Here is a 112507-nt window from a genome sequence, read left to right as displayed (position 1 = left end):
TAACCTCACAGGAATCAAAGACCCAGAGTTACCTCTGCTGCAGAGGAGGAATTCAGTAGTGTTACCTGCCTCAGAAATTGCAGCCCAAATAAATGCTTCATAGAGTTCAAGTAACAGACACATCTTAACATCAACTGTTCAGTGGAGACTGTGTGAATCAGTCCTTCATGGTCGAATTACTGCAAAGAAACCACTACTAAAGCACACCAATAATAAGAAGAGACTTGCTTGAGCCAAAAAAACAAGAGCCATGGACATTAGACTGGTGAAAATTTGAAGATTTTGGTTCCAACCGCCGTGTCTTTGTGAGATGCGGTGTGGATGAATGGGTGATTTCCGCATGTGTATTTCCCACCATAAAGCATGGAGGAGGAGGTGTTATGGTGTGTAAGTAGGTCCAGGCTGTGTAAGGGGTATTTTACCAAGAAGGAGAGGGATGGAGTGCTGCATCAGATGATTTTTCCTCCACAATCCCCCGAACTCAACCAAATTGAGATGGTTTGGGATGAGTTGGACCGCAGAGTGAAGGAAAAACAGGCAACCAGTGCTCAACATATGTGGGAAAAGCTGTTGGAAAAGCATTCCAGGTGAAGCTGGTTGAGAGAATGCCAAGCGTGTGCAAAGCTGTCATCAAGGCAAAGGGTTGGCTATTTGAAGAATGTCAAATATGTTTAACACTTTTTTGGTTACTACATAATTCCATTTGTGTTATTTCATAGTTTTGATGTCTTCACTATTATTCAACAATGTAGACAATAGTAAAAATAAAGACAAGTCATTAAAGTTAAAGCTATTAGATGCGTTTGACCAGAGAGCACTTTGTTTTATTATGGTTACAGGTTCAGTACACATCCATGCATTCTCTATCATAAAGTAGCCTGACCCTCTTTGTGGTCACATAGGTCCATTCATTGCTCTCTTTAAATGTATAAAGCTCTTTGACTTAAACTCCCTCTGTAGCTAACATATACATTTACCATTAGACGTAAGAGTTGGCGTTATCATACACAGTCTCAGGGATGGCTATCTCTGGGAATCCCTTTGGTCTGTACAGAGTAAGGTAAAGCAGCTCTTCGCACCTTACTTGTGGAATAATCTCCAAACTGCTCGAAACATATATGTTTAATTCAGACTGCTGAATGAGGACTTGTTACAACTTAATTACAAAACCTTTAAAGGATTTCATGAAACTGTTCAGTCGTAGATGTACACTACCGTTCAAAAGTTTGGGGTCACTTAGAAATGTCCTTGTTTTGGAAAAAAAGCTAACATTTTTTGCCCATTAAAATAACATCAAATTGATCAGAAATACAGTGTAAACATTGTTAATGTTGTAAATGACTATTGTTGCTGGAAACGGCAGATTTGTTATGGAATATCTACATAGGCGTACAGAGGCCCATTATCAGCAACCATCACTCCTGTGTTCCAATGGAACGTTGTGTTATCTAATCCAAGTTTATAATTTTAAAAGGCTAATTGATCATTAGAAAACCCTTTTGTAATTATGTTAGCACAGCTAAAAACTGTTGGTCTGATTAAAGAAGCAATAAAACGGGCCTTCTTTAGACTAGTTGAGTATCTGGAGCATCAGGATTTGTGGGTTCGATTACAGGCTCAAAATGGCCAGAAACAAAGAACTTTCTTCTGAAACTTGTCAGTCTTTTCTTGTTCTGAGAAATGAAGGCTATTCCATGCGAGAACTGGCTCTAACCAGAATAGAAAGAGGAGTGGGATGCCCCGATGCACAACTGAGCATTTGTGGGTTTGATTACAGGCTCAAAATGGCTAGAAACAAAGAATTTCTTCTGAATCTCATCAGTCTATTCCTGTTTTGAGAAATGAAGGTTATTCCATGCGGTGAAATTTTCAAGAAACTGAAGTTCTTGTACAACGCTGTGTACTACTCCCTTCACAGAACAGAGCAAACTAGCTCTAACCAGAATAGAAAGAGGAGTGGGAGGCCCCGGTGCACAACTGAGCGAAAGGACTAGTACATTAGAATGTTTGGTTTGAGAAACAGACGCCTCACAAGTCCTCAACTGGCAGCTTCATTAAATAGTACCTGCAAAACACAGGTCTCAATGTCAACAGTGAAGAAGCGACTCCGGGATGCTGGCCTTCTAGGCAGAATTCCTCTGTCCAGTGTTTGTGTTCTTTCGCCCATATTAATCTTTTCTTTTTATTGGCCAGTCTGAGATATGGCTTTTTCTTTGCAATTCTGCCTAGAAGGCCAGCATCCCAGCATGCTGGCCTTCTAGACAGAGTTGCAAAGAAAATGCCATATCTCAGACTGGCCAATAAAAATAAATGTAATAGTCCGGTGGCCATTTAATTGATTAATTGTTCAGCAGTCTTATGGCTTGGGGGTAGTTAAGGAGCCTTTTGGTCCTAGACTTGGTGCTCCGGTACCGCTTGCCGTGAGGTAGCAGAGAAAACAGTCTATGACCAGGGTGACTGTAGTCTCTGACAATTTTATGGGCTTTCCTCTGACACCACCTATTATATAGGTCCTGGATTGCAGGAACCCTGGCCCCAGTGATGTACTGGGCCGTACCCACTACCCTCTGTAGCGCCTTACAGTTAGATGCTGAGCAGTTGCCATACCAGGCGGTGATGCAAATGGTCAGAACGAAGCAATAAACTGGGCCTCTGTACGCCTATGTAGATATTTCATCAAAAATCGGCCGTTTCCAGCTACAATAGTAATTTACCACATTAACAATGTCTACACTGTATTTCTGATAAATGTGATGTTATTTTAATGGACAAAAAGAAACGATTTTCTTTCAAAAACAAGGACATTTCTAAGTGATCCCAAACTTTTGAACGGTAGTGTAACTGAATAGAGTTTTTCCCATCACTGTTGGGTTGATGTTAAACTATATCCCACTGATGCCTTATGACTCTCCTTCCCAACAGCCATAGAGAGGGAGGAGAGAAAGGCATTTTTCATTCAGAGATATGGATTAATGCTGTTGTGGATTATAAACACTTTAAGCCTTTCCATAACACACACACACAGACAGAGACAGACAGACACACACACACGCACATACACACACCGATAAGTTAGCGACCGAGCAACCGTCTGTTCTCGTCCACATGTTGAACTAAAACATAAACTCCTGACTAGAAGTAGTCGATGGGTGGCAGGAAGCCCAACCACATCCAGAGTCTCAGTTGGGTTGTTGGCTTTAGCCCATCCATCCATCTTCTGCTGGGGACTTCAGGGGGAGTTGTGTAAGGTCCACACCCTAAGGTCTGGCTCTTGTTCTGGGCCACAGCTCCCCAAGAAACCTGCCTCCTGGGTTCCAGGAGCGTGACAGCAGATGGGGTTTTGGAGAGGGAGTGTGTGGATGTGTCTGGGTGGGTGGGTGCACGTGCATGCCTGATGTATCAGTTTCCATGGTCAAAAGCTGGAGACGAGTCCCATAGTGCTAGTGAGGGACCGAAAGGAAAGGAGGATAGAGGGAGCGGGGCTTGGAGGGAGGGGGGCTTGTAGGGAGGGGAAGAGAGAGAGGGGCTTGGAGGGAGGGAAGAGAAGAGAGAGAGAGATGCTTGGAGGGAGGGAAGAGAAGAGAGAGAGAGATGCTTGGAGGGAGGGAGGGAGGGAGGGAGAGAGGGAGGGAGGAAGAGAGGGAGGGAGGGAGGGAGGGAGGGGCTTGGTATGTGTCGTTGGGCCGTGGTTGTTTTTCCCCCGTATTGTCATTTCCTCTGCAGCTTGAGTTGGAGCGCTCCGAACAGTCCGAAGGCTGCGAACGGGAACAAAGGAGCTGGGAAACCTAAACATTTATTCAGCGAGCCTAATGGGTGTTCCCTCTTTTGTTGTGCCCTCTCTTCTGTAGCATCTGAGAGGGTTGTAATCTAAACATTCATCTCTCTCTCCTCTCTGCACTGCAGGCATCTCTAAAGAGTAGCCTATATACTGTTGACGTTGTTATGAGTCAGTGCATCCTCTATTAAAGAGCATAATAGAATGTTTCAGTGGGTCAACATGGACTATGAGCACCTGATGTTTTGCAGCTTTTTGGCACACCAACTGCTTACTCATTTAAGTCAGCTCCCTCAGTTGCTGAACCTGCCATAGAGAGCCTTGACCAAAATGACGATGACCCACTCTTTCTATGAGCCAGCACAGCCTGTGTGTGTGGAGGGGGGTCTGGGAAAAAAACAATTAACCTGAATTAGGGCCAGACTAATTACCATCATTTTCTCACATTGTTGCCATTGACAGTTTTTTCTGTCTCTTTTTGGTCCATTTCGATTGTTAATGTAGATTGTATACATTTTTTTTTTTTAAATGCTGTGGTTAAAATGTTAATGTTTTACTGTGACTTGTTGTAGGCTCCTAAGTGGACCATAAGGTTAAAAGCCAAACCAAATTAAGAAAACTAAACAAAAAAAATGTTTTTTTAAAACTAAGTAACTCCGCCAGAGTGTCTCTTTTTGGGTCACTTTTCCCAAGCCCAGATAAAGGAGGACGGTTGGAATTGTGACATAAAAAACAAACAAGAATTGACAGAAGAAAGTTCATTTGTAGTTCTAAACATATTTAGGGTGTTTTTTACTCACTTCTTGTCTCTCCCACAACGTTTTTCCTCTCTCCTACAGCGTCCATCACAATAACATGCATATGGCCAATTATGCAAATTAGGTGATGACCTCATTTAGCGACTTCTAGAGACTTTTAGGACAGGCAGTAGATACTTTCCTTACTGAGGAGTTGGCAACACTAGGTGAAAGAGGTCCCAGCAGGCTCAGACAGCAGGGGAAGACCAGTCTTCAGAGCTCAGTTGAATTTTGCAGTATATTTAACAATATCAGTGAATGATACAAAGTTCCATCTTGAGAGTTTATAACCTGTGGTAAAATGTGTAAGGAGCAGTACTCTCGTGAATAAAGGCTGCTATTTGACTTTAAGACCGGGCTCTGTCCATTTCTATAAAATAAGGGTCTTACAAATTCTTATGAATTTGGTGAAAATGTGGTGAAAATTCTATGCTTAATCAATAATGAGGAGAGGCAAAATGAATAATCAATCAAGGTATTAATTTTATTAAAAGACGTTACAACAAGGAGGCTGGCCACCCCACCCCCGCAGGTGGTGGAGCGTGAGCCCCATGAGTGGATTTAGCTTCTGGGTTATATCCTATCTAAGGATAAGTCAGGATAGGTGCAATGGTTCCAAACACTAACCCCACACATCCCGTGCCAGACCTTGGGCCCCAAATACAAATAACTTGTTTTGTTCAGTACTAAGAACTTAAGACATTTGTTGTTACTTAGTTTCCAACTTGAACTAGGGGAGAGAACAATCTGGTAGAGGAGGTGACTGACGCACAGACACTGTGGAGGCAAGTGATTGGTTCCCCATTACTCACACCATCCCTTCACATGGTTTGCAATAAAGACACACAGTTCACATTTGGAGACAATGTTTCCTTCTGACCTCCATTGCCATACTCCCTGATGATATTCTGCATAGCAACAGTGACATGTGATAGATAAGCCTGACTTCTCCCCTCTCTGGCTCAAGGGGACTGGGACCCATATGAGGAAGGAAGTGCAGCTGCCTACACCAGAGTCCGAAAGGAGCCATTCTAATAACAAAGGTTTCAACAGTTCAGTCATATAAGCATATTCTGCAGATAAGACATCTTAATTATCTTTGTTATTTAGCTATATGAGTTAGTGTCTTTAACTATCTCAAGTCCAATGCCTAGGCTTAAAGAAGTATATTTTAGTACACAAGCTTTAGTAGGGTTTAACAGAACATTTCCCACACACTCCTGAGGGGAAAAGGTTTTGTTGTGCCTTTTTCACGACTGTATTGGTGTGTTTGGACCATGAAAGATCGTTGGTGGTTTGGACACCAAGGAACTTGAAACTCTCGACCCGCCCCACTACAGCCCCGTTGATGTTAACAGGGGCCTGTTCGGCCCGCCTTTTCCTGTAGTCCATGATCAGCTCCTTTGTCTAGCTCACATTGAGGGAGACATTGCTGACCTCCTCACTATAGGCTGTCTCATCATTGTCTGTGATCAGGCCTACCACTGTTGTGTCATCAGCAAACTTAATGATGGTGTTGGAGTCGTGTTTGGCCACGCAGTCGTGAGTGAACAAGGAGTACAGGAGGGGACACACCCCAGAGGGGCCCCAGTGTTGAGGATCAGCATGGCAGATGTGTTGTTGCCTACCCTTACCACCTGTGGGCGGCTCATCAGGAAGACCAGGATCCAGTTGCAGAGGGAAGTGTTTAGTCCCAGGGTCCTTAGCTTAGTGATGAGCTTTGTGGGCCCTATGGTGTTGAATGCTGAGCTGTAGTCAATGAACAGCATTCTCACATAGGTGTTCCTTTTGTCCAGGTGGGAAAAGGCAGTGTGGAGCGCGATTGAGATTGCGTCATCTGTGGATCTGTTGGGGCGGTATGCGAATTGGAGTGGGTCTATGGTATCCAGGAGGATGCTGTAGATGTCAGCTATGACCAGCCTTTTAAAGCACTTCACGGCTACCAACATGAGTGCTACGGGGCGGTAATCATTTAGGCAGCTTACCTTTGCTTCCTTGGGCACAGGGTAGTCTGCTTGAAACATGGAGGTATTACAGACAGTCAGGGAGAGGTTGAAAATGTAAGTGAAGCCACTTGCCAGTTGGTCCACGCATGCTTTGAGTACACATCCTGGTAATCCATCTGGCCCCGCAGCTTTGTGAATGATGACCTGTTTAAAGGTCTTGCGCACATCGGCTACCAAGAGTGTTATCACACAGTCATCCAGAACAGCTGATGCTCTTGTGCATGCTTCAGTGTTGCTTGCCTCGAAGCGAGCATGAAAGACATTTAGCTTATCTGGAAGGCTCACGTCACTGGGCATCTCGCATCTGTGTTTCCCTTTGTTGTCCATAATAGTTTTCAAGCCTTGACACATCCAACGACCGTCAGAGCCGTTGTAGTAGGATTCAATCTTAATCCCATATGGCGCTTTGCTTTTTTGATGATTGGTCTGAGGGAATAGCGGGATTTCTTATAGGCGTTCGTGTCGGCAGTTTTCATGTCTTTGGTTATGCAAACATTTGTTTATTAGATCATTTTTCTCAATAAGAATAATGTTAACCTGAGCAAGATAGCGGCTAGAACACAATAGTCTAGATCACCTCAAGACAAAAATTCAAATATTAGCATTTCACAAACTGGTATTAATAACCTTCCATCTGGATATCAACACAAACAAATCATAAGACTAGAGAAATGTATCGACAAATATTATGAAAATAAGCAAAACCCAAACACGAGAGAGTAAAATAGGGGAACCGAAAAATGAAAACGTGACTCTTCTACAGACACAGATGGTTGAATATTTTCACTACCGGGAATGGTGAAGGTCAAAACCGATCTGTTAAAATCAATAAATGACAAACTGGGCATACTAGAACTAGTCAAGTATGAGATGAGGCAAGCCTCGAGATGAGTCCCGAAAAAGCTGCGACATTGGAGAAAGATACAAACAAGCAAAAAGGGAGAGTCTGTATGTGTGCGCCGTCTCCGGCCTCCAGGCTGCTCGTTAAGGCGCACACCTGTCACCATCATTACGTGTATTAGCGCATAATGACACTCACCTGGACTCTATCACCTCCTTGATTACCTGCCCTATATATGTCACTCCCCTTGGTTCCTTCCCCAGGCATCATTGTTTCTGTTTCTTGTCTGTGTGCTGTTCGTGTTTTGTATTATGTTACATTTATTTATTAAAGCACACTCCCTGAACTTGCTTCCCGACTCTTGGCGCACATCGTTACACAGTCAATAATATGGAAACCGATATTAATAAACTTTAAAAGGAGAACACTGTTCTGAGAGAAGCCTTACTTGACATACAGACTAGATCCATGAGAGAGAATCTGGTACTTACTGGTATCCAAGAGAAAGAAGTTCCTGAATGTGTAGTTAGGGAGTTCCTCCTCACAGCGCTTCAGATCCCACGCGAAGCTTTGACGAAATCCAACTCGAACGTGTACACCATTTTGGACAGAGAGGGCAGAGGTATGAACACCCAATCGGTGCCAAATTTGCTTTCTTTAAAGGTAAAATAATGGTTAAAAGCCTGGGTAAAAGACTTGCTGGCACGAAATAGACATTAATGATCAGTTGCCGAAGGAAATTGCAGAATGGCGCAAAGTTAAGTATCCAATCTTCAAGGAAAATAGATGGTAAGGGAAACGTGTAGCTCTCGTAGACAATAAACTGTATATTGATAACCAAATGTTCCGAGACACATGGCTGTTATAAAAATGATACAGTTCTCATAGAGAAGGTGAATAATGGAACACACAATACCAGCCATGGTAGGGATTGTAATAATACATTTTTTTTTTTAAAAAGCAATCTTCAAATATAACTAATTGGAACACAAAAGTACTAATTCAACATGGTGGAGATGAAAACACAGCAGACAGAAGGCACAGTATGTGGGTATCTGTGGATGTACTGTGATGGAAGGTGTGGCGTGTGTTTTTGGTGTTTGGGAAAGTGTGGCGTTAAGCGAGTGAGAAAGGAAATGATTGCAAATCCCAGAAACAATGTACTGTATGTCTGTGAGCTGTCTGTGAGCAGGGGTTGTGGGAGCATTTTCAATGTTGTGCAGATGAGGGATATACATATTATAGTTAATGTATTTATTTATTTATGGTCGTAATGGAACGGTCCACAACCCCAGACACCCACCTGTACAACCTAGACACTAAAGAGAAGTCGCTATCTGTTTTATGGGCCTGATGTAAGCTGCCTGTACGGTGCCTTGAAAAGGCCGCCCACCAAAACTCATGGACCAGGAAAGGAGGGCATTAATCAGAGAGGCAACAAAGAGGCCAAAGATAACCCTGAAGGAGCTGCAAAGCTCTACAGCAGAGATTGGAGTATCTGTCCATAGGACCACTTTAAGCCGTACACTCCAAAGAGCTGGGCTTTACGGAATAGTGGCCAGAAAAAAGTAATTGCTTAAAGAAATAAATAAGCAAACACGTTTGGTGTTCACCAAAAAGGCATGTGGGAGACTCCCCCAACATATGGAAGAAGGTACTCTGGTCAGATGAGACTAAAATGTAGCTTATTGGCCATCAAAGAAAACGTTATGTCTGGCGCAAACCCCACACCTCTCATCACCCCGAGAACATACAATTCTGACCAGTTTTCCAGTAACCTGCCGATGAAAAACATCCCCTCAGCATGATGCTGCCACCACCATGCTGTGGGGATGTTTTTCATCGGCAGGTTACTGGAAAACTGGTCAGAATTTAAGGAATGGTGGATGGCGCTAAATACAGGGAAATTCATGAGGGAAACATGTTTCAGTCTTCCAGAGATTTGAGTATATATACTGAATCCATTGATGGACAGTGACAAAAAAATGTTTTATTGGTGTTTTATTGGTGGAGTTTATGGATTTGCATGTGGCTGTGCATTATATTATGTCTGAATAGGAAAGAGGATCTGAATCAAGCCTATTGGTATTTTTGATCAATTATTGATCCAAAAAGACACTGTTTTGGCGTTAAATCCACATCTGCTTGCATTGCTTGGTAGTGTATTAGCACGGTATGAGACAAGATAAATAATACAATTTAAGTCAAATAAAAATAAACTGTATTTTCCTAAATTGAGACATGAATAAAAAATGTGTTACCACATCAACATCATTCAGAATGTATCTGTTTTCAGTATAGAATGACATGTATACAGATTATATTACAACTTTTTGTGTTTTGTCTCAATGATTGTTCTTTAGTAAATAGGAAACTCTACAGTGTGTTAGTCTGAGAAACATTAACTATATAGTTGTTTTATTGTTGTTGAAACCTGGAAATGTACACATTGAGAAGTGATTTTGTAACAACAGTTTTGAATGGGTAATTGTATCAAATATAAATCATTTATATCAAAATGTATATCAAATGTATATCATTAGCGCAAATAGAAACTGCTTTCATCACTGCCATGTAAAACCATTCTTGTAAGTTGGAGCGACTGTACATGATTGTCTGGGGCTGCTGTACAGAGAAGTCATAGAGGGGCGGCAGGGTAGCCTAGTAGTTAGAGCGGTGGACTAGTAACCGGAAGGTTGCAAGTTCAAACCCACGAGCTGACAAGGTACAAATCTGTCGTTCTGCCCCTGTACAGGCAGTTAACCCACTGTTCCTAGGCCGTCATTGAAAATAAGAATTTGTTCTTAACTGACTTTCCTAGTTAAATAAAAGGTAAAATTGACTGACTATGTCTCACCTGTAGCATAATATTGTTATTCTTTTTTATAATCATTCAAATCTGTCAATCAACCAAATGTATTTGTTAAAAACCCCTTTTTGCATCATTAGTTGTCACAAAGTGTTTTACAGATACCCAGTCTATAAAATCTAAGACCTATCAATGCATATGCCGCAGCACAGCATCTAGGAAACACTCCATAAACCTAGGATTAAAACTAGAGAGGGACCATGCTCCGAGGGCTGTGCTGAGTGCACATTTAAGAGAACATGTGCCCCTTATTGTTATTCAAGATGTTCCATCGTTCGTAGTTGATCCGCAGGGTCAAATAATAACCAGGGTGGCTATAGAGTGGGCAGAAGTTCAACACTCAGGAGTCAATGTCATGTAATTTGTATTTTTCATAGCCTGAGAGAGAGAGAGAGAGAGAGAGAGAGAGAGAGAGAGAGAGAGAGACGAGAGAGAAAGAGAGAGAGAGAGAGACAGAGAGAGAGAGAGAGAGAGACAGAGAGAGAGAGAGAGAGACAGAGGGAGTGAGAGACAGAGTGAGAGACAGAGTGAGAGACAGAGAGCGAGAGAGGATCAATGACAAAGTTCTCACAGAGGCACACTGTAACACATTAATAATTCCCCCCCCAAACGATATCATTGTCTTTCAGAGCTGTTGCAATACAAAACATTGAAACGTTGTTAAATACTTGTTACTTTGGTATACATTGAGAGAGGTAGTAGAAAGAGAAAGAGTAATATATCACTCACACACACAGACATGGCTTCAAAGTTGGTCATATATCTAGTATCTAGTCTGAGAGGTCTGATATAATAAGATTTAACTTAAGAGGGTAGAAGCTATTGTCTACAAACAGTATGAATAAACACAATGGCTACTGCTCAATGGATAAATAGCCTTCATTTGTTTTAAACATACATGTCAATGAAAACAATGAATACATATCAGTCTACTATATATCTATATACAAACATATAGGGAGGGGAAGTTGAGTGAGCTGGGGCATTTTATGTATTTAAAGTGTCATTTTAAGACTAGGCCCCTGATTTAGCCCACTGCAGTAAAATGTTATTAAGGGGGTCAAATGGATCTGGTTAGGTCAGCATTAAAAGGGGCCCATCTTCAAAAATACAAATGAACCTTTTTGGGGAGGGGGGGTTGACTAAGACATACAATGGACACTCCATCCCCAGAGACCCCCCCCCCCCCCTGAGAACAATTTTTAAAAGGTTAAAGGTTAGACAGGTTTAAAACAGTTGTTTCCAAGACACTAGGGGACACCCTTTGTGCACATATAATTCCCTTGTGTGTAAGAGACCTAGATGAGCAACATGCTGACCATTAAAACATGGATTGCTGAGAACTCCTTTTAAAAAGTTTAAATGTTAAACAGGTTTAAAAAACAGTTGTTTCAATGACACTACACACAGGCATACATACACACCCCAATGAACCCATTTCCCTTGTTTAGAGAGAGAGAGAGAGAGAAACAGATCGGGGGGACAGACAAACAGAGACATCATTAAAGGTAAATTACATTTTCTTTTCAAAACTTTTTATTTTCTTCTAAATCTTTAGTACAGAAATGCATACATATTAGAATTATTAAAAGTTTACGATGCAATATTAAACTATACCACTACTGTTTGTTTTACTAAACCTTTATAGAAATCATACTATTATTACATTACTATTATTACTATTATTATTACTATTATTACGACACAATACATGTTTATATGTATAATACTTTTTGTAGGAAAAACGGGTTATTACTTTCTTAGAGAAAAAGAAGAGTCAGCATTTCCCTCCTTTTCAGGGGCAATCAGTTTCCAAATCCCCATCTTCACACTGTAAGGGCCTCAGACATGGCCTCTTCCACTCTGGCTCTCCACGGCCTTCCAGGTTTCGCATGTTTTTATTATCGATGACAGATCAACCTTCTTGCCGTTAAGCCCAAGTTTTGTGTTGAGGACAGAAGGGACCATCTTCGTAAATGTTCCCGATGGTGGAAAAACTGTTGCACTTGTTTCATCAAATCAGGTACCTTAATTAAACCAATCTCGCCACTTGAAGCTAAAGACAGGCACAAAATAGTTGACCCCTGTGCAAGCGTTTGAAAATACATACGAACGAACAGATTTGGTTTTCACATAGCCGACTAGGTGAAAAATCTGTTGATGTGCCCTTGAGCAAGGCACTTAACCCTAATTGCTCTGGATAAGAGAATCTGCTAAATAGCTGAAATTTAAAGTGTGAGATCAGTGTCTTCAACAGGTAGCGTGACTCCTTTGTCTGCACTCCATAGGACATAGCAAGTCGTAGTTATCTACCTTTAATTATTCAATGATATCAGCAAGTTCTATATCTATACTGTGTATTATTTTATCTTACTGATAATGGAACTTATATGTTTAAAGTAAGGATTAGAATATTCCACCCTGAAACCATATAATTGTATGAAATTGATTAGAATCATAAAGTTACTAGTAATGAGGTGTGTAGGTTTAGTCAGTAAAATGATCTCTCTGTACAAAATGTCTCAATAGTATCTTAAACACAGACTGTCTGAGCAAAATTCGGTGCTGACCTTGGCTAGGGGCCACTGAGAGATTTGGGAGAGGGCAGGGAGTACTTCTCATGGCCTCCCTAATCTTGGGGGAGGACAGGGAGTGCTTCACACAGTCTCCATAATCTTTGTCGTCTGGGTAATGATACAGTATGGTGTTTAGGATACCTACTGTTCGTGTGTATGTATGTGTGTATGATATCTACTGTTTGTGTGGAAGTATGTGCGTATGATACCTACTGTCCGTGTGCTTGTACAGTGGGGCAAAAAAGTATTTAGTCAGCCACCAATTGTGCAAGTTCTCCCACTTAAAAAGATGAGAGAGGCCTGCAATTTTCATCATAGGTACACTTCAACTATGAAAGACAAAATGAGAAAAAAAATCCAGAAAATCACATTGTAGGATTTTTTATGAATTTATTTCAAATCAAATCAAATCAAATTTTATTTGTCACATACACATGGTTAGCAGATGTTAATGCGAGTGTAGCGAAATGCTTGTGCTTCTAGTTCCGAGAGTGCAGCAATATCTAACAAGTAATCTAACTAACAATTCCAAAACTACTGTCTTATACACAGTGTAAGGGGATAAAGAATATGTACATAAGGATATATGAATGAGTGATGGTACAGAGCAGCATAGGCAAGATACAGTAGATGGTATCGAGTACAGTATATATATATATTTTTTATTTCACCTTTATTTAACCAGGTAGGCTAGTTGAGAACAAGTTCTCATTTGCAACTGCGACCTGGCCAAGATAAAGCATAGCAGTGTGAGCATACAACAAAGAGTTACACATGGAGTAAACAATTAACAAGTCAATAACACAGTAGAAAACAAAGGGGGGGTCTATATACAATGTGTGCAAAAGGCATGAGGAGGTAGGCAAATAATTACAATTTTGCAGATTAACACTGGAGTGATAAATGATCAGATGGTCATGTACAGGTAGAGATATTGGTGTGCAGAAGAGCAGAAAAGTAAATAAATAAAAACAGTATGGGGATGAGGTAGGTGAAAAGGGTGGGCTATTTACCAATAGACTATGTACAGCTGCAGCGATCGGTTAGCTGCTCAGATAGCTGATGTTTGAAGTTGGTGAGGGAGATAAAAGTCTCCAACTTCAGCGATTTTTGCAATTCGTTCCAGTCACAGGCAGCAGAGTACTGGAACGAAAGGCGGCCAAATGAGGTGTTGGCTTTAGGGATGATCAGTGAGATACACCTGCTGGAGCGCGTGCTACGGATGGGTGTTGCCATCGTGACCAGTGAGCTGAGATAAGGCGGAGCTTTACCTAGCATAGACTTGTAGATGACCTGGAGCCAGTGGGTCTGGCGACGAATATGTAGCGAGGGCCAGCCGACTAGAGCATACAAGTCGCAGTGGTGGGTGGTATAAGGTGCTTTAGTGACAAAACGGATGGCACTGTGATAGACTGCATCCAGTTTGCTGAGTAGAGTGTTGGAAGCCATTTTGTAGATGACATCGCCGAAGTCGAGGATCGGTAAGATAGTCAGTTTTACTAGGGTAAGCTTGGCGGCGTGAGTGAAGGAGGCTTTGTTGCGGAATAGAAAGCCGAATAGAAAGTCGATATACATATGAGATGAGTATGTAAACAAAGTGGCATAGTTAAAGTGGCTAGTGATACATGTATTACATAAGGATACAGTCGATGATATAGAGTACAGTATATACTATGCATATGAGATGAATAATGTAGGGTAAGTAACATTATATAAGGTAGCATTGTTTAAAGTGGCTAGTGATATATTTATATCATTTCCCATCAATTCCCATTATTAAAGTGGCTGGAGTTGAGTCAGTGTCAGTGTGTTGGCAGCAGCCACTCAATGTTAGTGGTGGCTGTTTAACAGTCTGATGGCCTTGAGATAGAAGCTGTTTTTCAGTCTCTCGGTCCCAGCTTTGATGCACCTGTACTGACCTCGCCTTCTGGATGATAGCGGGGTGAACAGGCAGTGGCTCGGGTGGTTGATGTCCTTGATGATCTTTATGGCCTTCCTGTAACATCGGGTGGTGTAGGTGTCCTGGAGGGCAGGTAGTTTGCCCCCGGTGATGCGTTGTGCAGACCTCACTACCCTCTGGAGAGCCTTACGGTTGAGGGCGGAGCAGTTGCCGTACCAGGCGGTGATACAGCCTGCCAGGATGCTCTCGATTGTGCATCTGTAGACGTTTGTGAGTGCTTTTGGTGACAAGCCGAATTTCTTCAGCCTCCTGAGGTTGAAGAGGCGCTGCTGCGCCTTCTTCACAATGCTGTCTGTGTGAGTGGACCAATTCAGTTTGTCTGTGATGTGTATGCCGAGGAACTTAAAACTTGCTACCCTCTCCACTACTGTTCCATCGATGTGGATAGGGGGGTGTTCCCTCTGCTGTTTCCTGAAGTCCACAATCATCTCCTTAGTTTTGTTGACGTTGAGTGTGAGGTTATTTTCCTGACACCACACTCCGAGGGCCCTCACCTCCTCCCTGTAGGCCGTCTCGTTGTTGTTGGTAATCAAGCCTACCACTGTTGTGTCGTCCGCAAACTTGATGATTGAGTTGGAGGCGTGCGTGGCCACGCAGTCGTGGGTGAACAGGGAGAGGGCTCAGAACGCACCCTTGTGGGGCCCCAGTGTTGAGGATCAGCGGGGAGGAGATGTTGTTGCCTACCCTCACCACCTGGGGGCGGCCCGTCAGGAAGTCCAGTACCCAGTTGCACTGGGCGGGGTCGAGACCCAGGGTCTCGAGCTTGATGACGAGCTTGGAGAGTACTATGGTGTTGAATGCCGAGCTGTAGTCAATGAGCTGTAGTCAATGAACAGCATTTGCAAATTATGGTGGAAAATAAGTATTTGGTCACCTACAAACAAGCAAGATTTCTGGCTCTCACAGACCTGTAACTTCTTCTTTAAGAGGCTCCTCTGTCCTCCACTCGTTACCTGTATTAATGGCACCTGTTTGAGCTTGTTATCAGTATAAAAGACAGCTGTCCACAACCTCAAACAGTCACACTCCAAACTCCACTATGGCCAAGACCAAAGAGCTGTCAAAGGACACCAGAAACAAAATTGTAGACCTGCTGGGAAGACTGAATCTGCAATAGGTAAGCAGCTTGGTTTGAAGAAATCAACTGTGGGAGCAATTATTAGGAAATGGAAGACATACAAGACCACTGATAATCTCCCTCGATCTGGGGCTCCACGCAAGATCTCACCCCGTGGGGTCAAAATGATCACAAGAACGGTGAGCAAAAATCCCAGAACCACACGGGGGGACCTAGTGAATGACCTGCAGAGAGCTGGGACCAAAGTAACAAAGCCTACCATCAGTAACACACTACGCCGCCAGGGACTCCTGCAGTGCCAGACGTGTCCCCCTGCTTAAGCCAGTACATGTCCAGGCCCGTCTGAAGTTTGCTAGAGAGCATTTGGATGATCCAGAAGAAGATTGGGAGAATGTCATATGGTCAGATGAAACCAAAATATAACTTTTTGGTAAAAACTCAACTCGTCGTGTTTGGAGGACAAAGAATGCTGAGTTGCATCCAAAGAACACCATACCTACTGTGAAGCATGGGGGTGGAAACATCATGCTTTGGGGCTGTTTTTCTGCCAGGATGACTGATCCGTATAAAGGAAAGAATGAATGGGGCCATGTATCGTGAGATTTTGAGTGAAAACCTCCTTCCATCAGCAAGGGCATTGAAGATGAAACGTGGCTGGGTCTTTCAGCATGACAATGATCCCAAACACACCGCCGGGGAACGAAGGAGTGGCTTCGTAAGAAACATTTCAAGGTCCTGGAGTGGCCTAGCCAGTCTCCAGATCTCAACCCCATAGAAAATCTTTGGAGGGAGTTGAAAGTCTGTGTTGCCCAGCAACAGCCCCAAAACATCACTGCTCTAGAGGAGATCTGCATGGAGGAATGGGCCAAAATACCAGCAACAGTGTGTGAAAACCTTGTGAAGACTTACAGAAAATGTTTGACCTCTGTCATTGCCAACAAAGTATTGAGAAACTTTTGTTATTGACCAAATACTTATTTTCCACCATAATTTGCAAATAAATTCATAAAAAATCCTACAATGTGATTTTCTGGATTTTCTTTCCTCATTTTGTCTGTCATAGTTGACGTGTACCTATGATGAAAATTACAGGCCTCTCATCTTTTTAAGTGGGAGAACTTGCACAATTGGTGGCTGACTAAATACTTTTTTGCCCCACTGTATGTGCGTATGATATCTACTGTTTGTGTGGAAGTATGTGCGTATGATACCTACTGTTCCTGTGCTTGTATGTGCGTGTGATATCTGCTGTTTGTGTGGAAGTATATAAAATGGATGTCTTTGTATTGTGGACTTCAGTACGTTCTCTGAATAAACTGTACTAACCTTTTGCATAAGCTGAGTCTTTGACTAATTATTATTGAACCCAGGGTCTGACAAACCTTGGGGAAACCTCGTCAAAGCTATTGATTGATTGTTATTATCATTGGGATTGAAAATTCTCCTGACACTTACCACGGAGGGAGAATGGCAGAGGGGTAACTATGTGGGCCAAAAGGAGGCGGTATCAGAAGAAAACAGTGCAAGGTATTATGTCACGGGAATATGAAATGTATGCGTGTCCTGATTCTCTACCCTTCACCTTGTGAACAAGTGTGCACTTGTTCACTCCCCCACATGTATTTGAAAGTGTTGTATTGAGGCAAGAACAGCTCTAGGAATTTCCCACCATTTTCCTTACACCCCTGCATTCCTTTTAAATCACAAGGTGAAGTGTATGAGTGTACAGTTAGGGAGAGATCGAAGGAGAATCGAAAAGCAACATCTGTCTCAGTATTCAATCTTGTGTGGTTGTAATTTAGAGTGGTGTTGTGCCCTCGGTTGTGATTTTGAAGTTGTAATTATGAGATGCTGTTGCTCTTAAGTTAAATATGCATCTTGTTTACAAAAGTTAAAAATTGACTGTTAATGTTCACCCATGTTGGCCTTCTTTGGAATGCTTTTAAACTTTCAAGTGAGAATGGTTTCTTCTTAATTTAGGCCATTTTTAGTTATCCTCGTCTTTAATCTGAACCCAATTTATGCTGTCAAAGGACTTGGAAAGTCCTCAAAGTTTCTTTATGACTGCCCTCAATGTTCATTTTGAAACATTCATGTACATCAGTTGATATGTGGGTACTGTGTGTGAATTGAATCTCCTAAATTCAGTGTCAGCCTGCAGCAAATAAGAGACTATAGCTAATACTATATGAGTCATATTTATCCCTTGCTTCGATACAGATTGTAGAATATGTGGCAAGACAGGGGACTTCTCTATTGAGGGATTTTCTATAACCAGAGTTAAAAGTTAGCAGTTTAGGGGGGTAAATTGTTGTAGATACAATACAATATACTTTATTGTCCATTAACACTGAGTATACGAAACACAAGGAACACCTTGCTAATATTGAGTTGCACCCCCCTTATTTGAGCTGTTCTAGCCATATTTTGCCAATGTATGCTGGCATTTCATGATGCCAGCATACAAATACATAAAACACAACACATTATAATACATACAGTATGGAAAACTGGAAAGATGTAAGTCACACATATTCAAAGCCTCTGCGGCCTACTGTCCGACCATGTATTTCTATATGGCTGTACTCTTAAAGAAGAACAAAGGAGTAAATGGATCGACCCCACAACCATAAAATTAAATATCCTTAAATTTACCCAGACAAGGATTCATCTCATGACCTTTACATTAACAGTATTTAGGCAGTGATGTTGCAGGGCCGTAAATTAGTTGTAGGTTCAATGCACTTACACTCCAGCTTTACAGTTGGCACTATGCATTCGGGCAGGTGGCGTTCCCCTGGCATCCGTCAAACCAGATTAGTCCGTCAGACTAACAGATGGTGAAGCGTGATTCACCACTCCAGAGTCCAATGGCGGTGAGCTTTACACCACTCTAGCCTACACTTGGCATTGCACATGGTGGTCTTAGGCTTCTGAGCGGCTGCTCGGCCATGGAAACCCATTTCATGAAGCTCCCAACGAACAGTTCTTGTGCTGACGTTGCTTCCAGAGCCAGTTTGGAACTCAGCAGTGAGTTGCACACGAGGACAGACGATTTTTACACACTACACGTTTCAGCACTCGGCGGTCCCGTTCTGTGAGCTTGTGTGGCCGACCACTTCGTGGCTGAGGCTTTGTTTCCACTTCCCAGTAACATCACTTACAGATGACCGGGGCAGCTCTAGCAGGACAGAAATGTGATAAACTGACTTGTTGGAATGGTGGCATCTGATGACGGTGCCTTGTTGAAAGTCACTGAGCTCTTCACTAAGGCCATTCTACTGGAAATGTATATTTTTAAGGAGATTGAGTGGCTGTGTGCTCGATTTTATATACCTGTCGGCAACGGGTGTGTCTGAAATACGCAAAACCACTCATTTGAAGGGGTGTCGACATACTTTGTATATACAGTGTAAATAATACAGTAGATCTAATAGATTCACTGTGTATTCTTCATTATTAATTACTTCAGTGGTTACAAACACTGTCCTCCGGGTACCTTTGGGTAGCATGTATGGAAAGTGAAGCAGCAATGGTGCATTATTTAAGAAACTCTATGGATTAAAGTCATCAAGTCCCCATATTATGTTACATTTTATGAGCAGCCAACCAAGCTAGCTAGCATTAGCTCACTGTTTTGTGAACAAATAAACTTGTGAGTATCGCCTTTCAGCGTTGCTTTCTTTTACTCAGCAAAACTGACTATTTACACTACCGTTCAAAAGTTTTAGAACACATACTCATTCAAGGGTTTATCTTAATTGTTTCACTATTTTCTACATTGCAGAATAACAGTGAAGACATCAAAACTATGAAATAACAAATGGAATCATGGAGTAAGCAAAAAAGTGTTAAACAAAATAAAATATATTTATATTTCAGATTCTTCAAAGTAGTCACCCTTTACCTTGATGACAGCTTTGCACACTCTTGGCATTCTCTCAACCAGCTTCACCTGGAATGCTTTTCCAACAGTCTTGAAGGAGTTCCCACATATGCTGAACACTTGTTGGCTGCTTTTCCTTCACTCTGTGGTCCAACTCATCCCAAACCATCTCAATTGGGTTGAGGTCAGGTGATTGGAGAGGCCAGGTCATCTGATGCAGCACTCCATCACGCTCCTTCTTGGTCAAATAGCCCTTCCAACACACCTCCAGGCTGTGTTGGGTCATTGTCCTGTTGAAAATCAAAGGATAATCCCACTAAGCGCAAACCAGATGGTTTGGCGTATCGCTGCAGAATGCTGTGGTAGGCATGCTGGTTAAGTATGCCTTGAATGTTAAATAAATCAGATGCCCACACCATCACACCTCCTCCTCCATGCTTCACGGTGGGAACCACACATGCGGAGATCATCCATTCACCTACTCTGCATCTCACAAAGACACGGCAGGGGGAACCAAACATTTCAAATTGGGACTCGTCAGACCAAAGGACAGATTTCCACCGGTATTAATAATACTAATATTCATTGCTCGTGTTTCTTGGCCCAAGCAAGTCTCTTCTTATTATTGGTGTCCTTTAGTAGTGGTTTCTTTCCAGCAATTTGACCTTGAAGGCCTGATTCACACAGTCTCCTCTGAACCGTTGATGTTGAGATGTGTCTGTTACTCTGTCTGTTACTTGAACTCTGTGAAGCATTTATTTGGGCTGCAATCTGAGGTGTAGTTAACTCTAATGAACTTATCCTCTGCAGCAGAGGTAACTCTGGGTCTTCCTTTCCTGTGTTGGTCCTCATGAGAGCCAGTTTCATCACAGAACTTGATGGTTTTTACGACTGTAGTTGAAGAAACCTTCAAAGTTCTTGAAAGTTTCCAGGATTGACTGACCTTCATGTCTTAAAGTAATGATGGACTGTCATTTCTCTTTGCTTATTTGAGCTGTTCTAGCCATAATATGGACTTGGTATTTTGCCAAATAGGGCTATCTTCTGTATACCACCCCTACCTTGTCACAAGCTCAAATGCATTAAAGGAAAGTTAAAAGTTAACAAGGCACACCTGTTAATTGAAATGCATTCCAGGTGCCTACCTCATGAAGCTGGTTAAGAGAATGCCAAGAGTGTGCAAAGCGGTCATCAAGGCAAAGGGTGGCTACTTTGAAGAATCTCAAATATAATATATATTTTTTGCTTACTACATGATTCCATATTTGATGGTTTTGACGTCTTCACTATTATTCTACAATGTAGAAAATAGTAAAAATAAAGAAACACCCTTGAGTAGGTGTGTCCAAACTCTTGACTGGTACTGCACATTGTAATATTGTTGAATGGTGGTACTATACATTTTGTATTGTAGCTATGTAGTGGTGTAATAATGTTATATGATGTCCAGTTTTATATTTTGCTTTATGTGTAATGTAAATGCCTTAATATTTTTGGACTCAAGGAAGAGTAATGGGGGATCTCTAATAATTACAAATGCAAATGTCTTGAGGTCTGTTTCGCTCTAGCAAAAACGTAAACAAATTGTTAGGACCAATGAGAAAAGAGTTATGAACTTCGGATGTCAACGTGACCTAATATTATTCTTCTTCTTCTTCGTGAGGCTTCCAGATCCATAAAAAAAGGACATTATACGCCACGTTTAAATACATTGGATGAAAATGTTGTGTGGGTGGATTTGATGGGGGGAAATGTCTGATGATAGGCGATTCTTTTATGTATTTAGATGTGGACATCTAAATTACACAGTGTCCTATCTGAATGTATGGCCTGTCTCTTGCGTTTCAAAGATAGACAAATATATATATTTTGAAAACGCGTGTTTTTCTGTTTGTATCATCTTTTACCAGATCTAATGTGTTATATTCTCCTACATTAATTTGACATTTCCACAATTCTCAAAGTATTTCCTTTCAACAGGCAGTTAGATTTGGGTATGTCATTTTAGGCGAAAATTGAAAAAAAGTGTCCGATCCTTATTAATGGGACTTGTGAAGCAAACGTCCCATTCTAAATCTTCAACCTTCGACCTTCTTCTTATTGTTGTTATTTGGAACGCTCCTCCTTTTTTTTTTTTTGCCATTCTTTTTGTTCTCCCTCCGCTTACATGGGATTTCCTCAAGATTTTCAAAGGACCTATTGTTACATCACTTCCAATTTCCATTCATTGTAAATATAAACTAGTGACCACAACCACATGACCTCTGACAGGTGCCCTCGAAGAGTTCTGTCTAACCTGCAGTTAGATGAACGATAATTTAAGCTTTCTGCCCATATAAAACATGTCTATGTCCCAGAAAGTTGGCTGTTATACACAACATTTTCTGACCAGAAATGTTAAACTCTTTGCGCCAGTATGAGCTGGGCTGTGCATTGGGTGAGAGCGGCACGCTCCCCTGAAGATTGGCATGGTGTTGTGGCTGACGCAGAGAATCACTGGATTTGGCTGCAGTAATCTGCTCAGTTCCCACCCTTTGTTGTGGGGTTATAGTTCTCAGTTCCTCTATTCTGTGATGTGTTCCGGCTGGTTCAATATCATGGTCAATTTGCCCTGTTTTGTTATCTATGCCACTGATCATCTCTGTCATTTCGTCTCTAAGTAGCAACAATTCCGACATGCCGCCATCTTCTAACTCTGCGACTTCCTCTCTTTCAAGGAACATCATAATGCGAGTCATTAATGATATGCGGGATTTGTATTTAACATCTCTTCTCTGTTCGCCTGATATTTCAAGGAAATCACATATCTCTAGTAATTTGTCTTTAGTCAGGGTGTGCAATTCTCCTACTACCTCTTCCTGTAGTTCTTCCAAGGCGCTTGTCATGTTGACAGAACAGGAGCAACTTTTACTGTGCAGGAGTTGACTCTGAATTAGATGGTCCTTACAGTCTCTGATGGTCGATCAATGGCCTCAGTTGACACGTACTTAACCACTAACTTCCAACTTCCCTCGAACAGCAACACTTTCCTCACTGCAGCCTGCCTGAGTTGTTATGTGGAGATTTAGCTGGCTCGGAATTCAGCGACCAGGGTGTGGAAACTGGACATCTGAGCAGCTATCTCAGCGGAGCCTCCAAAAATGTTACGCCCCTGAAAACAGGGGAGAAATAATCACGAGAGTGATACGGTGTTGTATTCTCAAGTCAACGTTTAGTTCAATGAGAAAAGACCGCGATTTTCCCCAGGAATATGGGTGGAGACCAGAGCAATCGATCTCCGGCTCATAGATTAAGAGCATTTCGTAGATCACAGATTAACACTTTTAGGCACCACAAAATCAAGTAATCAATATAACATTTACACATTACTCACACAATTCGTACCCTTTGACAGATTTTAACTTTAACACAATTATATGAATGTTATCAATCTCTATCAACTAATACTGAATGCATCTTTTTAACCTTAGATGTTTTAAGATCCTCACATACTATGAACTTACTAATATTTATTAATGTATAACAGGCTATGACTATTTCCTTTAACCTGTCACATACGCTTAGGGTTGTTGTCCTGTTGGAATGTGACCCTTCAACCCAGTCTGGAGGTCCTGAGCGCTCTGGAGCAGGTTTTATCAACAAACTATCTGTACTTCGCTCTGTTCATCGTTCCCTCGATCCTGACTAGTCTCCCAGGCCCTGCCGCTAAAAAACCTCCCCACAGCATGATGCTGACACCACCATGCTTCACCGGTAGGGATCGTGCCTAGTTTCCTCCAAAGGTGACGCTTGGCATTCAGGTCAAACAGTTCAATCTTGGTTTCATCAGACCAGAGAATCTTGTTTCTCATGGTCTGAGTCCTTTATGTGCGTATTGGCAAACTCCAAATGGGCTGTCATGTGCCTTTTCCCGAGGAGTGGCTTCCGTCTGGCCACTGTGGTACCTTATATAGATAGGTGTGCGCATTTCCAAATCATGTGCAATCAAGTGAATTTACCACAGGTGGACTCCAATAAAGTTGTAGAAACATCTCAAGGATGATCAATGGAAACTGGATGCACTTGAGCTCAATTTAGAGTCTCATAGCAAAGGGTATGAATACTTGTGAATAATGTATTTCTAAAAACCTGTTTTTGCTTTGTCATTATGGAGTATTGTGGAAAAAAATCAAGGGGTCTGAATTCTTTCCCGAATGCACTGTATATACAAAAGTATATGGACACCCCTTCAAATTAGTGGATTCGGCTGCCACGAGCAACACCCGTTGCTGACAGGTGTATAAAATCGAGCACCAAGCCATGCAATGTTCAGAGACACACATTGGCAGTAGAATAGCATTACTGAAGAGCTCAGTGACTTTCAAATTGGATAGGATGCCACCTTTCCAACAAGTCAGTTTATCAAATTTCCGCCCTGCGAGAGCTGCTCCGGTCAACTGTAAGTGCTGTTGTTGTGAAGTGCTCTAGGAGCAACACCGGCTCAGCCGCAAAGTAGTAGGCCACACAAGCTCACAGAAAGGGACCGCTGAGTGCTGAAGCTAGTAAATATAGTCTATCCTCAGTTGCAACACTCACTACCGAGTTCCAAACGGCCTCTAGAAGCAACATCAGCACAAGAACTGTTCATCAGGAGCTACATGAAATGGGTGCACACGGCAAAGCAGCCACACACAAGATCACCATGCGCAATGCCAAGCGTCTGCTGGAGTGGTGTAAAGCTCGCCGCCATTGGACTTTGGAGCAGTGGAAACGCGTTCTCTGAAGTGATGAATCTGGGTTTGGCGTACGCCAGGAGAATGCTACCTGCCCAAATGCATAGTGCCAACTGTAAAGTTTGGTGGAGGAGGAATAATGGTCTGGGGCTGTTTTTCATGGTTCAGGCTCCTTAGTTCCAGTGAAGGGAAATCTTAATGCTACAGCGTACAATGACATTCTAGACGATTATGTGCTTTCATTTGAGGAAGGCCCTCTCCTGTTTCAGCGTGACAATGCCCACTTGCACGAAGCTAGGTCCATAAAGAAATGGTTTGTCTAGATCGTTGTGTTAGAACTTGCCTGGCCTGCACAAAGCCCTGACCTCAACCCCATCAAACACCTTTTGAAATTAATGAACAATTTTATGCTGAAATGTCTTGAGTCAGCAAGTATTCAACCCCTTCGTTGCATGGACTCACTCTGTGTGTAATAGTGTTTATTACAGACAAAGTAATACACCCACTCTGTACAAAGACACATGCGTCCTTCCTAAAAAGGCATCCTGGCTGAGTCTACTTTCCACCAGGCACTGGGAGACAAATTAACCTTTCAGCAGGACAATAACAGCAAGACAATCTGGAACCTCTCTTTCTAAAACTATGTGCCGAAATTGTTGCAACCCCTATTACTAGCCTGTTCATGCTCTCTTTTGTATCATCTGAGATCCCTAAAGATTGGAAAGCTGCCGCGGTCATCCCTCTCTTCAAAGGGGGAGACACTCTAGACCCAAACTGTTACAGACCTACAGTATATCCATCCTGCCTTTCTAAAGTATTCGAAAGCCAAGTTAAACAGATCACCGAGCATTTCGAATCCCACCGTACCTTCTCCGATATGCAATCTGGTTTCCGAGCTGGTCATGGGTGCACCTAAGCCACACTCAAGGCCCTACAAAAGATCATAACCTCCATCGATAAAAGACAGTACTGTGCAGCCGTATTCATTGACCTGGCCAAAGCTTTCGACTCGTGTCAATCACCGCATTCTTATTGGCAGACTTAATAGCCTTCGTTTCTCAGATGACTGCCTCGCCTGGTTCACCAACTACTTCTCTGATAGAGTTCAGTGTGTCAAATCGGAGGGCCTGTTGTCCGGCCCTCTGGCAGTCTCTATGGGGGTGCTACAGGGTTCAATTCTCGGGCCGACTCTTTTCTCTGCATATATCAATGATGTCACTCTTCCTGCTGGTGATTCTCTGATCCACCTTTTCGCAGACGACACCATTCTGTATATATCTGGCCCTTCTCTGGACAGTGTGTTAACAAACCTCCAAATGAGTTTCAATGCCATACAACACTCCTTCCATGGCCTCAAACTGCTCTTAAATGCTAGTAAAACTAAATGCATGCTCTTCAAGCGATTGCTGCCCGCACCCGCCCGCCCGACTAGCATCACTACCCTGGACGGTTCTGACTTAGAATATGTGCACAATTACAAATACCTAGGTGTCTGGTTAAACTGTAAACTCTCCTTCCAGACTCACATTAAGCATCTCCAATCTAAAAATTAAATCTAGAATCTGCTTCCTATTTCGCAACAAAGCCTTCTTCACTCACGCTGCCAAATATACCCGTGTAAAACTGACAATCCTACTGATCCTTGACTTTGGCGATGTCATTTACAAAATAGCCTCCAACACTCTACTCAGCAAATTGGATGTAGTCTATCACAGTGCCATCCGTTTTGTCACCAAAGCCCACACTACCCACCACTGCGAACTGTATGCTCTCGTTGGCTGGTCCTCACTACATATTTGTCACCAAACCCACGGGCTCCAGGTCATCTATAAGTCTTTGCTAGGTAAAGCTCCGCCTTATCTCAGATCACTGGTCACCATAGCAACACCCACCAGTAGCACGCACTCCAGCAGGTATATTTCACTGGTCTCTGCTGCCAATGACTGGATCAAATTGCAAAAATCACTGAAGCTGGACACTTACATTTCCCTCACTAACTTTAAGCATCAGCTGTCAGAGCAGCTTACCGATCACTGTACCTGTACACAGCCCATCTGTAAATAGCCCACCCAACTACCTAACTACTCTTTTGCACCCCAGTATCTCTACTTGCACATCATCATCTGCACATCTATCACTCAGTGTTAATGATAAATTGTAATTATTTTGCCACTATGGCCTACCTTACCTCCCTAATCTTATTACATTTGCACACACTGTACATAGATTTTTCTATTGTGTTATTGACTGTACGTTTGTTTATCCGATGTGGCCAATTGTTGTTTTTATTGAAAAGCTGTGCTTGATCTTGGCCAGGTCGCAGTTGTAAATGAGAACTTGTTCTCAACTGGCCTACCTGGTTAAATAAAGGTGAAATCAAAACATTACCTAAAACAGGCCAAATCTACACTGGAGTTGTTTACCAAGACAGTGAATGTTAGTTTTGACTTAAATCTACTTGAAAATCTATGGCAAGACCTGAAAATGGTTGTCTAGCAACAGAGCTTGAAGCATACATAAAAAAATTAAAAATGTTGCACAATCCAGGTGTGGAAAGCTCTTAGACTTACCCATGAAGACTCACAGCTGTAATTGCTGCCAAAAGTGTACTGACTCAGGGGTGTGAATACTTATGTAAATGAGATATTTCAGCATTTCATTTCCAAATAAATAAGCAACAAATGGGTGAGAAAAGATGGGTGAGAAAAAAAACTACTGAATCAATTTTGAATTCAGGCTGTAACAACAAAATGTGAAATAAGTCAAGTGGTATGAATACTTTCTGAAGGCACAGTTTTTTTTTTGGGGGGGGGGGGGGGGGGGGGGGGGCCCTAAGCATCGGCTTATGTCGCTTAATTAAGCCCAGGGTCGGCCCTGAGTGCACTACTTTGGACCAGAGCCCTATGGTCAAAAGTAGTGCACTATGTAGGGAACAGAGTTCTACAAATTGTTTTGCTAATGTGTTTTAATGCATGAGTGAGTGAAAGAGGGATTGCATTTCGCTAATGGATTAAATTAAGAATGACAGACTTGTAAACACATAACACTTACGTTTTTTCTGGCAGAAAACTAGTCATTACTTTTGCTGTCCACATCATGGCATTTCATATCTTGAAAAAATTCAATAGGATCCGATTAAAATAATGCTTCTGAAAGAAGAGGTAAATTCATACTCAATCGTGGAGTTTAGATTTAATTGAAGCAGGGTACACAGCAACAAAGAAAACTGGTAGGGAGATTGACAAATCATTATACTTCATACCGGTGCAGTTCACTTTTTAACAGTACAAAAATAAAGATTCTATATTTTCACCACAAAAGCAATTGTGGCAAATTACTTTGAGTCAAAGAGTAAAGAAAGCATAGAAATAAACTAGTGAGAATATATATTGCCTCTATTCATGTTTATGGCATATAAAACTTTACACTTAAGGTATCTAAATCACACTGTATGCTACAGAACAATGAATTTGTTAGTCCAGTGATATGGCTCTCTGGGTAACTCTGCAGTTAAGCTAATTTGCCATTGAAAAGGCAGCAAACATTTCAAAACAGGAATGTGCTTTACAATAGCCCAAATGGTATCAACTGCCCCAGAAACAAAAAAATGACTACTTTTAAATACATCGTTAGCTGTGCATATGAGAAAAAAATAATTAAAATAAATCAGAGGATACAGTATGCCTTGTCATTAGAAAATATAGTAGAGACAGTAATCATGTAACAAATCATAGCATACATTCTTGCTCACACAAAAACAATCATGTTAGCGAGTAACAGAGTGTTCTGGTTGGGATATTGTGGAAGCTAGGGGGTACACACATTTGCCATACAAAAACAAATATTTTTAACAGGTAGAATGAAAGAAAGGCTTAGCAGTCTTGAGCACAGAGTGTATACCGGGTTTATATTTGCACTTGGTGAGAGATGCAACATCAAATTTCGAAACATATTTACCATATTTGAGCAGTGAATACAGAAAATTGGGAGAGCATCCATGTGAAAACTACACAAACAATCCTTATTCAACAAATATACTTAAATACCCATGTACATAAGGATACATACATAACAAGATTAAATCAAACTCATAATAATAACCCCACTCCCTAACAGATCATTTTGACAAGCATTTATTACACTTAGGCTTAAACCTAAGATTTCTAATGTAGGAATAAGAACTCATTTTTGTCAACATATTTGTCTGCAAACCGAAATGAGATATTGCACCTCCCTGAACAGAAAACAAAACGATAACACAGAAGAATAACAGGATTAAATAAGAAATTAGACACCATACCAGGAATTTAGTACAAAAGAAAAAACTTTTTTCCAACAATAATACATTACATTTCAATCTCTCAACAAAAAAATGTCTACGTAAAAACACAAATCATCACAAGCACATGTTTAAAACATAGTTTACAAAAACAAAACTGTCATTATACTCAATACTCAAGACTGCTAAGCCAATACCATTTTATTGCTAAAACTGGACAAAATAGATTATACTGCATTTTGTTCAAAGCCACACCGATACATTTTAAGTTCAAGTTTGATCAAAAAAAAGAAAGTTATATTCTCAAGACCAGAGGGTATTCCAAATTGCCCAGTAAAATATCAGTTTTTAGGTAAAAAAAGAAAAGAAAATAAGAAAAAAGAAAAGAAAAAGATTTTCGTTAATTATTTTTTGTTATTCTATAGCTAGTGCATTACAAAAAGGAAAGGTAAGCCGCAAAGTGTTGAAAATATACTTTAGAAACCTCAATAGTACTGTTAATAGTTCTGTTTTCATCATCTCAATGATTCCAAAATCTTCATAAGATGGGCGTCCACTCTAATGCTCCTGAAAGATATTACAAAGAGGAAAATGTTATGTTGTTTACCATGCATTCATTCATGCAACAGCACACACCAATACACGCATGCCTGTAAACATTTCAAGACTTGGCTTTAACATATACAGTGCCTTCAGAAAGTACTCCGACCCAATTTTCGGGCTACCCAAGAGGAAATGCTGGCATTACAGAGGCAAGGGGGGGGTCCATGCGAGATTAAGGCAAAAATGATCAACCGGAAACCTCTTCCCTCCATTCTACTGGCGAATGTAGTCACTCGACAAAAAGATGGATGACCTCCGATTGTGGATTTGCTGACAACGGGACTCTCGAAACTGCAATATCCTTTGCTTTTCTGAAACATGGTTCTCGGACAAGATACCCCCATGGCTATCCAACTTAATGGATTCTCCATTCACAGGGTGGACAGGACAGTGGAGTCGGGGAAATCGAGGCGGGGAGGGGTTTGCCTCCACATCAACTCCAAGTGGTGTGCTAACGCCAGTGCGGTGGAAGTGTCGACCCACTGTTCACCGGTCTTGGAATACCTGATGGTCAAATGCCGACCCTTCTACCTCCCGAGGGAGTTTTCAGCTCTTATCGTGACTGTTGTATTCCACCTGGATAAGAGAAATAACTAGCTGGCACTTAACGAACTGTGCAAAGCCATAAACAAGTAAGAAAACCTACACTTCCGTTCAAAAGTTTGGGGTCACTTAAGAAAGGTCCTCGTTTTGGAAGAAAAGCACATTTTTTGTCCATTAAAACTAGACGTCGACCGATTAATCGGCAGGGCCAATTTCAAGTTTTCATAATCGGTAATCGGCATTTTTGGATACCGATTATGGCCGATTACATTGCAATCCTGGAGGAGACTGTGTGGCAGGCTGACCACCTGTTACGCGAGTGCAGCATCGAAAGGACCTTGCGGCTGCAAGGAGCCACGGTAAGTTGCTAGCTAGCATTAAACGTATCTTATAAAAAACAATCAATCTTCACATAATCACTAGTTAACTACACATGGTTGATGATATTACTAGTTCATCTAGCTTGTTCTGCGTTGCAAATAATCAATGCGGTGCCTGTTAATTTATCATCGAATCACAGCCTACTTCAAACGGGTGATGATTTAACAAAAGTGCATTTGCGAAAAAAGCACAATCGTTGCACAAATGTACCTAACCATAAACCTCAATACCTTTCTTAAAATCAATACACAAGTATCTATTTTTTAAACCTGCATATGTAGTTAAAATAAATTAATGTTAGCAGGCAATATTAACTAGAGAAATTGTGTCACTTCTCTTGCGTTCAGTGCAAGCAGAGTCAGGTTATATGCAGCAGTTTGGGCCGCCTGGCTCTTTGCAAACTGTGTGAAGACCATTTCTTCCTTACAAAGACCGTAATTAATTTGCAAGAATTTTACATTATTATGACATAACAGTGAAGGTTGTACAATGTAACAGCAACATTTAGACTTAGGGTTGCCACCTGTTAGATAAAATACGGAACGGTTCCTAGAGGTCGACCGATGAATCGGAATGGCCGATTAATTAGGGCCGATTTCAAGTTTTCATAACAATCGGAAATCGGTATTTTTGGGCGCTAATTTTTTCCCCACGCCTTTATTTAATCTTTATTTAACTAGGCAAGTCAGTTAAGAACACATTCTTATTTTCAATGACGGCCTAGGAACGAGGCAGAACGACAGATTTTGACCTTGTCAGCTCGGGGGATTCAATCTTGCAACCTTACAGTTAACTAGTCCAACGCGAATGCAGTAAGCCAAGGTAGGTTGCTAGCTAGCATTAAACTTATCTTATAAAAACAATCAACGACTGTCGTTGCTCCAATGTGTACTTAACCATAAACATCAATGCCTTTCTTAAAATCAATACACAAGTATATATTTTTAAACCTGCATATTTAGCTAAAAGAAATCCAGGTTAGCAGGCAATATTAACCAGGTGAAATTGTGTCACTTCTCTTGCGTTCATTGCACGCAGTCAGGGTAAATGCAACAGTTTGGGCCGCCTGACTCTTTGCGAACTAATTTGCCAGAATGTTACGTAATTATGACATAACATTGAAGGTGTGCAATGTAACAGGAATATTTAGACTCATGGATGCCACCCATTAGATAAAATACGGAACAGAATAAACGTTTTGTTTTCGAGGTGATAGTTTCCGGATTTGACCCAAGGCTCGTATTTCTGTGTGTTTATTATAGTTAAGTCTATGATTTGATAGAGCAGTCTGACTGAGGGGTGGTAGGCAGCAGCAGGCTCGTAATAGTCAAAGGTATATGGTTTAGAGAGAAATAGTCGACGCGTTATAATTCCTGTAATAACTTGTGGCTGAACTTGAAAGGGGTTCCTTTGTTATTTTACCGTTCATGTCTTCCATAGAGAATGTCTTGATCTACTTCCAATAAGGTCTGTGTTTCGTTCAGGCTTAAACGCCTCTGCATTTTGATACCCGTGTAAATATCACTAGGATAAGGTAATGTTTGTCCAAATATTTTCTTAAATCCACTCTACAAAAAAAATGATCTTCGCTTATATTTAGCCAATATTGATCAGAGTTACCTTGTCCTATGGGTATCTACACAGTTATAAAATTGGCAAGGTGGTGTAAGCTACCTACACGAAACACAGACCTTATTTTAAGTTGATCTAAAAAATAACTTATGGAATAAATGAATGAAGGAACCGCTTTTCAGATTTTGCTAGAAGGTGTCATGGGAATTTTGACTCGCACTTTGGTAGTCAATTCTTACCATGTCCATTATTAAAATAGGATTTCATGAATATAGAAATTACAGTTTTTGTTTTCAACATTCATCACAGGTAACTTAAACTCTATTTTTATTCAAACAGTTGAGAGTATGTCTCCTAAGCAGACTCTTCAGTATCATTGTCACTTCAGAGCGGTGTGTGTGTTTTACAGATGGCAGAGAAAAGCAGAGCACAAGTGTGGGTATTACATGGAATTGGCACCAGGGAAAGCAAGGTCTTATTTGTGATAAAGATGTAAGCATGGGGTCAGCAACGGCTAAATCAAAAAATACCACCAACCTGTGGAATCACCTTAAGAACACCCATCCAAAAGCCCATAATATGTATTATATTAAGTTAAAATAAAAGTGTTCATTGTTCATTCAGTATTGTTGCAATTGTCATTATTACAAAATATTTATATATATATATAAATATATATTTTAAAATCGGCAGATTAATTAGCATCGGCTTTTTTTGTCCTCCAATAAATGGGTATTTGCGTTGAAAAATCATAATCGGTCGACCTCTAATAAGGACATCCAAAGGTATCCAAAGGTATATGAAATACAAATGGTATAGCGAGAAATAGTCCAAAAATAACTACAACCTAAAACTTCTTAACTGGGTGTCACACCCTGATCTTTTCCCCCTGTCCTTGTGATTGTCTCCACCCCCTCCAGGTGTCGCTTATTTGCTCTGGTGTATTTATCCCTGTGTTTCCTGTCTATCTGTGCCAGTTCGTCTTGTATGTTTTGTCAAGTCAACCAGCGTGTTTTCCTGTACTCCTCGCTTCTATTCTCTTTTTGCTTGTCCTCCCGGTTTTGACCCTTGCCTGTTTTCTGGACTCCGTACCCTGCCCTGACCTCAAGCCTACCTGCCACTCTGTACCTCCTGGACTCTGAACTGGTTTTGACCTTTTCCCTGTCCATGACCATTCTCTTGCCTACCCCTTTTGGATTGATTAATAAATAGAAAAGACTCAAACCATCTGCCTCCGTGTCTGCATCTGGGTCCCGCCTTGTGCTCCTTTACCGGGAATATTGAAGACTCATGTTAAAAGGAACCACCAGCTTTCATATGTTCTCATGTTCTGAGCAAGGAACTTAAACGTTAGCCTTTTTACATGGCACATATTGCACTTTTACTTTCTTCTCCAACACTGTGTTTTCGCACTATTTAAACCAAATTGAACATTGGTACCGGCATTTTTTGGTCCTCCAATAATCGTTATCGTCATTGAAAATCATAATTGGTCGACCTATAATTAAAATAACATCAAATTGATCAGAAATACAGTGTAGACATTGTTAATGTTGTAAATGACTATTGTTGCTGGAAACGGCAGATTTTTTTTATGGATTATCTACACAGGCATACAGAGGCCCATTATCAGCAACCATCACTCCTGTGTTCCAATGGCACGTTGTGTTAGCTAATCCAAGTTTATCATTTTATAAGGCTAATTGATCATTAGAAAACCCTTTTACAATTATGTTAGCACAGCTGAAAACAGTTGGTCTGATCAAAGAAGCAATAAAACTTTATACTACTTGAGTATCTGGAGCATCAGCATTTGTGGGTTCGATTACAGGCTCAAAATAGCCAGAAACAAATAACTTTCTTCTGAAACTCGTCAGTCTATTCTCGTTCTGAGAAATTAAGGCTATTCCATGCGAGAACTGGCTCTAACCAGAATAGAAAGGGGAGTGGGAGGCCCCGGTGCACAACTGAGCAAGAGGACAAGAACATTAGAGTGTCTAGTTTAAAAACAGACACCTCACAAGTCCTCAACAGGCAGCTTCATTAAATAGTACACCAGTCACAATGTCAACAGTGAAGAGGCGACTCCAGGATGCTGGCCTTCTAGGCAGAGTTGCAAAGAAAAAGCCATATCTCAGATTGGCCAATAAAAAGAAAAGTTAAAGATGGGCAAAATAACAGACACTGGTCAGAGGAACTCTGCCTAGAAGGCCAGCATCCCATAGTCGCCTCCTCACTGTTGACATTGTGACTGGTACGAAGCCTGTGGTATGTGCCAGAGTCCCCAGTCCATTATGGATTACGAAGGAAGATCCAACTATGATCTGTTCAACGATGCATCTCTACCAGACAAACTTTGACAACAAAATCGTGCCGGGTGTGATGGCCGTCATCGACCCAGAACTCCGCTTTCCGAGGTCAAGGTGAAAAGGTTATTTAATCACATCAACACCCGCAAGAACGCGGGGCCCGATGGTATTCCAGGGCACTTTCTCAGAGCATGCGCAGAAAAGCTGTCAGGCATATTATAGGTACTTTCAACCTCTCCTTGTCCTAGTCTGTAATCCCCAAATTTTAAGATGACCAGCATCATTCCTGTCCTCAATAACGCTAAGGCTTTATGCCACAATGACTACCACCCTGTAGCACTCACCTCTGTAATCATGAAGTGCTTTGAGAGGCTGATTATGGCACACCAACTCCACCATTCGAGACAGACTCATTTGCCATACCGACCCAACAGATGCGTAGATGACACAATATCAATTGCTCTCCACACTGCCCTCACCCACCGAGATAAGAGGAATACCTATAAGAGAAGGCTCTTCATTGACCACAGCTCAGCATTCAAAACCATTGTCCCCTCCAAGCTCGTCACCAGCTTACGACTCTGGGTCTGCAACTGGATCCTGGACTTCCTGACAGGTCGACCCCAGGTGGTGAGAGTAGGCAACATCAGCTCTGCCATGCTGACCCTCAGCACATTGGCCCCACAGTGGTGTGTGCTGAGTCCCCTCCTGTTCACCCACGACAGCTTGGCCACGCATGACTCCAACACTAGATAATGGCGCTGGAGGGGATGACTGCTGTTAATGTTGCTGCTACCGTCTCTTATGACCGAAAAGAGCTTCTGGACATCAGAACAGTGATTACTCACCTCGAACTGGACGAAGATGTTTTTCTTTAATGAGTCCGACGTGAAGGATATACTGCTTCCCGGAGACCAGGCCCAAATCCCCATCTTTCGCGTTAAGAAAAGAAGGAAATACAGGGGGCGGAGGTCTGGGTGCCTTGTGAGAATTTGTTGGCGAGTGAGTAAACCACCACTACCCTCTGTATTACTGGCCAACGTGCAATCATTGGAAATCCAACTGGATGATCTACGATTAAGACTATCCTACCAACAGGACATTAAAAATGAATATCTTATGTTTCACGAAGACTTGGCTGAACAACAACTCGGATAATATAGAGCTGGCTGGCTTCTCCATGTTTTGGCAGGACAGAGCTGCTACGTCTGGTAAGATGAGGGGCGGGTGTGTCTGTCTTTGTCAATAACAGCTGGTGCACGATATCAAATATGAAAGTCTCAAGTTATTGTTCGCCTGTGGTAGAAAAGCTCATTATAAGCTGTAGACAACACTATCTTCCAAGAGAGGTCGCATCTATATTACTCGCAGCTGTCTACTTACCACCACAAACCGATGCTGGCACGAAGACCGCACTCAACAAGCTGCATAAGGCCTTAACAAACTATAGTTTTGGCAGTTAGGACATCTACTTTGTGCATGACACAAGTAATCTTTCCAACAATTGTTCACAGACAGATTATTTCATTTATAATTCACTGTATCACAATTCCAGTGGGTCAGAAGTGGGTCTTCCAACTGGACAATGACCTTGAGCATACTTCCAAAGTTGTTGCAAAATGGCTTAAAACTTCTCTAGGATAGGGGGCAGCATTTGGAATTTTGGATGAAAAGCATGCCCAAATTCAACTGCCTGCTACTCATCCCCAGAAGATAAGATATGCAAGTGGGACGTTACCGTCCCAAATATCCCAGAGAGGTTAAGGACAATGAAGTCAAGGTATTGGAGTGGCCATCACAAAGCCCTGACCTCAATCCCACAGAAAATATGTGGGCAGAACTGAAAAAGCATGTGCGAGCAAGGAGGCCTACAAACCTGACTCAGTTACACCAGCTCTGTCAGGAGGACCGTCTACCCGAGGAAGAGGAGAAGGAAACTCCCCTCTCAGACAATTACGGGTACGGCTAAGTAGCTGTTCTTAGGAAACAGCCCATTGAAGCAACAGACAAGAAGGACATTGTGCCCTTTGGTGGACAATCAGAGCAGGTAAAAGGAAAAGCCCACCAAACCAACACTCTTCTGAAGGAGGGCTATCTCTGACAGAGAAACAGCAAATGGCATTCAACCAGTAAAAACATTCATTACCTCTTTTTCCGAACGGGCGGCTGTTTGGGTGAAAGGTATATGATTAATGTGAGGACAGTCCTAGAATGTATCCCTTTGTCGCTCTCGCTCTTCCCCCTCTCCATCTAACGTTATGTTGTAACAAGCCATCATATCTTGTCAGTCCACTTTGTCTCATGTAAGTGTGTATTCGGTCTTATTATTTAGTTAGCTAATAGATAAATAATTAAACCAATTTGTATGGTAGGCAGTGATCAGTAAAGCTGGGGTTCTTGCAGATCCAAGAAGGTTACGACAGTTCAGAATGAGACTTACATGAGGTAATGATTAATACGTGACTTATCGATATATAACATATATCTTCTAGAGTTGAATTCGGGAGATGGTAACTCGTTAAACAACTTCTTCCGTGGTGCCCCAAATTCCTAATGAGTTAATTATCTGTTACACGAATAAAAAAATCTAATAAAAAAGTTTTTAAATCGGGTAACAATTAAACGTAGTTAGTGGATTAAATAAATCATCAGATTAATGAAAGTCAAGTCACGACAACACTGACAGAACAACAGAGTTCATTGTATGAGATGGGAGAACTTGCAAGAAGAACAACAGTCTCTAGAGCACTTCACTAATCTGAGCCTTATGGGAGTGGCCAGATGGATGCCACTCCTGAGAAAAAGGCACGACAGTTCGTCTGGAGTTTGCAAAAAGGCACGTGGTCTGTGGTCTGATGAGACAAAATTGTAACTTTGTCCTGGACGCAAAGCAATATGTCTGGAGAAAACCAGGCACAGCCTATCACCCTCTTAACACTATCGCTACCATGAAGCATAGTGTTGGCAGCATCATTCTGTGGGGATGCTTTTCAACGGCAGGGACTTGAAGACTGGTGAGGAGAGAGGGAACAATGAATGGTGCCAAATACAGGGAAATCCTTGATGAGAACCTGTTCAGAGTGCAAACGACCTTAGACTGGGGTGAAGACGTACGTTCCAAAAGGACAATGACCCCAAGCATACAGCCAAAGCAACGCTGGAATGGCATTAGAACAATAATGTGAAAGTCCTTGCGTGGCCCAGCCAAAGCCCAGACTTGAATACCATTCAAGCCACCAAGCTGTTCACCGGCGCTCCCAATCTAATTTAAGAGTTTGAGAAAATCTGCAAGAAAGAATGGGACAAAATCCCCAAATCCAGATGTGAAAATCTGATAGACATACCAAAGACGACTCAAAGCTGTAATCACCGCTAAAGGTGCTTCTACATTCAGGGTTATGTAAATTACATATTTCCTATTCAATAAATTTGCTAAAAGGTCTAAAAACAGGGTTTCACTGTCATTGAGGTATAGTGTGTAGTCAATTTATTCCACTTTGAATTCAGGCTGTAACACAACAAAATGTGTAATAAGTCCAGGGGTATGAATACTTTCTGAAGGTACTGTATGTTTAAAGGCAGTGCTGTGCTGAGAGGCAGACACAGTGCTGTGCTGAGAGGCAGACACAGTGCTGTGCTGAGAGGCAGACACAGTGCTGTGCTGAGAGGCAGACACAGTGCTGTGCTGAGAGGCAGACACAGTGCTGTGCTGAGAGGCAGACAGTGCTGTGCTGAGAGGCAGACAGTGCTGTGCTGAGAGGCAGACACAGTGCTGTGCTGAGAGGCAGACACAGTGCTGTGCTGAGAGGCAGACACAGTGCTGTGCTGAGAGGCAGACACAGTGCTGTGCTGAGAGGCAGACACAGTGCTGTGCTGAGAGGCAGACACAGTGCTGTGCTGAGAGGCAGTGCACTGTTTAGGGGTAGAAACAGAGCAATTTAAAGACTGAGGCAGAGACAGAGCGGTTTAGAAGCATAGCTGTTTAAAAGCAGAAAATCTGTTTAGAGAAGCGAGAGACCGAGCTGTTTTAGAGGCAAAAACAGAGCGGTTTAGAGACAAAAATAGAGCTGTTAAGAGAGAGGCACATAAACTCAGCAAAAAAAAGAAACGGCCCTTTTTCAAGACCCTGTCTTTCACAGATAATTCGTAAAAATCCAAATAACTTCACAGATCTTCATTGTAAAGGGTTTAAACACCGTTTCCCATGCTTGGTTCAATGAACCATAAACAATTAATGAACATGCACCTGTGGAACGGTCGTTAAGACACTAAACAGCTTACAGACGGTAGGCAATTAAGGTCACAGTCATGAAAACTTAGGACACTAAAGAGGCCTTTCTACTGACCCTGAAAAACAGCAAAAGAAAGATGCCCAGGGTCCCTGCTCATCTGTGTGAATGTGCCTTAGGCATGCTGCAAGGAGGCATGAGGACGGCAGATGTGGCCAGGGCAATAAATTGCAACGCCCGTACTGTGAGATGCCTAAGACAGCGCTACAAGGAGACAGGACAGACAGCTGATCGTCCTCGTAGTAGCAGACCACTTGTAACAACACCTGCACAGGATCGGTACACCCGAACATCACACCTGCGGGACAGGTACAGGATGGCAACAACTGCCCAAGTTACACCAGGAGCGCACAATCCCTCCATCAGTGCTCAGACTATTCGCAATAGGCTGAGAGAGGCTGGACTGAGGCTGGACTGAGGGCTTGTAGGCCCTGTTGTAAGGCAGGTCCTCACCAGACATCACCGGCAACAACGTTGCCTATGGGTACAAACCCACTGTCGCTGGACCAGACAGGACTGGCAAAAAGTGCTGTTTGTGGTTTTGTCTCAACGGGGGTGATGGTCGGAGTCGCGTTTGTCGTCGATGGAATGAGCGTTACACCGAGGCTTGTTTTCTGGAGCGGGAATGATTTGGAGGTGGAGGGGCATCATCGGACTGAGCTTGTTGTCATTGCAGGCAATCTCAACGCTGTGCGTTACAGGGAAGACATCCTCCTCCCTCATGTGGAACGTTTCCTGCAGGCTCATCCTGGCATGACCCTCCAGCATGACAATGCCATCAGCCATACTGCTCGTTCTGTGCATGATTTCCTGCAAGACAGGAATGTCAGTGTTCTGCCATGGCCAGCGAAGAGCCCGGATCTCAATCCCATTGAGCACGTCTGGGACCAGTTGGATTGGAGGTTGAGGGCTAGGGCCATTCCCCCCAGAAATATCTGGGAACTTGCAGGTGCCTTGGTGGAAGAGTGGGATAACATCTCACAGCAAGAACTGGCAAATCTGGTGCAGTCCATGAGGAGATGAGGAGGAGCAGCACTTAATGCAGCTGGTGGCCACACCAGATACTGACTGTTACTTTTGACCCCCCCCCTTTGTTCAGGGACACATTATTCCATTTCTGTTAGTCACATGTCTGTGGAACTTGTTCAGTTCATGTCTCAGTTGTTGAATCTTATGTTCATACAAATATTTACACACGTTAAGTTTGCTGAAAATAAACGCAGTTGACAGTGAGAGGACGTTTCTTTTTTGCTGAGTTTACAATGCTGTTTATAGACAAAAGGCTGTTTAGGTCATGTTTAGAGAAAGTTGTTTAGAGGCAGACCGAGCTGTCTAGAGGCCATTGTGAGTACAGGTTTGGCTGTGTTGTACATTACCTGAAGACCTGGGCCCTGGGTTGCCTGTGCACCCGGCCAGAGGTATGCTCCCTGCTGCCTGTAATACTCTGCCACAGCCGCACTGTATTCTGGGAGCGAGCTCTGCTGCTGAGATGTCTGACCTTTTAGGGCACAAGCGTAAAGACATTGTGAGAAAACAGCATCAAATAACTCTTATCACAATCATATTTGTAACCTTGACTATGTCTAAAGACAACTGACAAAATTAATGAGCCTACAATTTCTTATATTAATCCTCCCATGCTTTGCTGTAGTCATGGACAATAATCTGAGCATGGGTATTTTGGCCTGCAAACACAGAAAGGGCCATTAAGGTGGACATGGAGAATCATAATCTGCGCTAAATGCTGAACCTCAAGCTTTGATGCAGTTGCACTAAATTGTCACAATAAAGCAAAGTTACTGAAAAACAAAACTCTGAATATTGCATTTTTGTCGAAAAGTCACATGGGTAAGACAGGGTTTGTACGGTCTCATGAGCACTTGCCTAGCTTTTTATAATACTGCTCCCATGCTTTAGAGTAGTCCATCTGGCCTGCTTGGGGTCCATTGTGACCTGTACCCAAATAATACAACATTGTATTAAACATATGACAAATACCAGTGTATTTAAGATGGGCTCCAACATTTGGGGATATGTTCTCTAACATTTGGGGATATGTTCTCTAACATTTGGGGATAAGTATTTGCTTTGCAGCATTTGGCCCAAAGCTGTCAGAACTCACTTGATTCGGTGAATAGTAGTCAACTTATATTTTAATTTTCCTCAGAAGCCCTTCTGACAATTTCCTGACAATTGTTTTGTTATTTGTAGAACATTTCTGTTTCGCCAATGAAATTGGTTCAAGCCATAATAGACTAACCCCTTCAATTGGCTTACAAGCAAAAGAGGAGTGGATGAACTCTAATGTGTACCTACTAGACCTGGTTCATTCTAGGGCTGCATGATTAATCCAATTCACATCGAAATTGGAGGCTGTGTGCGATACTTTGAAATACCCCTCAGCCGCGTGCAACATCTATAGTTTCCTCATTGTTACTTATGATTTTTCGGATGTTCGAGTGGTCTCTCACTGTCCTCCGGTTTCCACTAGTGACCACAGCCACAAAGTCAAAATTGACTATATTGTAAAGATGAATGAAAACAAACATTGCTTTTTGGTCTTGATTTAAGGTTAGGCATAAGGTTAGCACAATGGTTAGGTTTAAAATCAGATTTTAAGATAAATAGTAGAAATAGGTAGGATTTATGATTTTGTGTCAATACAGGATTAAGAACTATCGCTGGTCAGATGTAGCAGGGCTTGAAAACTAATACGTATTAAAAAAGGGAAACCCAGCCGCGAGCTGCCCAGTGAGGCGAGCCTTCCAGATGAGCTAAATGTCTTTTATGCTCGCTTCGAGGCAAGCAACACTGAAGCATGCATGAGAGCACCAGCTGTTCCAGATGACTGTGTGATCATGCTCTTGGCAGCCGACGGAAGCAGACCTTTAAACAGGTCAACATTCACAAAGCCGCAGGGCTAGACGGATTACCAGGACGTGTACTGAAAGCATGTGCGGACAAACTGGCAACTTTCAACATCTCCCTGACTAATTATAATACCTACATTTCAAGCAGACCACCATAGTCCTTGTGCTCAAGGAAGAGAAGGTAACCTGCCTAAATGATTAACACCCCGTAGCGCTCACGTCATTAGCCATGAAGTGCTTTGAAAGGCTGGTCATGGCTCACATCAACATCATCATCATCCCGGGAAACCCTAGACCCACTCCAATTCGCATACCTCCCCAACATATCCACAGACGACACAATCTCAATCGCACTCCACACTGCCCTTTCCCACCTATACAAAAGGAACACCTATGTGAGAATGCTGTTCATTGACTACAGCTCAGCGTTCCAACACCATAGCGCCCACAAAGCTCATCACTAAGCTAAGGACCCTGATGGGCCGCCCCCAGGTGGTAAAGATAGGCAACAACTTAGTCCCCTCCTGTACTCCCTGTTCACCCACGACTGCAACACCATCATTAAGTTTGCTGATGACACAAACGTGGTAGGCCTGATCACCAACAACGATGAGACAGCCTATAGGGAGGAGGTCAGAGACCTGTCAGTGTGGTGCCAGGGCAACCACCTCTCCCTCAATGTGAGCAAGACAAAGGATCTGATCGTGGACTACAGGAAAAGGCAGGCCAAACAGGCCCCCATAACATCAACCGGGGTGTAGTGGAGTGGATCGGTATGGGAGCGCCAAGTCTATGACCAAAAGGCTCCTTAGCTTCTACCCACAAGCCATTAGACTGCTGAACAATTAATCAAATGGCCACCCGGACTATTTAAATTGACACCCCCTATTTGTTTTTACACTGCTGCTACAAGCTGTCTATTCTCTATGCAGTCACTTTATCCATACCTACATGTACAAATTACCTCGACTAACCTGTACCCCCGCACATTGACTCAGTACCCAGTGTATATAGCCTCGTTGTTATTTTATCGAGTTACTTTTTATAATTTTTTACTTTCGTTTATTTTGTAAATATTTTCTTAACTCTTTCTTGAACGGCATTGTTAGTTAAAGGGCTTGTAAGTAAGCATTTCACGGTAAGGGCTACCTGTCGTATTCGGCTCATGTGACAAATACAATTTGATGACCCTGTCCTCCTGCACCCGCTTCGAACACACACCAAGACCGCCCCCTGCCACTCAAGCAGGTAGTACAGTTCCCGACTGTCCAAAGTTATATTCACACTGTCCGTGTGCAGTTCTTATATTAATGCATGCGGTATTGCAAACAGACTTGTCCAATTTGTGAAAACAATGCAGCTTTCCAATTGCTTCTTAATATGCATCGACATCTATAATATGCATCTACTTTGTGAATCTTACTCTCTGAAAAAAGCTTGTTAGTTGAGGTACTTTTTTTTAGCACACTGTATCTAGCCACTAATGCTAATTCGACTGAGCTAAATAAATGTGGTATTAAATGTGGTATTAAATTATTTGACCAGATAAATTGACTGAGAATACATTCCTGTTTACAGCAACGACCTGGGGAATAGTTATAGGGCAGAGGAGGGGGGTGAACCAGCAAGCTTCAGCGGCCAGCTAGCAGATGGATGCAAGGTGGTATGCTGCTGGCAAGACATTTGGCTCACAAACATTAGCTATCTAATACAGACTGGTACCAGTGGTGGTGGAGATCTGAATGTAACGCAACGACATGTTCTGAATGAAAATCCTCTGCTTTTTCATTCATTGCAAAACACCGTATTCCAAGTGCCCACTCTATTCCAAACATCGAAATAGAAAATTATATTTCCTTAAGAAAATGTGTGCTTGCTTGTCTTGAACTATGGTTGTGAAGAAAGTTGTCATGGGATTTAAAAACCTTCGTTGTAGTAGTAGTAGTAATGGTGGTAGGCTACTGACTGCAGTAGTTAAGAAGAAGTACGTAATTGCAAATCATATTAATCTTTGGTGAAATATTATTTTGTCAGAATCGTGCAGCCCTAGTTCATTCCCACCTTTTTATTTATTTTACCTTTATTTAACCAGGTAGGCAAGTTGAGAACAAGTTCTCATTTACAATTGCGACCTGGCCAAGATAAAGCAAAGCAGTTCGACAGATACAACGACACAGAGTTACACATGGAGTAAAACAAACATACAGTCAATAATACAGTATAAACAAGTCTATATACAATGTGAGCAAATGAGGTGAGATAAGGGAGGTAAAGGCAAAAAAGGCCATGATGGCAAAGTAAATACAATATAGCAAGTAAAACACTGGAATGGTAGTTTTGCAATGGAAGAATGTGCAAAGTAGAAATAAAAATAATGGGGTGCAAAGGAGCAAAATAAATAAATAAATAAAAATTAAATACAGTTGGGAAAGAGGTAGTTGTTTGGGCTAAATTATAGGTGGGCTATGTACAGGTGCAGTAATCTTTGAGCTGCTCTGACAGTTGGTGCTTAAAGCTAGTGAGGGAGATAAGTGTTTCCAGTTTCAGAGATTTTTGTAGTTCGTTCCAGTCATTGGCAGCAGAGAACTGGAAGGAGAGGCGGCCAAAGAAAGAATTGGTTTTGGGGGTGACTAGAGAGATATATCTGCTGGAGCGTGTGCTACAGGTGGGAGATGCTATGGTGACCAGCGAGCTGAGATAAGGGGGGACTTTACCTAGCAGGGTCTTGTAGATGACATGGAGCCAGTGGGTTTGGCGACGAGTATGAAGCGAGGGCCAGCCAACGAGAGCGTACAGGTCGCAATGGTGGGTAGTATTGGGCTTTGGTGATATCACAGTGCAATCCGTTTTAGACTGCATCCAATTTGTTGAGTAGGGTATTGGAGGCTATTTTGTAAATTACATCGCCAAAGTCGAGGATTGGTAGGATGGTCAGTTTTACAAGGGTATGTTTGGCAGCATGAGTGAAGGATGCTTTGTTGCGAAATAGGAAGCCAATTCTAGATTTAACTTTGGATTGGAGATGTTTGATATGGGTCTGGAAGGAGAGTTTACAGTCTAACCAGACACCTAAGTATTTGTAGTTGTCCACGTATTCTAAGTCAGTGCCGTCCAGAGTAGTGATGTTGGACAGGCGGGTAGGTGCAGGTAGCGATCGGTTGAAGAGCATGCATTTAGTTTTACTTGTATTTAAGAGCAATTGGAGGCCACGGAAGGAGAGTTGTATGGCATTGAAGCTTGCCTGGAGGGTTGTTAACACAGTGTCCAAAGAAGGGCCAGAAGTATACAGAATGGTGTCGTCTGCGTAGAGGTGGATCAAAGACTCACCAGCAGCAAGAGCGACCTCATTGATGTATACAGAGAAGAGAGTCGGTCCAAGAATTGAACCCTGTGGCACCCCTATAGAGACTGCCAGAGGTCCGGACAGCAGACCCTCCGATTTGACACACTGAACTCTATCAGAGAAGTAGTTGGTGAACCAGGCGAGGCAATCATTTGAGAAACAAAGGCTGTCGAGTCTGCCGATGAGGATGTGGTGATTGACAGAGTCGAAAGCCTTGGCCAGATCAATGAATACGGCTGCACAGTAATGTTTCTTATCGATGGCGGTTAAGATATCGTTTAGGACGTTGAGCGTGGCTGAGGTGCACCCATGACCAGCTCTGAAACCAGATTGCATAGCAGAGAAGGTATGGTGAGATTCGAAATGGTCGGTAATCTGTTTGTTGACTTGGCTTTCGAAGACCTTAGAAAGGCACGGTAGGATAGATATAGGTCTGTAACCCCTTTGAAGAGGGGGATGACCGCAGCTGCTTTCCAATCTTTGGGAATCTCAGACGACACGAAAGAGAGGTTGAACAATAGGGGTAATAGGGGTGGCAACAATTTCGGCAGATAATTTTAGAAAGAAAGGGTCCAGATTGTCTAGCCCGGCTGATTTGTAGGGGTCCAGATTTTGCAGCTCTTTCAGAACATCAGCTTAATGGATTTGGGAGAAGGAGAAATGGGGAAGGCTTGGGCGAGTTGCTGTTGGGGGTGCAGTGCTGTTGTCCGGGGTAGGAGTAGCCAGGTGGAAAGCATGGCCAGCCGTAGAAAAATGCTTGTTGAAATTCTCAATTATGGTGGATTTATCAGTGGTGACAGTGTTTCCTATCTTCAGTGCAGTGGGCAGCTGGGAGGAGGTGTTCTTATTCTCCATGGACTTTACAGTGTCCCAGAACTTTTTTGAGTTAGTGTTGCAGGAAGCAAATTTCTGCTTGAAAAAGCTAGCCTTGGCTTTTCTAGCTTCCCTGAACAGCTGCATATCACGGGGGCTGTTCGATGCTAATGCAGAACGCCATAGGATGTTTTTGTGTTGGTTAAGGGCAGTCAGGTCTGGGGAGAACCAAGGGCTATATCTGTTCCTGGTTCTACATTTCTTGAATGGGGCATGTTTATTTAAGATGGTTAGGAAGGCATTTTAAAAAAAATATCCAGGCATCCTCTACTGACGGGATGAGATCAATATCCTTCCAGGATACCCCGGCCAGGTCGGTTAGAAAGGCCTGCTCGCAGAAGTGTTTCAGGGAGCGTTTTACAGTGATGAGTGGAGGTCGTTTGACCGCTGACCCATTACGGATGCAGGCAATGAGGCAGTGATCGCTGAGATCTTGGTTGAAGACAGCAGAGGTATATTTAGAGGGGAAGTTGGTTAGGATGATATCTATGAAGGTGCCCCGTGTTTAAGGCTTTGCGGAGGTACCTGGTAGGTTCATTGATAATTTGTGTGAGATTGAGGGCATCAAGTTTAGATTGTAGGATGGCTGGGGTGTTAAGCATGTTCCAGTTTAGGTCGCCTAGCAGCACAAACTCTGAAGATAGATGGGGGGCAATCAGTTCACATATGGTGTCCAGAGCACAGCTGGGGGCAGAGGGTGGTCTATAGCAGGCAGCAACGGTGAGAGACTTGTTTTTAGAGAGGTGGATTTTTAAAAGTAGAAGTTCAAATTGTTTGGGTACAGACCTGGATAGTAGGACAGAACTCTGCAGGCTATCTTTGCAGTAGATTGCAACACCGCCCCCTTTGGCAGTTCTATCTTGTCTGAAAATGTTGTAGTTTGGAATTAAAATGTCTGAATTTTTGGTGGTCTTCCTAAGCCAGGATTCAGACACAGCTAGAACATCCTAAATAAGTCTTATGCCTGGATGGTGTTTAACACTAGCCAACCACACCTACTGCTGGGTCAGAAACATCTAAACATGTTTGTGGTGGTGTTTAACACTAGCCAACCACACCTACTGCTGGGCCAGAAACATCTAAACATGTTTGTGGTGGTGTTTAACACTAGCCAACCACACCTACTGCTGGGTCAGAAACATCTAAACATGTTTGTGGTGGTGTTTAACACTAGCCAACCACACCTACTGCTGGGTCAGAAACATCTAAACATGTTTGTGGTGGTGTTTAACACTAGCCAACCACACCTACTGCTGGGTCAGAAACATCTAAACATGTTTGTGGTGGTGTTTAACACTAGCCAACCACACCTACTGCTGGGTCAGAAACATCTAAACATGTTTGTGGTGGTGTTTAACACTAGCCAACCACACCTACTGCTGGGTCAGAAACATCTCAACATGTTTGTGGTGGTGTTTAACACTAGCCAACCACACCTACTGCTGGGTCAGAAACATCTAAACATGTTTGTGGTGGTGTTTAACACTAGCCAACCACACCTACTGCTGGGTCAGAAACATCTAAACATGTTTGTGGTGGTGTTTAACACTAGCCAACCACATCTACTGCTGGGTCAGAAACATCTGAACATGAACGCATCTCTCCTGTCCTATTCATGCTCATTTAGGCTCCGGTGTGAAGTCCCGCCAAGGGACAGATTTATGATTAGCTTCCCCTCCCCCAATCCTAACATAAACCACTAAGGGGTAAATGCAAAACTGACCCAAGCACAGCAACCTCTACTTTACTGATTACTGAGCATTGCCCTGAGAAGATGAAATACCCTGGACAATTCAAACTCTGTCTTATCTGCTTGTAAGCATTTATGAGTCTTACATTTGAGAGATATTTGTAAGACACTGAAATTAGCCACATTTTGCAGAGTCCATCTTTATATGTCTATTTCATATAAACTCTGCGCAAAATTGTTTCAAAACTATTGCTGTAGAGTTTAGCCTGGTGGAACCAGCCTGATCGCTGCATTCACCTTTGGTTTCAATGATGAATGCCACTTGGGCTCCCAAGTGGCGCAGTGGTTTAAGGCACTGCATCTCAGCTTGAGGCGTCACTACAGACAACCTGGTTCGAATCCAGACTATCACAACCGGCCGTGACTGGGAGTCCCATAGCCCCTGGGAGTTTGGCCGGTGTAGGCTGTCATTGTAAATAAGAATTTGTTCTTAACTGACTTGCCGAGTTAAATAAAGGTTAAATAGATTTTTTTTATGCAGAGATCAGGCTGGTTCCATCAGGCTAGCAGAGTTGATGTTAATCGCAATACAAGAAAGGGTTACCAAATGTTTACAGGCTGTGCTTATGACGAGCTGTTGAGCAAAAGGTGACTTACTGGGGTCCTGCTGGCCTTGAGGCTGCCATGTTTGGTAAGTAGTCCCCCATCCTCCTGTCATGAAGGTCTGGGCTCCACTGCCACAACTTATCAAGACAGAAATCAGAAAGAGCTACAGCAACACAAAAAAATGCATATAGGTACAACCGACAGGGGCGAACAGAAAGTCTGACTTACTTTTGATGAGTTGCAGGGCCTTGAGTGAAAGGGCTAAATCCAAAATTATTGTTGCTCACTATTCCTGAACCCTGAAAAAAAAAACGATACATTCAACACTGTTAACCAGAGTAAATAACACCAGGTTGAATAAGTTGAAATCACGGCAGTATTTATTTAGTCGACTAACAGTTAATAATTAAAACGTTTAGAAAAGTTTAACAATTTGCCTAGGTAGTCCTGTTGACTTATCACTAGAACTGCCAGGCCTTTCAGCCTATAAGTATCTGCTAGAGAATGTTAGCATACGCCTGGCATCGATGGACCTCCCATTCTAACAGTCTAATAAACAAATGACATATACAGTGCATTCCGGCAAGTATTTAGACCCCTTGACTTTTTGTGATGTTACAGCCTTATTCAAAAATTAATTTATTTAATATATATATTTTTTTAAATATGTAAATACTCAATCTACACACGATACCCCATAATGACAAAGCGAAAACAGGTTTTTCTTTCCTTCTTTACATAAGTATTCAGAGCGTTGCTACGAGACTCTAAATTGAGCTCTAGTCAGGAAAGAGGGAAAGATGAACGGAGCAAAGTACAGAGACATCCTTGATGAAGCTCAGGACCTCAGACTGGGGTGAAAGTTAACCTTCCAACAGGACAATGATCCTAAGCACACAGCAATGCAGGAGTGGCTTCGGGACAAGTCTCTGAATGTCCTTGAATGGCCCAGCTAGAGCCCGGACTTAAACCTAATCGAATATCTCTGGAGAGACCTGAAAATAGCTGTGTAGCGACGCTCCCCATCCAACCTTACAGAGCTAGTGAGGATCTGCAGAGGAGAATGACAGAAACTCCCCAAATACAGGTGTGCCAAGCTTGTAGCGTCATACCCAAGCAGACTTGAAGTTGTAATCGCTGCTAAAAGTGCTTCAACAAAGTACTGAGTAAAGGGTCTGAATACTTATGGAAATGTGATATTTCAGTTCAGAACATTTCTAAAAACATTTTTTTTTCTTTGTCAAACTATTTAATCCATTTTAGAATAAGGATGTAACAAAATGTCAGGGGGTCTGAATACTTCACGAATGCACTGTTATGCTATCAGAAAAACAACAATTTGGTTGTGTTTATGAAGGTCTTAGGTAACAGAATAAAAACATATTTTTAAAATAAATTAATAGCATTTTCAGTAGTTTCTTAACAACCAAAAACCACTAGTTCAAGAGTTAAATCCATCAAAGAAATTTGTTCTAATTTAGTTAGTGCAGGTCTAAAGAAACATTGTGGAAATAAGAACATTTATATTTTAATCAGATTACTAGTCTTTGCTTAGTGGCCTGAGAAACACTGTCGCGCGAGTGCTGAACGCATGGACAGTGCTATTATTCAAAAGTGATGTTTGGAAATAGAGCTGCACCTCTAGAATATTGAGAGTTATTTGACAAGTAGAATCTGCAAAATATGCTCTTTCTGATACGTTTAACCTGCATGAGACTCTTGAGGAGGATTTGATAAAGGAGTTGCTCCTTTCCCTGCCTCTGTCAATTCCAAGCTGCACCCATCTCATCATGTACAATCTGGCAACTGATAATATTGTCACTCATCAGACTATTGCCAATTTAATCTAACTCTTATTAAGTGTGAAATTTGTTTTGGTTTAATTTAGGTGTAGTTTTAAAAATGGGCCGGCTTCGCAGGCTGTCTGGCATCATTCGCTTCCCGTCGCTCATCAACTCGGATAGAGTCAGGGATCTGTTCTGCATCATTCTAAAGGCCTACTGTAACACGCATCATTCAATCCCGTCGCTCATCAACTCAGATAGAGTCAGGGATCTGTTCTGCATCATTCTAAAGGCCTACTGTAACACGCATCATTCAATCCCGTCGCTCATCAACTCAGATAGAGTCAGGGATCTGTTCTGCATCATTCTGAAGGCTGTACCATGTTTCCCTTACAATATACTTGATTAGTACTAGAGTTATAGTAAATACAGTCTAGTAACATCTTCATACAGAGAATGTTATCAACCGGCAAGGCACGGAGACAAATTATTTGTTATAAACACGAGTGCCAACGCTGATAAACAGGCATAACACAAATTTAAAGAATTGAATTGCATAAAGAAATATTTGTGAAAATATATTTTCAGGACAAGATATGAAAACAAGTAATTTATTGGTTGTATCAGACTCTGTATTGAGCCTTTACGCATGAATTCATTCAGTGAGGAGAGAAATACGTACAAAATCAAACGCCAGTGGCCAACGGCAGATGTAGTGTTAAAGGCACTTGGGCTTGGGGGAACTTTTTCCAACAACTACTTACTCCGATCTTGTCATCGATGAGCTGGCGTGCTAGTTCCATCTGTTGCGGGGTGCCTCTGATGGAGAAGATGCGGACATTGGGGTCGGTGTTGTGAGGGGGGTTCCTCTGCAGCTCCACGTGGGCTCCAGACTGCTGGTTGATGCTCTTGATGGTATCTCCGCCTGGACAGACAGCACATCACATCACATGAGACTATGCACGGCTGGGAATAACACATCCTTGGTCATTCTTTGAAATATCGTAATGTGCAAGACTCTACTTGAAGTTTGTAAATTAAAACAGTGCAGTTCTCTCAGTTGGACTGTATCAATATGGTACAAATTAAACATTAATTAACTAGTTCTTTTATTGCTTTGAGAGTATTTTCCATGAGAAGCAACCATAATGTCATAAATAAGATGAGAAGCAACCATAATGTCATAAATAAGATGAGAAGCAACCATAATGTCATAAATAAGATGAGAAGCAACCATAATGTCATAAATAAGATGAGAAGCAACCATAATGTCATAAATAAGATGAGAAGCAACCATAATGTCATAAATAAGATGAGAAGCAACCATAATGTCATAAATAAGATGAGAAGCAACCATAATGTCATAAATAAGATGAGAAGCAACCATAATGTCATAAATAAGATGAGAAGCAACCATAATGTCATAAATAAGATGAGAAGCAACCATAATGTCATAAATAAGATGAGAAGCAACCATAATGTCATAAATAAGATGAGAAGCAACCATAATGTCATAAATAAGATGAGAAGCAACCATAATGTCATAAATAAGATGAGAAGCAACCATAATGTCATAAATAAGATGAGAAGCAACCATAATGTCATAAATAAGATGAGAAGCAACCATAATGTCATAAATAAGATGAGAAGCAACCATAATGTCATAAATAAGATGAGAAGCAACCATAATGTCATAAATAAGATGAGAAGCAACCATAATGTCATAAATAAGATGAGAAGCAACCATAATGTCATAAATAAGATGAGAAGCAACCATAATGTCATAAATAAGATGAGAAGCAACCATAATGTCATAAATAAGATGAGAAGCAACCATAATGTCATAAATAAGATGAGAAGCAACCATAATGTCATAAATAAGCACAAAAATAGCAGTGTTGTATTTTTTTGTCATTAAAGGAAAATACCACTCCCTGTTTTTTGGTATTTGTTTCATTAGTCCACTGTTGATACAGAAATGTTTTGCATGTCAGAAATCAAGTTTTCAAGATGTAAAACGTTCAAAATACAGAAAGTTTCACATACTTGATTGCTGACATGCAAAACATTTTTAGGACTGTATCAACAGTGGACTAATGAAACAAAAAACATTTTTAGGACTGTATCAACAGTGGACTAATGAAACAAAAAACATTTTTAGGACTGTATCAACAGTGGACTAATGAAACAAAAAACATTTTTAGGACTGTATCAACAGTGGACTAATGAAACAAAAAACTAAATATACACTGAATAAAAACAAACGCAACATGTAAAGTGTTGGTCCTATGTTTTATGAGCTGAAATACTAAATCCCAGAAATGTTCCACAAAAAGCTTATTACTCTCAAATGTTGTGGACCAAATGGTTTATGCCAGCAGCCCTCCGGATGCTGGCCCGCTTCTGGAACCGAGGCTGAGAACGTTTAAAAATAGAAAGAAAATAAACTGCTACATTATAATGCTATGTCAGAACATCAAAAGGTAGGTTACTTGAATATCAAATCGATCTCCTTTAATGCCGGGGGTACAATACACGACTTCCCAAATCCTAAAATCTCTGAGCCTCTCACATTAAACGACCGTCTTTCCAGTAGTTTGTATTGCCAACTTAGTGGAGTGCAAACTAAACAGGGGGGGGGGGGGGGGGGGTCACACACTAGAAGATTCTTCATTTGGTTGTGATACCACGCTGATTCACGAAAACAGTATGATGTGTTTAGATGTTTAACCTAGCTAGAACCAGCTGTGGTTTAAAGTAGCCTCAAACGTTTTCAGTAAGACATTAACGCTTCCATACAGAGTTGAAATATCTAGCCAATACATTTTGAATTGAATAACATTGCTTGTGAATTTCAGAGCTGTAACGATCTGACACTTTGGATAAAGGCAAGTGGAAACGTATGCTAGTTGTAGTCTAAACATTCTGGGCAATATGTCATCATCTCACAGGCTTCTTCTCTAGCGAGCTCTCGCTATTGCTGATCACAGTTCTCAAAACTTGTGATTGCACATCTCACACTAAATCAAATCAAATTTATTTATATAGCCCTTCTTCAGCTGATATCTCAAAGTGCTGTACAGAAACCCAGCCAAAAACCCCAAACAGCAAACAATGCAGGTGTAGAAGCACGGTGGTCAGCAATAGCGAGAGCTCGCTAGAGAAGAAGCCAGTGAGACGGTGGGAAAAACTCCCTAGAAAGGCCAGAACCTAGGAAGAAACCTAGAGAGGAACCAGGCTGAGGGATGGCCAGTCCTCTTCTGGCTGTGCCGGGTGGAGATAATAACAGAACATGGCCAAGATGTTCAAATGTCCATAGATGACCAGCAGGGTCAAATAATAATAATCACAGTGGTTGTAGAGGGTGCAACAGGTCAGCACCTCACAGGTAAATGTCAATTGGCTTTTTTTCATAGCCGATCATTCAGAGTATCTCCACCGCTCCTGCTGTCTCTAGAGAGTTGAAAACAGCAGGTCTGGGACAGGTAGCACGTCCGGTGAACAGATCAGGGTTCCATAGCCGCAGGCAGAACTGTTGAAACACTACATGTGCTATGCAGATTGTGAAAATACCAGGATGTCTGGGATGGCTCAAAGACAGGATAGGTAGCCCTCGGATCTAGACTCAGGCCCACTCACATTAAACAAGTGTTGGTGACGGCCGCGCACCTCAAGTAGGCAACGGCATGGGGATTTTGTATAGAGTATGAACTGAGGGGGAAAAAAGCAACCAATAACATTTCTAACAAAAAATATAAAATATAGTAAGAAACCTTTTCCTAGTTGGTCTGGATTTTTGTCTCTCATTTTGTCTGTCATAGTTGAAGTGTACCTATGATGAAAATTACAGGCCTCTCGTCTTTTTAAGTGGGAGAACTTGCACAATTGGTGGCTGACTAAGTACTTTTTTGCCCCACTGTAAGTGTAACAAATGTATAACCACATCACACTTTGGAGAGGGTTTATAAAATGTGGTATAACTGACACAACCACCAATGTCAAATGTGACACAACGCACTGTTAAATATGACAAACCTGTGCTTTATAAATCATATTAAATTGAGGCTTAACAAAAGCATATAACCCTGTCATGCCTCTTGGTAGAGCATTGCAATGCAAGGATATTGGGTTTGAAACCTGTAATCACCCAGGTATGGCCGTTTAAAATCTGTTAATATTTTTTGCATACTTCACTTTTTTTTCCCAAGTTCAGTTTTCCAGGTTTCGGCTTTCCCAAATTTCAACAAACCCTGGTCTATACAGTATGTCACAGAAAACCTAAAGTGACTGATCCAAGTCAGCCAGAACCAACCCATAAAGTAGCACATGTGAGGGGTTACATTTTACTCTTACAAGCTTTTCAGATTTCAACATGTTCAAATTTGTATACCTTACACCTTAGATCAGTGTTACCCAACTCTGGCTCTAGAGTACCCCTAACATCACATATTTTTGCTGTACAAACGGACAACAACAAAAAACTGACAGGTAAAATGTGAAGTTTTGCAAGGGACAGGTCATGGATTCTATTAAGGGCCATGGTAACAGGAGACATATGGTCTAGGGTTTGGGAGAAGCTAATCACAGTCATTGTTTTGAAAAAAGTTACACAATTTAACTATTTTCCAAGTAATGCTTCTCTGTCATTGGATAATCTTATTTTTCGGGAAAAGAAGACACCAGGCAGACTTAGTGTGTAAATCTTAATGCGGAACATAGAAAATAGTTAATTGCAGTTTAATTTCTCGTCAGGCACACCCAGGTATAGTATGGTTTTCCCAAAACCTTGGTTGCTAAGAACATTTACAACAAAACATACCTTCTAAATGCAACAAAAAAAGAAACATCCCTTTTTCAGGACACTGTCTTTCAATGATCATTCGTAAAAATCTAAATAACTTCACAGATCTTCATTGTTAAGGGTTTAAACACTGTTTCCCATGCTTGGTTCAATGAACCATAAACAATTAATGAACATGCATCTGTGGAACGGTCGTTAAGACACAAAGAGCTTAGCGACGGTAGGCAATTAAGGTCACAGTTATGAAAACTTAGGACACTAAAGAGGCCTTTCTACTGACCCTGAAAAACATGGTCCCTGCTCATCTGTGTGAATGTGCCTTAGGCATGCTGCAAGGAGGCATGAGGACGGCAGATGTGGCCAAGGCAATAAATTGCAATGTCTAATGTGAGACGCCTAAGACAGCACTACAGTGAGACAGGACGGACAGCTGATAACAACACCTGCACAGGACCGGTACATCCGAACATCACACCTGCGGGACAGGTACAGGATGGCAACAACAACTGCCCGAGTTACACCAGGAAAGCACAATCCCTCCATCAGTGCTCAGACTGTCCGCAATAGGCTGAGAGAGGCTGGACTGAGGGCTTGAAGGCCTGTTGTAAGGCAGATCCTCACCAGACATCACCGGCAACAACATTGCCTATGGGCACAAACCCACCGTCGCTGGACCAGACAGGACTGGCAAAAAGTGCTCTTCACTGACGATTCGCAGTTTTGTCTCACCAGGGGTGATGGTTGGTTTCGCATTTATCGTAGAAGGAATGAGCATTACACTGAGGCCTGTGCTCTGGAGCAGGATCGATTTGGAAGTGGAGGGTCCATCATGGTCTGGGGTGGTGTGTCACATCGTCGGACTGAGCTTGTTGTCATTGCAGGCAATCTCAACGCTGTGAGTTACAGGGAAGACATCCTCTTCCCTCATGTGGTACCCCTTCCTGTAGGCTCATCCTGACATGACCCTCCAGCATGACAATGCCACCAGCCATACTGCTCGTTCTGTGCGTGATTTCCTGCAAGACAGGAATGTCAGTGTTCTGCCACGGCCAGCAAAGAGCCTGGATCTCAATCCGATTCAGCATGTCTGTGACCTGTTGGATCGGAGGGTGAGGGCTAGGGGCCATTCCCCCCAGAAATGTCTGGGAACTTGCAAGTGCCTTGGTGGAAGAGTGGGGTAACGTCTCTCTGCAAGAAGTGGCAAATCTGGTGCAGTCCATGAGATGCACTGCAGTACTTAATGCAGCTGGTGGCCACACCAGATACAGACTTAATTTAGATTTTGACCCCCCCTTTGTTCAGGGACACATTATTCCATTTATGTTAGTCACATGTCAGTGGAACTTGTTCAGTTAATGTCTCATTTGTTGAATAAAGTTATGTTCATACAAATATTTACACATGTTAAGTTGGCAGAATAAACACAGTGAGAGGAGGTTTCTTTTTTTGCTGAGTATAGTTGGACCTGGCAGAGTGTGTGCTGAAAAGATGGGAGGACAAGACAGTAGTGTACAGGGACGCGCTCTCCCATGTACAACTTCCAAGAAGACCACCCAAGAACATAGCCAGTTTTCCAAGACCAGACATAGCGGAGATTGTAGCTGCAAACCGATCCCTGCCCCTTACAACTGTAGCTGGAAAAGGAGAAAACTAACGTTCCCACTCCATAATCACAGCCATCACACAAATGCTAATAAAAACCAGTTCAGGCCAACTAGAACATATTTCTTGATGTACAGAATAGTAGCAAACTACTCAAGTCAGTATCGCACATTTCAAAACATTTTGTGAAATGCCTTTGTTGCAACCTCATATCAATATCAACGTAGTACTATAAAATAAAGGTAGATCAAAAACACACAACAAAGATAAATAAGAACATGAGAAATTAGGTAAGCTATATACAGGGTGAGTTGCAGGCTTACAATGATGGCAAAAAACAACATTTGAGAGTGCGCTGACCCTGGTGTTAGAGGGGTACGCAGCTGGAGGTTGAATGTTTGAAGGGGTACGGCACAATAAAGGTTTGGGAACCACTGCTGTAGAGAATCCCCTCTGTACCCTCTCTTTGACCCTGAAACCAAGGGAGAATTTGTCACAATGTCTGGAACTCTCTTAGAAGGCTCCCTAGTAACCTCCCTAACAACAGAGGTGTGAATTGCCCTCTTCGTTAGGCTCTGGTTGGGTGATGGTAAACTACTTGATGCAGCCTGATAATCACAAATGTCTGGAACTCTCCTAGAAGGCTCCCTAGTAACCTCCCTAACAACAGAGGTGTGAATTGCCCTCTCCTGCAAGACAATCGTTAGGCTCTGGTTGGGTGATGGTAAACTACTTGATGCAGCCTGATAATCACAATGTCTGGAACTCTCCTAGAAGGCTCCCTAGTAACCTCCCTAACAACAGAGGTGTGAATTGCCCTCTCCTGCAAGACAATCGTTAGGCTCTGGTTGGGTGATGGTAAACTACTTGATGCAGCCTGATAATCACAAATGTCTCCCTAACTCCCAGGGTCAGAGAGATGGTCCAGAGGGAATTTTCTACAGATACTGTCAATATATTATTACGGATTTCATCTGTGAAATAAAAGTCATACATGTTCTTCATTCCTCAATTGTAAATGTTCAAGTCTACAATGCATCATTATCCCTCAAAACAATTGGAAGTGATAATACTGTTTCTGGTCTTGTTATACATCCATAGCACAGGTGTCAATTGGGATTTTTCAACGCTATGTGTTGCATGTATAGTACGGACTATTTGATCTTGTACACATTGGCAACTAAAAGTAGAATTGCAGTATAAAAGCAAAACATATATAATGAGAAAAAGAGATATAGAAACTAACGGAAGGGAAAGGTGATGAGCCATGGGTGGAAGGTTGTTCAAAGGATTCTGATGGCGTCATCTGCCTTCTTGAATCCAGCATAGACATCAGTGGGGGAGGGGTAGTTGTTGCTCTTTAAGCCTCAAGTCTATATTGCCAAGAAAACAAATGGTAGAAAAAAAAGTCGGCTAGCTGTGTGAAAGCAGAATAACACTAGGTAGGCCTACTAATGAACATATAGGTGACTAATGACATATGTGACTCGTTTCAGGAAACTAGGCGTATGTCGTAAGTCACTAATTCACAGGAGAGCCATTTGAAAGTTTCTTTGCATCAAATATGCATTTTTTGGCAGAAATGCCTTCTGGAAGATGAGAACTTTCATGTGCCTTAATAACAAACTTGTAAATACACATACAATAGTTAAATTACGAGTCTAGTTGGTTTAGCCACAGAAAAAGCCAGCAACCTTCCCACTAGAAATGATTGGCTGAGATAATGAGTGGGCAGGACATGCCGAGAAAGGAGATCAGATTGGTCTGCCATATAGAAGGCTTCTGTCTATTTGAGCTGGTCAGTCTGTGTAGGTAATCCTGTACAATGCAGATTTTAAATAAAATGTATTGTGTAATGGAGCTGCATAAGTGTTGACTCCAAAAAGTGGAGTATGATCGCTAAAAAGGTGAAGAAAACACCAGTCTCCGGATTACATCTTCAAACTATGGGCAACCATGGCATGGCATCCGTGACAGGGAGACGTGTCCATCATGCATGATGTAGTATACGGTAAGATAGTCTAGCTAGCTACATTTTCAGATATTACACATTTCTAATTTTGAAAGAAAGTGGTTTCATTTCAAGCTAAAGTGTAGTGTAGTGTTAGCTAGCTAGCTAACTTTAGCTGACTGGCTTTAGCTGACTGGCTCCCGAGCTAACGTTACGCGTTTGATATTATTCGTATCCCAGAGGCGTTTGCATGGCTAGTTCGAGCCGAATGTTAGCTAGCTACATTGAACCTGGTTGAACCTACTACCCAGCAGATTCATGCAGGGTAGTAACGACATGATTTGGCAGTGTATGATATACCATTTTGTAGCTCTGAGTCTATACTTTTATACAATGTAAAAATAAAAAATCTATACATAAGACCGATTTGAACCGGTCGGGTCACATATTTGACACAGCCTATGAATACTGTAACGCTGGGAAGTCTATGTATAAAAAAATAAACTACCACTACTTACTTTACTGACAGCTGGCCATTAGGTCCCTCAGGCCGAGGTCTCTTCTTCCAGTTTATTTTCCAGTTTATTTTTGGCACATGGAAAAGAAGTTTCTACATCGGCTGGGTTTATGAGAGCTGGAAAATCATTGTAACTGGTTACACAAAGTAGGCGGGGCTCTCAGATCAACGTCTCGTTGCCGGACAATTCTAGGTTCTTCACAGGTGGCATAAGTAGGTCCCACTCCGTGCAGCAAAGACACTTGTCTTCAGTAGGCATTGAGCACTGGTACACCACCAATTTCCAGATGTCTCGAGTTGGGACATCTGCCTGAGCCGTTGCCTGCTCCGTTTCTCTCTCTCATTTCTCTGTAATCTTCCATCTGTTGAAGTTCCTTGTCTGTGTATTTCGGTTCAAGTAACGTCTGCAAATTCTAGCATTTCCTCCTTGTGTGATTGTATACAACTTTTTTTATACATTTTATATTGAAGGTAATACATTTTTTGTCCTCTATCAACTTAATTGAGATTTCCTCAAGGCCCCATTGTGACATCACTTCGATTCACTGTAAATGCAATAAGGCAACTATTGACACAGATCAGCTACTTTGACCACTTTGCAGCAACTTAGACAAAAAGTTAGTGTTTACACCGTCGTCTGCTACTCCAATCTGCTGTTTGAACAAAAAAAACTATATTCTGATAAAAAGTTACAGCTGTTTTAGTAACTGAATCAACATTTTCTGTAACTTGACTTAAGGCTGTAATTGCTGCCAAAGGTGCTTCAACAAAGTACTGAGTAAAGGGTCTGTAATATACATTAAAAAAAAATGTTTGCCTGTTTTTGCTTTGTCAATGTGGTATTGTGTGTAGATTGATGAGAGAAGAAAACAATTTAACGTATTATTACTTTTTAAATCCTTTATCAACATATAACATTTGCATAGTATAACTCAGGCTATCCTAACTTAAAATGATTTAAACACGTATCAACTATAACTATTGATGGGTTCTGAGTACTAAACTTGAAAATATGAAGTATCCTTATGTCACCGAGGGAGAGAGGGGAATGTAGAATATTTACATTCTGTCAGAATATGGTACGCCTGACGTAGCCATTATAACAAGCTACAATTAGGAAAGACTGATCTCTGGTGGACAAACCAGAAACGTTCTGTCGACAATCTACCCAGCAGATGAGCCGGCGACCACAGAGAGCCAACAAAGGCATACACTTGTAACAATGGACCAAAACAAGAGACCAGTTACAGACCGCAATCACTCAACTACTAACCACACCCACACCACTACTAACCACACCCACACCACAACCACTGAGCAGAACCATAAATATTTACCACACAACTACAGACCACAACAATGGCCCAAAACTAGAGACCAGTTACTGACCACAATCACTCAACGATTGACCACAACTGCTAACCACATGACTTTTGACCACAACTAATGCACACAATTCCTGATGACAACCACTGACCAACACAACAACTACTAACCACGTAATTACTGAACCACACAGCTATGAAATCACACAACTACTGACCACAACCACTTGACTGGGGGAGACGTCTTCATAGCTCAACAAATTTCTTAGATTTGTGTATCTGTTTCAGACCGAACAGCCAACACTAAGATTTTGAATGCATCCCCAGTCTGGACGACCTGGAATGACACAGAACATTTCTAATGCTCACTAGCTTCGTCCTTCACAGGATCATGCTCCGTGCTCTAAATAATTCAACTGGCAAGTGTACCTGTCTGTAAAAAGAGGGGCAATCTGTACACCTCTGATTGGATAGAGCGAAGCTTTCTCCGTCCACTCGATTCATACTTCACCCGATCACTTCACATCGCCCTTCGTTCAGTTTTCACATGCAACAACTGTAGTTTAGACCACAACAACTAACAACTGTTCTAGGTGGATCCAAAAAGGGTTATATTGCCTCCTTTATATATGTCACCCCTAAAGGTTCTGTACATACACTGAACAGAAATATGAACACAACATGTAAAGTGATGGTCCCATGTTTCATGAGCTGAAATAGAAGATCCCAGAAATTTGCGTTATGCACAAAAAATGTATTTAGCTCAAATTTGGTGCAAAAAATACCAAATCTATAGACCACAACAACTGAACCACACACCTACTTGTCAAAAAAACGGACAACTACTGACCACAACTACTGAACACAACGAAAAAAAATGACTGACCACTCAACTACTGCTACTCACCACTACTGACTAGGGATGGGAATTTGAAATGATTTCACTATTAGAATAATAAAACAAATTAAAAACTAATTCCACAAAAATGATTTTAAAGAACTTTAGCAAGCCCCACAACTTCCCTTGTAAAGTTACCAACTAGTTAATATTATTATTATGTGTGCTTGCTGAAGTCAAAGCACAACTCTAGATTTCTTACATACTCTTCATGTTATTATTTGGTTTCTTTAGCCCGCTCTAGAGCTTCAATTATTAACAAAAAAAACAACTTCCAAATGTCCAGACTGCTCCAACTCGGATTGCTTGAGTAGATACTTCAAGGCATTTATACTTTTTGAACTATAAAGATATTTAAATGAGCTCACAAAGCATTTCAAATTGCGATATTTTCTTTACAAAAATGTATATTTCCCAGTTGTCAGGGTCACATCCAAATGTAGGGGAATGTATATGATTAAATATGAAACTATTTGTGAGAAGATGAAATGTGATGTTATAGTCGTCTAAATGAGAAAACGTTTTTCTTTCATGTAAAGTTAATCCAGTCAGTGGCCATTCCCCCGTGAGTACAGACATTATACCCAAACGTCATGGAAAGCCCCTTTCCACAGAGTTCTCGCTTAGTTGACTAAACGCTGTAGTTAACTACCTTTGTCGTAATGACGCCCTAGCTAAGGCGCTAACTACAAAATAATAGCAAAGACAGTATTAAGATCACTTGAGGGCGATGTCATGGCGAAGTTGGCTAGCTAAGCTCATGTGTAGAAACAAGTAATCGGGTCTAATGGTTGTCTCTGGCCGAAATGATAAGTAATCGGGTCTAATGGTTGTCTCTGGCCGAAATGAACAAGTAATCGGGTCTAATGGTTGTCTCTGGCCGAAATGAACAAGTAATCGGGTCTAATGGTTGTCTCTGGCCGAAATGAACAAGTAATCGGGTCTAATGGCTGTCTCTGGCCGAAATGAACAAGTAATCGGGTCTAATGGTTGTCTCTGGCCGAAATGAACAAGTAATCGGGTCTAATGGTTGTCTCTGGCCGAAATGAACAAGTAATCGGGTCTAATGGTTGTCTCTGGCCGAAATGAACAAGTAATCGGGTCTAATGGTTGTCTCTGGCCGAAATGAACAAGTAATCGGGTCTAATGGTTGTCTCTGGCCGAAATGAACAAGTAATCGGGTCTAATGGTTGTCTCTGGCCGAAATGAACAAGTAATCGGGTCTAATGGCTGTCTCTGGCCGAAATGAACAAGTAATCGGGTCTAATGGTTGTCTCTGGCCGAAATGATAAGTAATCGGGTCTAATGGTTGTCTCTGGCCGAAATGAACAAGTAATCGGGTCTAATGGTTGTCTCTGGCCGAAATGAACAAGTAATCGGGTCTAATGGTTGTCTCTGGCCGAAATGAACAAGTAATCGGGTCTAATGGTTGTCTCTGGCCGAAATGAACATGTGCAGGCTGTCAAATCAAAAGGCATTCCTTCGAACTAAAGTTGTTTTTGACAAAAAATGAAAAAGTGTCAGTTTGTCACGTTCACAAGGTTGAAGTAATAACATTCCTTAATACTTAAGGAAAATAGTTCTAGGACAACGGGGGCGGTAGGGAGAAATGTGGTGGTGTTTCTGTCTTACAGTAACGTTATACTATGCTGTTGTGTAGAATACTATCATTATGTGATCTTGAAGACATTGATACAACTTTGATCTAACTTTATTAAATGAACACCATTCGCATGAGTCGTCTGTTCTCTACGCGCCCGCTGTCAACCGACCCAAAACACAAGTACACCCCCCCCCCTCGCGGCAAGCAAATTCACTAAATGGTCAGGCAATAGAGTGAGCATGAATAGCAAATAAGCAAATTTGACAGTCATTCCCTCATTCATGTCCATGGGGCTGTTATTTTGAGACCGAAACAATTTGTCACATTACCTTACATGCATTGTCCCTCTCATTAGACACTTTACATACAATGTCACTTTTAAAAGCCATATACACATGAGTGCAGGAGGAGGTGGGGAGAGGGGGAGACTGGCCACCCAGCTGCTTCTGGCATAGACTTCCTATGGGATTGACGCACGTTGAGAAAGTGGTCTGGGAGTGGTTTGAGTGGAGCGGGGAAAACTGAAAACAAGCTGTTATTGGCAGAGAGGTTTGGAACTCATTCTGATTGCTCTTAACTAATTTACCACCTGGTGATGTCACCAGGCAGGCCAAAACTCCACCCCTACAAAACAGAAACTTTAGGCGGTCCTTTCAAACAGCTCTTATCAAACGTTTTTGACTGCACTGGCCCTTTAAATGCAACAAAAACCCAATACATTTTTGTAGGCTTCAGACAAACATAAATATTGCTTAGGCATACATGTGCAGAAAACACAAGCGATAATTACAGCATCTAGCTAAAAGATGAGAAAAGTTGTGTAAATACACAATCCATATTTTCTATAACGGTTCGATACAGTTTGAAGGGAACTTCGGACATCTCAGTGTTCCGCACGATATCCACTTGTGTTTGTAGCTCCGAGGTTCTACGCTGCCCTAGCCTGCTTTGAACACTGAGGGACCGAGTTGCAGTACCTTTGCCGATCACCAGACCACACTTGTCAGCGGGTATTGTGTAGGTGACCTCCTGCAGTCCCCCTGGTGAGCCCATGCCCCAGTCCCCGCGGCCTCGTCCCCTTCCTCTTGGTCCTCCAGAGCCCCCAAAGCCATCGCGCTCCTGCTCCAATCACACATAAGATAACTTTATTATCCCCATGGGGAACTTTTAATTGCAGCTCTTTTCATACATTAAAACATGTCATCAAGCGAAGACAATGGACATTAAGACAATTACAGACAATAAATACAATGAGAATATAAAAGTTAATGAGCGATTCATAATGATAAAACATTCAAACTTCTTACATACAGCAAGGAGACCCTCACCAGCTCGTACAGGTATTATACCCCGGATCATAACCCAAGCATGGAGTGGAATTCTTTTACAATGTCCTTGTGATATATCACACGTCAAATATTTGAATATATCCGATAATGTATCTTATCAATCCTGTTCATTGCAAACGTGTACTTTTGCTTGAGGTCATCTGCACTTACAAAGAACCAAACGTATGACTAATCTGTTAGCTGTATTTGACCAGGAGTAGCAGTACTTATTTGCAGATCTAAATGGTAATTGTCTTGGCCACCTGAGCGATACACGCCAGAAAACAAGCAACATGGGACGAGTCCAAAATGGCACACTATTACCTACACGGGGCACTACTTTTGACCTGAGCCTTATGGTCGCATGTCAAAAGTAGTGCACTATGTATGGGGCGAGTCCAAAATGGCACACTATTACCTACACGGGGCACTACTTTTTACCGGAGCCTTATGGTCGCATGTCAAAAGTAGTGCACTATGTAGGGAATAGGCCGTCATTTGGGACACACACATAGGTCGAGACGCAGCATGGGGAAAAACAAATTGACTGGAAAATAAGGATCACGAGTGGTATGTGTGCTTGCTTGGTGTGTGTTCTGTGCCAAGTGTGTGTTTGCTGGCAGTGGTGCGTTTGTGTGTACACTCTACTTCTAAGGAAAGTGTGTGTTCTGTGCAGTGTGCATGTGTTCTTTGCTCTGAGTGTTTACTGGAGCGGTATTTGTTTGTTCTGGGTGTGTGTGTACCTGTGCTGTTTGGATGAGCTCGTTGATGAGATGGACAGCATGCTGACACCTGTCTGGTTGGCCCATCACTTGGGCGATGCGCTCTGGGCTGATGCCATCATCTGGAGGTGGGAGTAGGAAGTAGAGTACGCACTAAGCCAACAGTGGTGACTGAAAGCAGGACTGTGTTCAGTTAGATTCAACGTTTGCATGACAGTTTGTACTGAACGGCACGTTTCCCCAAAACGGTGCACGCCATTCTTCAACAGCCTTTGAAGTACATTTGCTTCCGCTTGGTGGGTTTAGTTTATTAGGATCCCCATTAGCTACTGCACATGGAGCAGCTACTCTTCCTGGGGTCCACAAAAAAACTGGTGGGTGATAAATATGAATGTGACCATTTTACATCTCAAAACTTGTGCAGCACACTACACGCTAATCACCTTCTGGGATACCATAATCAAAGCTTATCAACTGGTCGTTCAGTTTCCTTTTGTCATTTTGAATACGGCACACACCGACACAAAGAATCAAAGTCCTCTTTCCACATACACACTTGGTTATGGTATGATAAGAAACAGGGAAAACTGCATTCCCCCGATATAATTAAATCGCTACAATGAAGAGAAATCCATATGACATACAGTATGTAAAAAGAAACGTTCGACGCGCACCTGGTTTGAACTGGATCCTCACTCCAGAATCAGCCTGGATCTTCTTGATCATCTCACCACTCCTGCCGATGATGATCCCCACTGCAAACCTGGGCACAGCTACCTATAGGGAGGGAAAAGGTCAGAAGCACATGAGCTCAAACATCAAGGGTGTGTTTAAAATGACACCCTAGTAAGGGGATGTGAAATTCCCTGGACATCTGGTGCATGCACATTGCATTCTTACATCCAAAGTACTTCCGCCTAATCTTGACGCAAAGTCGTTGCGGCTGCTGCGGAAGTCTCCCTGGTCTTTGTCGCGGATGATCTCGATCACCAACTCCCGAGCTTGCTATGGGGAGAAGAAAGTGATATTCACGTGACGGTGTGTGTGCACCATGGCAGTCAATGGTCCCCGCCATGCAGCAGCCTGACAGTAGTTGCCCTGTATAACGTTAGTCAGGCCTCCCGTCTCACCTGGACCTTGTAGGGATCCCCAGTGATTCTCAGGGGTTTGTCCGCCCCGGTGGGCATGGGGCCATCCTGGATCATCATCATCTTCACTCCTATTCTCTCCTGACACACACAAACACACACGGTAAACACCTAGTAGAGCCCATTCCTGAAAGCCAAGACTCCCACATCCATGTCTTCTGTTTCCCTCTATGACACTCAAAAGCCATACAAGGCCCATAAGAACAGAGGGTGACAAATCCACACAGAATGAAATGAATTGATTCTCTATAGATCATACACAAAGATTGCTTAATCATTATGCCTGGTCTTTTCCTGAACTTTCAAATACCTTTCAGTCACTTCAAAGCATACTTCCTTCAGACTGAAATGTTGCTCTGTTATTTATAACTTTTGAGATGATGGCAATAAGGCCAGCATTTTTTTTTTTTAAATTTTTTATCAAATGAATTTCCTAAAATAGACAATCAATCGGGTTGATGGTCCATGTTAGATTTTCTGAAGATAGTGTATGTTCAAGAGTTCAAATGACTAGACAGGAATGCAATGCATTTTGCAAAATAGCGAGGCTCTTATGTTGCAGAGATGATAAAAACGTTTCCTATTTTAATAGGCTTTGGAACTTGAAAAGATTAGTCTAGAGCCTTCGCTATAGGCTTCTGCTTTTAGATCTCTCTGATAGAATGAACCAAACCACCTTCTTGGGTAGCCAATATTTGAATAGGCTTTGGAACTTGAAAAGATTAGTCTAGAGCCTTCGCTATAGGCTGCTGCTTTTAGATCTCTCTGATAGAATGAACCAAACCACCTTCTTGGGTAGCCAATATTTGAATAGGCTTTGGAACTTGAAAAGATTAGTCTAGAGCCTTCGCTATAGGCTGCTGCTTTTAGATCTCTCTGATAGAATGAACCAAACCACCTTCTTGGGTAGCCAATATTTGAATAGGCTTTGGAACTTGAAAAGATTAGTCTAGAGCCTTCGCTATAGGCTTCTGCTTTTAGATCTCTCTGATAGAATGAACCAAACCACCTTCTTGGGTAGCCAATATGAACTCCATGTAAAAATGTAAATATAAAACGTGAACTTGAGAAATAATGCTTTGATAGCCTAATCATCCGTTTAGATTATATGAAGCAATTTGACTGTGTGACCTCCCCAACCCTCCTCTCCAATTGGTATGGTGGCTTGCCCAGTAAGGTAGTTTCACAAAAGTTGCTCCCCCAGAAATATTAGTGACTACCGCTGACTAGGGCTGTGGCGGTCACAACATTTGGTCAGCCGGTGATTGTGAAACAAACAACTGTCAGTCTCACGGTAACTGACCATTAACATAAACACATTTAGCATCTCCTGGCTTCCACACTTAGCCTACAAGCCATCGATGCAGACCGTTCGAACATCTACATTTTAAAAAGTCTAATACATACATCATTTATTTTAGACAGGTCTAAAGGAACACGATATGAAGAAAATGTAGTCTACTTCAGAAAACAGAACAGCATACTCTGACTTGTCCTTATGTTAGGTCCTGATCTGGCTATGCCAAATACTGTGGGCTACACTATTTCATTTAGCAGATAAGATTTGCTTAGAATTCCCTTGGCATTATTTTATAATATGAAGAATATAGCTGATCAAAGTTGAATAAAATAGAAAGGATATTGTCTCCACACAATCTGAGGGAGTGAGCACATGCAGCTATTCTGTGTTGAGTGGTTAACAATGGAATGGGTCCTCCTATATGCTTAATTTAGAGTTATTAATGTAACTTTAGTTGTTCTACAAACATTGGGCTATATGTTTAGATTTTTTATATATTTTAAAGGCTGCATGATGAGACTAATGATGATTTGAAAAAAGTAGCTTGAAAGGCATGAGCTCTGTTTCTTTGTGCAGGCTGGACACCCTTCATCAGTCTCTCATTCACAATTTGACAAGCACTTGATAATGCCTCGAATTTCACAGCATCCCCTTGGTGTGGCCGTAATGCATCCTAAAAAAATCCAGGCCTTTTGCGACCAGTGGCCATTGTGCCCTTGGCCCCTAGAGCTGAGTTGTGCCCTTCTCCCCGAGTGCTGCATGTTCCGAAGAACCTCTCACATCTCCATCACCTGATCGGGTCTTTCTAACAGGCTGAAGACCGACACAGAGACGCAACTGTGTGCTTCCTTATCCAATTCAGAGGTGCATATTGAAGGTATTGGAAGAACTGTCTCCACCTTTACTTTGTCAGCCAACAAGATGAGTAGGACTAACGAACAGCAAAAGCACTAGCCTATGACAATCTTATTATCCTCCCATAGTACAAATGTTGACCTATTCTATGAGAGAAATAAATATTCCAAACATAGTCTGGGTTTGTGGGATGCGATAGATCCCAAATTAATACAACCACTAGCATCAAAAAAACATTTCTACGCAATGTGGCTGACGCAACAGATCAGAACGTTTAGCTTTAAATGTTGATAAACTATTAGGCTATTTATTTCCATTATAAGCACTTATCTTCTTAAAGAAAAGCAATGTGCTTAATATTAGTAAAGTTGAGAAATAAATATAGTAGGCCTAGTCTATAGAAAGTTGATGCGATCCCACTCTTTTTACAAGGCCTTCACGCAATTGCATAGCCTATAGAAATATTGTGCAACATGAGCTCATGGGCTCTCATGAAGTGTTTGATTAGATTTTCGATTAAATTTGTATTGATGTCCGAGTGATTAGAGGGACAATAGAGTGCTGAGTGCCAGGTAGTTAGCAAGTTTGGTAGGCTAAAAAATGACCATCAGCAGCATCAGAGCTTGGAGAAGACTAATTACCTTGACTAAACAGTGATATGGACTTTGACTGTCTTCATAACTCATGACCGCCGGTGTGGTGTAATACGGTCACTGCAACAGCCCTACCACTGACGCAGAGTGAAGTAGGGTGCATACGGAGAAACAACAATCCTGTGGGCCTTCTGTCCATATGAGGGAACAAAGGAAAATAGTGAACATCATAATTACTTGATACTTACAGACTGTAGAAACTGTGATTGCTTGTCTTGAAGTATTTATGGTTGTGAAAAAAATTGCGGTGCAGGCCTAGTAGCAGTAGTGGTATTGGTAGTGCTGCATCAGTAATGGTAGTAATAGGGATAGTTGTGGCATTATTATAGAGGATTAGTATGGTAGGCTAGAGCAGTGGTTCTCAAACCTTTTATAGTCCAGTACTCCTTCAAATATTCAACCTCCAGCTGCGTACCCTCTCTAGCACCAGGGTCAGAGCACTCACTCTCTTTAGTTTTTTTGCCATCATTGTAAGCCTGCCACACACACACTATACGATACATTTATTAAACATAAGAATGAGTGTGAGTTTTTGTCACAACACGGCTCATGGGAAGTGACAAAGAGCTCTTATAGAACCAGGGCACAAATATAAATATAATAATAATCAATAATCCTTTTGATCTTTATTTAGCCATCTTACATATATTTGTTAATAGAAAATTGTGAATAACTCACCACAGGTTAATGAGAAGGGTGTGCTTGAAAGCATGCACATAACTCTGCAATGTTGAGATATATTGTATCTTAAATCATTTTCCACACAAAGTCTGTGCCTTATTTCAAGGAGAGGGACTCTAACCCGGAAGCTTATAAGAAATCCTGCTACGCCCTCCGACGAACCATCAAACAGGCAAGGCGTCAATACAGGACTAAGATCGAATCGTATTACACCGGCTCTGACACCCGCCGGATGTGACAGGGCTTGCATTACAGACGACAAGGGGAAGCACAGCCGAGAGCTGCCCAGTGACAAGAGACTAACAGACGAGCTAAACTACTTACAAACACTGAAACATGCATGAGAGCACCAGCTGTTCCAGAAGACTGTGTGATCCGCAGCCGATGTGAGTAAGACCCTTGTATTTATTATGGATCCCCATTAGCCGCTGCCAAAACAGCAGCTACTCTTCCTGGGGTCCAGCAAAATTAAGGCAGTTTAAACCATTTTAAAATATTACAATACATTCACAGATTTCACAACACTCCATCTCCACCATTACCACATATCTACAGTACTATATCCACGTGTATGTATAGAGCGTATGTTATCGTGCGTGTGTGTATGCATGTCTGTGCCAATGTTTGTGTTGCTTCACAGTCCCCGCTGTTCCATAAGGTGTTTTTTTTAATCTGTTTTTTAATTTTTTTAATCTAATTTTACTGCTGGCATCAGTTACTTGATGTGGAATAGAGTTCCATGGCTCTATGTAGTACTGCGTGCCTCCCATAGTCTGTTCTGGACTTGGGGACTGTGAAGAGACTTCGTGGCATGTCTTGTGGGGTACGCATGGGTGTCCGAGTAGTACAGACAGACAGCTCGGAGCATTTAACATGTCAATACCTCTCATAAATAAAAGTAGTGATGAAGTCAATCTCTCCTCCACTTTCAGCCAGGAGAGATTGACATGGTTATTATTAATATTAGCTCTCTGTGTACATCCAAGGGCCAGCCGTGCTGCCCTGTTCTGAGCCAAGTCCTTTTTTGTGGCACCTGACCACACGACAGTAGTCAAGGTGCGACAAAATTAGGGCGCTAGGACCTGCTTTGTTGATAGTGTTGTTAAGGCAGAGCATCACTTTATTATAGACAGACTTCTCCCCATCTTAGCTGCTACTGCATCAATATGTTTTGACCATGACAGTTTACAATCTAGTGTTATTCCAAGCAGTTTAGTCATTTCAACTTGCTCAATTTCCACATTATGCATTACAAGATTTAGTTGAGGTTTAGGGTTTAGTGAGTGTTTTGTTTAAACAGGTCAACATTCACAAGGCCGTAGGGCCAGACAGATTACTAGGACGTGTACTGCGAGCATGCGTTGACCAACTGGCAAGTGTCTGGCAAGTGTCTTCACTGACATTTTCAACCTCTCCCTGTCAGTGTCTGTAATACCAACATGTTTCAAGCAGACCACAATAGTCCCTGTGTGTAAGAACACTAAGGTAACCTGCCTAAACGACTACCAACCCGTAACACTCACGGCTGCAGCCATGAAGTGCTTTGAAAGGCTGAACATGGCACACATCAACACCATCATCCCAGAAACCCTAGACCCACCACAATTTGCATACTGCCCCAACAGATCCACAGATGATGCAATCTCTATTGTACTCCACACTGCCTTTTCCCACCTGGACAAAAGGAACACCTCTGTGAGAATGCTATTCTTTGACTACAGCTCAGTGTTCAACACCATATTACCCTCAAAGCTCCTCAATAAGCTAAGGTTCCGAGGACTTAACACCTCCCTCTTCAACTGGATCCTGGACTTCCTTACGGGCCGCCCCCAGGTGGTAAGGGTAGGTAACAACATCCGCCATGCTGATCCTCAACACAAAGGACCCTCAGGGGTGCGTGCTCAGTCCCCTCCTGTACTCCCTGTTCACTCATGACTGCATGGCCAGGCACGGCTCCAACACCATCATTAAGTTTGCCGATGATACAACAGTGGTCTGATCACCAACAACGACGAGACAGCCTATAGGGAGGTCAGAGACCTGGCCTTGTGGTGCCAGGACAACAACCTCTCCCTCAACGTGATCAAGACAAAGGAGATGATTGTGGACAACATGAAAAAGAGGACCGAGGAAGCCCCCATTCTCATCGACAGGGCTGCTGTGGCGCAGGTTCAGAGCGCCAAGTTCCTTGGTGTCCACGTCACCAACAAACTAACATGGTCCAAGCACACCATGACAGTCGTGTATATTTGGCATGGGTCCTCAAATCCTCAAAAGGTTCTACAGCTGCATCATCAAGAGCATCTGGTTGCATCATTGCCTGGTATGGCAACTGCCCTGGCCTCTGACCGCAAGGCACTACAGAGGGTAGTGCGAACGGCCCAGTACATTACTGGGGCCAAGCTTCCTGTCATCCAGGACCTCCATACCAGGCAGTGTCAGAGGAAGGCCCATAAAATTGTGAAAGACTCCAGCCAACCTAGTCATAGACTGATCTCTCTGCTACCGCACAGCAAGTGGTACCGGAGCACAAAGTCTAGGTTCAAGAGGCTTCTAAATAGCTTCTACCCCCAAGCCATAAGACTCCTGAACATATGTGTCAAATGGCTAACAAACAATGTGCAGTGCCTCCCTCAACCACCCTTCACACCACTGCTACTCTCTGTTGTCATCTGTGCATAGTCACTAATAACTCTACCTAGGATGTACATACTACCTCGAATAACCAGTGCCCCCGCACATTGACTCTGTATCGGTACCCCCCCTTTATTGTCTCGCTGTTGATATTTCACTGCTGCTCCTTAATTACTTGTTTGTTGTTTTTATCTCTTATTTGTATCTGTATTTTTTGAAAATGCATTGTTGTTTAGGGCCTCGTAAGTTGGCATTTCAGTGTAAGGTCTACAGTCGTGCCCAAAAGTTTTGAGAATGACACAAACATTAATTTTCACAAAGTTTGTTGCTTCAGTGTCTTTAGATATTGCCAGATGGTACTATGGAATACTGAAGCATAATTACAAGCATAAGTGTCAATGTCTTTAATTGACAATTACATGAAGTTGATGCAGAGTCAATATTTGCAGTGTTGACCCTTCTTTTTCAAGACCTCTGCAATCCACCATGGCATGCCGTCATTTAACTTCTGGGCCACATCCTGACTGATGGCAGCCCATTCTTGCATAATCAATGCTTGGAGTTTGTCAGTATTTGTGGGTTTTTGTTTGTCCACACGCCTCTTGAGGATTGACCACAAGTTCTCAATGGGATAAAGGTCTGGGGAGTTTCCTGGCCATGGACCCAAAATATTGATGCTTTGTTCCCCAAGCCACTTAGTTATCACTTTTGCCTTATGGCAAGGTGCTCCATCATGCTGGAAAAGTCATTGTTCGTCCCCAAACTGTTCCTGGATGGTTGGGAGAAGATGCTCTCGGAGGATGTGTTGGTACCATTCTCAAATTTTTTTTTTGAAAGGCTGTTGCGCAGCAACTCACTGCCTTCCTGAAGACAAACAATGTATACGAAATGCTTCAGTCTGGTTTTAGACCCCATCATAGCACTGAGACTGCACTTGTGAAGGTGGTAAATTACCTTTTAACCTCTTACGTCGACCCCCTACATTTTCGAACATTCTGTTAAAAATCGCGCAACATTTCGGCGTCCTGCTACTCATGCCAGGAATATAGTATATGCATATGATTAGTATGTGTGGATAGAAAACACTCTGACGTTTCTAAAACTGGTTAAATCACGGCTGTGACTATAACAGAGCGTGTGTTTCATCGAAAAGCGCCAGAAAATCTGGTCACTGAAAAAAGTATAAATGCGCCACTTGCATGTATTGTTGAATGGAAACTAAATTAAATGGGGCCGAGATTGCAATTCCTGCAGCTTCCACACGATGTCGCCAGTCTCGTCATTTGCGGTGCCTTTGTTTCTTGGTCAAACGTACTAGAGATCACTTTCCATCCGGTCTGCGACAGGAAGTTTTGGAAGAGAGATTTTGGAAGATAATTTGAAATCGTGGAGCTATTGAATACACATCGCCCCGTGATCAATTTGATAGATTATTAACGTTTACTGATACCTAAAGTTGGATTACAAAAGTATTTCGAAGTGTTTTGTGAAAGTTTATCGTCAACTTTTTTAATTTAAAAAAATTACGTAGCGTTTTCAAACTGTGTTTTTTTCTGAATCACACAGTTTCCATAGATGGCTATTTTGGGTATATTATGGACCGATTTAATCGAAAAAAATACCCAATAGTGATGTTTATGGGACATATAGGAGTGCCAACAAAGAAGCTCGTCAAAGGTAATGAATGTTTTATATTTTATTTCTGCTATTTGTGTAGCGTCGCATTCAGGTATTTCGGGGTGTTGCATGCTATCAGATAATAGCTTCTCATGCTTTCGCCGAAAAGCATTTTAATAATCTGACTTGTTGGCTAGATTCACAACGAGTGTAGCTTCACTACCCTGCATGTGTGTTTTAATGAACGTTTGAGTTTTAACGAGTGCTATTAGCATTTGGCGTAGCGCATTTGCTGATGGCTAGCAGAGACGATTGCTTCTCGGGTCGACGTAAGAGGTTAATGGCATCAAACCGAGGCTCTGCATCTGTCCTCGTGCTCCTAGACCTTAGTGCTGCTTTTGATACCATCGATCACCACATTCTTTTGGAGAGATTGGAAACCCAAATTGGTCTACACGGACATGTTCTGGCCTGGTTTAGATCTTATCTGTCGGAAAGATATCAGTTTGTCTCTGTGAATGGTTTGTCCTCTGACAAATCAACTGTAAATTTCGGTGTTCCTCAAGGTTCTGTTTTAGGACCACTATTGTTTTCACTATATATTTTACCTCTTGGGGATGTCATTCGAAAACATAATGTTAACTTTCACTGCTATGCGAATGACACACAGCTGTACATTTCAATGAAACATGGCGAAGCCCCAAAATTGCCCTCGCTAGAAGCATGTGTTTCAGACATAAGGAAGTGGATGGCTGCAAACGTTCTACTTTTAAACTCGGACAAAACAGAGATGCTTGTTCTAGGTCCCAAGAAACAAAGAGATCTTCTGTTGAATCTGACAATTAATCTTAATGATTGTACAGTCGCCTCAAATAAAACTGAAGGAACTCGGCGTTACTCTGGACCCTGATCTCTCTTTTGAAGAACATATCAAGACGGTTTCAAGGACAGCTTTTTTCCATCTACGTAACATTGCAAAAATCAGAAACTTTCTGTCCAAAAATGATGCAGAAAAATTCATCCATGCTTTTGTCACTTCTAGGTTAGACTACTGCAATGCTCTACTTTCCGGCTACCCGGATAAAGCACGAAATAAACTTCAGTTGGTGCTAAATATGGCTGCTAGAATCCTGACTAGAACCAAAAAGAAATATCATATTACTCCAGTGCTAGCCTCCCTACACTATCTTCATGTCAAGGCAAGGGCTGATTTCAAGGTTTTACTGCTAACCTACAAAGCATTACATGGGCTTGCTCCTACCTATGTCTCTGATTTGGTCCTGCCGTACATACCTACACGTACTCTACGGTCACAAGACGCAGGCCTCCTAATTTTCCCTAGAATTTCTAAGCAAACAGCTGGAGGCAGGGCTTTCTCCTATAGAGCTCCATTTTTATGGAACGGTCTGCCTACCCATGTCAGAGACGCAAACTCGGTCTCAACCTTTAAGTCTTTACTGAAGACTCATCTCTTCAGTGGGTCATATGATTGAGTGTAGTCTGGCCCAGGAGTGTGAAGGTGAACGGAAAGGCTCTGGAGCAACGAACCGCCCTTGCTGTCTCTGCCTGGCCGGTTCCCTTCTTTCCACTGGGATTCTCTGCCTCTAACCCTATTACAGGGGCTGAGTCACTGGATTACTAGGGCTCTTTCATTACCGTCCCTAGGAGGGGTGCATCACTTGAGTGGGTTGAGTCACTGATGTGATCTTCCTGTCTGGGTTGGCGCCCCCCCCCCCCTTGGGTTGTGCCGTGGCAGAGATCTTTGTGGGCTATACTCGGCCTTGTCTCAGGATGGTAAGTTGATGGTTGAAGATATCCCTCTAGTGGTATGGGGGCTGTGCTTTGGCAAAGTGGGTGGGGTTATATCCTTCCTGTTTGGCCCTGTCCGGGGGTGTCATCGGATGGGGCCACAGTGTCTCCTGACACCTCCTGTCTCAGCCTCCAGTATTTATGCTGCAGTAGTTTATGTGTCGGGGGGCTAGGGTCAGTTTGTTATATCTGGAGTACTTTTCCTGTCCTATCCGGTGTCCTTTGTGAATTTAAGTATGCTCTCTCTAATTCTCTTTCCTTCTCTCTCTCAGAGGACCTGAGCCCTAGGACCATGCCCCAGGACTACCTGACATGATGACTCCTTGCTGTCCCCAGTCCACCTGGCTGTGCTGCTGCTCCAGTTTCAACTGTTCTGCCTGTGATTATTATTATTTTACCATGATGGTCATTTATGAACATTTGAACATCTTGGCAATGTTCTGTTATAATCTCCACCCGGCACAGCCAGAAGAGGACTGGCCACCCCACATAGCCTGGTTCCTCTCTAGGTTTCATCCTAGGTTTGGGGTTTTAGGCTGGGTTACAGCACTTTGAGATATCAGCTGATGTACGAAGGGCTATATAAATACATTTGATTTGATTTATTCATGGCTGTGTTCTAAGGCAAAATTGTGAGTGAGCCCACTGCCTTGGCTGAGAAGCAACCCCACACATGAATGGTCTCAGGATGCTTTACTGTTGGCATGACACAGGACTGATGGTAGCGCTCATCTTGTCTTCTCCAGACAAGCTTTTTTCCCCAGATGCCCCAAGCAATCAGAAAGGTGATTCATCAGAGAAAATGACTTTACCCCAGTCCTCAGCAGTCCAATCCCTGTACATTTTGCAGAATATCAGTCTGTCCCTGATGTTTTTCCTGGAGAGAAGTGGCTTCGTTGCTGCCATTCTTGACACCAGGCCACCCTCCAAAAGTCTTCGCCTCACTGTGCGTGCAGATGCACTGACACCTGCCTGCTGCCATTCCTGAGCAAGCTCTGTACTAGTGGTGCTCTGTACTGGTGGTCCCCCGATCCCACAGCTGAATCAACTTTAGGACGGTCCTGACGCTTGCTGGACTTTCTTGGGCACCCTGAAGCCTTCTTCACAACAATTGAACCGCTCTCCTTGAAGATCGTGATGATTCGATAAATGGTTGATTTAGGTGCAATCTAACTGGCAGCAATATCCTGTGAAGCCCTTTTTGTGCAAAGCAATGATGATGGCATGTGTTTCCTTGCAGGTAACCATGGTTGACAGAGGAAGAACAATGATTCCAAGCACCACCCTCCTGTTGAAGCTTCCAGTCTGTTATTCGAACTAACACAGCATGACAGAGTGATCTCCAGCCTTGTCCTCGTCAACACTCACACCTGTGTTAACGAGAGAATCACTGACATGATGTCAGCTGGTCCTTTTGTGGCAGGGCTGAAATGCAGTGGACAAGTCTTTTGGGGATTCAGTTCATTTGCATGGCAAAGAGGGACGTTGCAATTACTTGCATTTCACCTGATCACTCTTCATCACATTCTGGAGTATATGCAAATTGCCATCATACAAACTGAGGCAGAAGACTTTGTGAAAATTTATATTTGTGGAATTCTCAAAACTTTTTGACATTACTGTACACCTGTTGTATTCGGCACATGTGACTAATAAAATGTTATTTGATTATACTATATATACTATATTCCTGGCATGAGTAGCAGGACGTTGAAAAGTTGCACGATTTTTTACAAAAAGTTAAAAAAGCTGCGAAAATTCGCATCATCCTTAACAGGTTTTAACAGCGCGATTTGCAAAGGCAGGATACTCTTAGACAGCCCTATTCAGAAATCTGTCAGAGGCTTCTGATTAAATTCTATTTTCATAGAAGCGTAGGTGCAATGATATCGTGTGAGAAACTCGTCATCGTGCAAGCGGTCAAACAAGTGAAAATTATGGTCAGTAAAGAAAACTAAGCTCGTCTTTAATTTTTTTCAAATGTGTCAAAACTTTGCCCCTTTGATACCAAGCGCACTTTGGTATGTTGTAAAAGCGTTACCTGGTCGCTGCCCATATCATTTCATAATGCAGAAAATAGAGGAGAGTTCAGGGGCCTTGCTTTAAAAAAAGTTAACCATTTTCACTGTTGTGTCCAAAATGTCTTCCAAGCTGTCAGGCATTCCCTTGGCAGCAAGAGCCTCTAGGTGGATGCTGCAGTGTACCCAAGTGGTATCGGGAGCAACTGCTTGCACGCGCATTACGACTCCACTATGTCTCCCTGTCATGGCTTTTGCGCCATCAGTAGTTACCAACACATCTTGACCACCAAAGTCCATTCGATGTCACAAAGCTGTTCAGTACTTTAAAAATATAGTATCCTGTTGTCCTGATTTCCAGTGATATGCAGAAGAGGATGTCTTCCGTAATTGACCCCCCATAAACATAATGGACATATACCAGGAGCTGTGCCAGGCCCACCACGTCTGTTGACTCATCCAGCTTTAACGCATATAATTCACTGGCTTGTATGCAAAGCAGTAATTGTTTCAAAACACCTGCCATGTCACTGATGCATCGTGAAACAGTGCAGGTGTAGTACTATTGGTAGTAGCAGTACTACCAGTGGAGCTGGTATATGTCTCTATGGACGAGGGCCTGAATGAGCAGCAGCTACGTTTGGCTACATACAGTGGAATTCCCACAAGAGATTAATGGTTCATGTGATTGGATGTTTATTATTAGGCTACCTGTGTTTGTTACTGAATCTTTATTTAGCTGAATACTAGATAGTTGAATATTATTTCTGTCAGTGAAACAAGGCTACTCAGGGGACAAAAAAACCTCACCCAAATGTTTAGCCCCGTTGGAAAATCTAAATGATCTGTTAGAAAATGTGAACCGCATTTTGTATTTGGCGTACCCCCGACGGCATTGCATACCCCAGTTTAGGAATAGCCAGGCTAGAGGGAGTAAAGCCACAGAGATCCTAATCAATTGTAATTTTTTTATCTTGGAAGACATACCTGCAGTTGCTTAATGGTGTCCCCTCCCCTTCCAATGACCAGGCCCACTTTGCTGGCTGGGATGAGCATCTCTTGGACTGAGCTGTTGCTCTCAGCCTCGCTGTGGAACCCTGGGCCGTTCCGACAGCGTTCCACTATCTGACCAAGCATTCTCTTGGCCTGCCTGGTGGAGTGCAAATGGTATCAATGAATTATAAATGATGGAATGTATTATCACCGAAACCAATGAAATATTGTACTGATTTCCTACAATGACTGTCCTACAGTGTCTCAAGACTTTATCTGAGTGGTCCACAATGTGGTTTTTAAAAATGTATTATGCATTGTCAAAACTGTAGTATTGGGAGTGACCGTTAAATATATATATTTTTACCTAATTCCAACAGGGTTACAGTTGATACTGTGAGCATCTATAGACCGTAAATAAGGGGACTTCCCACATAATATGGGGCCATTAAATAGGGTACACTCAAGACGGAAACATATTGTTATTTTCAAAATGACAAAGGATGTCGACGGTTCTTTACTGCTACTGAGTTTATAGAATTTAACACGTTCAACCGTCAATATAGAAACTCACTCAATGCTCTCAGGGGTTCCAGTGAGGGAGCAGGCTCTGTCCATCATACCTCCACTCTCTACCATGACAGACAGACATTACAGTCAGCATCATGTATAGAACAGCATACAGTTAAAGGAGTCAAGTTTCCAAGATAGAGTCCCTTCAGTATTGAGCAAAAACAGTCATGATAATCCATTTTGCATTGCTGACAGCGCATCAAGCTAGCTGACAACACTCATACTATATGTTGCTGAGATATTAAACTAAAAGCACTCTGATATTGGTTATTATATCATATGAAGGTTGGAAGTGTGTGTAGTCAGACATTATGGGACATATTGATGGCTGCTTACCAGACGCAATTTGAATCTTACACCCGGACTCCAGCTGGATTCTTGTAATTTGTTCTCCTCCTCTGCCTATGACTAAAATAAATGGGAGGAGAGGAAAATAAAAGTGGGATGGGAGAGGAGAAAATAGTTCAGGTAATATGTCGGACAAAATAAATACTAGGGCTGACCCCGTTAAAGTCGACTGGTTGATTGTTTGATTATATTTGATTTGTCGAGCAGTCGCAAATAGATTGGCTTCTTTCATGGCACATGACACCAGTCTGATTTGCACCTGGCTTAGTGGACTAATCCATTGAGGCCGCGGGGAGATGACACAGTCCAAGAAGGGGTGTGGCTAAGATGCACAAGCCACATCTCTCTCCAGAATGAGCTCTCTCCTGCCATTTCATTCACATTCATTGTGACAAATGTTAGCCATTGAGCGTTAGTGTATCAATTCCTCATTACATATCACCAGTAGTAGCCTACGTTTACCGTTAATCCCCATAATTTCTTAACTACTTTGTTATTTGGTTAGGGTAATTTCTGTTAATGCATTCAATATATTGTTAGTTGTTTACCGTTCTGATTTTCACAGAGTAGACATCTTGTTTGCATAGATCACAACCTAGGCTACTCTTGTGAGAAAGAAGTTTAGGTTTATTTCATTCCATTTACGAGTTGTCAATTTATTCTTTGTCTTTTGTTTTGAGCGCTCCTGTCAATGTTGTGTAAGGATGCGCACCTGATTACGCATTTAGAAGTAGGCCGAGCTACCGAACCTGTGACCTGTGCGCAAATGTAGGTCTATAAATGTGCCCATTTGGGGATGTCTAATAGTATTTCTGATTGAATAAAAGCTGCAATATGTAACTTTTGGGGTGGCATGACCAAATTCATATAGAAATATGTGTTATAGATCTGTCATTCTCATTGCAAGCAAGTCTAAGAAACAGTAGATCTGTTTTATGTGGGCTATTTCTATATTTCCAGGTCTTAAGTTTAGTTTTTGCATCTTTTACTTTAAGTTTTGTACACCAGCTTCAAACAGCTGAAAATACAATGTTAATTTTTGATTTTCTTTCTTCTGGTTTGGCTCTCAGGCTCCCTAAAATAATTTGCGTATCCTCCTAAATTAATCAAACAGTGTGCTTAAAGCATAACAACAAGCTCAGTACATATAGTTGATTTTATTACACCACAGGCACGCAGTGTGTCTACACATTTGAACATTTCCACCAATCGATTGGTCAAAAGACGACGACTCTCGGTCTGACATTTTATTTCGTCAGGGACAACACTAATGAATACATCCTTAACATAATTCAAAACAAAGCATACAAAGACAAAACCATCCCAAACCACAGAGCACACCTCCCATAACATGTACTTACTGAATCCAACCATTCTATCAGGCACTTTAAAGTCTTCTGTCATGACAGCCCTAAATGACAAAAGGGTGGGGTGAAAAGAGACAAAATATATCAAATAGAAAGGCCAGCAGATGTCAAATTATTACATTCCATCACTCCATTCAACAATGTGAACTACACTGAACAAAAATATAAATGCAACATCTAAAGTGCTGGTCCCATGTTTCATTAAATAAAAAATGCCTTTAAATGTTCCATACGCACAAAAAAAACAAATTTCTCTAAAATGTGCACAAATTTGCTTACCTCCCTGTTAGTTAACATTTCTCCTTTGCCAAGATAATCCATCCACCTGACAGGTGTGGCATATCTAGATTCTGATTAAACATCACGGTCATTACACAGGTGCAACTTGTGCTGGGGACAATAAAAGGCTAAAATGTGCAGTTGTCACAACACAATGCCACAGATGTCATGTTGAGGGAGCGTGCAATTGGCATGCTGACTGAAGGAATGTCCTCCAGAGTTGTTGCCAGATAATTAAATGTTAATTTCTCTACCATAAGCCGCCTCCAACATCGTTTTATAGAATTTGGCACTGCATCCAACCGGCATCAACCACAGACTATGTGTATGGAGTCATGTGGGCGAGCGGTTTACTGATGTGAACAGAGTGACCCATGGTGGCGGTGGTGTTATGGCATGGGCAGGCATAAGCTCCGGACAATGAACACAATTGCATTTAATTGATGGCAATTTGAATACACAGAAATACCGTGACGAGATCCTGAGGCCCATTGTGAGGCCCATTTCTTTTTAAGGTATCTGTGACTAACAGATGCATATCTGTATTCCCAGTCATGTGAAATCCATAGATTAGGGCCGAATGAATGTATTCCCAGTCATGTGAAATCCATAGATTAGGGCCGAATGATTTTATTATGAACTATTATATGAACTGTAAAATCTTTGAAATTGTTGCATGTTGCGTTTATATTTTTGTTCAGTATCTATAATACTTAAGACTTACTATATTTTCAAACAAAACAGTGATGCTGAGCACCAATCATTATCTGGTCTCAGTACTTCAGTGCTATCCCACTGGGGATCCAAAGTTATGTCTTTGGGTTGGACAGTAAGCTAAAATGACGTGGAGGAGGGGGAATCATCTCACAGATTTCTCAATCAATACCTATTTAGTATGTCAATACAGCGGGTAAATTGGTGCTGGCTACAGGCTTACCTTTGATGTACCATGGCTCCCAGCTGGTTACCTACTGTGAGGGAAATAGACAAGAGCCAACCAGGGATGGGACCAGAGCCAGATGGAGATGCAGTGGAGAGAGAAAAAGATTAGAAGTATTAACTGCATCCTGCACCTGTGCCAAAGAGCCCAATTGCAGGAGTTATGCGCCTGGGCAGAGGGTGAAAATTATGAGATGGATCTGTCAATATTGTTTTTATATCAGACACACAGCTGGATGGCGAAGTAAAGTGTGTGTGCAATACACCACCCCACTAGGAGATGAGCCTATGACAGGTATAAAGTTGGGTATGCTAGCTAAGCTAACCCCCTCCCAGTTAATAGCATATTAGACATGCCTCCCTCTGGCCAGAACCCAAAGCTAGGGGATGAAGCTTGGGACGGCACCGAGTCCAGCTATTCCTTCAACATTAACAAACCAGAGACAATTATAGGCTACAATAGGCCGAAAACAACTGACGGAGAGGCCGAGAGGGCTCATCCGAAATGCAGCGTATCATTTAACAGCTCAGATGAGTAAAGGATACACTACCCCACTACTTTTTATGATGACTATTAGCCAAAGTAAAAAAATAGAGTCTTAAGTCTAATTGAAATGCCCATTAGTTGAATGAATCCAATAATAAAATTGCAAGCAGCAATGAACAGGGTTCACAGGATGACAGAAAGGACAAGATCAGATGGATAACAAAGCAAGCACTATCATGTGGGATAGTAGATCTTCCTTATTTGCAATCAGTAAAGTTTAGTCTAGTGCTGTAGGTTGATTATCTTTGAATGCAGCAGGTAATCATTCTTAAAGGGATACTTTGGGATTTTGGCAATGAGGCCCTTTACCTACTTCCCCAGTCAGATGAACTCGTGGATACCTTTTGTATGTCTCTCTGTGTCCAGTATAAAGGAAGGTAGAGGTAGTTTCGCAAGCCAATGCTAATTAGAGAGTTAGCACAAATGCTAGTTTGCAAATAGTATCCATGAGTTAATCTGACTGTGGGGAAGCAGATAAAGGGCCTCATTGCCAAAATCCCAAAGTATCCCTTAACGTGTTCACTTAATGTATTGAGTTTATATACCAGTTTCCCAAGTGGCACTGCGGTCTAAGGCACTGCATCTCAATGCTAGAGGCGTCACTACAGACCCTGGTTTGATTCCAGGGTGTATTACAACCAGACGTGATTGGGAGTACCATAGGGCAGCGCTGTCAACGTAAATAAGAATTTGTTCTTAACTGACTTTCCTAGTTAAATAAAACTTTAAAAAGTTGATAGGCCAGAGTGAAGTGAATTTAAAGTGGTTTATTAAAATGGACACATTAATCTGATTTGCCAATAACTCAGCCATCTTTTGACCAATCATTTAGCTTTTCTCAAACTAAATTAAGACATGTACCATGGGCCTACATTCCATTTATACCTATTGTTCATGAGAAGATGTGAAATATTTTTAGCATATGTGCTAATACGCCGCTACTGGTATAGCGTGGCCATCTTTAAACGCATAAACTTTCGTTTCTCAAACTCTTTAGGGGCTGTTGTGATGAGTCCGAAGACCAAATTCGGAGTGAATTTGACTTTTAGTCCATTTTATTTGACCAATCTTGAGTTATTTGACCATGTAAAGAAAAAAAAAAAAAAAGATTTCAGATAATAACAATAGGTATCAGCTTCGTTTAGCCTGATGAGACAAAATTATTCCGCTGCTCTGTTGTTCGCTACATACTTTAGTCAGACTGCCATCATTGAAGTCGTTTGTGGTGATGAAGGGCATTGTACAAAACAAAGTCCCCAGCGATTGGATCATCTCTAACCAATCAAAGTATCAAAGCCAATGATGAATTTTCAAACCGCTGTGTTTTTGCTCTGGGCCAACCCATCGGTTTCTGGACCAATCAGATGGTCCCAAATGTGTATGCATTCGGTGAAGAGTCGGGGAGGTACTCAGATCCAGACTCATTGCAGAGAAGACACTAAAGTCAATGGGTGTGGAGAAGCATCGAGTCTGGGTAGCCAGGCAAAGCATCGCTGTGAATCTCTAATAATATAACTGCAATTTACATTTACGTCATTTAGCAGACACTCTTATCCAGAGTAGCAGTGAGTGCATACATTTTTATACTAGTCCCCCGTGGGAATCGAACCCACAACCGTGGCGTTGCAAGTGCCATGCTCTACCAACTGAGCTACACGGGACTACAGTAACATCTAACTCTGAATTTACAAACAGACAGTCTGTCAACGTTCTGAATTTACGAACAACCCAGAGCACACTAACACACTGGAGGCAATTTATGGACGCGCCCTTAGTTGTCTATCAAATGTACACTGCTCAAAAAAATAAAGGGAACACTTAAACAACACAATGTAACGCCAAGTCATTCACACTTCTGTGAAATCAAACTGTGAAATCAAACTGTCCACTTAGGAAGCAAAACTGATTGACAATAAATTTCACATGCTGTTATGCAAATAGTATAGACAACAGGTGGAAATTATAGGCAATTAGCAAGACACCCCCAATAAAGGAGTTGTTCTGCAGGTGGTGACCACAGACCACTTCTCAGTTCCTATGCTTCCTGGCTGATGTTTTGGTCACTTTTGAATGCTGGTGGTGCTTTCACTCTAGTGGTAGCATGAGACGGAGTCTACAACCCACAAAAGTGGCTCAGGTAGTGCAGCTCATCCAGGATGACACATCAATGCGAGCTGTGGCAAGAAGGTTTGCTGTGTCTGTCAGCGTAGTGTCCATAGTATGGAGGCGCTACCAGGAGACACCGCCACCTCCGCCTTTGTGCAAGGAGGAGCAGGAGGAGCACTGCCAGAGCCCTGCAAAATGACCTCCAGCAGGCCACAAATGTGCATGTGTCTGCTCAAACGGTCAGAAACAGACTCCATGAGGGTGGTATGAGGGCCCGACGTCCACAGGTGGGGGTTGTGCTTACAGCCCAACACCGTGCAATACGTTTGGCATTTGCCAGAGAACACCAAGATTGGCAGATTCGCCACTGGCGCCCTGTGCTCTTCACAGATGAAAGCAGGTTCACACTGAGCACATGTGACAGACGTGACAGAGTCTGGAGACGCCGTGGAGAACGTTCTGCTGCCTGCAACGGTTTGGCGGTGGGTCAGTCATGGTTGTGGGTGGCATTTCTTTGGGGGGGCCGCACAGCCCTCCATGTGCTCGCCAGAGGTAGCTTGACTGCCATTAGGTACCGAGATGAGATCCTCAGACCCCTTGTGAGACCATATGCTGGTGCGGTTGGCCCTGGGTTCCTCCTAATGCAAGACAATGCTAGACCTCATGTGGCTGGAGTGTGTCAGCAGTTCCTGCAAGAGGAAGGCATTGATGCTATGGACTGGCCCACCCGTTCCCCAGACCTGAATCCAATTGAGCACATCTGGGACATCCTGTCTCGCTCCATCCACCAACGCCACGTTGCACCACAGACTGTCCAGAAGTTGGCGGATGCTTTAGTCCAGGTCTGGAAGGAGATCCCTCAGGAGACCATCCGCCACCTCATCAGGAGCATGCCCAGGCGTTGTAGGGAGGTCATACAGGCACGGAGGCCACACACACTACTGAGCCTCATTTTGACTTGTTATAAGGACATTACATCAAAGTTGGATCAGGCTGTAGTGTGGTTTTCCACTTTAATTTTGAGTGTGACTCCAAATCCAGACCTCCATGGGTTGATTTATTTAATTTCCATTGATAATTTTTGTGTGATTTTGTTGTCAGCACATTCAACTAAGTAAAGAAAAAAGTATTTAATAAGAATATTTCATTCATTCAGATCTAGGGTGTGTTATTTTTTTTATTGTGTTCCCTTTATTTTTTTGAGCATTGTATTATCGAATAGATATTTGAAAAACTCCTTGAGGATTGATTATAAAAAACGTTTGCCATGTTTCTGTCGATATTATGGATATAATTTGGAATTTTTGTCTACGTTGTCGTGACCGCTATTTCCGGTGGATTCCTGGGCATAACGCATCAAACTAACGGAGGTATTTGGATATAAAAAATATATTTATTGAACAAAAGGAACATTTGCTGTCTAACTGAGAGTCTCGTGAGTGAAAACATCCGAGGATCAATCAAAGGTAAACGATTGCTTTTCTGATTTTTGTGACCAAGTTACCTGCCGCTAGGTGTACATAATGTTTTTCTAGTATATCGATAAACTTACACAAACGCTTGTATTGTTTTCGCTGTAAAGCATAATTTCAAAATCTAATACGACCGGGTGATTAATAAAAGGCTAAGCTGTGTTTCGCTATATTTCACTTGTGATTTCATGAATATTAATATTTTCTGGTAAGATTATTTGACCGTTGCGCTATGCTATTTAGCGTAGTTGATGACAATTATCCCGGATTCAGGAATGGTGGTTCCAAGAGGTTATTAAGGAAGGAAGAAGCCACTGCTCCAAAACCACCATAAAAAAGCCAAGACTACGGTTTGCAACTGCACATGGGGACAAAGATCGTACTTTTTGGAGAAATGTCCTCTGGTCTGATGAAACAAAAATAGAAGTGTTTGACCATAATGACCATTGTTATATTTGGAGGGAAAAGGAGGAGGATTGCAAGCTGAAGAACACCATCCCAACCATGAAGCACGGGGGTGGCAGCATCATGTTGTGGGGGTGCTTTGCTGCAGGAGGGACTGGTGCACTTCACAAAATAGATGGCATCATGAGGAGGGAAAATTAGGTGGATATATTGAGGCAACATCTCAAAACATCAGTCAGGAAGTTAAAGCTGGTCGCAAATGGGTCTTCCAAATGGACAATGACCTCGAGCATACTTCCAAAGTTGTGGCAAAATGGCTTAAGGACAACAATGTCAAGGTATTGGAGTGGCCATCACAAAGCTCTGACCTCAATCCCATTGAAAGTTTTTGGGCAGAACTGAAAAGGCTTTTGCGAGCAAGGAGGCCTACAAACCTGAAGCCTGTCAGGAGGAATGGGACAAAATACACCCAACTTATTGTGGGAAGCATGTGGAAGGCTACCCACAACGTTTGACCCAAGTTAAACATTTTAAAGGCAATGCTACCAAATACTAATTGAGTGTATGTAAACTTCTGACCCACTGGGAATGTGAAGAAATAAAACTGTATGATTTGGTCACACCTAATGCCTTTTCTTTCTCATGGGTTTGTTTTGAGTTGTCAGCCTAATGACGGCTCATTTCAATGGCAGCTTTTTGGACTTCATATTGAGGGTTAAATGCAACAGATTCCAAATGCCACACTTGAAATCAACTCTAGACACTTTATCTGCTTACTTGCAAATTGCCTAATGAGGGGATAAAACACACCTGGCCATGGAACAGCTGTGCGGCCAATTTCCAATTACTTTTGGTCCCTTAGAAAGGGGGGACCACATGTAAAAAGTCCTGTAATTCCTACACCGTCCACCCGATTTGGATGTAAAAACCAACAAAATTATTCATCATTTAATTTCAACTCCAATATGCTGTGGTAGACAGCTAAAAGAAACATTTGGTCAATGCCCAAATATTTATGGACATGACTGCATATTTCAGATAATTCAAAGTATCTACCCTTTGCCTTGACAGCTTTGCACACACAACCAGGTTCACTCTGCTGTCTAACTAATCCCAAACCATCTCAATTGGGTTGAGGTCGGGTGATTGTGGAGACCAGGTCATCTGATGCAGCACTCCATCACTCTCCTTGTTGGTCAAATAGCCCTTACACAGCCTGGAGGTGTGTTTTCGGTCATTGTCCTGTTGAAAAACAATGATAGTCCCACTAAGTGCAAACCAGATGGGATGGTGTATCGCTACAGGATGCTGTGGTAGCCATGCTGGTGTGCCTTGAATTTTAAATAAATCACAGACAGTGTCACCAGCAAAGCACCCCCACACCTCCTCCTCCATGCTTCCCGGTGGGAACCAGAAATGCGGAGATCATCCGTTCACCTAATCTGCATCTCACAAAGACATGGCGATTGGAACCAAAAATCTCAAATTTGGACTCATCAGACCAACGGACTGATTTCCACCGGTCTAATGTCCATTGCTTGTGTTTCTTGGCCCAAGCAAGCCTATTCTCCTTATTGGTGCCCCTTAGTAGTTGTTTCTTTGCAGCAATTCGAGCATGAAGGCCTGATTCACACAGTCTCCTCTGAACAGTTGATGTCGAGATGTATCTGTTACTTGTACTCTGTGAAGCATTTGAGCTGAAATTTCTGAGGCTGGTAACTAACTTATCCTTTGCAGCAAAGGTAAGTCTGGGTCTTTTCCTGTGGCAGTCATCATGAGAGCAAGTTTCATCATAGCACTTGATGGTTTTTGCGACTGCATTTGAGAAACTTTAGAAGTTCTTGAAAGTTCTTGACTGACCTTCATGTCTTAAAGTAATGATGGACTGTCGTTTCTCTTTGCTTATTTGAGCCGTTCTTCTCATAATATAACTTGGTCTTTTACCAGACAGCCCTATCGTCTGTATACCAGCCCTACCTTGTCACAACACAACTGACTGGCTAAAACGCATTAAGGAAATAAATTCCACAAACTAACTTAACAAGGCACACCTGTTAATTGAAATGCATTCCAGGTGAGTACCTCATGAAGCTGGATGAGAGAATTCCAAGTGTGCAAAGCTGTCATCAAGGCAAAGGGTGGCTACTTTAAAGAATCTCAAATATATTTTCATTTGTAAAACACTTTATTGGTTACTACATGATTGCATATAAGTTATTTCATAGTTTTGATGGTTTCACTATTAATCTGCAATGTAAAAAATAAAGAAAAACCCTGGAATGAGAAGGTGTGTCCAAACCTTTAACTAGCACTGTAAGTTGAAACAGAACTCAAAATAATTCTAAAGTAGAATAAAAACATTTTAAACTGAGGTAAACCTTAACACTTGGACATGAACATTTCTGATCCAAAATTTTGAAAGCTTTTACTATTGGCTTTTATGGTATGTGTTTAGAAAATTGTTACGATAACCGACAAAACGTTCATGAACTCGTTTGGAGGTAAGAAGATTAAAACATTGTGAAAACCATAGGAAACTATCCTTTTAAATCGTCGGCGGGAGAGAAATGGAGGTTACCTCCATCTTCCACCGAACGCTTCTGGCCCCCATAGCCATACATGGAGGGGTCTACAATCTGCTCATTCCCCATCTTTGCTGCCATCTGAAAGGTGAGGAAAAATAATAATAATTACTTCACAGGTTTTCTATACAACAGTTAATCCATTCATTATATCATTACACGTAAATGGCTAATTGCATTAAGTTTTCCCAAATTGCTAGTGCTATGAATGACCACATTACATTTAGTCACATACGGGCGCAATTAGGGTTAAATTGATATTTCAGGATTTTGGCAATGTACCTTTATCTAATTCCCCCAGAGTCAGATGAACTCATGGATATCATTTTTATTACTCTGTGTCTAGTATGAAGTTAGAGGTAGTTTTGCGATCAAATGCAAACTAGTAGATACCCATAGACTTCCAGATATTGCTCTAATGCTAGTTAGCATTTGTTCTTGAAACTACCTCTAATTTCCTTCTTACTAGACACTTTTTATTTCGACCAATCGATTATATAGACACATCTATTGTGTTTTAATCAAATAAAGTATATGCACTGAGCTTGTCTGATGGTTTAAGCGCACTGTTTGATGAAATAATAGAAGCACAAGCATTTCGCAACCTTCACATCCAGCTTCTCTTTTGTGGGGAAAACCCCATTATGATTGGCTGGGCCTGGCTCCCCAGTGGGTGGACTTTGCTCCTAAGCGTGTGTGTGGGGGTGGGGCTACGCCCTCCCAGCCGGCCCAAGGCTGCGCCCCTGCCCAGTCATGTGAAATCCATAGATATGGGTATCATTTATTTATTTCAATTGACTGACTTTCTATGAACTGTAACTCAGGTAAAATCTTTGAAGTTGTTGCATGTTGTGTTCATAATTCTGTTCAGTATAATTTGACCGTTTAGAACAATGTAAACACTAAACAAATAAGCGTACAAGAGAGTCTGTTGTAACTTTTTTGTTAAGCCTTTATTACAGCAAAGACTCAAAGCAGTTGCATTCATTCTTGAATGCAATTTCCAAAATAGAATGGTTTATTTATTGCAGGCCAGTCAAGTTCATCCACACCGATCTTGACAAACCATTTCTGTATGGACCTCGCTTTGTGCACATGGGCATTGTCATACATCTGTTACCTCAAAGTTACCAAAAATGTAATTGTATGCTGTAGGTAGCTTCCCTTCAACTGGAACTAAGGGGCCTAACCGAACCATGAACAACAGCCCCAGCCCATTCATTATACCTCCTCCACCAAATTTTACAGTTGGCAATATGCATTCGGGCAGGTAGCGTTCTCCTGGCATCCGCCAAACCCAGATTCACCCGTCGGACTGCCAGATGGTTTATCACTCCAGAGAACACGTTTCCACTGCTCTGGAATACAATGGCGGTGGGCATTACGCCACTCCAGCCGATGCTTGGCATTGGCCATGTAGTGTAGCAACATGGTCTAGGAAAAGACGGCAACTGAACAGCGCACTGATGTGTTTCAGAACCGTGAACAGCGACCACTATCCAACGCAGGAGAAAGTGCATTTGTTCTGAAATAATATAATTGTTATTAGCGATGCACCATTCTTCTTAGGTAAAATAACCATTAACAACTTCAGCAGCACGTCTTACAGTGGACTGTGCCATCCCCACAGCCTCCACAACGTATTAGTCCACTCAGACAGGCACAAATCACACAGGTGTTTTAGAAGAAACAAAAATGATAGACATAAAAATGATATCCACGACTTCTCCTGACTCTAGGGACGTAGATAAAGGGTCTCGTTGACAAAATCCCAAAATATGCCTGTATGTGCCTTTGCTCAAGGGCACATCGACATATTTTTCACTTAGTTGGCTTTGGGATTCAAAACAGCGACCCTTTGGTTGCTGGTCTTATGCTCTTAACCGCTAGGCTACCTGCCGCCCCAGGGTAGCCTAGTGGTCTTATGCTCTTAACCGCTAGGCTACCTACCTGCCTGCCCCAGGGTAGCCTAGTGGTCTTATGCTCATAACCGCTAGGCTACCTGCCGCCCCAGGGTAGCCTAGTGGTCTTATGCTCTTAACCGCTAGTCTACCTACCGCCCCAGGGTAGCCTAGTGATCTTATGCTCTTAACCGCTAGGCTACCTGCCGCCCCAGGGTAGCCTAGTGGTCTTATGCTCTTAACCGCTAGGCTACCTGCCTCCCCACACGTCAAGCAAATCCAATATCTGTAGGTCAAAAGCGTCATGAGCGCTAGGGCCACCATCTGCTGAATAACAACACGCAGTTGACTCACCGGCAACTGAAATGTCTAAACCAGCGGTAACCAACAAATTTTTTTGCGAGGCACAGCTGAGCATAAATTTGAATTATTTGCTTTTTTATTTTACTGGACTGATGTTACCAGCTTCTGATGGTCATGGTGCTTTCAGGACAACTGGGAACTCGGGTAAGAAAAAAAATGGGGATCAAATCATAACTTCAGGTCAGAAAGTCTGAGCTCTAGATCTATGCCTGATTTTCCAAGTTGGATGACAGTTAAAAACAGTTTTTCCCAGTTGGATCTAGTCCCCCACCCCTGAACTTTGAGTTGCCAATGTATGCCGATGCAGTTGTACCATTCTCCTTCCAAATAAATTCTTGCCAACTCTTGAGATGATTTTGAATCTTTCAGCCAAGTTATCACCTCTCCATGAGTTTTGGTGCTAAAGTGCAAGTTTCTGTCAAACAATGTAATAGATGGGTCAATCAATCAAAACTAAATCATGTATATTTTGCACAAGGGAGCGCTGTAATATCAGATTTGGCCAGGATAGCCTGTCATAGTTAATAAGAACAAATTATTATTTACAAACTTGCCTAAGGTAAAAAGGTAAAAAAATTAATAAAAAAAAGTTATCCCTAACCTTTATGTAGCACAAAAAATAGCCACGTTAGTTATAGTAGTTAGCTAGTAAAAATGTGTTTTGCTTGTCCCGAAAAACACTTTGTTTTATAAGGTAAAATATATCATAGTACTGAATTAACCTACTCCCTAAACGGGTTCCTAACTAGACACCACCCGCTCCCCAAAGTGTATATCTGGTGCTTGCAAGTTACATAATGGAGCTACAAACTTTGACACTGTCTCAACAGGGGAGGGAGGGGCAACTGGATCAATGTTGTCTACCTACAACTGGGAAACAAAACGGATATCTGTTTAAAAACGAGTGGGTGGGTTTGGAGCCATCGACCACTTGTCACAGATTGTTATGGGTTTCAACCCCAGAACTTCAGTGACTGAACAACAGGTTGCATGTGGACACGTGTAGAAAACGTAGCTAGCTAGTTAGCTACCTAGCTGGATTAACGAAGTCACTTGAAGACATTAACACGGTTAACTACATAAAAACATTGTTTCCTGTCGTACCCTGTTGTATCCAAAAATGAACAAGCACGAGTATTCATTGCGAACTCGAAACTATTGTGGTTGTCAACTAGCTTAGCATGCTAGTTAGCCGGCTAGGTAACATTAGCTGTCTAGCTAGTGTGTTTTTCCATGAGCGCATAGCATAAAGTGGTGATGGGCGAGTTAAAATAAAAGTGTTTTCGTCGTTTAAAAGGCTTAGTTCAAAATCAATCGATTTCTTTGCGAGTGTTTATACTGTTATTACCTGTCGAGCCCGATGTAAAGCGTCGGCGAAGCCGTCAGCTTTCATTCCGGGCTGAGCCACGGAGGCCTGTCCCTGCACCAACTCCGCCATCATCATCATCATCCCCAGACTTCTCAGCTGTTGTTTGTACAATCCGCTTCCGCGTTCGGTCACGTGGAAAAGCACTGCACTGCAAGGTTGTTACCACAGCCACAAAGTCAAAAGGCTACATTAAAGACAGTACAGCATGAGTCTAAAACTGCTTCTCCAATAGAAATCCCAGATTACACTTGTAGGCGATGTCATGGCGCGACCTTGGGTAGCAAAATGTACGCGCAGTAACACGGAATGGGGTCTAACGTTTGTCTCACGCCGAATTGCGCATGTGCAGGCAGTCAAACCAGTAATGCCTTTGATATAGTTATTTTATACAAAAAAAACATCACTTTCACGAAGTTGTAGAAATAACATGTTCGACTACTGAAGACATTGTCTCGACTCTAGGCTGTGCCTTTAGAATTTGAGAAAATTAACAACTAAGGAAGAATGTTTCACATCTCTAACCCCAAACAACTGCTTGGTCTGACTTGCAAAGCGTTCCAGAAAGCCTCGAACCAGAGATTTCACCTGTTGAAAAACGTGAAGCATCCAGTTGGCGTTTCCACTCACTACCAAATATGGTGATGAGCGGAAGCCCAGTGGCCGGCAATGGGAGAAGATAGATTTTGACAGATATTCTGCAAATGTTCTTATCGATAAAGCATTTGATCTCCATTCAGTTCTCTATTTCCAAAACTACAATGAACAGGCAGAGTGGACTGAAGTTTGTAGACTTTACCCTTTCCCCCAAACAAATTATGGTGTTGTTTAGAAGGAGTACAAGAATGAAATGAGACATTGCACACACTTGCTTCACAGAGTAGGCATTCCCTAAATGAAATGTGCAAAAATTAGCTAGAATGTGCCAATAGGATCTTCCTAGCTCGTTCTTGTCTCTGCCCACCTCTTCGCTTCTTCTGCCTGGTATGATTAATTTGCTACCATTGGAAAGTAAAAGCTCTGAAGGAAATGGCACCGAAGGAGATGACCTCTGTTTTATGATCCCATAATCAATTGTGCTATTGTGTATGGTTTCTTTTGTGTTATTTGTAGCTTATTTTGTACATAATGTTTTTGCCACCTTGTCTTATGACCGAAAAGAGCTTCTTGATATCAGGGCGGCGATTACTCACCCTGTACTGGACTAGAGGAATTTTTCTTCTTCAACGAGTCGAATGGGAAGGATTTCCTCCAGACACCTGACAAGGCCCTCATCCCCGTCATTCGCAGGAGGAAAAGAGGAAGGTATCGTGGACGACGGTTCGGGTGCCTTGTAAGGTAATCTACCTTTATTATCGGTACTATTAGCCAATTTACAATCAATCGATAATAAAATAGATAAACTACGAGCACGTATAACCTACCAATGGGACATTGAAAACGATAATATATTATGGCTGGGCAATATGACGATATATATTGTGTGACGATAGAAAAACGTCTATCATTTCATATTATGCTCTATCGTTTATTTCGTTGTGTTGCAAATCACACTCTTTTTGGCAATATTTTTAGTAATTTGGACAACGCTTTGCGTTCATGTGGAAAGAAATTTGCAACACAAACAAACATGGAGGAGAGTGAACGACAAAGAGCACGGAGACACAGCGCTCGTACCTAAAAGAGGGGCTACTTTGGTCGCATGGACGTGGTTTGGGTATGAAAAGTCTGACACAGACCAGAAAACTGTCCTCTGCAAAATATGCTGCAGGCCGGTCCCGACAACATGCTCAAACACCACTAACCTCTTTTACCCCCTACGCAAGAATCATGTGAAACAGTACGGAGAAAGTCTACGGATGAGACTCCAAAAAGTACAGTTGAGTGCTCAAAACGACTCAGACGTTGCAAGAGGCTTTTGCCAGTGGCACACCATATGGATGTTATGTATGTGAGGGAGGTGAAGTCAGGTGCAGGAGAGCAGAGTAGAGTAAACAGGCGCACTTTTATTCCGTTCAACAATAGGCACAAAAAATGGACATAAACAGGAAGAGTATCGCTCGTGAACATACACCATAAATAATGAACAATTACACACAAAGACATGATGGGGAACAGAGGACTAAATACATATAGATTAATTAGGGAATGAAAACCAGGTGTGTATGGAACAAGACAAAACAAATGGACATGTGAAAAATGGAGCGGAGATGGCTAGAAAGCCGGTGACGTCGATCGCCCAACGCTGCCCAAACAAGGAGAGGACTTCGGCAGGAGTCGTGATAGTACCTCCCCGCCCCCCCTTGACGCACGGCTCCAGCGGTGCGCCGACACCGGCCTTGGGGACGACCTGGAGGGCGAGGCGCAGGGAGATCCGTCCAGCGACGGTGAAACTCCCGCAGCAGTTCGGGATCCAAAACATCCGCAACCAGAACCCAGCACCTCTCCTCCGGACCGTACCCCTCCCACTCCACGAGGTTTGCTGGAGGTGTACACGGGCGGCCTCCCATGTCTCCTCTGCACGCCTGAACCAGTCGTCCACCGCAGGAGCTTCGGTCTGACCCTGATGCCACGGCGCCAGAACCCAGCTGGTACCTCAATACGCACTGAAAGGGGGAGAGGTTAGTGAAGGAGTGGCGAAGCGAGTTCTGTGACATCTCGGCCCTATCTTGGCAATAGGACCGCAGATACCTGCCCACATCCTTTTTGAAAACCTGACATGAGTAAACAGGGCTTCTGCAGTCTGTAGGGCCGTAGGAAGACTGGACAGAGGGAGGAGACGACAGGACTTAGAGAAACGATCCACAACGACCAGGATCGTGACCAGGATCGTTCCCTGTGAAAGAGGTAGATCATGGACATGGCCCACCTTGCCTGACGAGGATTCAGTCTCCTCGCTGCCCAGATGTACTCCAGGTTGCGGTGGTCAGTCCAGATGAGGAAAGGGTGTTTAGCCCCCTCAAGCCAATGTCTCCACGCCTTCAACGCTTTAACCACAGCCAACAGCTCCCGGTCCCCCACATCATAGTTACGCTCCGCTGGGCTGAGATTCGGCGCGTGTAGCGGAGTACATCAGGATGTCATCAAAATACACCACTACACCCTGCCCGTGCAGGTCCCTGAAAATCTTGTCTACAAAGGCTTGGAAAACTGCTGTCTTCCACTCGTCTCCCTCCTGGATATGCACCAGGTTATACGCACTCCTGAGATCCAGTTTCGTGAAGAAGCGTGCCCCATGCATTGACTCAATCGCCGTGGTGATAAGAGGTAGATGGTAACTGTACCTCACCGTGATTTGAATGAGACCTATATTGCCAATGCACGGGCATAGACCTCCATCCTTCTTCTTCACCAAAAAGGACCTCGAGGAGGTGGGTGAAGTGGAGGACCGAATGTACCCCTGACGCAGGGATTCAGAGACATATGTCTCCATAGCCACCGTCTCCGCTTGCAAAAGGGGATACACGTGACTCCTGGGAAGCGTAGTGTCTACCAGTAGATTTATCGCAAAATCCCCCCGTCGATGAGGTGGTAATTGAGTCACCTTCTTTTTACAGAAGGCGAGAGCCAAATCGGCATATTCTGGGGGTATGCGCACGGTGGAGACCTGGTCTGGACGTTACACCGTAGTAGCACCAACAGAATCCCCTACACACCTCCCTGAACACTCTCGCGACCACGTTGTGAGAGCCCCTGTTGCCAGGAAATAGTGGGGTTATGAAGAGCTAACCAGGGAAGGACTAGTACCACGGGAAACACAGGACAGTCAACAAGAAAGAGACAGATTTTCTCCTCGTGACCCCCCTGTGCCTCCATGGTCAGGGAGATGGTGGCTTCCCTGATTAGCCCGGACCTTAATGGTCGACTATCCAGAGTGTGAACCGGGAATAATGGGGATCCCTAAAATTCCCAGCTGCTCCTGAATCGACGAGCGCCTTATGCTGGGAATGCGGGGAAAAATCAGGGATACAAACAGATACAAACAGTTGATCAACAGAGGACTCTGGAGGAGTATGGTGCGAACTCATCTGGGGTGACGCCAGAGTGCCCTGCCTGTTGCCTCGACTCCCAGAGGAATCAACACGGCACCGACCAGCAGTGTACCCTCTGCGGCCACAGATGGTGCACGTGATGGCTCCTCGTCCAGTCTCCCTATGAGCAGCCCCTCCCAACTCCATGGGCACCGGAGAAGGGGTGCTGGAAGATGGCACCGACAGAGCCCCCTCTGGACGTCCGCAGGTGACCAGCAGGTTATCCAACTGGATGGACACATCCGCCAGTTGGTCAAAGGAGATGGTGGCATCCTTGCAGGCCAGCTCACGTTGGATGTCCTAGCGCAGGCTGCACTGATAGTCGTCGATGAGGGCCCTGTCGTTTCAGCCTGCTCCAGCGGCCAAGGTCCGGAATTCCAGGGCATAATCCTGGGCGCTTCTCGTCCCCTGCCTTAAATGGAAGAGCCGTTCCCCTGCCGTTCTACCCTCGGGCGGATGGCCGAAGACGGCCCGGAAGCGACGGGTGAACTCCTTCTTCCCACACAAATCGTTTGCCCACTCCAGAGCTCTTCCTGAGAGGGATGAGACGAGGGCAGACACTCTCTCCCTTCCCATGGGAGCTTGGTGCACAGTGGCCAGGTAGAGGTCCAGTTGTAATAGGAATCCCCGGCACTGTGCTGCCGTCCCATCAAACTCCCTGGGAAGGGAGAGACGTATCCCGCTGGGACTGGTTCCGGATGGGACGGGTAGAGGGAACCCCGGTTGCGCTGGTCGAGACACTGGGGAGACCTCCTGTCTCTCCCAGCGGTCCATAGTCTGGACAACGCGATCCATCATGGCACCAAGATGATTTAACATAGCTGAATGTTCCTGAACACTTTCCTCAACTCCTCTAACCGGGGTACCTGCTCCTGCTGACTCCATCGTTTGGTGTGTAATTCTGTTCTGGATGTGTAAGGGAGGCGAGGTCAGGTGCAGGAGAGAAGAGTAGAGTAAACAGGCACACTTTTATTCCGTTCAACAATAGGCACGAAAAAATGACATAAGTGCCCAAAGACACAGAACATAAACTAGAAAAGTATCACAGGTGAACATTAATAATGAACAATTACACACAAAGACATGATGGGGAACAGAGGACTAAATACATGTAGATTTATTGGGGAATGAAAACCAGGTGTGTATGGAATAAGACAAAACAAATGGACATATGAAAAATGGAGCGGCGATGGCTAGAAAGCCGGTGACGTCAATCGCCGAATGCTGCCCGAACAAGGAGAGGAGCAGACTTTGGCGGAAGTCGTGACAATGGCAAAGAATCACGAAGATGGAAGGAGATAACTGCTGCTGTTACAACTTACATCTGCAAAGACATGGCCCCAATTTACACTGTCGAGAAATGGGGGGTTCGTGAGTTGGTACCAAATGCAAATTGATATGTGACACGTATTAATGCCAAAATAACGTGCAAAACAGGCAAGGCCCCCCGCCCCCCCAAAAATATATATATATATATAAATTTTAGGTCAACATTTATTTTGTTTGCAACTATATTTGAAGTGTTTTCTATTACCTTTTTAGATTTTATAGGTTAAAATAAAATCTAATGTCACATGCTTAATTGAACATTTGCACAAAGGTTCTAAATAAAAGGAGAAATAATCAAATATGAGTAAGTACCTTTTATTTGTTGAGCATAATTCAAAATGTAATAAGAAATAGGCCTTTACATGTGATCATTTTATATAAAGTATTTATTCGTTGAATTTACAGAATATGTGCAAAATTGTATCGCTGAGCCCTATAATATATCAAATCAAATCAAAGTTTATTTGTCACGTGCGCCGAATACAACAGGTAGATAGACCTTACAGTGAAATGCTTACTTACAGGCTCTAACCAACACTGCAAAAATGGTATTAGGTGAACAATAGGTAAGTAAAGAAATAAAACAACAGTAAAAAGACAGGCTATATACAGTAGCAAGGCTATAGATTGTAGCGAGGCTACATACAGACACCGGTTAGTCAGGCTGATTGAGGTAGTATGTACATGTAGATATGGTTAAAGTGACAGTAGCGTAAAAGAGGGGTTGGCGGGTGGTGGGTGGGACACAATGCAGATAGCCCGGTTAGCCAATGTGGTAGTATGTACATGAATGTATAGTTAAAGTGACAATGCATATATGATAAACAGAGAGTAGCAGCAGCGTAAAAAGAGAGGTTGGGGGGGCACACAATGCAAATTGTCTGGGTAGCCATTTGATTACCTGTTCAGGAGTCTTACGGCTTGGGGGTAAAACTGTTGAGAAGCCTTTTTGTACTATACTTGGAACAGACTGGAACATGTTCCGGGATTCTTCCAATGGCATTGAGGAGAAAACATCAGTCAATGGCTTTATCAATAAGTGCATCGAGGACATCGTCCCCACAGTGACGGTACGTACATACCCCAACCAGAAGCCATGGATTACAGGCAACATTCGCACTGAGCTAAAGGGTAGAGCTGCCACTTCCAAGAAGCAGAACTCTCAAAGAAATTCTGCAATGCCTTTCCAACAAACCATTAAACAGGCAAAGCATCAATACAGGACTAAGTTGAATCGTACTACACCGGCACCGACACTTGTCGAATGTGGCAGGGCTTGCAAACTATTATAGACTACAAAGGGAAGCACAGCCACGAGCTGCCCAGTGACACGAATCTACCAGACGAGCTAAATAACTTACGTGCTCACTTAAAGGCAAGTAACACTGAAACATGCATGACAGTATCAGCCGTTCTGGACGACTGTGTGATCACACTCTCCGTAGCCAATGTGAGTAAGAACTTTAAAAAGGTTAACATTCAAAAGGCCGCAAGGCCAGACACGTTACCAGGACGTGTACTCCGAGCATGCACTGACCAACTGTCAAGTGTCTTCACTGACATTTTCAACCTGTCCCTGACTGAGTCGTAATACCAACATGTTTCAACCAGACCACCATAGTGCCTGTGCCCAAGAACACTATGATAACCTGCCTATATAACTACCGACCCATTACACTCACTTTTGCAGCCATGAAGTGCTTTGAAAGGCTGGTCATGGCTCATATCAACACCATCATCCCAGAAACCCTAGACCCACTCTAATTTGCATACCACCCCATCAGATCCACAGATGATGCAATCTCTATTGCACTCCACACTCCCCTTTCCCACCTGGACAAAATGAACACCTATGTGAGAATGCTATTCATTGACTACAGCTCGCCATTCAACACCATAGTGCCCTCAAAGATCATCAATAAGCTAAGGACCCTGGGTCTAAACACCTCCCTCTGCAACTGGATCCTGGACTTCCTGACGGGCCACCCCCGGGTGGTAAGGGTAGGTCACAACACATCCACCACGCTGATCCTCAACACGGGGGCCCCTCAGGGGTGCATGCTCAGTCCCCTCCTGTACTCCCTGTTCACTCATGACTGCAAGGCCAGGCACGACTCCAACATCATCACTAAGTTTACCAATGGCACAACAGCTGTAGGCCTGATCACAGACAACGAAACGAGACAACCTATAGGAAGGAGGTCAGAGACCTGGCCGTGTGGAGCCAGGACAACAACCTCTCCCTCAACGTGATCAAGACAAAGGAGATGATTGTGGACTACAGGAAACCAAGCATGCCCCCATTCTCATCAACGGGGCTGTAGTGGAGCAGGTTGAGAGCTTCAAGTTCCTTGGTGTCCACATCACCAACAAACTAACATGATCCAAGAACACCAAGACAGTAGTGAAGAGGGCATGACAAAACCTATTCCCCCTCAGGAGACTCACTGCCTGGTATGGCAACTGCTCGGCCTCTGACCACAAGGCACTACAGAGGGTAGTGCGTACGGCCCGACTTCAACTGTATATATACAGTACCAGTCAAAAGTTTGGACACAATAAATCATTCCAGGGTTTTATTTATTTTTACTATTTTCTCCTTAGGAGAATAAGAGTGAAGACATCAAAACTATTAAATAACACACATGGAATCATGTAGTAACCAAAAAACGGTTTATCGAATCAAAATATTTGACATTCTTCAATGTATCCACCCTTCGCCTTGATGACAGCATTGCACACTCTTGGCATTCTCTCAACCAGCTTCATGAGGTAGTCACCTGGAATGCATTTCAATCAACAGGTGTGCCTTGTTAAAAGTTAATTTGTGGATTTTCTTTCCTTCTTAATGCGTTTGAGCCAATCAGTTGTGTTGTGACAAGGTAGGGGAGGTATACAGAAGATAGCCCTATTTGGTAAAAGCTCAAGTCCATATTATGGCAAGAACAGTTCAAAAAAGCAAAGAGAAATGACAGTCCATCATTACTTTAAGACACGAAAGTCAGTCAAATCTGTAACATTTCAAAAACTCTGAAAGTTTCTTCAAGTGCATTTGCAAAAACCATCAAGTGCAATGATGAAACTGGCTCTCATGAGGACCGCCACAGGAAAGGAAGACCCAGAGGTACCTCTGTTGCAGAGGATAAGTTCATTAGAGTTACCAGCCTCAGAAATTGCAGCCCAAATAAATGCTTCACAGAGTTCAAGTAACAGACACATCAACTGTTCAGATGAAACTGTGTGAATCAAGCCTTCATGGTTGAATTGCTGCATGGAAACCACTACAAAAGGACACCAATAAGAAGAGACTTGCCTGGGCCAAGAAACATGAGCAATGGACATTAGACCGGTGGAAATCTGTCCTTTGGTCTGATGAGTCTAAATTTGAGATTTTTGGTTCCAACCTCTGTGTCTTTGTGAGACGCAGAGTACAGTGGTTCCTCGATTAAATGTTTTGAGATTATGCCGCTGGATTTAGAGATATGCCGCTGGATTTAGAGATATGCCGCTGGATTTAGAGATATGCCGCTGGATTTAGAGATATGCCGCTGGATTTAGAGAGATGCCGCTGGATTTAGAGATATGCCGCTGGATTTAGAGATGCCGCTGGATTTAGAGATATGCCGCTGGATTTAGAGATATGCCGCTGGATTTAGAGATATGCTGCTGGATTTAGAGATATGCCACTGGATTTAGAGATGCCGCTGGATTTAGAGATATGCCGCTGGATTTAGAGATATGCCGCTGGATTTAGAGATATGCCGCTGGATTTAGAGATATGCCGCTGGATTTAGAGATATGCCGCTGGATTTAGAGATATGCCGCTGGATTTAGAGAGATGCCGCTGGATTTAGAGATATGCCGCTGGATTTAGAGATATGCCGCTGGATTTAGAGATATGCCGCTGGATTTAGAGATGTCGCTGGATTTAGAGATATGCCACTGGATTTAGAGATATACTGCTGGATTTAGAGATATGCCGCTGGATTTAGAGATATGCCGCTGGATTTAGTACGTTACCCTGCATCACTGCTTCATTGCTCCAGACCACCACAAGGGGGAGTTGGAGCACTGATTATGCTTTTGGGTCCCAAGGCCTAATGTGTCTCTACCTGACAATGAATGGGCGATATAAACCAAATAGAAACTGATAATTGTGCACAACTTCAAAATTGAATTTCAATCAACTGAATGGTCAGGATGAAGAAGGTGATTGAATTCATTTAGAATCCTCTAAATGTATTTATTGGCAGAGAGCCATATAGATTGCAAAACAGTTGGAAAGAGATTTTCGATGGCACATGGTTTATGAATTGACACACAATTTTCCGTTCCTCCTGAAGCACTAACAGTCAAATGCATTCTCTCCGTCGTCCACACACACTTTAAACATTTGGATAATAAAGCATTCAAAGGCTGACATTGGTTGATTTTATGCATTAATGAATTAAATCGCTTTAGCTGATGCTGCAGTTCATCTGATAAAGGTGCACATGAGCCTATTTATATAATGAAATCTGGGGGGCAGAAATTAAATATTAAAGATTACAACCGCTCACTTGCGGTTATTTGGAAATGAAATCATCTCCAAAATATCGTTATTTTAGTACATTCATTTAATACCTTGGAACACAAAATAAGCCATCTATCCATCCATTATGGGCTTTTAGCAGGACAACAGACTCTTGCCAAGAAGGCGGGTAGGGGGAGAATTGTATCGTTACGGATTAATGTTTTCAGTTGATGCCAAACAAGTTCGATCGGGTTTAAATCAGGAGACCTATATGTAGAGATGAACAAAACATTTTGTAGATATACTGTAGGCTGACCGTAGGTGTCTTTTATTTATTCATTTTTATTTAACCTTTATTTTACTACATAAAGGTCTACTTACATACCTTAAGGGACGCGAGTGGCATTTCCCGTATGATTGACGAGGATCTCCATATTGCAAATGTACGGGGCCCGGTCTTCCGGCAAGTCATCATATAAAGTCTCTAGGACATTTGGTTTCCACGTTATAAAATGTCAAATTTTTTGACATTTTTCTGCTGTACTGTAAAATTGCACCAGATGGCTACTGGCTGCTTGTGGCAAATGGACAAAACATCACTAAATGGTGATTACCAAATGGACATTTTTTCCGTTTATCGTTTCTGATCAACGGAAAAGACTTTGAAGATGAAACTCCAAATGACCTATTGACGCAAAACTTGGGATTTGGCGTCTCCTCGGCTAGGACTACACATAATGTCAGAACTGAACCCGCAGCTAGAACGAAACTGTGTTATACGTTTTTTTAATGGTTTTAAAAAAGGAGGCGCTGGAGGCGCTGTGAAATTCAGAAGGCGCTATGAATTTTGGGCCGGCTCTGAAATATGTGATAGTTGGCTTCTAAACGAGTTGGACAAAGTGGGTTTGGTGTCAGTATTGGTGTCAGAATGATATCTTATTGACTGATGGACGCTGACTTGATGACTGACTTTTGTTCATTTCCAATAAGTTTAAACAGTTATGAACCATCACCAAATGGACAGGCTGAAATGAACAATGAAAGTATTGGCAAATGGTCCCACAGTAGTCTCTAGGCCGTGCCAAGTTCAATGTGTGCCCCACTTGACCGTAGCTCACTCGGCCTAACCGCAGCGACCATGCAAAAAGTAGCCCGGAATGAAGCCTGATTAGTAGTTGTTTACACATGCTTTTGACATATTACGGCTTCTGGGTCACACAGAGACACGCCGTTTTCTTTTGCCACATGTTCAGGGTCACCTGTACCTATACAGATATCAACATGAAAATATTGAATGGTCCCCTTCATATCCCGAAGGGGAAATGTGAACTTTACCATTGAATATGGCTGAAATCCCAAAATGTGGAGCCTTAAATCATCACAGAAAGGGAAACAAGTGGCATGACCATAGTCTCTAGGCCGTGCCGAGTGCAACAAGACGCTCCACTTGACTGTAGTTCGCTCAGTCTGACCGCAGCGACTGTGCAAAATGTAGGCCCAAAATGAAGCCTGGCCTTAAATGTGAGGTGCTTTGGATGACAAAGGCAGAACCGTTAAGGCTAGAAGCAGAATTCAAGCACAGGAATGTTCCTAAGGTCCTCCCGATCTGTGCAAGCCTGACCTTGACCATGTGGAATTAACCCTTAACAGTGAAAACAGGGTGTTTTCTTCTGACAGTTTACATTGACATCTCTTCCCATAGGAATACATTGCCTGCTGCCCTAACGTCAACCTGATGCCTATGTGGATTATGATTGCCATATCAAACTGTCTTCAATGATAATCCATCAGGCCACTATGAGGATTATCTGTGTTGAGTTTAAGCTTTTTGGAGCAACCAGAAGTGGTTTAATTACCCTAAAAGTGGTTTTGATTTCAGTACCTACAGTTAGTGAAAAACATTGCATTCAACCCTCTGTAAATCAGTCAGTTTGTGATATATTTTCTGTCTTTCTTGGACTTATTTATGGTTTCAACTGAATCGTTCATATATAAAATATCCAAGATACTCATCTCACAACCACGAAGATACCATATCCCTCAAAGAAATACATGTATATAATATTACATCAAATATGCCTGTGGCCCTTTACAAAAATAATAAGGAACCTTGATTGTTCGGTAAAGTAGAGCATAGGACTGGTGCACCACTACCTCTCTTAGCTCACCCACAAACCTGCAATCAGGCATTTTGCTGCTCTCCAAGTTCCTTATAATACAGTATTTGATCTCTTGAATGCTTACTTGGGGATTATACCATATAGCCAGACCACCAACAGTCATTATGACTCTGCTTCATTTAGGCTTACCCAATGTGTTGAGTGTACTCCTATTCTAAAAAAAAACGTTTTACACATTTCCCATGAACAGCACAGGGTTAGGACTTGATGCCACCTGTGAAGTTGTGGCCAAAAGTATTGTGCTGATGCCTAGGATTATTTTGTTTAGCAACTACCTAAGGATTTTTCTTATGAATAGAATCAGCATCCTGCATCAACTCATGAAACTGGAAATGTACTGTATAGTGATGACCTTCCCCAGAGCCAGATATTGAGTGCTCTGAGCCCTCTAAAGGCAAACCCTTGTAACGTCATGGCCTGAGGTCTGACATGCTGACCACACTGCTTGCATTAAGTGATCAAACGTTGCAAAATAAATGTACACATATATGTTATTCAATCATTTTCATCCAAATTGCTCGCGTGCATCAATTAGCGTCTGCGTAGCCAGGTGCTACAATATAACTTGGTTCTATTTTTGATGTTTGATGTGCTGCAAGTCCCGCTTCTCCCATCTCCTTGGTTTTTACAAGCATATACCCACGTGGGTGATTGAAAGATGAACTCTGGTCCACACTCCAGACCAGATGGTGGTGGTAATGCACCTTAAAGTTGGTTGCCAACCGCCATGTTAAGCCCAAAGAAGAAGAAGAAGTCTGTATACATACATACTGTAGTAAACATGGGACTCTTTCGGTCAATATCAGTGATATTTATTCCCATAGTAATTTGTTATGGATCCGTAACTAAATCAACATCTGTATTTTCAAAGAGTCCCATGTTAACTACAGTATGTATTGTAGACTGCATAGAAGCCTAATAAACAAATAAACACATTTTGTTAATAAAATCATTATAAAAAATACTGTTTCAAAATGCAGATGTTGATTTAGTTATGGATCCGTAACGAATTACTATGGGAATAAATATAACTGATTTACAGAAATATTGGAACAAAGTTGTCTGATGAAGGCAAACAATGTAGAATCCTCCAATCCTGTAGCCTACTCCCGACCGTCACGTTGTACAGCGCCATATTTTCCATTCCATCCTAACGGAAACCCTGAGGGTTTTGTTTTCATGGAATAGAAACACCATAATATTATTCTAATTAATTAAGCAAGTACCAGTCGAATGGTTGGATACTTTTTTTAAATTATATTTTTACTATTTTCTTCATTGTAGAATAATAGTGAAGACATCACAACTATGAAATAACACTGGTCTCCCGCATGCCCTGCATGCTGTGGTACAGACATGGCCTGCTCTCCCTTACATAAGGAATTAGGCACTTTCCCATGTTTACTACATTATGTATTGTAGATTGCACAGTAGCCTAATAAACAAATAAACACATTTGGTTAATAAAATAATGATAAAGAATTGCCTTTTTGGGTGAACCGAAAACCTGATGACCTGACGAACCACTATGCTTGTTGACTCTACCTGTTGGAGGTGGAGTTCCAGAGCTCACAGGTGTGCCTGGAATGGATTGTGATTCCATCTCATTCCTTTTCAGCGCGTGAGTCAATGACTATTCAAGCCATTGACTCACTGATGAATGAAGATGATAAGAGATCGTCAAAGGCAATCTGTAATCTGCGGGCATCACGGCTCGGTAAGTAATGTTCTATATACAGTGGGGCAAAAAAGTATTAAGTCAGCCACCAATTATGCAAGTTCTCCCACTTAAAAAGATGAGAGAGGCCTGTAGTTTTCATCATAGGTACACTTCAACTATGAAAGACAAAATTATTATTTTTTTCTCCAGAAAATCACATTGTAGGATTTTTAATGAATTTATTTGCAAATTATGGTGGAAAATAAGTATTTGGTCACCTACAAACAAGCAAGATTTCTGGCTCTCGCAGACCTGTAACTTCTTCTTTAAGAGGCTCCTCTGTCCTCCACTCATTACCTGTATTAGGCACCTGTTTGAACTTGTTATCAGTATAAAAGACACCTGTCCACAACCTCAAACAGTCACACTCCAAACTCCACTATGGCCAAGACCAAAGAGCTGTCAAAGGACACCAGAAACTAAATTGTAGACCGAATCTGCATTAGGTAAACAGCTTGGTTTGAAGAAACCAACTGTGGGAGCAATTATTAGGAAATGGAAGACATACAATACCACTGATAATCTCCCTCGATCTGGGGCTCCACGCAAGATCTCACCCCATGGGGTCAAAATGATCACAAGAACGGTGAGCAAAAATCCCAGAACCACATGGGGGGACCTAGTGAATGACCTGCAGAGAGCTGGGACCAAAGTAACAAAGCCTACCATCAGTAACACACTACGCCGCCAGGGACTCAAATCCTGCAGTGCCAGACGTGTCCCCTGCTTAAGCCAGTACATGTCCAGGCCCGTCTGACGTTTGCTAGAGAGCATTTGGATGATCCAGAAGAAGATTGGGAGAATGTCATATGGTCAGATGAAACCAAAATATAACTTTTTGGTAAAAACTCAACTCGTCGTGTTTGGAGGACAAAGAATGCTACGTTGCATCTAAAGAACACCATACCTACTTTGAAGCATGGGGGTGGAAACATCATGCTTTGGTGGGTGTTTTTCTGCAAAGGGACCAGGAAGACTGATCCGTGTAAAGGAAAGAATGAATGGGGCCATGTATCGTGAGATTTTGAGTGAAAACCTCCTTCCACCAGCAAGGGCATTAAAGATGAAACGTGGCTGGGTCTTTCAGCATGACAATGATACCAAACACACCGCCCGAGCAATGAAGGAGTGGCTTCATAAGAAGCATTTCAAGGTCCTGGAGTGGCCAAGCCAGTCTCCAGATCTCAACCCCATAGAAAATCTTTGGAGGGAGTTGAAAGTCTGTGTTGCCCAGCAACAGCCCCAAAACATCACTGCTCTAGAGGAGATCTGCATGGAGGAATGGGCCAAAATACCAGCAACAGTGTGTGAAAACCTTGTGAAAACTTACAGAAAACATTTGACCTCTGTCATTGCCAACAAAGGGTATATAACAAACTATTGAGATAAACTTTTGTATTAACCAAATACTTATTTTCCACCATAATTTGCAAATAAATTCATAAAAAATCCTACAATGTGATTTTCTGGATTTTTCCGAGCCCACGTTTACAGCTGCTGCTGCTAACTCGGCGTCTAGGATGTATCACTTCTTTAAATTAATGAATAAGAGTTCAAAGTTCATACCAAGTTGCCATACTATAAGCTCATGCTATATTCTGGCTGGTATAGTCGAAATTCATCCTTCCAGCGTGTCGATCATCACCTCCATGTTGAACTTCGCCCTTTTAAATGTATGGACATCAGTCCTCACATCACCGGGAACGCAATGTTAATTTTGTTAGGTTGTAGTCTGTCGTAACTGAATCAGAATGAGTTAGTTAACATTGATAAATAAGATGTTTTATTTATTTTCATAATATGCTTATGTGAGATAGTCACTTGGGGCCCAGAGAGGGGAGAGGTCAGAATTGTCTTCATATGTGAATGTATCTGTTAAACCATGTGAAGGGCTCCACAATGTCTGTACTCCAGTCACTCCCTCCTTTTCCCATTGGGGGGAGAAGTATGGCAGTGTCTGGAACCATTGTATGTCCCCTCTGATGTTGAAACTTATCTTGACCTAGTATATGACCTAGAGGCTCACTCCCCTCCGTGAGCTTGTCCAGAAGGGGGTGTATTTGAGATGGAAGTATTTAGAATTGACAATTGATATATGCCATTGGATGAGGTAATGTTTTGGTACTATGAAGTACCGAGAACGAGAAGTAGAACCTCGTCTAAGAGACCAAACTGAACGATAATTTATAGCTAATGCTATCTGGCTATGGGATACTCCTCTCTCAAGTAAAAGGCCCTTTGTGAAGTTCCTAAGATCTGTGGTTCGTCATGTGATACTAAGTATTCTTTTGTAAGCACTCTCAGAATTCATTTATAGACACTGAATTGATCTGAGAGTCAAAGGGCTATGGTGAAGCTCATATAATTAAAGATGGACTTTAAAATATAACTCTGACTTGTGTGTGGTTTGTAAACTCTCCTCATTTAGTAATACAGGAAATTACCACGACAAGTCGTTCAACCATTCGCAACCAGAGCTCACGCTGAGGTTGGCTTAGTTCTGAAGTTGATATTAGCCATTTAAAATGTATGGACAGCAGTCCTCACGTCATCGGGAACACATGCTTGACTTTTCGTCAACGTGGCTTTTGTAGTGGTGGAGAGAAGGGCGTGATTTGTAGTTCAAAACCATTATCTGTTCACTTGGGTGGGGCCACTGAGTGAGCAGAGTTTACTTCATGAAAACAATTCCCTCATTTAGAAGCTAAAATTACATTAAATTTTTTCACAAATAGTTTCATATTTAAACATTTAAATTGCACAACAATTCCATGTGAATCTGATAACTAGAATGTGTAGACTTTCCAAGATACAGTTTATGTCATCCTATCATCAGTAATAATGTCTCAGACAACAACTGATCTGACATCATATTCTTTAAGTACCAATGGATATTTTCAACTGGTTGGATTACCAAAATATGGTTCCGTTCCCCACTCTTTTGATGTTACCAGACTCTCTCTATGTTTACAAACTGCTTTCCAAGAGTAAAATCTGTAGAGTAGAGAGAAGAAAAGGGTAAAGGTATTTATGAGGGTCATAAACCTCACCAACAGGGCAACGTCATGACACTTATAGGAAATCCACCGAACCCTCCACCGAACCATCAAACAGGCAAAGCTTCAATACAGGTGTCATGTTGATATAAAGAGATCTGGTTACAAGCGCAGGAATGCGTAATATATATATTTTTTATTTCACCCAAATTACAGCATGCCGTGTGAAGGCATGGGGATGAAAACCAAACAAACACGTATGCAAAACACAGGTTGTGTCACGTTCTGACCTTTATTTCCTTTGTTTTGTCATTATTTAGTATGGTCAGGGCGTGAGTTGGGGTGGGCAGTCTATGTTTGTTTTTCTATGATTTGGGTATGTCTATGTTGATGGCTTGTTTTAGCGCAGCATTAGCTTCACGGTTGTTATTTTGTTTACTGTTTTTGTATAGTGTTTCAGTGTTCAGTTCTTTCTTTCATTAAACATTCAACATGAACACATATCACGCCGCATTTTGGTCCTCCGATCCTTCTCGCCTCTCCTCTTCAGATGAAGAGGAGGACGACCGTGACAGGTTGAAACCCAAACAAAAGAGCAAGGAGTACCTCGAATAAATAACACCAGCGTACAATGACTATCACACGGTACGAGACCCGTAATCATCTGCACAATATACGTGGCACGAAAGCCAAAACAACATAGCACAGGTACTCACACGAACCAACAGACATTGGAACAATAATGGACAGGACACTGGTAAACAAAGGGCACACTTATACAATTACCAATCAAAGGGAATAGGGACCAGGTGTGTGTAATGACAGTTCCGTGACAACGAGACTAAGATTGAATCATACTACACTGGCTCGGATGCTCGTCAGATGTGGCAGGGCTTGCAAACTTTTACAGACTACAAAGGGAAGCACAGCCACGAGCTGCTCAGTGACACGAAACCACCAGACGAACTAAATAACTACTACTCGCTTCGAGGCAAGTAACAGTGAAACATGCATGAGAGCATCAGCTGTTACAGACGACTGTGTGATCACACTCTCTGTAGCCGATGTGAGTAAGACCTTTAAACAGGTCAACAGTTACAAGGCCACAGGGCCAGACGGATTACCAGGACATGTGTTCCGGAGCATGTGCTGACCAATTGGCAAGTCTTCACTGACAAGTGCTTTGAAAGGCTGGTCATGGCTCACATCAACAACATTTTCCCAGAAACCTTAGACCCACTCCAATTTGCATACCGCCCCAACAGATCCACAGATGATGCAATCTCTATTGCACTCAACATTGCCCGTTCCCACCTGGATAAAAGGAACAACAAGCCTGAAACCCTTTCTAAAGACTGTTGACATCTAGTGGAAGTGCAAACTGTTCTATATGAACTGCAACCTGGGTCCTAGTTATTTGTATATCCCATAGGCTAGCATTGAAATGGCCTGTGACCTCAAAATACGTTTTTCCGGATGGATTTCCCTCTGGTTTTTGCCTACCATATCAGTTCTGTTATACTCACAGACATTATTTTAGCAGTTCTAGAAACTGCAGTGCTTTCTATACAATGTTACCGATTATATGCATATCCTAGCTTCTGGGCCTAAATAACAGGCAGTTTACTTTGGGCACGTCAGTCATCCGAACTTCCGAACACTGCCGCTTGGCCATATGAGGTTTTAATAAATAAAAGCAACAATGAACACGAAACCCAAACAACGCACCGACATGAAAACAGAGTCAATAACACTTGAGGAACAAATTAAGGGGAGTGACAGATATAGGGTGTCACGCCCTGACCTGAGAGAGCCTTTTGATGTCTCTATTTTCGTTTGGTCAGGGTGTGATTTGGGTGGGCATTCTATGTTCTGATTTTCGATGTTTTCTATTTCTTTGTGTTTGGCCAGGTATGGTTCTCAATCAGGGACAGCTGTCTATCATTGTCTCTGATTGGGAATCATACTTAGGCAGCCTTTTCCCCTGTTGGTTTTGTGGGAAGTTAACTTTGTTAGAGGAATCATAGTTAATAAGCTTCACAGTCATTTTGTATTGTTTATCGTTGGCGACATTCTAATAAAAAGGAAAATGTACGCTCAAAACGCTGCACGATGGTGACTGGTGTGCGGGATAATCAGCAGCATGATAACCAAGAGGCCGGAGAAGGATTATACGTGACACAGTCAAACAGATAATGCCTTATCACCAACGCGGAATTGTAAACACAACATGCAAATCAGCACACACAACATTCTATAATTAAGCAATAAGGCATTAGAGGGCGTGGTATATGGCCAATATACCAAATCAAATCAAATTATATTTGTCACATACACATGGTTAGCAGATGTTAATGCTAGTGTAAGGAAATGCTTGTGCTTCTAGTTCCGACCATGTAGTAATATTTAACAAGTAATCTAACAATTTAAAAAATTTTCAACAACTACCTGAGCTGTTGAATTGCAACTCTACTTTTTCTCTATAATGACACTTAGCTTGTTTGATAGCCTTGCGGAGGGAATAGCTACACTGTTTGTATTCGATCATGTTTCCGGTCACCTTGCCCTGATTAAAAGCAGTGGTTCACGCTTTCTTTTTTGTGCGAATGCTGCAATCAATCCACGGTTTGTGGTTGGGGAAGGTTTTAATAGACGCTGTGGGTACAACATCACCGATGCACTTGCTAATAAACTGGCTCACCGAATCAGCGTATTCATCAATGTTATTGTTCGACGCTATGCGGAACATATCCCAGTCCACGTGATCGAAGCAGTCTTGAAGCGTGGAATCAGATTGGTCGGACCAGCGTTGAACAGACCTGTGCACGGGCACTTCCTGTTTTAGTTTCTATCTATAGGCTGGGAGCAGCAAAATGGAGCCGTGGTCAGTTTTTCCGAAAGGAGGGTGGGGAAGTTATAATAACAATGATCCAGTGTTTTGCCAGTCCGGGTGGCGCATTCAATATGCTGATCAAATTTAGGGAGCCTTGTTTTCAGATTGGCATTGCTAAAATCCCCAGCTACAATAAATGCAGCCTCAGGATATGTGGTTTACGTAGAGTGAAATGACGTTCTTTCAGGGCCGTCGATGTGTCTGCTTGGGGGGGAATATACACGACTGTGATTATGATCGAAGAGAGTAGATAATGTGGTCGGCATTTGATTATAAGGAAATCTAGGACAGGTGAACAAAAGGACTTGAGTTCCGTTATGTTGTTATGATCACACCACGACTCGTTAATCATAAGACATACACCCCCGTCCTTCTTCTTACCAGAGAGATGTTTGTTTCTGTCGGCGCGATGCGTGAAGACACCAGGTGGCTGTACCAATGCTGATGACGTATCCCGAGTGAGCCATGTTTCCGTGAAACAAAGAACGTTACATTCTCTG

At 42.4% G+C, this 112507-nt stretch overlaps 1 protein-coding gene and 1 non-coding gene across 3 annotated transcripts; both read right to left on the bottom strand.

The window, feature by feature from the left end:
- Positions 1-27662: 27662 nt before the first annotated feature.
- On the bottom strand, positions 27663-92688 carry LOC109883585 (far upstream element-binding protein 3). 2 transcript variants are annotated; one of them, XM_020475616.2, is made up of 18 exons: positions 92328-92648; positions 88712-88796; positions 81602-81635; positions 80380-80429; positions 79007-79078; positions 78672-78729; positions 78092-78254; positions 65520-65618; positions 65290-65394; positions 65064-65166; positions 64411-64511; positions 63317-63458; positions 50407-50567; positions 48087-48157; positions 47910-47995; positions 40361-40429; positions 39853-39974; positions 27663-29346 (listed from the first exon to the last, which is right to left on the bottom strand). In XM_020475616.2, the coding sequence occupies exons 1-18, from the start codon at positions 92427-92429 to the stop codon at positions 29338-29340; spliced, it is 1632 nt and encodes a 543-aa protein (XP_020331205.1). In that variant the 5' UTR covers positions 92430-92648; the 3' UTR covers positions 27663-29337. The 2 variants fall into 2 exon arrangements, with proteins under 2 accessions (XP_020331205.1, XP_031662409.1); XM_031806549.1 differs by lacking the exon at positions 40361-40429 and having other exon boundaries at positions 92328-92688.
- On the bottom strand, positions 83739-83812 carry trnaa-ugc (transfer RNA alanine (anticodon UGC)). Its single transcript has one exon. It is a non-coding gene; the product is annotated as a tRNA-Ala (tRNA).
- Positions 92689-112507: the final 19819 nt, after the last annotated feature.

The sequence above is a fragment of the Oncorhynchus kisutch genome, linkage group LG27 (genome assembly GCF_002021735.2).
Source record: "Oncorhynchus kisutch isolate 150728-3 linkage group LG27, Okis_V2, whole genome shotgun sequence".
NCBI classification, from domain to species: domain Eukaryota; kingdom Metazoa; phylum Chordata; class Actinopteri; order Salmoniformes; family Salmonidae; genus Oncorhynchus; species Oncorhynchus kisutch.
The sequence above is the reverse complement of the archived record's forward strand: the minus strand, read 5'-3'. Positions and strand labels throughout refer to the sequence as shown.

What these genes read in the sequence shown, in the direction of transcription:
- LOC109883585 (XM_020475616.2), bottom strand. Translation starts at nt 92,429, where the DNA reads ATGATGATGATGATGGCGGAGTTGGTGCAGGGACAGGCCTCCGTGGCT. An exon ending in AGCTCATCCAAACAGCACAG is followed by an intron (nt 63,459 to 64,410) that starts GTACACACACAC and finishes TGATTGGAGCAG; the next exon opens with GAGCGCGATGGCTTTGGGGG. An exon ending in TGGTCTGGTGATCGGCAAAG is followed by an intron (nt 50,568 to 63,316) that starts GTACTGCAACTC and finishes CTGTCTGTCCAG; the next exon opens with GCGGAGATACCATCAAGAGC.